Source organism: Paramacrobiotus metropolitanus, unplaced genomic scaffold, assembly GCF_019649055.1.
Source record: "Paramacrobiotus metropolitanus isolate TYO unplaced genomic scaffold, Prichtersi_v1.0 Parri_scaffold0000153, whole genome shotgun sequence".
Classification (NCBI taxonomy): Eukaryota; Metazoa; Tardigrada; class Eutardigrada; order Parachela; family Macrobiotidae; genus Paramacrobiotus; species Paramacrobiotus metropolitanus.
Window position 1 is genome coordinate 128,419 of NW_026570373.1, and position 140,183 is coordinate 268,601.

Below are 140,183 nucleotides of genomic sequence, written 5' to 3' on the forward strand. Positions count from 1 at the left end.
GGCCACCAATTTTGAGGTAAACCATCCAAAATCAAAAACGCCGTTAATGACCCAAAATGTTGTAGAGATAGTATTACGGAACATTCCATGGCCTGTACGTACGCTATATTACTTGTCTGTTTCTACTGGTTAATATGAACGCTTTAGTGTCGATGAGATGCTGATAAGTCGCCAGTCGGCTAAAGTTTGTTGTTTAAATTTCGGCTGTTGATCAGTATCGGGGATCAAGTATGCTAAAAGACCAGAAACTCCGTTAGGAGAACTACAATCCCGATAATGGATCCACCGGGAAATGAGACGTTGTCAGAAAACAGTTTAAAGGCTTAACAGTGCTCACAGTTGCAATTCACATCATCGCAAATAAATGTGGAATATGTTCTCGAATTTTGATAAAACTAATTCTTCGGTTCTTATGCACATTTTTATCTACCCTGCTGAGACATACTTTTCTGTGTCCTCTTATCACACAACAATGATCTGTAAAATAAAAAAAGAATATTTGCAGTAAAAACAAAGCTGTGGTATTTAACTGAAGAAAACGCAAAATATATCTCGCAATATTGGCTGTTATTGTGTCTTAATTTTGTTTCTTTTTATGTACCTACATTATGCCGGACGAGAAAGCCAAAGAACTGATTGCTGATGGATTTCAGTTTCTTGCAACCGGACGCTCAAGTTGTGGCATTCCTGTTTCCATCGGTAACTTTCAGCTTTATTAGGAATGAATACAGAGTGTGTCAACTTTCACAGCTGACACTGAGCACCACAATAAGTGCAGTTCAGTTTGGAGAACTCCAGTTTGACGGCGTCCGCTAAGGAGCAAGCTTGGCTGTCGCCCTTGGTGCTACTGTCTCCGAGCTCGGTGATCAGGATTCCATAGCTTATAAATAGTCCGATTATCTAAAAGCAAAAATCAATTTTCTCCTAACGATGTACGTATTTATCCCGAAAAGGCACTAATTAAGGTTATAATCATTTTGCATGGATTTTGATCCGTGAAACATGCATTAGGTTAGGCTGGGCAGATCAGATTAGGTACAAGTTTCAAGCACAATTCGTGAAGCACTGCAGGTCTCACTCACGCTGGCCACGAACACCCGGTCAACGGGGATCATATTGGCAACGCTGAAGACCGTGGGCTGGCTGGTGATTTCGTACAGCCGAATAAATGAATCGTGTTTATTGGTTTCGTCTCCTTCTTTATCGATCAGTGTCTGCAGGTCATCGGAAATGTCCGCCTTGAAAGAGGAGTTACAGCCAACCAGTTTACCAGCTTACACATATATCGGTTGGTAAGGTGCCGCATTTTACCTGTTCTGCGACAAAAATCGCCGCGGCGGTTACGGCCACCACTAGTAACGCCTCCAATATCAGCGACGCCAGGATACTTTTGCCCGAATACTTGTGCAGACTGCTGATGACCCACATGTACAGCATGATAATCTGCGCGTACAAACAGAAGAAGAACACCGCCATCCGCCGATCCAGTTTCTGTATATCGCGACTGAGGGCCGCTTGATCGCTAAGCAGTGCTTCGATAGCTGTTTTATCGGTTTTCTCCGAAGCCAGTAAGTTACTCAGTTTTCGCCGCATTGCCGAAAACCCGAAACCGGCGACGATACATACATATGGTAACAAATTGTACACTAACCGCATAATAACCGTTATTAAGATAAGAAAGATTATAGTGGTCGCATACGATAAGTACACAACAGATGTCGGTGAGAAATTCGGGAATACAACGTAGAAATTCGGGAAATCGCGTAACAGTGATTCTCGCGCCGACCTTAATCCTGCAGAGTTCAGGTAAAGCATGTACCCCAGCAGCGCTAGCGAGAACATGCCGGCGCATAAAGCGGCCGGTACATCACGGTCGTACTGATACACCAGCGCCCTCTGCCGAATGCGTTTCAGAATCGTGGTGATTGTTTTGGAGTGGTACAGAGTAGAAATCGCCGTCAGCATGGAGAAGACGTCCAACTGTCCGTAGCCGAAAACATCCACAAGGTTCTCCAGGGTTCCTGTTAGGCGAAGGACGTCCAAGGGGACCGTTAATATGCATAGTTGCATACCTTCAGGAATGCACAGCTGGTCACATACAGCATATACGCCGTAGTCCAGAATCTCGACAAATGCCTGCTTCGTGATCCCGAAAATTCCGGGATCTCCAAACCACAAGTCTGTAGTACAGTTGTCCATAATCCAAAAAGTAGATCGAGCACCCCCGCAGTGACCTTAACGAGTGTCATGGTTCCGATGCAGCGGGAACAGTACGGCGCTCTATGCAGTTCGTTAGGCGCCTACCACAAACAATTCTGAAAGACTTTGCGACGCGGATGGGGTTGGCGAACCAGCCAGCAAACTGAAGCCTCAGTTCGTGCTCAGTCAGCAAGCCAGCAAGCGATCGAGCGGTTTTTGTGGGATAACGCGTATCGTCAGAGTAGCAACTTGACTTAAAACTGCAACGTGCAAAACTGCAAATGTTAGAGGTTGTGGCACTGAGGTACTTTTTCAATTAAATTATCACCACCTTCCCATTAGGGTACTGTATTAGTGTAGAATCCGCTTGTTTTTCCACTTTTCATAATGCTTATCGTACTTTTCTCGTCAGTGCTAACACATTGTAAGTGTTTCGACAGCCATCTAATAAAAATTATCTATATTTTTGTCCGTCAGCGGTCGAGAAAATTTAATGCATTCAAAACGGGTAGGCAGTTACAGCTGACAGCAGCACTTCTATATTTAAAGTATCTGAGGAAATAATGCCTTTTTCCTAAATGTTTCTGGTGTTTAGGGAATATATAGCCATGCGGTTTCTGGCGCTTGGCTTTATAGAAACCGCAAAAAAGGAATCATTTTTTAACGCCTCTTATGAGTATGTGCCAACAATTCTCAACCAAAAAGATCGTATAAATCACAACGCTCTGATATATAACTGAATAAAGATAAAAGCCACTTCCTGAAATATCCCGTGATTTTTCCTAGGTTTTTGAGTTTCTCCTTTATGCAATAAGGCAGCTGGAACAGGTGAAACGCTAGACTCATTCGCCGAGTACATTTTGTTCTCAGCGCAGGAAGTGAATGAGATCTTGCAATAGGATTACGTGAGTAACACAATGTCAAAGTTTTTACATAACGTTATGGAGAATAACATGTGCAGTTTAATTCGGAGATTTCTAGTTGTGATCATGAAATATTGTGGGTGCGAAAGTCGTGGTCATGAAATGCACTCGGTGGAACGTTACATTATGAAATGTCGGGTTGTTAAATGTCGTGTAACTGATTATATCGGCGACGGTGAACGCCACCGGCTGGCTGGAGATTTCATACAGCTGAACAAACCCATTCAACTGGCCTTCTGTTTCCTGACCATCATCCACAAGCATTTGCAGCGCATTCGAAATGTCAGCCTACAAAAATATACTCAACTTGAAATATTATTGTTAAACACTCAAATTTAAAAATAATAATTTCTTTTGGTAGCATCATCACGGAATTCGATCATCTGACCAAACTTGTATTGACAAAACCGGCCTGTGCTTTGGTTTCACAAAAAAGCTACTGGTTCGTTTTTAACGAATAGCTTACCATCGGACCGCCATCAGGCAACGTTTCTCCATCTCGCGCTTCTTTTACGTTGTCTAATTAGACAACGTAGAAATTACATTAGGGTTTATAAGCCCTAATGTACATGTATTACCTGTTCAGTTAGGAAGACCGCTGCACTGGTGATTGCCACCACCAACAATAACTCGTACAGTAACGGCGGTAGCAACAAACACAGCGCCTGCTTATTGAAACTGTTGATAATCCACATATACACCGTAATCACTAGCATATAAAACAGGACGGAAGAACACAGCAAGGCTCCAGCGCTTCATCTAATTTCCGAACGGCGGCGCTAAGAGCGGTGTGATGAAAGATAAGCGGTCGCACCGCCGTCATTTCGCGCGTTTCAACAACTGCCTTCATTTTCATACGGATCGCCCGAAAAGTGAATGCGCACATTATACAAATGCAGTGCTGTAAACCAGTGCCACGATACCATAATACAGAACGTCAGCGGTCAGCAGCACAGCGCACCATAAGAGCGACACATGTTCCGTGGATGTCCTGGATATGTTATAATAGCGATTAAACTGCAGAAACGACTGGTGTAACAGTAGGTTGCACGCATGCGGCGAGGCACCAATGGTCTGCTGTGCGGTATAAATCAGGGCGCTTAATGAAACGATCACACTTCCGATTATGATAGCTACATTTTGTGACTGATACTGTGCAGTAGAGCCCTGCAACGGATTGGTAAATCCGAACCGCTCCGCATCCACTCCGATTTTCGGAGAGGTTTGGACGGGTTTTCGTTACCAAACTTCGGATTAGGAGTGGTTTCGGAGAATAGGCCGTTCTAAATGGATCGGTTTCGGATGCAGTTGTGAATCCGAATTATCCGTAATTATTATTTAAATTTTTAAAAATTTGTTTGGTCTGGGATTATTGCGTGCTCCCAATGCGTGGCGTTACGTAGTAAACAATAAGCAGTAAGAGCGGAAGTACAGTACTTATTCTCCGTAAAGCGCTACCACCCTCACCCGAAGATTACCGACGCGCGCGCACGCCATGGTTGCCGCGTCGCATTTGCGATAATTTATTCAAGTCAAGTGTCAAAAACTGCTAAAACAAATACCAAGTATTTAGTTGTTTTCATCAATTTCTGCAACAGAAGCTGTTTATTTTTGTAATTCGCGATGTCAGAAGATGCGATCGAGATTTCCAGCGACGAGGATGCTTCAGCACCTAAGACTAGTTCAGGCAAAAAACGTTTGCATTCCTTTTCGGAGAAAGTGTATAGACGCGAAGATGTAGGATCTGGTTTGGACGGTGGCACCTTGTCGAAGGTGCAGGCCACCGGGGCCAGCAGACGTTCGCAGGTGTGGGAACATTTTATGGAAATCCATGAAGTTGGATCAGGCGATATTTTACCCTACATGTATCGTGTCTCGTGCAAAGAGGTTTTCAAGCACATCTCGCGAAACGGCACTTCCCATTTATCCAGCCACATCAAGGACTCCTGCAGGCCAGTTGCTGTGAAGAGCCAACCAAAAATCACTTCCTTCGTTCAAAGTGGAAAACCTCCAGTTGTTTCTGTTACTGCGAAGACAATGGTCACGGAAAGCTGCGTTCGTTTTGTTGCAGAGGTAAGAAATGCAAGCGCAAATGGTCCAAAATTTTATTTTTAATTTAATTTTGCGCTTTGTACAAACCTAAATTATTTTTAAATTTATTCACACTAAGAATTTTATATTTTATTGATTTCTGTATACTTAACGACCATTTTATCATGGCCAATTAATGATGCAATCACTGACAAGTTTTCATGTATTTTTTGCAGGACATGCGGTCGTTTGAGTCTGTGAAAGGGAACCATAGGCTAAAATAGTGTGTAGTGATACACATTTCGTGTACTGATAAACGTGTAGTGTGTAGTTTTAGTTGTCCAAGTGTGTAAGATTAAAAAAGTTCCAAACCGTTAAAAAAATTAGAGGGGGGTCTCTTGGAAATAAAAAAATAATAATTCTACTATTTTTTATAGAATTTCCAGCAATTCTCACAAGAAAAACGTGCGTCGGCTTCGCGCTTCGCGCGAAACCCGCCTTATCTCTCAATTCTACTTCGATCTTAACATTTTATTTCGACCTTAAACTTTCGTCAGCTCGAATAATTTGGTGATAAACGCACTAATTTGCTATTTTTAATCAAAACTTCCGCAATTTCCGCAGTAAAAATAATCTCCGGTTTCGCGCTTCGCGCGGAAGTGGACATTCGCTTTAATTTTTAACACTTAATTCGCATCATGCGTGCGCTGGTTTTGCCTTTTCTTAAAAAAAATGGAAAGATTTTTATTGCTTTTGTTAAAATTTATTGCAGTCACTCCCCCCAGGAGCACCCCCCAGGGGCGCCAAGGGGGAGTGTGTAGTGATAGAATTTGGATATTTTAGCCTCTGAGTCTTAGGGAACGGGTTTATTCGACTTATTCAAACAGCCATTGACATCGGCGACCAGTACGGAAAGATTTCTGCAGCCGAACTTTTGCCACTTCCAACGACTGTGAGCCGAAATGTAGAGAGCACTGCAAAAAAGTTGAGAGCAACCTTATTTCCAAAAATAGCTGAAATTCTGCGCACTGATGGTGGAGCCGTGTCTTTTGATTTTTGGACGGATCCCTGCAACAGCGTTCATTATATGGGAATGACAGTACACTATATCTCCGATTGGAACCTAATGGAATATGTTGTTTTCGTTTCGTGCTATGATCCGTGTGGAATATTTGCATATCACGAGATTATTGGCATATCGTGAAAGTCACGATACAAACGATGACTTAGCAACTGTGCGTTATTTCCGTTGCTGTGTCTTTGGATGTTGTACTTCTCATTTAGTTGTTATCTTGTACTAGTCGTAAAACGGTAATACTTATTAAAGTATTAGCCCGTACTTGGAGACATCACAATTGGCGTGATAGGATTTGAACAGTAGCTACTGGTGTACGTGAAGCATTCTCGTGTTGGTGAGATGGCTACCAAGAGTACGAACGCGTTTGTAATGACAAAGTTTGACCCTGCGACCATGAATTGGTTGGCGTGGAAGATCCGATTCAAGAACTTCCTGCAGTTGACGGAGTTACCGGACTCCAAGCATGGCCTTCTGCTACTGGAAAGTTTGGAAACCCGTCCATTTGAGACCCTGGTTTCCCTCTGTGTGCCTCAGGATCCCCGCATCTATAAGGTGGATGACCTGCTGAAAAGGCTGGATACAGCCTACACGAAGTTCACCTTCAGACATACGGAAAGGGCACAGTTTTTCCACACGAAGCAAAAGGATGGGGAAACATTGGTGGAATATGCGAATCGTCTCAGAGACAAGACGATTTCGTGTGCATTTCCTGCAACAATCCTGGACGAGATGTTGCTGGCCGTTTTCGTGGCGGGAGCTGCGAAGGAGTCGACGCGTCGCCATTTAATGTCGAAGGATCTGTTGACCTTCGAAGAAGCACTGGAGAGTGCCATCAAACATGAGACTGGACTAGAAGAAGCAAAAGGTGAAGGCGCCGAAGTTTTGAAGGTGACAAAAGGAAGAAACAGAGGAAGGGCGGATCCCTGTGAACGCTGCTAATCAGAAAAGCATTCCACGGATGACGGCTTCCACAGAAACAGTATTTGCAATCGATGTGGTCAGAAAGGACACATCCAACGCAAATGTCGACAGAAGCAGACTAATGCGGTTTTCAGTACTTATGAGGATAATACTCGAGAACCGTATGATATTCTGTGATATTCTGACGTAGTAACTTCTTTTAGAAGTTGGGGACGATTGTGGTATATTTGCATATCACGAGATTATTGGCATATCGTGAAAGTCACGATACAAACGATGACTTAGCAACTGTGCGTTATTTCCGTTGCTGTGTCTTTAGATGTTGTACTTCTCATTTAGTTGTTATCTTGTACTAGTCGTAAAACGGTAATACTTATTAAAGTATTAGCCCGTACTTGGAGACATCACAATCCGTCGGTCCGAAAGACTGCCATAAATGTGAGAAAGTTTTTATCGGAGAAGCTTGCTCTACTAGGCCTTAAAGAAAGCGACTGCAGTGAAGTGACGTTTGTCATCGACGCTGGGGCGAACATGGTCGCTGCACTTAAACTGGCAAACTACCCTACCCTTTCAAAGGTACTATGCGCTGGACACTTGCTCAATCGGGTATCCAAGAACGCTGTGAAAAATATGCCGGAAGAGCACCAGATGGTCAACGAAGTTCTGCAAACGTCCAAAGCTCTTGTGCGACCCATCAAAGCCACTACACTGCAACACATGTTGCCCCGTAAAGTGAAACAGGAGGTTGATACACGTTGGAACACTGTGATTGACATGCTGGACTCCTTGCTTTCTATGTACGACGAGATTCAGGTAAGAAAATGTTTTCTTAACCACAAGACAACCCAACTTGCGCAACGATTTATAATTGTAATCTGCTACCACTAAATAAAACAACTACGAGCGATTTTTAGTAATGAACACGAGTACTGTAGGTACTTAATCTTAACAACGATGTCGTGGTTCATGAATACAAATACGTAACAAAACTTTATCCTTGACGACTGCGTACTCGTACAGTCGTTTTTCTAATCACAGTATGCTTACAGTGTCGTATGTCCGCCAGGATGCACTGTGACTGTCTAACGATTGTATAATTTTGCAGGTTTTGTTGGCCGAGCGAAAGGAGGATGAAATGCTGCCAGAACCGCGTGAATTTTTAGAGCAGTTAGTTGAGCTTTTAAGACCGGCCAAACAAGCGACTGCAGAACTGTCAGCGAGCAAATTTCCCACTTGCATTTGGTGCTCCCTTGGCGAAAAAAGCTGGAAGGCTTTTATATGGCAGCTGCTAATGATGACGAAGCGCCAGCAATTTCGGCCTTGCGAAAGATGATGTTGCGTTACCTACGAGAAAAATTTGTGATCGTGGACATTCATCAGATTGCGGCTTTTCTGAATCCTCGAATGCGCACGTTGAAAATGCTAACTGAAGCGGAAAAAAGAGCCGTACATGCACGCGTGAAAGCGTTGCTGCCTGTGATGGGTTCTGGTTTAAGCAGCTTGCATTCTAGAAAGCCGACTACAAGTAGAGCAAGCACGTTTGCTGACTTCGAAGATGATTTAGTACCTGATCAAGAAGACGATGAAATTGGATTATACTTAAAGACATCCGTGCCACCAAGTTCAGCTGACGACGATGAAAGATGGATACCTGAGTTTTGGAAGAACAAAGAGACCGAACTGCCCAGAATGTCGAAACTGGCCAAGCAGATTCTTGCTGTACCGGCGACAAGTACTGCATGTGAACGAACGTTTAGTTTAGCTCGGTTCGTTATAGACGATCGTCGTAATAGTCTTAAGCCGGAAAAAGTTGATGATTTGCTTTTCTTAAAGAGTTACTACGCTAATGCGTCGGCTGGTGTTGCAGAAGACTTTCCCGAGTTTAGTGAATAAATTTATTAAAGTTTTTCGGAGTGGAGCGGAGTGGATTCGGATGGTAGAAAATATTCCAGTCCAGACCGCCGGATGGTGTCCAGACCGCCGATTTTGTGGTAGACCATCCAGAAGCAAAAAACCCCCATAATGATCCGGGATGCTGTACGAGCAGAGACATAGGAACCTTCCATGATTTATAACGTAGGCCAACTCTTTAAGCTTGTATTGTTATCTATTCGATACGGACATGCCAAATGGAATTATAGTGTCGATGATATGCAGATAACTCGGCTGGAATTTCCCTGTGTGAAGTTGGGGTCGTTGATCACTATCGGAGATGAAGTAGGCTCATACAGTAATTCCCTCAGGAGAACGGCAATCTCGATAATGGAACCGATGGGAATGGGCATTGCAGAGACCGATTTAAGGGCTTAACACAAGAATGATGTCTTGCTCACCATCATTGCAAATAAATGTGAGTAAGACTACGCGATAAACTAAACATCTCCTCAGAAAAACGGAAAGCATGAAGTTTCCTCAATTTTTATGCATATTTTTATACATTTTGCATCCATGCTGGTGAACAATCTTTTCTGTGATTCCTGGTAACACAACAATCGTTTATTTACGACAAATGAGTTTTGTTCGCTAACAAAAAAAGCTGTGATAAAGAGCCGAATACGATACCAAAAAATGTCGGCAATATTGGCAGCCACATTATAGACTTTTTTTATGGTTTCTTCTTATACAATATTGTATACCAAAAGCCAGAGGAGAAGATCAAAAAGCCAGTTGATTAAGGCCTTCAGTCAGCTCGTGCAAAGCGCCACGCTTATCTCTTGGCAATGCTGTTTACATCAGTTGTCTATGATTTCCAACTTCATTATGTATGATTTATGAATAAAGAATGGCCGAACTACTACAGTTGACAGTGCCCAGCGCAATAAGAGCAGTTCAGTTTGGAGATTTCCAGTTTCATTGCGTCTTCCAAGCTGCTGCCGCCGCCGGTATTGTTGTCTCCGAGCTCGGTGACCAAAACCCCATAACTGATGAACAGTCCGATCATCTAAGGATAAGAAGCGTCTTAATGATGATGTTTTGACGGTGTCGGGAGAAATACAGTTTCTGTGTATTTCTCCCGAACACGGGCACTCAGGGTTTTCAAACATTTACGTGGATTTTAAGGGAAATGGCCCGGCACATAGCGTCAAAAATTGGATACAAACACTAAAGCTTTCGCTTTTGCGCACTCCGAAACACTTTTTGGTAATACTTTATGTCATTCTAAAGCTAAATGATTTGTATACATTGTTCTGAAAAAAAGTTTGCGCGCGCAACATCCGGTTGCCGAGATATGCCGATCTAAAATGGTCAAAAAGTTTAAATGCATTGTTGTGTACCAAAAGTCTGGTTATTGCCCGATCATCTTGAAAGTTTTCAATAAAAGACACATGGCCATTAAATCGAAAGTGGACCAGTTTCAGGTTCATAGCATTTTTCCATAATTTTAAAATAAATTTTAAAATTTTTGAAATCCATTTAAAAATCGGAAAAAAAATGCTGTGAACCTGAAATTGGTTCACTTTGAACTTCATAGCCATGTGTCTTTTACAGCAAAGTTTCAAGAAGATCGGGTAAAAACCAGACTTTTGGTACACAACAATGCATTTAAACTTTTCGACCATTTTAGTTCGGCAGATCTCGGCAACCGGATGTTGCGCACGCAAACGATTTTTAAAAAAAAATGTACACAAATCATTTAGCTTTAAAATGACATAAAGTATTACAAAAAAGTGTTTCGGAGTGCGCGAAAGCAAAGTTTTGATGTATGTATCCCATTTTGACACCATGTACCGGGCCATTTCCCTTAAACCATGAAACATGCACCAGATGAGGCTGGTGACGAGGTTGCTTTTGGTTGGATTCTGTTTTTTCATGAGAAAAGAAACAGGAAACATAAGCAAGCAAACAATAATAACAATAACATACTGTATATAAAACAGTGGCGGTAATCAACATCTAAAATAATGTGGTCCTCATGCAGCGCTCAGTCGTTTAAATTTGGCAAACTTTGGTAAAACTTCTGACACAATTCGTGAAGCACTGCAGTTCTGACTCACGCTGGCCACAAATATCCGGTCAATGGGGATCATATTGGCGACACTGAAGACCGTGGGCTGACTGGTGATTTCGTACAGCCGAATAAATGAATCGTGTTTACTGGTGTCGTCTTCTTCCGTATCGACCAGTGTCTGCAGTTCTCTGGAAATGTCCGCCTGAAGAAAGAGGGCACAGCGAATCAGTTCATCCAGTATTACTGTCAAAAATAATGTTATCTATCAATAAGGAATTTTCTTGAATTTCTTAACTCGACAATCAATACTCAATGGGCCCAATCAATGCTCATCAAATTTAATGCTTTTTCCCTACTTTGTTCTTTCATGCTATGCGGAAGTCGCACCGCGACAACCGCACTAGATGACAAACCTACCTCAATCGGCAGAGTGGGGTATGCTCTGGACTCCGTAAGTGGTACTGCCTACTTCCGCTAGGTACGAGCGGACTGCTGCCTAACGAAAGTTACCGAAACCAAAACACTCAGGAACTTCCCAAATGTTTAATCACCAAACCGAACGAAGTAATAAACAGAACAGATCAGAACGAGATATGAACTTCCTGCTAACCTAGAGTCACACGACCTTTTAGCTAGAAACAAGCTCACAGATTTAGTTGAAGTTAGAAACTTCAGACTGATTCATTAACCAGAATCGTGGATCGAATTAGCGATCAAATGCGTTAGATAGAACAGCAAGTCATACGTAACGGAACAGACAACACGTACGTCATAACACGTACGTAATACGCGCAACTACGCATAGCGCGTTAGTTCTCAGTAAATTAGAATTACTGATCGTTATACAAATGAATCGTTATTGATCTCCAGATACGTTCCAGCAAATGTTCTAACCGAAGCAACTTTCTTTGTTGCAGTTTTAGCATTCAAATATTCTTGATCGCTGGATTATTTTTATCGATTGCTTTTCAGTGCAAGAGGTCGTTGTGAATGTTTTTATCAGCAAATTAAAACGGTGAATAATAAATGCGGTTGAAGTTAATATTTTACGAATGAATGATTTTCAGTTCGCAAGGTTTTCAGGTGCCGCATAATGCATATTACCTGTTCGGCGACAAAGATTGCCGCGGCGGTAACGGCGACCACCAGGAATGTCTCGAATATCAGCGACGGCAACATACCTTGGGCCGAGTACGTATGCAGATTCTGCACGCTGCTGATAACCCACATGTACAGCATGATAATTTGCGCGTACAGACAGAAGCAGAACACCGCCATACGGCGGTCCAGTTTCTGTATGTCGCGACCGAGAGCCGCATGATCGATTAGCACGGCTTCCACGGCTGCTTTATCGCCTTTCCCCGTTGTTAACAGCGCATTCAGATTTCTGCGCATTGCCGAAAACCCGAACCCGGCGACGATGCAGATGTACAAACTGCGCAATGGCCGCGTAATAACCGTTACTAAGAATAAGAAAGAGTATGGTGGCCGCATACGATAACCACACAACGGATTTTCGCGGGAAATTCGGGAATACAGCGTAAAACGTCGGGTAATCGCGTAGCAAATTTTTTCGCGCCGTCCTGATTCCTGTAAAATTAAAGTGAAGCATATATCCCAGGAGCGATAGCGAGAACATGCCGGTCAACAAAACGGCCGGCACCCTGCCGCCGCACTGATACACTAGCGCCCTCTGGCGAATGCGCATCCGGATCGCGGTAAGGATTCTGGAGTGATACAGAATGGAAACCGTAATTAGCAGGGAGAAAATGTCTACTTGACGGTAGCAGAGAACGTCCACGAGGTTCTCCAGGGTTCCCGTTAAGCCGAGAACGATCGAGGGGACGGTTAGTGTGCAGATCATTAGGATTTTACTAATTGTCAAAACCACCGCATACAACATATACGCCAGAATCCAGAATATAGTCCAGAATCTCGACAAATGCCTGTTCCGTGATCCCGAAAAATCCGGGATCTCCAGACCACAAGTCTGCAGCAGAGTGGTCCACAATCGGAAGAGTAGATTAAGTAACCTAGAAGTGACTTCGACGAGAGCCATGGTCCCACACATCTGGCATAGCGCGGCGTCCTGCAGCCGTCAGTTAGGCGCCCACCGCAAACATTTTCGAAAGACTTTGCATCGTGAATGGGATGTTTAAACCAGCCAGTAAGCTGAGTCTGAATTCTTGCTCAGTCAGCAAGCCAACAAATGAGCGAAAGGATCAAATGTCCGTAATAGAAAATTGCCGAAATAGTAGCTAACATAGTAGACCTACTGTTTGGTGTTGTGGCATTGATGTACCTTTGCATTTAAACTATCACCACCGTGGAAGTGCTGTACTAGGGTTGTACTAGGGATCTATATGGTTTTACGATTTTATAATAGGTACTTATCATGCTTTTCTCGTCAGTGCTTTTCACACATTTCAACTGTTTCTACAGACCAGCTAATGAAAATTATCGATATTTTTGTCTGTCAGCGGCTGACAACTGCATTAAAACTGGTAGGAAGTTACAGGCTACTTACAAGTTACAGCTGACAGTAGTACTGACGAAATAACTATGTGAGAATTTAACGGGTCGGTCAAGTTTACCCACCTTGACGTTTGTTATAAATATGTACCAAAGGTTTTCAACAATACTTTAGCGCAACAAACTGCGCAACAACCGCGTAATAACCGTTAATCAGAATGAGGAAGATTATGTGGACTGCATACGACAACCACAAAACGGATGTCCGAGGAAAATCAGGGAATACAGCGAAGAAGTTCGGATACTCGCGCAGCAGTGATTTATGTGCATACCACAAGGTAATAAAATCTTGATAGATCATATACGCGAAGAGGGATAGAGAGAACATGCCAGTGATGACGACAGTGGCGACATCGCGACCGCATTGATACACTTGCGCCATCTGGAGAATGTGCGTCTGAATAGTAATGATGGTTCTGGAGTTGTAGAGCATGGTAAACCCGATCAGAAAGGCGAAGATGTCCACTAGATTGTAGCAGACAACTTCCACGAGATTCTCCAGAGTTCCCGTCAAGCGGAGAACACTTAGGGGTAACCAGTGCACATAACATTACGATTTTACTGGTCGTTAATACAAACAGGTACACCGTGTATGCTGCAACCCCGAATCGGGGCGCTGATTTGCCATCCAAACCATAAAATTCCGGGAGGCCGACACAGGAAATTTGTTGGATAAACGTCCAAAATTGGAAAATCGCATTGAATGCAACAGACGTAACCTTGTCAATGTCCATTGTTTCGGGCAGTTGACAAAGGTGTATGCGACGGCCTGCAGTACTGCCGCGATGGTTTCGGGTACGATATTGTCAGTCTGAAGCACTATGGCTATTCTCCTAACGAGGTGGTAGATGTTTACACAATCAGTAACCTGAACTACTGCAGAATCAGCAAATAAACGGATGAGATTAAGGATCAGGTTTTAGTTTAGTTTAGTTTAGTTTATTCATTGAGCAGACAAACCCTCGAGGCACTTTCTGGTCTGGTCACTACAATACTTGGACAAAAACAAAAAAATTAAGAGCTACAAGAAATTTTTCGATTTCAACAAGAACAGAAAAGTCTTAACAGATCCACAACCAAACAACTCATTTCCGCTTCCCACTACTTTGTCAAACAAATCTTTCAGCCTCATCGCAAGGGTTGTCTTTCCAATTCGTAGCTTTGCCGCAGGTATATCCAGACGTTCTTTCCGGCGGAAGTCATACCTCAGGCTAATGTCCTTGAACCTTGAATGGAACAAGGTCACACATGTATGCTGGCACGTCAAAACTGTCGCGGTTTCGGATCTTATACAGCCACACTGCTTCCTTCTGGCGCCATCGCTCGACTGCTGGAACTATGCCCAGCTGCTCGTACAGTTGCGGTGTTACCCGAACCGTATCATCGGTGATGGTCCGTAGGGCGGCGTGCTGTCGCTTCATCAACTTCTCCCGCTCTCCCAAAGACGCTGCTGACCAGGCCAATGCACAGTAATCTATGTATGGCTGGACAAAAGCGTGGTGAAGGGATTACTCGCTGGGGATGCTGAGCCCGGACTGTACACGCTTGATCTTTTAATGCCGTAGTTGATGTTTCGCTTCACTTTCACATACTGTTTAGTCCATTTCAGATTGTGGTCCACTTCGACGCCCAAGTACGTTGTATGCTGCTTTATAGTCAATGTCTGACCGTTCAACGTCACCGGCGGGTCGATTTCTTTCCGGTACTTCTGTTCGGTGCAAATAAACATAGCCGCGCACTTTTCACATTCACTGCCAGTCTGTTTTCTTCGAACCACTTAGCTGCAGTCTCCAGCGCATCATTGAGCTTCTTAGCAGCTGCTGCTTTCGTCTTCGCACGGCAGTGAGCAATGGTATCATCCGCGAATGCTTCGATCTCGAAATTCCTGTGCAGCAGCAAGTCGTTGATGTACAAGATAAAGAGCAACGGGCCCAGTACTGTGCCTTGCGGAACGCCGGAAATTACAGGTAGCCAATCGGAAGAGTATTTCTGCGTTTTCACGCGCTGCCGGCGGCCGGTGAGATAAGAATAAAACCAGTTTAGAGCTTGGCCACTAATACCATTTTCTTTTAACTTGACCAACAGCCGTTCGTGATTGACCGAATCGAACGCTTTTTTTAAGTCGAGGAATGCAACCGCGGTGACATCTCCTGATCCATTGCTTGTACCCACGCATCTGTCACTTTCGTTAGCAGCGTTTCACATGAGTGGCCTTTCCGAAAGCCTGATTGTCTGGGTGACAAAATATTATTCGCCTGCAGGAAGTCAAGCAATTGGATCTGTACGCATCGCTCGAAGACTTTAGATATATTGCATAGCAATGATATCGGTCGGAAATCGTCCGCACATCGGGCGTTGGGCACTTTTGGAAGCGGATAAACGTCCGCACATTTGAACACCGAAGGAAAGACACCCGTGCGTAGCGACTTGTTCACCATATGGGTCAACGGAGGGACAAGGATTGATGAGATCCCACCGAGTAGACCAGCTGGTATTCCAAGCGGCCCCGATGCTTTTTCTCTTTCATTTGCTGCAGTATTGACATTATCACGTCTGGTTTGACAGTGCTGAACCTACAAAACAAACTGTTAATTCCGTCGCCCCGACGGGGGCGCTGGTGCGGCATGCGGGAATCCGTGCTGTCCCATCGCAGCAAAATGCTGGTTTAGCGTGTCAAGCGGAACTTCGCAATCAACATGATCTTTTGTTTTCCGCAATATTCTTCCCACTTCTTTCCATAACACGGAAGTTTTTCTTTGATTTTCAGTAAAATAACGTTGCTTTGCCACTCCGATCAGGTATCGCACCTCGCTCCGCAGTCTGCAAAACTCCCGGTGGAACATGGGATATTCATTTGTATTTCTGGCCGCACATCGTCGCTGATATGCTTCGTTCTTTCCTCGGATAGCGGTACGAATGCTCTGTGTTATCCAAGGCGCTTCGCTCTGCTTCACTCGCTTCGTACGAACTGGGAAACATTCATCGATTAAGTCGGAGACGCCACGAACAAAATTTTCCACCTGCGTATTCACATCCACGTTCTCATCCTGAAATTCATCCCGCATGGCAAAAGCATTTCAACTTTGCTGCAAAATCTGCTTCGGTGGTATGCTTCCATAGGCGATACGATATCGTCTTGTGGCGGGGGACAACACACTTGTAGCTCGCAACGGTTCTGCATAATCGGTGGTCCGAAATATCGATGTCTTTGGCAAGGCTGCTGCTGTAATTTGCTGATGGATGGCACAACATCACGTCAATTTTGAGCAAGTAAAATAGGACGAATTTTCCGACTTCTTACGACGACTGGAGATACGAGTATTTCCAACAACCATGTCACTGAGATCAAATTCACTGCACAGATCAGTATAATAGCGATGGAACGGGGAACTCGCGTCATTGGTGTTAATATTCAAATCCCCTGTAATCACATAGTCACTGCTAGGAAACTTACAGAGAACTTCACGGATGTGATCAAATAAACTTTCCGTGTTGTGTGCGTTGGTATCAGGAGCCCGATAAACTGTTCCTAGCAAAACTTCTTTTTTACCCACTCGGACGGACAACCACAAACTTTCCACATCCGCATTTTCCGAGGATACATCAACAATGGAATAAGGAATATGGGAGGGAAGGTAAACAAGAATGCCACCACCACTGCGCTTACGATAGTTTGGAGAGCGATCCTTTCTAATTAACGTATAATTTGGAACTTCATACAACTGAGAGGGATCATTCTCGGACAAATGGGTTTCAGTTAAACAAAAAAATTTAACTAAATTATCGTCACAAGACAGAATTTGCTGCAGCACATCGGCTTTCTCATTATTCAGGCGTTGAACATTTAAATGATGATAAACAACAGTTCCTAGCGGAGACGATTTTTTGGCCCGCATGGCTGCAGTATTAACTGTATTCACACAACCTTACACTTAGAACATACAGAAAATTTAAGGATCATTTCGGTACCAAAAAAAGTTGTTTTACGATAGTTTGAAAATAAAAGAACGAAGGAACTATTGCTGGCTAGACAGAGCTAAATTTAGCCCGCCAGCCAGCACGAAACTTTTTCCACTGTGCATCCTTGCACTGATGCTCTGCCCGCATCATGCCTCGCTAACTTGGTAGAAAACAGCGACTTCCGTAAAAATGTTGCGTTGCGTCTGGGAGAAACAATCGCTACACTTCACGTATGCGTATTAGGCGGGGATAGTCGATGATCTGAAACTCCACGGGCATGTAAACGATCGGCCAGAAGACTGTCCGGACACGATGGTATCAGCGGGGAGTTCAATTAAGAATTAAAGACGGCCGGTTTTCCTGGCAAGAATTTAGCCAAAAGGTCTGCCTGTGAATGACCAGAAGACGCCGAATCCGATCACACTTGTACCTGGGAACCCGCAAAACCAGTAGCCCTGGATGTGACGGGCGTAGTTACACACGCAGTTTCGTATACCGGCCAGGGAGAAAACTGGCAGAACACAGATGCGCGCAACCAAGATATCATTTAATTCCTGCAGTATTTACGTACCTTGGGGTGACGGAACCAAAAGCTTGGGAAGAAGATTAAAACGGTATAGCTGCTAGCCTGCTAGAAACGAACAAAGGAGTTTCTTAGGCAGCGGTTATCCTACAATTTACTTACAGTATAAGTATATTTAAATTATCGTCACAGGCACATGAGCTAGGACACATGTTTAATTGTTAAAAATATTATGTTATAGGAACCCTCTGGGTTCCATAAAGATACAGGACGTCCATAACGTGCTCGCAGTTACAAACCATGCCCCTAGTGTTCACTTAATTCCATTTTCAGTGTAAATGTTATGCATCAGAAGGGCAAAATTTTTCTAATAATCATATGGTCTATTGCATCCAGTCAGCCAGTACGTGGTCATCTCGAATGTTCCCTTTATGGCCAGTGTTCCCCGGCGATCGACGCTGTATTCGGGAAAATTTTCCAGTAAGGTTTTGGATTCCGAACTAACGTGTACACGTCCCGGCAGACCCTGACTGCACATTCGCGAGGCTAAATTGACGGTGTCCCCAAACCTGCAAAGGAAGGTGTGCACATAGACCAACGAGCTTTCCCAGTTATCATTACTGCGAGTATGCTTACAAACAATAGCGTAGTCTTCTCAGTCCCAGGACACCCGCCGCACAGGGACCTGCAAATAGATCAGGCAATCAGCCCCTTATTCCACTTACAGCACAACTGCTAATCTACAAACACTGCAATCCTACCAGAATGCAATCCAACCTTAAACCGTAATGCTCTAAGAAAGGTCAGCTGCGACTCGAATTCCATAAGCTTTAAAGCGAAAAAGGCAATCCGCTGAACGTGGTTATCACCAATTCTTTCTGGCAATCCGCTGGCCACCTACCAATCCATAACTAGCTAGATATTCTCATTATTGTCCGTTTGTACTCATGTAGCGCATGCTTACGAACCAAATACGAATCTCCAACAGCTTCCACTTTGTACACATCGCATCGCGTTGACAGCCGGTCGAAGCAGGCCTCCGTGTCTCCGATCAGACTGATCGTACTTTCCGGACTGTTCGCCTCAACAAAATCCACAAAACCCGACAGGTCCGTGAACATCACCGTCACTGAGTCGAACAGCTCAGGCATCACGTCACGACCCACACGTAACTGCTTCACGATTGACCTGTAATTAACGGAAATAATCGAATGCGATCAGAACAGTCTAATGGCCGCGAAACATAGCACTTTGTAATTATCGATGATCAAGTTTGCCATTCTAAACATACCGTGGTAAAAATTGACCAATAATCGCATCACACTTGCTCATCTCTTCCTGCAAATTGTATGTCCTGTTTGCTACCAAATTTTCCAAATCTTCGGAATAATCCGAGAGGCGCTTGTAGATCTTATCAATTAATTTCGTCCGACTAAGCGTGAGTAACGGCGAGATGTCGGCGATGCGCGACCGCAAACGCGGCATGCTGGGTCGCTGCTGTGGATCGGCAATCCAGCATGACCGCAGCAGACTTTCGAAAGCGGCAAAATTCGTGAATTCAACTGCGCCGTGGTAAAGGTTGCCATTTCGAGAGACCAACTCGTTTAGTTCGTCTAAAAAACATTAGAGTAAATTACAGTTGTTTAGTGCCTGTGCATGTACCGCACATAAAGGTAACCTTTAGTCAATGCTTGAAACTTGTGAAATAACGCTCCATTGGTGAGGATCTCATAGATGATGAACCCGGATGAAAATACATCCAGCGCTTGCATGGCTTTGGTATCATCGGGATTCGGCTTTTCTTGAGTCAGCCAGTACAGTGGCTCGGTGAGTTCACTGTCACTGACAGGCTCCATTTTCTCGCAACTGGTGCACAGCTCAATGCTTAACCGGTCGAATCCGTAATTGGTTATTTTCAGTGTGAAGTGCTTGTCAATCCAGCACGTTAACGGTGTGATGCGACCGTGATAGCGCAGTGGAGATTGATGCAGAAAGCACAGCGCCTGAAGAAGAAATTTGGCAGTTGCAGTAAGTACCTTTATGGATAATACTTACCTCGAGATAATCGACGATGAGCGAGCTTATAAAAGCAAAATCTCTGGTGGCCAGACTGCTGTGTATATCGCGGAGTGTGCCGCGCGGTGGACATTCCGTCGCCGCGCAGATCGTGTAGACGCCAGACTTGTCCAGGGATATGGCTATTCCCAGGAACCGGCAGAGATTTTGATGTTCTAATCTGTAGAACTTAAAAACAGCTCACACGTTTTTGCGGCAGTGCTATTTTTTTCTGAGGCGTTCAGTGGTGCAATGTGTGCTACCTTTCGTAAGAGAACCAGTAGGCTATGATGTGTGGACATTTCTTGGAATGTTACGCTGTAGTCACGCCGGCCTATCTTTACCATCCGCACGGATTTTCCACGGTAGACGGCAAATGATTGGTTCGATTCTTGCTGAAAATGGAGCAATGGGTCATTTACGGGATGATTAAAGGACGACCTAAGCGCATTCTAAGTGGTGCTAATATTCACCACTTCATTTGTCTGTGAGTCATCGTGTACGTTTTTCCCTGGACCAGGAGCGAAGAATGTCGAGACGGACGATTGGTGGCGTTTCGCAACGGGAATGCTGGCAATGGTCACCTGCCACCACGGGTCGTACAATATGCGCTCCACGGTTTTCCGCTTTTCTTTCCTACATTACCCCGAGGTTGCTTTAAACCTACTGAGAAGCTGTATCAGCAAGTCTTAAATTTATTTTATTGACCCACCTTATGTAAACCGTCATTGCGACCGCGACTATTACCATTGCTCCAACCAGACTAAGTATGGTGTTTCGTATCAAGCGAGTGTCACCTGTGGCCCATACACATACACGACCAAATTCTTGTTAACTGGTTCTAGTTGACGGTTCTTACGCTCTGGTTGGCACACTTTCTTCTGATTCATGTAGCCACAGAATGGCTCGTTTGGTGGCGGGAAGGTCGCGTTAGCCCATATGGTCAACCTGGTGACCTCTTCCAGGTCATCGAATTTTCCGAGTTTTTGCATAAACGGCTGAAAATGAATGTTTTATGGAGTAAAACACTGAAACCTGTTCGTGCATGGTAAGAATGGCAAGTTAGCGCCAAACGTCCCAAGTGCGAAAACGGATGTTGTTAAGTATGGGAAACACGTAGGAATGCATTTGAGCGTGTGCGTACTTACTTGACGGCTGCCGCCGGATGTGAAATATGATATTATGAAATCAGCCCGCCGCTGCCCATTACCATCCACGTAGATGGTGCCGCCCCCGTTGTCATCCGTGAAGGTTCGGTTTAACATGTACTTTACCAACGTGATCCCTGTTAAATCAGCTGGGTTTTCTCCAGCCGATAAAGAATCATTCAGCGCCTGAAAAAAATTGAAAAAAACAGGAATCTGGACATTTGAAATTTACAACGCAAATCAATTTGATGTTTACTTGGGAAACACTTGTAACTGCCAAATACGTGTCCACCAGCGTGATAAACGGCTATAAACGATTACAGGAACATTTCTTTCAAAAACATTTATTCGTACGTTGCCGTTATCAACGAACAACTCCCCCACAGTGACCACATACCTGATCGGCAAGCGAATAAGTGAAATTGTAATCCCTCTGCGATCTTTTGACGAATTCACCTCCAAGCGTTGGGTTGGGACCATCGTAGATATTTCGCGGTTGGACGACCAGAAGCGATTGGAAAGCTTGAAAAGCGACCTGCAAAACGCGTGCTGCACGTGCGGTTGTTGCCTGCATTGGTAGTGTACAGAAAATCAGCAAAGGTCAACAGATTTATACCTCGTCGTTGCTGTCATTGTAGCGCCAGTGCATAAGTCCGAGCATTTTATTTTTCATACTTTCCACAGCAATATAGACCTGCGATACAGATAATAAGTAGCAGAACAGATTATAAAGGTTAACGTCACAAATTGCATCTTTTTCAGGTATTATCATCGTGTGCCACTGCTTACATATTCTCCATTAGTCATTTGTTTTGCAGCTGCAGTGACCTGCAATAAATGTTCTGAGTGGCTATTTCCAAATTTATCGCATTTTGTTTTTTCGAAATAGGATTTTGTGTTAGTACCAGAAACTCTCGCAAAAATGCCGCATGGCCGAAGTACAGCACAACTGTAAACCGAAGCATGTCAAATTAATTAGGACATTGTAATCGCGATATTCCCGTATGTTCCCCGGGAATATTACGGCGCAGCAATTTTCATATATTTTACAGTTATAATATTTGGCCCGCCATTTAACTAACCTCGGCTGTCTTGGCGTATATCATCCAGAAGGGATGCAAATTGTCCATAGGGCTTCCCCGGTGTCGTGGCAATACTGCGCACGGTGATGGACATACTGCGATCCTTCCTGAGCTCACCGAGCAGTGCAGTCGCTAACAGGCTGTAGAACGGCGGCGATGCGGTGTCGATCACGAAAAACACCGACGTCCACGCGTATTTGTTGAGGAGCGCCACGTACAACTGCGAGCACTGTGATAAGGGGAAGTAGTTGAGGCCGATCCAGGTGGGATACAGCTGGCGATTTCGGATTTGTGGACTGACGGACGTCCTAAAACAACACATGGTGCAAAATTTTTCATTACACACTGACAGAACAAGCCTTGTTATCTCTTATGATATGCACTGTAGAGATGGGCATCGGACAAGGTTCCTTTACCCTTATCCTATAATCCTATCCGACACTTTTTGAAATTATCCTTATCCGACCTTTTATCCGAATTTTTTTTATTTCTTTATACTTATCCTATCCTTATCTGACACTCGGATATCCCAGCATAATCGGATAATTGTCCAAAAAGACAATTTTCAACAAAAACAAAAAAAATCAGACTCGGCAAATGATTGTCTTAATCCAGTCAAATTATCCATTACGGTTGAACAAAATTTCGATGTTCTTAATTCAGAAGAAGAGTTATGTAAAGGAGTTATACGACATCGACAGAATCAAATAATAAATTATAACCTCAGTTTTCAATATCGATGAACTTCAGGTTTACGTTAAAACGATGAGATAATGGACTAGTGCAAATGCGTGAATCATGTTTCATGCTCCGTACAAAAAGCGGATACGAAAGCTGCAGTTTGCTAAATTGTTGCAGCATAACACAAAAGAACAACTGCATCTTGGTGCTGCGACAATCTTTAATATTGCAGTGTCACTGCTACCGCTTGTAATTCTTGTAATTTAACAACGTAATTTAATACCGCAAATAAATTATTTCGATTCTCGGATAAAGTTCGGACAAGCACCCATTATCCGAACCTATCCGTAGGCTACGAGGCGTCATCCTTATCCTAATCCGTATCCGAGCGGTTCGGATAATTATCCTTTATCCTATCCGAAATTCGGATTCGGATAGGATAAAATCGGATATTCCTATCCGATGCCCATCTCTAATGCACTGTCGCCGTGAACGGTTTGCACTATGCACATGTACGATTGTTTTTAATACTGTTTATCAGAAAGACAGCGGAAAAATGATTTGCTTACGTAGAAATCCATACATTGTTCCACTGGGATTGAAAATACGGCATCTCGGTTGTTTCGACGCAAGCTGCATACGAAACCAAAATTATTTCACTCCAGAAACTATCTAAGAGAATGTATATAACTACTTGTGAAGTGTTTAACACATTTTTCACCAGCAGTTTTAAGCAAGAAAGTTTCAGGGAAGTGATGATCGGTACCGGGTATGATAAAGACGGTAAGGTCGTTTTTCTTGCGCTGTCCGTAATGCCATTCCGACACCAGTCTGACGGCATTATCACTCAAATCCGCACAGGTTGTCCGCACTGGATCGGATAAAATGGTCAGATTGAAGCGCATGGTGGTATTGAATTTGATGGAAACATATTCCGTAGCCACGGATAAAGCGGGCCCCAGATACACCAACGAGCCAAACCCGATGGGCGCCCGGTAACAAACAGCCACCACGCTGACGTTGAGCAGGGCGCTTGTGCACATTGCACCATATACGACTGATACGAGCATAATTTGCAAAATATAAGCCATTTGTTTATCACGCATATTTAGGGGTGGAACGCACTGATCACTACCATGAAGATTAGATTATTTAATAAGCTGCATGCTGATGTCAGCCAAATCCTAACGGTGAAATTGGGATCGGCTTTCTCCTCTCAGCTGGCTTGTAATCGTCCTGATTGATATTGACAGCTTATATTTTGCGCTTTTAGTTGAATCACCAAACTGAAATGATTCGGCTGCATCGCCCACGGTAATACAAGTCCCATCAGCAGATCTCGTCACTCGCCATCAGGTACACGTAAAACATTCCCTGCATCCACGCCGTACTTCGTTACTGCGATCGTTTACTTGGCGGCTTCGATGCTTCGGTGCTCGTATTAGCATGAACCTTTAATACGTATCACGTCATAAGTACAAACTTAGTACTTATGCAGTTATAGCTTTCTTACGTGGAACGTGAATAACACACCAACGAACAGCTATAAATAATCGTAATTACAACCGCGCGCTGCATGCTTACACACCGCTAAATAGATCGATTAAAAGCTCAGACGGTAATTGTGCAGAAGTGGGCCAGAAAATAACATCTTAAGTCTGAATTATTACGGGGCGAGAAAGCAGCCAGGCTGCGGGAATGCGGCTGCGACGGTGTGGGACTGTGACTCTGCGGGAGTGCGGTTCTACGAGGCTGCGGCGCTGCGAGATTGCCACGTTCTGGGACTGCGGAGCTGCGAGACTGCTGTGTTGCGGCCTTGCGAAACTGCGGCGCTGCGAGATTGCGGCACTGCGAGACTGCGGCGCTGCAAGCTGGACTTGTGGTGTTGGTGTGTTGCTAAGCTGAATGCTGCTGAAAGTAGCCGCTGCTGCTGCTGCTGCTGAATGCTGCTGAAAGTTTTTCGAGGAACCCATTGAACGGTTGAATTAGTTATAGTCCACCGTTTAATTAGACCACCGAGAATTTAGTCTAATGAGCGCCGTCCCTCGTACAAAGAATCCGTATTATTAAATTAACGTTCTGATTATCCAATAAATAGTACCACTCTTCAATAAATGCGTTTATTCAATAAATTATTTATCAATATTTTTATTTATTTACATTTTATTTTTAAAATTTTTTTTTTGTTAATGCGTGACCGTCCCAACGTCGTGACCGATGTCCTATTCTCTTGAAAGCAGAGAACCTTCGCTTCGTTTTGGTTGATAAAATCAGTTAAAATCAGTCTAACGAAAATAAAAACAACTTTTAGGCAAAGGCATCTTTTACTGTAGGAGCGTAGAACCCTTTTGATGTAAAAATTAACGAAATGATGATAATTATTGTAATGCGAAGTACAGACAGTTGTTACCATGGGTTCAAAACTGGTTGTAAAGTTGCGAAATACCTTAAATTCGTTGCGCAAAAAAAAGCAGCAGAACGAAATCTGTGCCAGCAGCCAGCAGCCGTGCCAACACCAAAAGGTCACACGTGAACCCAGCTAACGCCAGTGTTTACCGTTGCACGCAGCCATAATGCAAAAATTAGGAGTGTAGAAATATGTCGTATAATCGCATTTTGTGAAAATGTTTACTACGTTATTTAAATATGCAAAAATGCCCGCATAATGGGGCCACCTTTCGAAAAGTGTTCAAATGCTTTATGATGTTTAAAATGTTTCGTGAAATTCACGTCCAGACTGAAATTTAGAAATTATAAAGTAGGAAGGTAATAACCGCGCTTTGCTCGACCAGCTTTGTAATGTTTTTAAATGGTTCCAAATTTAGGAAATGTAAAACTTTTAAATAAGAAGTTAATGGCCGCAATGGTAAGAAGGTAACCTGCCACTTTTTCAAAATACACGCAAAAAGTACAAAAAAATAACATTCTTTTTCAAAATACACGAATACGAAAATACATGTAAAATATTTGCCAGGATATGTAACCCGAAGGATGACTTTACTGAAAGAATAACTGAAGGAGAATTAATTTCGATTTTCTCAGTTTATCACGAATGCGCAGGCTGCCGCAGTTTCGGAGGCTGCCGCAGTTTCGGAGGCTGCCGCAGTTTCGCAGGCTGCCGCAGTTTTCAGCCTGTGTTGATCTGATATTCCAGGGTCCCCCCTCCCCATAACATAAAAAATAAACATGTATCCATGCAACACTGGCCCACTTATGCATTAATGCCGCTCAGACGAATGTCGAAGTCAACTGCAGTCTGTAATATTTTTAAAAATGAACGCCGCAGAAACCCGAATTTGACTCAGCGATTCTTCGTAGACAGGTACATATCCGCAACGCAAAACTATCGCACAGCTGCGATTTGATAGGTTTGCTCTTTCATAACCAGCGAGCGGATGCATTCTGGTTCCTAGCGATTAGTGCTGTTTCCACAGACATATAATATGCAACTTGCATGCGGTGTATTTGTAACATAGCAAGGTGTATTTGTGTATTGTCCGTTTTAGCTATCCGGATTCCATCACCGGGTGACCGCGCATTCTTCAGTAATCATATGGTCCCACTGCCAGTCCAACCCGTTAGCCAGTACGTTGTCATTTCCAACGTACCCTTAATGGCCAATATTCCCCGGCGGTCGACGCTGTATTCAGGAAAGCCTCCCAATAAAGTTCTGGACTCCGAACTGATGTGTATGCGCCCCGGCAGACCTTGACTACACATTCGCGAGGCTAAATTGACGGTGTCCCCAAATCTGCAAAGGAAGATGTGCAAATAGTCCAACGAGCTTTCCCAGTTCCCCATTATTGCGAGAATGCTTACAAACAATAGCGTAGTCTTCTGAGTCCCAGAACACCCGCAGCACAGGGACCTGCAAATGAATAAGCCGGTTATTCTCCTTACCGCGCATTACTCATCTACCAGCTTTACATTCTAACCAGAATGTAATCCAACTTTAAAGCGAAGCGTTCGAAGAAAAGTCAGTTGCGACTCGGATTCCATTAGCTTCAGCGCAAAGAAGGCGATCCGCTGGATGTGATCATTACCAATTCTTTCTGGTAGGCCACTGGCAACCTAAGACAACACTGGTTCAACCCGGTTTGCACGTTAGTTATATGACACTGTCTGTGACAATATCTGTTAACTTAATTTTATTCTCGCAAACAAACCAAATATGAGTCTCCAACGGCTTCCACTTTGTACACATCGTACCGCGTCGACAACCGGTCGAAGCAGGCTTCCGTTTCGCCGATCAGACTGATCGTACTCTCCGGACTGCTCGCCTCGACAAAATCCACAAACCCCGATAGGTCAGTGAACATTACCGTTACTGAGTCGAAAAGCTCCGGCATCACGTCGCGACCCACACGTAACTGCTTCACGATTGATCTACAATTTACGGAAATAATCGAAAGCGATCAGAACAGTCTGATTGCCGCGGAAAGTAGCGCTTTTAATTAATGATAATCAAGTCTCCCATACTAAATTACCTTGGTAAAAATTGACCAATAATAGCATCACACTTGCTCATCTCTTCCTGCAAATTGTGTGTCCTGATTGCCACCAAATTTTCCAAATCTTCGGAATAATCTGAGATTCGTTTGTAGATCTTATCAAATAATTTCGTCCGACTAAGCATGAGCAACGGTGAGATGTCCGCGATGCGTGACCGCAGACGCGGCATGCTGGGTCGCTGCTGCGGATCGGCAAGCCAGCACGATCGCAGTACACTTTCGAAAGGGGGAAAATTCGAGAACTCCACTGCGCCGTGGTAAATGTTGTCGTTATAAGAGTTCAAAGTATATAATTCGTCTGAAACATTACGACAGATGATCGCAGGTGCATGTGCCGCGGGTTAAGGTTACCTTTGGTTAACGCTTGAAACTTGTGAAATAGCGCTCCATTGCTGAGCATCTCGTAGATGATAAACCCCGACGAAAACACATCCACTGCTTGCATGGCTTTAGGATCACTGGGATCCGGCTTCTCCAGCGTCAGCCAATACAGGTGCTCAGTCAGTTCGCTGTAGCTAAGCGGCTCCATGTCCTCACACTTAGTGCACAGCTCGGCGCCTAACTGGTCGAATCCGTAGTTGGTCACTTTCAGTGTAAAGTGCTTATCAATCCAGCACGCTATTGGTGTAAGGCGACCGTGATAGCGCAACGGAGACTGATGCAGAAAGCACACTGCCTGTTGGAAAACTGCGTCTACAAAAGTCTTCATGGAACAGTGAGCGGGAAATTTTGTTTTACCTCGAGATAATCGACAATAAGCGAGCTAATAAACGCAAAATCTCTGGTGACCAAACTACTGTGTATATCGCGCAGTGTGCCGCGCGGCGGGCATTCTGTCACTGCACAGATCGTAGACATATCCAGTTTGCTCTCGATGATGGCTAATCCCAGAAACCGGCAAAGATTTTGATGCTCTAATCCGTAGAACTAAATATCACAAACAAATAAACACCTTTGAAATTTTTTATTTGCTGACTCGCTCCGAACGCTACCTTCCGTAGGAGTACCAACAGACTCCGATGTGTGGACATTTCCAGGAACGTTATGGCGTATTCGCGTTGACACAACTTTACTGACCGGACGGGTTTGCCCCGGTGAACAGCGAATGTTGGGTGGAAGCCCTGAAAAAACAAAGGCCCTAATTCTCCCAACAATGGAATTTGCGAATAATCTTACTTTAAACGACGGCTGCGTAGTACTAGACATCGCTTCTTCTGTCGGCATCAAGGAGTCGCGGTGTGGAGCTTTGCTTGGGCGAGGAGCAAAAAATGTCGAGACAGACGATTGGTAGCGCTTCGCACCGGGAATGCTGTCAAGGGCCAACTGCCACCACGAATCGTACAGTATACGCTCCGCGTTTTTCCGCTTTTCTTTCCTGCGTAAGAGCGCAGTTACTTTGCGAAAAATCGGAACGTATGCCGGTTGCTGCTCAACATGTACTAACTGCATTTGTAACTGACCAACCTTATGTAAACCGCCGTTGCGACCGCGACGATCACCAGTGCTCCGACCAGACTCAAAACTGTATTTTGTATCCAGCGATTGTTACCTGTGGTCCATACAAAAACATGACCAATGCCTGTTAGCGGGTTTACGGTTCTTACGCTCTGGCTGGCAAACTTTCTTCTGGTTCATGTAGCCACAGAATGGCTCGTTCGGTGGCGGGAAGGTCGAGTTAGCCCATGTTGTCAAGCGGGTGACCTCTGTCAGCTCGTCGGATTTTCCGAGTTTTTGCATAAACGGCTAGAAATCAACGGATTGTATAGCAAAATCGGGCACGCTGTTTAACATTGTAAAACTAGTTAGCATAACCAACTCCAAATACGAGCACTCGTATTAATCATAAGCACATGAGTGACGTAGCAATACAGTACGGGAGCGTACTTACTTCACGGCTGCCACCGGTCGTGAAATACGATATGGTAAAATCAGCCCGCCGTTGTCCGTTACCGTCCACGTAGATGGTGCCGCCCCCGTTGTCATCCGTGAAGGTTCGGTTTAAAATGTACTTGACCAACGTGGTACCGGTTAAATTAGCTGGATCTTCTCCAGCCGATAGAGAATCATTCAGGGCCTGAAAAAAATTAAATTCACTGGAATCAGGCGATTTCTGATTTACAACAGCAAATCAGTTACTTGGTCGATGCCTTACTTGGGAAATGCTTGTGACTGCCAGGTACGTGTCCACCAATGAGATGAACGGCTGTACACAGAAATAAGATAAACTTCTAAAAGTATTACATGGTGTTCAACACTTCTAAAAGTATGGTGTTCAACCAGAAGCGTCACACACCTGATCCACAAGCGAATAAGTGAAATTGTAATCTCTCTGTGATCTTTTAACGAATTCCGCTCCCAGCGTCGGATCGGGACCATCGTAGATGTTTCGCGGATGAACGACCAAGAGCGATTGGAAAGCTTGAAAAGCGATCTGCACGATGCGTGTTGCACGTGCCACATTTTAGAGACGTGTTGGCAGCAATATAGAGAGAAAGTAAAGGTCAAAAGAATTGTACCTCGTCACGGCTGTCGTTATACCGCCAGTGCAAAAGTCCCAGCATTTTATTCTTCATAGTTTCCACGGAGATATAGACCTACATTATTAGTGGGATGACTACCAGAATAGATCTTAAGGTCATCACAGATTTCCATCTTTCCAGATCCCGGTTGTAATCTGCTTACATATTCTCCATTAGTCATCTGTCTTTCAGCCGCCGTGATCTAAAAATAATTTTTTTTGAAAGAACTGTTGTCATTGTATGCGTTAAGAAATCGGTTTACCAGAAACTCCCGTAAAAAGGCCGCGTGTCCAAAATACAGCACAACTGCAACAGAATCATATCAAACCGCATTCGGCATCGGTGAGCACTTCATCATTAGAAGTCCCCGTCAGCGATAAAAACGGCATTTGTCTAACCGTTTTCTTATATCCGTAGCACAGATAATTGGTTAAATTTCAACTTACTTCGGCTGGCCTGACGTATATCATCCAGAATGGCTGCAAACTGTCCATAAGGCTTCCCCAGCGTCGTAGCAATATTGCGCACCGTGATGGACATACTGCGATCCCTCTTGAGATCCCCGAGTAGTGCAGATGCTAAGGTATAATAGAACGGCGGCGATGCGGTGTCGATCACGAAGAACACCGACGTCCACGCGTATTTGTTGAGGAGTGCCACGTACAACTGCGAGCACTGCGATAAGGAGAAGTAGTTGGTGGCGATCCAGGTGGGATACAGTTGGCGATTGCGGATTTGAGGACTGACCGACATCCTTAACGTAGGCCTTGGTTAAAAATTTTACAGCACACTGTGACAGAATATACCTAATTTTCTGTAATGATGATGTGTTTTTGCCAAAGATGGTTTGCACATTTATACGTTTCTTTACCGGAAAACGGCGGAAAAATACATTGCTTACGTTGAAATCCATATATTATTCCACTGCGACTGCAAATACGGCATCTCGGTCGTTTCGACGCAGGCTGCAAAAACCAGAATATCTGAATTATATTTCACCGAACACAGCAGCCATTTGAAAGCAGTTATAGTTATTGAGAAAGTATACGTGTGACACTGTGCGTGTGAGTTAACACAGTTTTAAATTGCCAACCGACATAACACATCAGTACCGGGTATGATGTAGACGGTAAGGTCGTTCCCCTGGCGCTGTCCGTACTGCCATTCCGACACCATCCTGACGGCGTTGTCATTTAAATCCGCACACGTTGTCCGTACCGGATCGGATAAAACGGTAAGATTGAAGCGCATGGTGGTGTTGTACTTGAAAGAAACGTATTCCGTTGCCACGGATAACGTCGGTCCCAGATACACCAACGAGGTAAACCCGAATGGCGCCTTGTAAGCGACAGCCACTAGGCTGACGTTGAGCAGGGCGCGGGCGCTCGTGTGCATATTGCGCCGTATATTAGCAGAATTCGCAAATAAGTCATTCGACTACCACCCATATTAAGGGAAGATACATGCTGCCATTAAGCTTAATGATGTATATTAAGCCACTAATTACTAAATATGTCTGCCAAATCTTGACGGTGCATTTTAAGCGGCTTGCTGCTGTCTCGGTTGGCTGGTATTCATCCTGAATCCTGATTGACATTGACAGCTTGTTTTCTACGCACCACATTGTTGATCGCAAAAATAAAATGCCTCGCAGTGCAATCACCCACGGTAACTGAAGATCCCGCAGCAGATTCGTTTACTGGCTATCTGGTATGCGTTACACACACTGCTGTATCAAATGCCATCAACGTCGTTCACTGCAGTCGCTTACTTGACGGCTTAATACCTGCCTTATATGAAGACGAAACAGAATAGGTATGTTAGGTTTTTAATCGCATTATGTACCATGGCGAGCTTCGCTCAATAAAAATCACTCGAATAGGTATTATTTTAATAATTATCGCAATTACAACCGCACGCGCAGCGGACTTTCACACCGCTGAATGCGCTGACTGAAAGGTCAGAGGAATGAGGAAGTCTGCTGTAATACATTCCGGAGTGTTAATGATCAATGGTGCAGGAATGTGACCAAATAGGTATTTTCCATAGACACGCTACATGTCCGCAAGCGCATACTATAGTCTATAGCCATTCTACACTGCTTGTTCTTCGGCTTATTCACCGGGTGGATGTATGAGCGTTGCATCTACGGACTATGGCGAGCGCTTAATGCAAAAAGGGTACCGCACATACGTATCCGTATCGCACTTCCCGTATATACAGTACTGGGCTTTGTCTGTTTCCTGTAAAAAATACCTCTATTACTTAATAAAAAGCAAAAAGAGTGCTCCAATTAGCGGCGAATTTATACATATTTTGCTATCAAGGAAAAAGATCTGTAGTGCCGCCAACTTCCCCGTAATCTTCGTATACAGAATCCACTATTAAAGGATGAAAAAAAAACTCGCAATGCCATTAGATTTAGCACGTCGGAAAACCGTTTCATTTGCATTTTGTTTAAAAACAATCAGCTACGAAGCCGTTCTTAATTGCCGGTACCGCTGGAGCCTACAGCACAGGTGCAAAACAATTTTGAAAGTACTACTGCTGCATGGAGCATAATTAATACACTCTGCTTAAATTAAATAATTTTGGTTAACCTTGTGCTAATAAAATGAATCAACAAATCCGAAAACTTTGCAGCTCTTCTCTTCTTTAATATATTTTTCCTGGAGGCAAAGCGCACATAACACAGTGCGCACTGCGCAGTGTAGTCACATAATACAAAGGATCATAATCAAAGCAAAAAGGTCAGGTCGCAAATTCTTTGATAATCGTTGCATATTAAAAGTACGAAGAATATTCATCCAACTTCAAAGGGAGGAGAGCACTACGCGTTTTAAGTACAGTATCCGAATCGGGAAGGACAAAAGTGTTTTTGGTCGATTCGTATGTACGATAGATACGGTCGATTCGTATGTACGGCACCCTTTTTTGCACGATTCGCTCGTCATAACGGACATGTCATGCTGTTGGTAAACGATATTGTATCGTTATTAAACAGGACAGTCGGTTTGAATACAATTACCTAATTCAGACTTTAAACTGTAGTGGGTGATGGCTGTATGCGGACTGTACTTGCCGTACTACCGCTACACAGTGGTAGACTGGTAGTGCACCCGGATTTAATCCAAATGGATGTACAAGCTTGTCCGGAAATTTCTTACGAATCCATACAGCGATTTACATAAATTTGCGTGTTACGCCAAACTGCAAACTACGGCGCGCCACGCCACACTTTTCAAACACGTAACTTGCATTTGGCTGGGTAGTGGCTTCGTACACGCCATATAATTTTATGAGAATAATAGTAACTGCCTGGCGGAAGGTGGCTAGAAAATGATCGGTGCAGTAAGCGACAATCTAACTGCGGAGCGCATTTAAAGATTTTGATAAACGTAGTGAAGTGGCCATCGTTATATGCGCAAACTTCGCGCTAGCTGTACCTTTACGTAGGAAATTACCGGACAAGCTTGTACTGTAAGTACTGTACAGTATGTGAATGCACTGAGCCGAAGCATTCTCCTTCCCTGCATCAAAGGCTGAATACATTAGCCGTTTGTAGGTGTAACGGATTGCTTGTGCTTATTGCAGTACCAATCCATCAACGTCATCCTTCATCACTGCAATCGTTGTACTTGGCGGCTTTTGATCTGCCTTCTTAATTTTGCCATGGGTTCACAATGGCTAGATTTTCACCAGTTATACGAAAGGTGCAACTACTCAGATAAATCACACAATCATAAAATATAGTCGCCATACCACGTTGTGCAATCGTCTAAAAGTCAGAATTCTTATCCTGTAAGAGGTCGTTTGATTTGCGAAACAGTCAACATTGGGGCAAGTAATTGGAAGCTAACAAAGCACCTGGCAGTATTGACTGAAGTATGTTTGAGCAGATGTCATAATGTTTCTAATTTTTTATTTACGCCAGAACGTAGTTATGGGATTAATCGTACCCCGCTTTAAAAATGCAACAAAACCATGTAAAAACCACCTATAAAATCAAATTATGATATGCTTCGCTAATCCAATCGTTACATCCAATCGGGATGCGTTTTGAATGCGAGGCGCGCTCACTCTCCCACTTTTCAAATGTTCGTAAATTGTAAATTTATGAAGGGTGCAACTATCGCAGCGGCCCAGAGAATCCCGTTAACCAGTACGTTGTCATCTCGAGGGTCCCTTTAATGGCCTGTGTTCCTCGACACTCAACCCTGTACTCAGGAAACTCTTCCAGTAATACTTTAGATTCATGGCTGATGTGTATACGTCCCGGAAGACCGTGACTGCACATCCGGGAGGCTAAATTCACCGTGTCACCAAATCTGCAAATCATACGAGTGAGAAAAGTATGAAGTCAAAGCTGACCAGTTGGATTGACGAAATGCATTACGCAACGTACAGGCAGTAGCGCAGTCTTCGCAAACCCACAACTCCCGTCGCGCATGGGCCTGCAAATTGAGGATTTCGTTACGGTTGGTCTGCATACATCGCAGTATATTCACTGAAGAACTCCCAACGCCGACAGTGATGTTTGTAGATTCCTACCAGAATGCAATCCAACCTTGAACCGCAGTGTTTTCAGAAAGGTCATCTGCGACTCGGCTTCCATCAGTTTTACGGCAAAAAAAGCAATGCGTTGAATGTGGTCCTTGGCGATTCTTTCTGGTAAACCACTGGCAACCTAACACAATCCAAGTGGTTTTAACCGGTTGTGCGTTTGGTGTGCCGACATACGAACCAGATACGAGTCTCCTACAGCTTCCACTTTGAACACATCGTATCGCGTCGTCAGCCGATCGAACCAGGCTTCCATATCGCCGATCAGACTGATCGTACTCTCAGGACTGTTTGCCTCGACAAAATCAACAAATCCCGACAAGTCAGTAAACATCACCGTCACCGACTCGAACAGCTCCGGCATCACGCCACGGCCCACACGCAACTGCTTGACAATCGACCTAAAATTGCCGGCGATAGTATGTTTAACCACAAACAACCAAAAACTATCAGCAATGATCAGCAGCAGGGCTTTTAATAGGCAGCAGCCATCAAAATAGCAAGAAACTGGAGACTCGGGCACACTAGTACTTCGTAATCAAAATAATACAAAATTTAAATATTAAAAAAATGCATTAGCGGAAGCGGAAGTTACAGGAAGAACATTGCAGAAGTTATTTAGCGGAAGTTACAAGAAGAAAATTAAAGGCGAGAAAAAAGTGAACGCCTAACGCTTTTCTTGTTTAACCGCCAAAGCCGTCTTAAGGGAAAACGCCACCGGTAAATCACAGAACTAACCAGGGAACATTTTCCGCCCCCAAATTCAAAAAATTCTCATGTTTTGTAAAATGGTAGTGTACTATTGCAGTATGCTTAAAAAACTATTTTTAGCTGCCATCGTCAAGGGGGCGTGGCCAGACAACAATTAAAAAGTTTGCATACTGTCATATACTTACTGTGTAATGCAGTGCAGTACTCCGTACAAGTTATTCGTAATTATTATGTTAACTTTTTCCTGCAGCACCGTAGACTTTGCAGCTGTCCGCTGTCGTGAAATGTTTTAAGTCGAAGAGGCCCACGTGCGTCCGCTCGTGCCATTGCTGCCTCTGTGCACATTTTCAAAAATTTGTTATGAAGTACAGCACAGATCTGTGTATTAGCAGAACAAAGTTTTTGCACAACTTATTGTTTACAACACAAATCGATGAAAATTTTCCGAAAATGTGTATCCAGGCAGCAAAGGCCCGAGCCGATGCACATGGGCCTCTTTTACTTAAAACATCTCACGACAGCGGACAGCTGCAAAAGTCCACGGTGCTGCGGGAAAAAGTTAACATAATAATTAAGAATAACTTGTACTGCACTGCATTACACAGTATATGATAGTATGCAAACTTTTAATTGTTGTCTGGCCACGCCCCCTCGACGATGCGAGCTAAAAATATTTTTTTAGGCATACTACAATAGTACACTACCATTTTACTAAACATGAGAATTTTTTGAACTTGGAGGCGGAAAATATTCCCTGGTAAGACCGGAAACCTGGGCACTTTGCAATAATATTATATCTGTAGGAAAGTGTACACTATTAGGCGGGAAAAAAGATACGGCATTCAAATCAACATCCGACCGTTTTTATCGGTTAGCGTTGCTTGTTTCTGAACTTACCGTGGTAAAAATTGGCTAATAATGTCATCACATTTGCTCATCTCTTCCTGCAGAATGTTCGTCCGCACTGCCACCAGACTTTCCAAGTCTTCGGCATAATCCGAGAGGCGATTGTAGATTTTATCTATTAAATTATTCCGGTCGAGCGTGAGCAACGGCGAAATTTCGGCGATGCTCGACCGCAGACGCGGCATGCTGGGTCGCTGCTGTGGATCGGCAAGCCAACACGTCCGCAGCACACTTTCGAAAGCCGGAAAATCCTTGAACTGCACAGCACCATGACAAACATTTCCTTTACGGGAGATTAACGCGTACAAATCATCTGCAAAATGTTGCCACAGGTAACCATAATCCGATTCGTGTTCCCTAAGGATAAGCCACCTTTAGATAGTACGATGAACTTGTGGAACAACGCTGCGTTGCTGAGCATCTCGTAAATGATAAACCCCGACGAAAACACATCCACTGCTTGCATGGCTTTAGGATGATTGGGATTCGGCTTCTCCGGCGTCAGCCAATACAGCGGCTCAGTCAGTTCGCAGTGGCTGATTGGCTCCATGTTCTCGCACTGGGTACACAGAACAGCGCTTAATCGGTCGAATCCGTGATTGGTCACTTTCAGTGTGAAGTGCTTATCAATCCAGCAGGCCAACGGTGAGATGCGACCGTGATAGCACAACGGAGACTGGTGCAGGAAGCACAACGCCTGCAGTAGAAACTGGGCAATTACGGCCAGTAACTGTATGAAACTGATTTACCTCAAGATAATCGACAATGAGCGAACTAATAAAAGCAAAATCTCTCGTGACCAGACTGCTGTGTATATCGCGCAGTGTGCCACGCGGCGGACACTCCGTAACGGCGCAGACCGTGTAGACATCCAATTCGCTCTTGGTTATGGCTAATCCCAAGAACTGGCAAAGATTTGGATGTTCCAGTCTGTAGAACTAATTACAAACACCCTGTATAAGTGCTTTTGCTGATGATGCTTCGTAGTAGGCGCTACCTTTCGTAGAAGAACCAACAGACTGTGCTGTGTGGACATTTCTGGAAAGGTTATAGTGTAATCGCGCTGACAGATTTTCACTGACCGGACTCCTTTTCCCCGGTACATGGTAAAAGCTTTAGGGGAACCCTAAAATCACAGAGCGTCCTAGTTTTATCGACAGTACAATTAACGTATGACAATTGCCTCCAGCGAGTGGGCAGTATTTTCCGCCCCGTCGCATGTCTTCTTGTTCAGGGCGCCGTCGTATGCAGTGTTTTCTTTTCGAGGAGCGAAAAATGCCGAGATGGATGATTGGTGGTGATTTACACCGGGAATGATGGCAATGGTCACCTGCCACCAAGTATCGTGCAATATGAGATCCATGGGTTTCCACTTTTCTTTCCTGCATTTGTGAAAAATTTTGTTGAACAACTGGAAGCGGTACACTAATTACTGCTCATGCTGTATGTATCATTTGACCACATATACGGTACATTATTATTTATTGTACAATTCATTAACCCACCTAATGTAGACCGCTATTGCGACCGCGACAATTACCAATGCTCCGATCACGCTAATTGCTGTGTTCTGTATCCGTCGAGTGTCACCTGTGGTCCACACAAAAAGATGAGTCCTATAGTCTAGTTGCTGATTCACTATCCTTACGCTCTGGTTGGCAGACTTTCTTCTGATTCATGTAGCCACACAACGGCTCGTTCGGTGGCGGAAAGGTCGCGTTAGCCCATACTGTCAAGCGGGTGACCTCTGTCAGCTCATCGGATTTTCCGAGTTTTTGCATAAATGGCTAGAAATCAAAGGTTCACATAGTAAAATCGAGAACGCTATTAACATGGTAAACATGGCTAGCATAACAAGTTCCAAATACGAAGATTCGTACTGATTATAAGCCCAGGAATGACGTAATCACGTAGCAGTACTTATTACAGTACCGGTGCGTATTTACATACTTCACGGCTGCCGGCCGATGTGAAGTACGATATGGTGAAATCAGCCCGCCGTTGTCCGTTGCCATCCACGTAGATGGTGCCGCCCCCGTTGTCATCCGTGAAGGTTCGGTTTAAAACGTACTTGACCAACGTGGTACCGGTCAAATTAGCTGGATTTTCTCCAGCCGATAGAGAATCATTCACGGCCTGGAAATAAATAAAAACACTGGAATCAGGCAGTTTCTGATTTACAACAGCAAATCTATTACTGGATAGATGCTTACTTGGGAAATACTTGTGACTGCCAGGTACGTGTCCACCAGCGTGATGAACGGCTATACAAAAGTATAAAGAAATTTTTTAGTAGAATATTTACCCTTTGGTGGACAACTACAGAGTACTAACTAGCGTAACTGGACCAACCTGATCCACAAGCGAATAGGTAAAATTATAATCTCTCTGCGATCGTTTAACAAATTCCCTTCCGAGCGTCGGGATGGGAGCATCGTAGATATTGAGCGGACGAACGACCAAAAGCGATTGGAATGCTTGAAAAGCGATCTGCAAAACGCGTACTGCACGTGCCCCGTTGCGTCTTGCGTCAGCAGTATTTTTTAGATACAGAAAAGGCCAACAAAATTGCACCTCGTCATTGCTGTCGTTATAGCGCCAGTGAAGACGCCCCAGCATTTTATTTTCCATACTTTCCGCAGCAATATAGACCTGGGATATTAGTCTGATAAGTTGTCAGAGTAGAATTTGAAGACCATCATTACAGATTTCATCCTTTCCAGATACCAATGCTTACATATTCTCCATTCGTCATATGTTTTGCAGCCGCAGTAATCTAAAAACTTTTTGGATGAGTAGCAAACAGTGTATCAACGTGCGGTTCAAGAAATCGGTTTTTATACAAGTACCAGAAACTCGCGTAAAAATGCCGCGTGACCGAAGTACAGCAAAACTGTAAGCAGAAGCATGGCAGAATAATTAGGACATTACCAGCACGTCGGCTCCTCGTCAATAACACATAGTGCCAATTTTTAAGCCGCTGATTTTGTTATTTGTGATGTTTCACATAATACCCGCCCAACTAACCTCGGCTGGCTTGACGGAAATCATCCAAAATCGTTTCAAATTGTCCATAAGAAATTCCCGGCGTCGTGGCGATTTTGCGCACCGTGACGCATACACTGCGCTCCTTCCGGAGATCAGTGAGCACTGCTGTCGCTAGCGCGTTGTAAAACGGCGGCGATGCGGTGTCGATCACGACGAACAGCGTCGTCCACGAGTATTTGTTGAGAAGTGCCACGTACAGCTGCGAGCACTGCGATAAGGAGAAGTAGTTGGTGGCGATCCAGGTGGGATACAGTTGGCGATTGCGGATTTGCGGACTGACGGACGTCCTAATACAGGGCATGGATCAAAGTTTTACACCGCACATGGACAGAACATACCTTATATTTGACTGTTATGACATGCGCCACACAGCCAACGTTTTGTACATTTAAAAGTTGTTTTGATGTTAAAAGACAAAGGAATTATAAATTACTTACGTAGAAATCCATATGTTGTTCCATTGCGAGTGAAAATACGGCATTTCGGTTTCTTCGATGCATGCTGCCAAACCAGAACCGATTATGAGAAGCATATGTAGCGTTTGACACTGTGTCGATGAGCACTTGAGGTAAAGAGGTCTTTTTCGTGGTGGAAGAGACCATCAGCATGTATTTTTGATTGCGTTTTCTGTCTGTACTTATTTTTTATTTTATCTGAAGCTAGACCAATCACAAGATCATGAAGATAAATAGACCTACACAGTGTAACAGAAAGAGACAAGAGATACTCTGTAACAGAAACCACTCGTATGCGCTCTATAGCTCATCCAGTCCCCATAATCGTGTTTTTTTGCAGTGTTAGTCGCAGATTTAAAAATCTTTCTCTAATGCCATAAATTCGTAGCTGGCCATAATGCTGTTGACAGATGTTTTAAAAAATTAGTTGCGAAATCCGTTATGGCGCTTTTAAGGTACGAGTCCCGTACGACTTTAGTGTTCGTGTTAAAGGAAATGAAAGCATATAAATTATCTGTACCGGGTAAGATGTAGACGGTAAGGTCGCTCTCCTTCCGCTGCCGATAGTGCCATTCCGAGACCATTCTAACGGCATTATCATTCAAATCCGCACAGGTTGTCCGCACCGGATCGGATAAAATGGTCAGACTGAAGCGCATGCTCCTATTGTACTTGCTGGAAACATATTCCGTAGCTACGGATAACGAGGGTCCCTGATACACCAGCGAGCCGAACCCGATGGGCGCCCTATAAGAAACAGCCACCAAGCTGACATTCAGCAGCCCGTGCACGCTCGTGAACACGCCACAGATGGAAACGGTCAGTGCAAACACCATTCGATGATCACCCATCTTCGATCATCGCACACTGCTTGCCACCATTAAATCTGTATCCTTTAGTAAGCCTCCATTTGACGATGTGAATCAAAGTTGGAGGAGCAATGTGATTATCTTCCTGTTTTTTGGCTTAAGATTGTCGTGGTTGATTTTGAGTCTGGACTCCAGCGTATCGCTGATCACAAAAATTGAGTAGCTCACGTTGTCGTGTAACCAACACCTATATCTTCAATGTGACAACGGTAATCGAAGAACCAGCAGCAACCCGTCCACTTCGCTATCCGGTGTGCGGAACACACCACTGCATCCACTTCGTCATTAGTCGCTGTGCTAGTATATTTGGCGGTTTCTATGCAATCATATCTTTTCTACTCGTGAAACATGAAATATAACACCGACGAACAGCTATTAATTATCGTCATTACGAACGCGAGCGCACAGGAAAGACCCGCTAGATGCGCCGACTAAAAGGTCGGATGAATGTCGACACCGACCGTAATGGTACTACTGATTAACAAGATGATTGATAAGACAGAAATGGAACAAGCGATTCTCCGTGGACAGGGCACATATCCACAACGCCAACGTACGGTTGTCGTACGCTGCCCATGTTCCTTCTTAATCACCCGGCAAATGCACTTCAGCGATCAATGTTCATTCCACAGACATGGCATGCAACTTGCAAGCCACCATTATAAAACGATATTACAGCCCACAGGAAGCTGCTAATGACAAATATGAGCCTCCCCGGAAATGACTGTCAACGTTAATTTCCCATATGCATTTTGATTTTGCAATGCATTTTCTTAAATTCACGCTGGCTAGATTTTTTTGACGAAAGGGACAATAACCACATTATTAATCTAAAATTAATTGCAGTTACAGCAAAATTTGGCAAATCGTTTAGACGTTTGCATTTTTATTCTGTACGCGGTTGGCAGCAGGGAAACAACCAACATCCAGAAAACTTCGTGTCTCACGGCATTGAAAGAAGTATATGTGAGCAAATGAAATTACTTCTAACTGTTTTACTACCCTAGGTGGTCTATTACTATTCCGCCCGATTTGAGCATTGGTCCTGCATGCAACCACCCCGTTGTGGGTGTGGAGCACAAGATTCATCGTAGAGGGGGAGTGCTCATCTTCGCAGTTTCCAGAATTTCGTCAATTTCGATTTTAGTGGGTATACTAATTATATCTGCCCAGTGAATCTGGTTAACCAGTACGTTGTCATCTCGAGGGTCCCCTTAATGGCCTGTGTTCCCCGACAGTCGACCTTGTATTCCGGAAATCCTTCCAGCAAGATTTTCGATTCATAGCTAACGTGTATGCGACCCGGCAGACCGTGGCTGCACATCCGTGAGGCTAAATTCACCGTGTCACCAAATCTGCAAAACAGGATTTTTTGCACAACTGAGAAACGAACCCGTATCCAGAGTGAGTAAATCTGCTAACCAGAACACTGTTGTGATTCAAAAAAATTTTATCATGCGGAAAACTCTGCTCCGCTACGGGAGGGCGCCATAAACGCTTTAACCATACGACAGGGATGAATAAGGCTTCTTACAGGCAGTAGCGCAGTCTTCGCAAGCCCAGAACACCCGCCGCACAGGCACCTGCAGATTAAGCCAGCCTGTTACGCTATGCTTGTAGTTGTATCTGAAACTAACTCGCTAATGTAGTAAGAAACCACGTTACACGTATGCACGTAACGTAACCGCGTAACATGTAAAGCTAAGTTTTGTACTCCTACCAGAATGCAATCCAATCCTAAATCGCAGTGTTCTAATAAAGGTCATTTGTGACTCGGCTTCCATCAGTTTCATAGCAAAAAACGCTAAGCGCTGAATATGATTGTTGCCAATTCTTTCTGGTAAACCACTGGCAACCTAACACAGTCCAGGTTTGTTTCGAATTTGCGCTCCAATTTTGCTTCTTGGATACATACCAAATATGAGTCTCCCACAGCTTCCACTTTGTATACATCGCATCGCGTCGATAAACGGTCGAAGTAGGCTTCCGTTTCATCAATCAAGCTGATCGTACTCTCCGGACTGTTCGTCTCGACAAAGTCCACGAAACCTGACAGGTCGGTGAACATCAAAGTCACTGCGTCGAACAGCTCCGGTATCACATCGCAGCCCACACGTAACTGGTTTACGATTGACCTAAAATCGATGTGGTTAATAAATTAGACCAAAAACAGGGACTTACCGACCGATACGTTTAGCAAATGTCGAAGAGCACATTAGCAGTCGCCAAAAACGGCAACACGAAAAAACTGTCTGTCTAAAGCTTTAAACCAGCAGCATATGCAAAAATGCCGGACGGCAAAACCCTTTGGACGAAGACATGGGTCGTGGCATTTTGTAGTATTATTTGTGGTATCAAGAAATTAATACGATAAAATTTATGAGGGACTATTTGTGCGATTCGCTCTCGTCTTTCTGAACTGACCGTGGTAAAAACTGGCCAATAATGGCATCACATTTGCCCATCTCCTCCTGCAAATTATTCGTCCGCACTGCCACCAAATTTTCTAAATTTTCCGAATAATCCGAGAGGCGCTTGTGCATCCTATCGATTAATTTATTTTGACTGAGCCCCGCTGTCAGCAGTGGCGAGATGTCGGCAATACGCGACCGGAAACGTTGCATGCTGGGTCGCTGATGCGGATCGGCAATCCAGCACGAACGCAATACGCTTTCGAAAGCCGCAAAATCCTGAAACTGCACAACGCCATGGAAAACGTTTCCTTTACGAGAGACCAACGCGTGTAAATCGTCTGCAAAACGTTGCTACAGTTAACCGTAATCCAGTGCGTGTACTATTAAAACAGACCACCTTCAGTTAATGCAATAAACTTGTTAAACAACGCTCCGTTGCTGAGGATCTCGTAGATGATAAACCCGGTTGAAAACACATCCAGCGCTTGCATGGCTTTGGGGTCACTGGGATTTGGTTTTTCCGGGGTCAACCAGTATAGGGGATCGGTTGGTTCGCTGTGGCTAACCCGTACCATGTTCTCGCACTTACATAGTTCGACGCCTAACCGGTCCAATCCGTAACTGGCCACTTTCAGCGTGAAATGCTTATCAATCCAGCACACTGATGGTGTTAGGCGACCATGATAACGCAACGGAGACTGGTGGAGGAAGCACAGGGCCTGCAGAAGTAACTCATCAGTTACTGCAAGTAGTTTTATGTCACTGCTTTACCTCGAGGTAATCGACGATGAGCGAGCTTGTAAAGGCAAAATCTCTGGTGACCTGGCTGCTGTGTATATCGCGCAGTGTCCCTCGCGGTGGACATTCTGTCACTGTGCTGACCGTGTAGACGTCCAACTTGCTCTTGGTTATGGATAATCCCAGGAACCGACAGAGATTTTGATGTTCTAATCTGTAGAACTGAAAACAAAACGCCCATCTTTCCTTCCGTGTTTTTAGAAATCCTGTTACAGTTGGCTTGGCTATGTTCCTTCCGTAAGAGAATCAACAGGCTTTGGTTGGAAGATATTTCCTGAAATGTTATGGTGTGTTCACGGCAGCAGATTATCACAGACCGGACAGTGTTTCCCCGTAAGGCAGCAAAGGTCTGATGAGAACCCTGAATGATAAAAATATATGCAGTACGAATGTTAACTGATATACAGAACAGAATTCGATGGACAGTGCGAACGCGCGCTTCCTGTTAGTTATGCTATTCACCGCTTCCGTCCTTGACGTTACTGAACCGTTGTCTGTGGGTCTGGCTTTGCCACTGGCGAAGAACGTGGAGACGGACGATTGACGGCGCTTGGTACCAAAAGTACCGGGGATCGTTAACTGCCACCACGGATCGTACAGTAGGCGTTCCACTGCTCTCTGCTTTTCTTTTCTAAATCGCACCAAAGATACTTATGATGTTCGTACGTCCTACGCAGTACATTTTACTCCTTTACAGCTCGCTAAGACCTAAGCCGATGTCTTACATCGTTTAAATTAGCATAATACGTTATGCTAAATAACGCATGCTACGTTATGCTAAATAACGCATGCTACGTTATGCTAAATAACGCATAGCAATTCGCATAGTACCTTATATAAACGATCAATGCAACGCCGACGATTACCAGAGCTCCGACAAAGCTGAAAATGATCTGCTGTATCCAACGATTATTTCCTGCAACCGATAAAAAATGACGTTGCGGTATTTGATATTTGAAAACAGGTGTTTGACGGATCTTACGTGGTGGTCGGCACACTTCCTTCTGATTGGTATAACCACAGGAAGGCTCATTGGCGGGCGGGAATGTTGCATTGGCCCAGTCTGTTAGCCGTGTAACCTCCTGCAGTGTAACCTCGTCCAGCTTTCCAAACTTTTGCAGAAGCGGCTAAAGACGCCGTCAGTGTCATGAACTGTAAGGCGCTTTTTTTTCAACGAATAACGGTGAACTAACTGCATACTTCACGGTTGCCGGAGGATGTGAAATATGATATAGTAAAATCACTCCGCCGCACACCGTTACTGTCGATGTAGATAGTGCCGCCTCCGTTGTCATCGGTGAAAGTGCGGTTGAGCATGTATTTCACCAGCATGGATCCGGTTAAATTAGCTGGATTTTCACCAACCGATAAGGAATCGTTTAGCGCCTAGAAATGGCAAAACCTTGCACCAGTAAGATTTCCTTTATTTGCGACCGCCTTTTACAGCAAGAACCTTAACTGTCGTATAAGGCTTGTAGATACGAGCGAAGAATAGGTAAGCAAATGTGCGGCAGAGAAATATGGTTTGCGTCAATAACACGACAGTAACATATGTTGCAGTTTTCAAGAATCTGCTAGTTGTACTAACTACTAAGTAATCTACAGTGTAGATTATAGTCTCTCTGCGGCGGATAAATGAGATTCTACACAAAAGTTATTAAACTACAGCATAAAAAAGAAAATTTACTATTTGAGTATGATTTGAAATCCGAATATATATATCTTACTTGGGAAAGGCTGGGGAGTGCCAGGTAAGTGTCCACAACGGAATTAAAATTCTAAAAGACAGAGGAAGTTGTGCAGAGTGAAAAGGTAACTTTGTTTGTAGTCCAGCCAATCATGCCACCCTACCTGGTCCTTCAGCGCATTACTGAAATTATAGTCTCTGCGACCTTTTGACGAATTCCGCTGCCAGCGCTGGATCAGGAGCGTCGTAAATATTCGGCGGATAAATGACCAAAAGCGACTGGAAGACTTGAAAGGCGATCTGCAACAGCCGTGCTGCACGTGCGCTCCATATTAATTTTGCTGCTATTCGAAATAAAAGCACAACTGTACCTCATCATTACTGTCGTTGTAGCGCCAGTAAAGAAGACCCTGCAATTTATTGTTCATGGCTTCCACAGCTATATAGACCTGCAAAACTCACCCGGTAAAGAGCATGACTCATACAAAGGTCATCAGACGCAAAAAAAAATTTAAATCGCCGTTTAATAGGCAACTGCTTTTTTACTTACGTATTCTCCATTAGTCATATTGTTCACAGCCGCGGTGATCTGAAATGAAATTATCTCTGGTTTTGTTCCCGTAAGATATGTGTAAGAACCAGATTTTCGTACCAGAAACTCGCGCAAAAACGCAGCGTGGCCACAGTACAGAACAGCTGTAAACAGAAACATGGCACATCACTTTGACGTGTGCACCGCGCTTTCTATATAAATTTAAAATGGTGTAGTTAATTATTAAAATGTTGTTTATTTAATGTTATTTAATTATTTGAAATGTTGTTTTTATACAGTCCTTCCTACATAATTGTAGTATTCGGCATTCCTTTGGACTTACTTCGGCTAACTTGATGTATCTCATGCAGAATTGCTTTGAATTGGCCATTGGCAATTCCAGGTGCTGTGGCAACATAGCGCACGGACACGTACATACGGCGGTCGTTCTGGAGATCACTGAGCAGCGTAGCCGATAAGATGGAGTAGAACGGTACTGATGCGGTGTCAATCACGAAGAACACCGACGTCCACGCATACTTATTGAGAAGCGCCACGTACAACTGCGAGCACTGCGATACTGAGAAGTAGTTGATACCGATCCAAGTGGGATACAGCTGGCGATAGCGAATTTGTGGGCCGTAGGATGTTCTATAGTCAATCACTGTGCATCAGCATTAGTGCTCACTTCACTCATATGTTACTTGCGTCAGTAATTCCTTTCTAGCACATTCCATCGTATAAAAATTAATCTAGCCACGCACGGTTCGTACAAATCGTTCAAATGAGGCCCAATAAAGCGATTACTGAAAAAAACGTTTTTTATTGTGCGACATTAGCTTGCATGGGCTTCGCCGAAGAAATTTGGTTAGATGTTTTAACTGAACTGGCCAGGCGATCCGACAGAAATGGAATAATGTTTTAATATTAACCGGATGAGTTTGTCTTGTATGATGTCTAGCAAAAAGCGGCACCTTTCGAATCGCGATCCGGTTTCGCAGTTTTATAAGGCATTAGTGTTTTTCTAAGGAATACGTTTTCTAAGCCAGCGCAAATCATTTGACTCACATTGAAATCCATAAACTGTTCCACTGCGATTGGAAATATGGCATCTCCGTTGCTTCAACGCAGGCTGTAAGATCAAAACCCGATTAACAAAAGAACAGCTCTAAAACCCCAAGGGTCTTAATTAAGCGCAGCTGCGCATGCAACTAAAAGTATCGGTACCGGGTATAATATAGACGGTAAAATCACTCTCCTTGCGTTGCCGATAATGCCATTTCGAGACCATTCGGACGGCATTATCGTTCAAATCCGCACACGTCCATACCGGATCAGGTAATACGGTCAGATTGAAGCGCATGGTCGTATTGTACTTTACAGAAACGTACTCCGTGGCCACGGATAAAGCGGGCCCCAGATACACTAGCGAGCCGAACCCGATGGGCGCCCTGTAACCAACGGCCACCACGCTGACGTTCAGTAGGGCGTGTACATTACGGCACACAACACCGCAGATGAAAATTATCAGCACATTCGCCATGTGTTCATCAGACAAGTTCAGTGCAAAAATACACAGACCGGAGATGAAACTTTGCATTACAAGCTAATTACGGGACTACGTCGACGGACATTGCAATCGGCTTTCTGTTGCATTGCTCTGCGTGAACAAATGTGAAATCGGTAAGCCCGTCGGCCAGCAAAATTTTTTAACAGCATAACAACAAACATGGCCAAACAGGAATATAACCATTATCCAATACGAAGGAAAAACCCGCAAGGCATATGAACCGGGTTCGAATAGAGAAAGCTTCTTTGTGCAATGTGCGACACAGCGTAGCATTTGGTTGTGGTCGTCAAAAGTACTCATCAGGATGCATGACTTACAGTCTACATATGTACTGCAATTTTGAGCCCGCGAATAAAATGCCTCACGGTGTTTACCCACGGTAATATGATCATCCAGCAGCCCTACTGTACTCGATCTTCCACCGGCAGACTTTGCCACTGCCCTAGCCTCCCACAGATATACAATACTGCCGCAATCATGTCTACTATGCCGGTACATTACAATTTCAGGAACAGCAGCTTTGGCTTCGGTGTAATTTTCCACCAGCAGTAAGAATGTAAAAACTTAATCAGAGTTGGTAAGTTTGCTAATTCTCGATGTGGCAGCCCGTCACTTGCAGAGATCGGAGATTGCCGAAATCCGTGTTGCCGGTGTCCTATAAGTCTAGTTAGTGTGTACTGTGCAAAAAAACTTCCTAAACTCCAGCCGGTCGTATTCTGTTAATGCATTTTTCATTACTGTAAGGGTGAGTGTCAGATTTGAAGCGATTCTAGTTGCGATGCAGTAACTCCACCTGGCGAGGTGGCTTTGCGTATCGTATCTATAACCTTTGGCCAGTGCATACAGACACCTCGTGCGGTATGCACGAGCAACCGTAGTTACCGTACCATAGCGAGATTCGCTTTGAATCTGAGACCCTATATCTCATGGGAGTGATCCGTTGCTTGCTGTACATGGCAGCGGTCTTTCATAATATACGAATCTGAACCATCTGTGAAAGAAATGTGGTGATGTCCTAATGTCAACTCAATAGCCAGTAATATGAAAACGCACGTTGGTGTGCAAAATATTAAGGGAAGTGGCCCGGTACAGATACATGATACCAAATTCGTGTGGATGCACGATATCTTTCACTTTCGCCCACTTCCAAACCCTTTTTCTCTTGTTTTATGACTTCCAGACTTCCATGACTTCCACCGATCCAGGCTTCCATGATTTTTTTCAAATTTTAAAATTCTTGAAATTCATTTTAAAATTTGAAAAACATGCTAGAATAGTGGATCGGTGTAAAAACGATCTTCATGGACATGCGCATTTACATGCAAAATTTGAGTGAGATCGGTTCATAATGAGACTTTAGGTACACCTGAACGCATTTATTTTTTTTGGAATTTTCTAACAGCTATAACTCCCGAAGCGGATGTTGCGCGCACAAACGGTTTTCACACTAGTGTATACAAATCTTCTGGCTGCAGAATGTCATAAACCGATAAAAATGTGTTTGGGAGTGCGCGAAAGTGTAAGTTTTCGTGCGTGTACACGAATTTGGTACCATGTACCACTTCCTTAACACTCGCACAATTTCTACTGCCGCTCAGGCGCAATAAATGCTAACAAATTCTAGAAGAAATTCAGTAGCTGCGCCATGTCCACCAGTCTTATATGTATTCCTAGAAAATTCCATGGTCTACAAAACTGACTAAAACTTCATGAAAATATACCAACCGCGGCAGTGTTAGTGAACAAAAACGGGAGAACGTCCCAACCGGAAGTTACATGTCTTTTCCCTACTTGTGCTCAACCGAATTTTTTTGTTTTAAATCTGTCAACATACGTTACGAGTTTCCGTTCTCCTCCTTATTATAATACTGTATAACGAGCAATATAAATTAAACTGGTTCTCCTGGAAGAGACGTTTGTGATAAGGGATACTGTAAAAGTTGCCCTGTCCGCCGTTACAACTCCTCTCTCCGACTGGCTTTCTGGGTGATTGCGCCTAATTGATCAGATGTAACCGCATCCTCTGACTATTTGATTTTCAGAAGAAATTAATGTCCATGTTTTCTTTGGTATTTTATTTGTTTTACCGAGAAAGATGAACGAAGATTGTGAGATGTCAGTTCCTGTTGATAGCGTCGTGAATACTGTATCTGAGGTCGACTTTCAAAGCAGTCATGTCAGAACATCGTCAGAAAATGCTGAAATGCTTGTTCGTATAGACATCGAAGATCTCGCTGACGAAGAATCCGAAGATGATGCCGATGTTCTGTACTCGATAGCCGAACCCGAGAACTTTATGTCCAAAGACGGAAAAACAACATGGTCTTCGCAGCCGCCAGGAACTAGTCGAGTGCGTTCATGCGATAAAGTCCTCCACCAGTCGGGACCAAAGCCACATGTTGCCAATGCCGTGAAAGCTATCCGCGATTCCTTTGATCATTTTATGAATACATCAGTTAAATCCGTCATTCTGAAGTATACCAACGAAAGAGGAAAAGCAGTGTATAAAAGCGACTGGAATCTCCTTGATATGGTCGAACTCGATGCGTACCTGGGACTGCTTATTATGCAAGGAGTCAACAGAGAATGTCGGACGGATACCAGCGAACTGTGGCATTCCACTCGGGGTCGACCCCTTTACGCAGCGGTTATGTCACGTGATCGGTTCATAAAGATTTGTCGTGCGTTATCGTTCGACCGTAAATCCACGAGAGCGGCAAGACGTACTGTAGACCGAATGTGCGTTGTGAGAGAATTGTGGGATCACTGGGTGCCTGTGTTGCGAAACTCGTTCAGTCCTGGATGTTATACAACAGTCGACGAGCAGTTGTATCCTTTCAGGGGGAGATGCAGTTTCAAACAGTTTATGAAATCAAAGCCAGCTAAATACGGTCTAAAGTTTTGGGCATTCGCGGACGCCGATACCAGCTATGTCTTGAATATTCAGCTATATACGGGCAAAGCTCCGGGACAGCTTCCAGAGAGAAATCAGGGAAGACGGGTGGTTCTTGATCTGACGGATTATTTGAGGTCGACCTCTGGGATCAACATCACGTGCGACAACTTTTTCACCGATATCGAGCTGGGTAGAGAGCTACTGAAGCGGAATATGACGATGGTTGGAACAATCAGGAAAAACAAAGGCGAAATTCCTGACGATTTTTTACCATCCCGGAATCGAGCACTGTATTCAACTTTATTCGGTTTTACCAACGAATTCACTCTGGTATCATATGTTCCGAAAATCGGCAGTGCTGTGATTTTGTTGAGTTCGCTACATCACGACAAAAAATCAAATGAAGACGAGCAAGGAAAGCCGGATGTCATCCTGGACTACAATGCTACAAAAGCAGGTGTCGACACCATGGACCAGCTGATTGGAACCTATACAGTACATCGCGCGAGTCGACGTTGGCCTATGGCGGTGTTCCATAACATGCTTGACATCAGCGCATTGAATGCTTTGATAGTATGGAAATCCCTGAATCCTGAATGGAGCAACGGGCGCAGGCACTCGCGTCGACTGTTTCTAATCGAACTTTCGGAGGCACTAATTCTACCTAGACTTCGAGAAAGATACCCAAGTTCTAGGGGATCGCTGAAGGCGTTGATTGGAAAAGCCTTAGGAATGAATGCAAATAATGTTGGGGTCGACCTCTGGCGATCTCGAAAAGTTGGTAAACGGAAGCGCTGTTGTTATTGTCCACCTGAGATAAACCGTAATACGACTGTGTTGTGTATTTCATGCGCGAATAACGTTTGTGGTGAGCACAGCGGAAACATTTGTGTAGACTGCTTTGAAAATTAGTTTTCTTTTGATTTTATTAAATCTTATACACGGCTACTTGTACAGATCACAAGCGTTAATAACAACCAGAAAATGTATTCACATGCGAGATATTTGCTCCAGCGTCACTGTGGGTCGACCCATCTGCAAGAACCAATGACGAGCAGAAAACAAAATAAACTGCCAATCTATACGCCACACAAGACAAGAATTATTTTCTTACGTTTTTATGGTCGTTGTCATCTGGAAACAGCACAAATAAAGCTGAAATAAGCTCATCAGGGTAAATGGCAGTCTCTCCTTTCCGTACTAGCCGAGCTCGCTAAGCAGAGACCACATTAACGATTAACGATAGCTATCTGTACAACTTCAATCTGTAGTGCTCGCTAACCAGGAGTCGACTCCAGATGGAACGATAAACGAAATATCGGCCTTCTTTGCCTCGCAGATTCTGCTGCTGCGCGCTGCTGACTGCGCTGTGGAGCCACGGCGGGCATCGCAGACTTCGAAAAAACAATTAATTAATTATGAATTTATTTAAGTACTCCCTGCGATATTATACTTGCTAAGTGAGCATCCTACCCGCGACTTGCAAATAGCTCGTCCATTATGAGATCTGTGATCGGACAGATTAAAAAGAAGCGGAATGGGTCGACCCAGAATCTCTAGATGCAAGAACCAACAGAGCACAGATCCGCAAATGACAACAGTAAAAAATCGAAGAATATGCAAGCTGGAATTCTAAATTTTGTCACTGTAAATGTTAAACTTGGCGCAAGTGTCTGAAAACGTTGTAATACAGCCGGAAAGGGGCGTGTTGCGAGATAGTGATTGGCGCTGCCTGGCCGGCGCACAGGAAAAGCCGACGTAAATCGAACGTGAAATTGTGCGAGTGTTAATGGCAGGCCGGAGCGGAGTTGAGTGAAATTTCTGCTCCTTATGCGGTAGAGATGCGTAGAAGGTATATCGCATAGCAGGCATGCGAGGAAGGTAGCGTAGAAGGAAGAAGGAAGGAACTGTAGAAGACTTCTGTACTGTATAGTATAACGGGCTCACGCTATCGTAGAAAATATAAACACTCTACCTGCTGCTAAAGGACGATTTGCATGCTAATCGATGTTAAATTAGGTTGGCGCGATCACGCCGTCTCTCTCTATCAGACTAACCACTGTTCATAACATCCTTGTTTTGACCTACTTGCGTATCTCACTGGCTGCCTATTAGTTACCCGTTTCTCAACTACATTGAATCGATGTTACTTTCAGTTGAAAATTTTCTCCGACCTGTCTACTGATTAATCGCTCAATGTTTTGCACACATCACCTAACGCAATACATAGCACACCAGTCACTTTTCCAGTGACCTTTAGCGAAGAAAATTCTGATCCCGCATACCCGCTCCCGCAGTTAATTAGCGATTAATCGTACCAATATTATTGCGAAAATGACTGGAAGAGGACGCGGTAACCGACGACCACAACCGTCCAATCGCGCCCCAACGACATCCAGGGCAAAACGGACCACCACCACCAGTGAACCGCTCCCCACGGCCAGCAGCGGAGAGACTTCGGAACCGACGGTTCAATCACTGGCGCAACAGCAGAAGAAACACCAGGAGCAGCTCGACAAGATCCTCGCAACAATGGAGCGTCTAGTGCAACCGCCACCACCGCCGCTACCACCAGCACCGGAGGTTATTCCAGACCCGTTACCACCGCAGCCGCCACCAGCGCCGGAGCCTGTTCCGGCTCCGTCAGCACCCCGGCCATTATCACCGTCTTCCAACCTACAGATCCAGATCGGTGACGACTTCGGAAGAATCGTGCACCAGACTGATCGTCAGGGCGGACATTCGACTACCCGCAAACGTAAGCGCAACCAGGAAAGAGGTAAGCGTAGCGACTCCAGGTCATCTCTTAGCAGCAGCGAATCATCGGACAACCTACCAGTCCGTATACCGGTCCGCGAGCGCCTTGGAGAGCGCCCAGACGTTTTCAGCTGACTCGGACACATGCCGGGAAGTGCCGCCGGTAACACAGCCATCCCTCCGCTTCCGAACCATTTCCCGTCATTGGACAAGAAGCTCGTTAAGAAACTACTTGATCCCACCGAGTACATCGATCTCGATCTGCTCTTATTGAAAAATCGTGTCGAAAAGCCAAAGAGACTGGACTCCAAAATGGTTTTCGATAACGGAAAGGTCACCATCAAGCCGGAAGACGGGAAAGTGCGGATCAACTGCCATACTTCATGGACGCGTGCTTTTGGCGTGTTCGCTAGCTACCGCTCCCATATCGCACCGGAACTGAGCACCCGTTTCTTTAAATACATGGATATCATTGCGTCGTACGTCGAGCGTGGGGTTCCGACCGCCAATTGGCTCGAGTACGACCGTCAGTTCAGGCGCATATGACAGGCCATCCGTACGACTTTGATCAGTGGACTCACCAGCACGAAGATACCTACATCGAATGCATCCAGAACGCGACAAACGCTGGACGGGAAACATCGCCGAGTGCGGAAAAGATCAAACCAAAAGACGACCGCTGCAGAAACTGTGGAGGGACCGACCATTACATCAGCAGCTGCCCAGCACCGAGGAAAGGTCAACCGGGACACGGGCAGCCCTTTCGTGCGGCTCCCGCCGCAGACGGGGAAATCTGCCGCAACTACAACTACGGAAACTGCCCAACACCGTGCCGTGCCGGAAGAGTCCACGCGTGTGCCAGCTGCGGCGACCATAAGCACCGGACAGCCGCCTGCCAAAAACTGGGCAAGTAAGCAAGCGACAGTGCCGGCAAAGGCAACCACGCCGCTACAATTAAGCGCCTTTGCCAGACTGCTCGCACAACATCCGGACCCCTCCCTAACATCATTTATTTCCACAACGCTTACTAACGGCTGTACAATATATTATACCGGTCCTCAGAAGCCACGCTCAACACCGAACGCCGCATCGACACACAAACACCATGCGGCGGTAAGCTCTACTATTCAAAAAGAGGTCAGCGCTGGCCACACCATCGGACCATTTCCCCTCCCCACCTTTACCGCACTTTGTCTGCAACGCGCTGGGCGCGCGATTGAAGAAAGACGGTAACATTCGCACCATCCTGGACTTATCCCAGCCGCACGACGACAGTGTAAACGATTACATTGACGCTGCACAGCTCCCGCTCGTATACTGCACCATCGACCATGCAGTATCAATCCTTACCGAACTCGGCAGAGGCGCACTCATGGCTAAAATGGACGTAAAATCAGCCTTCCGACTGATACCGGTACGCCCAGCGGAGTGGAACCTTCTCGGGTATCAGTGGAACGGTGAGTTCTATTTTGATGTAGTGTTGCCTTTCGGGTGTAGGGCGTCGCCGTACGTGTTCGAGCAGTTCGCTGGCGCAATCCACTGGATCGTGTCGAACCGCACCGGTCTAGTCAGCATGCTCCACTACGTCGACGACTACCTGTTTGTTGGTAAGCCCGGAAGTAATCAGTGCAGCACACTGATCTCCACCATGACTCAGACGTGCAGTGAGCTCGGGGTCCCTTTGGCACATGACAAGACCGAAGGGCCCGCGACTCGGTTGACGTTTCTGGGTATCCGTCTGGACTCTGTCCGACAAACCCTTAGCCTCCCCGACGATGAGCGGCAGAACATTGAAGAAGCGTTGAAAGAATGGAGCAACCGCGACCATTGCTCCAAACAGCAGCTTCAAAGCCTAATTGGAACACTCACGTTCGCCACCAAATACGTCCCAGCGAGCCGCCTATTTACACGGCGCATGATCGCTTTGCTCACCGACAACCGCCACAAAAGGGTTATCGCCCTCAACGGCGAATTCCGTAAGGACCTGGAATGGTGGAAAGAATTTCTCCCAGCTTGGAACGGCACCGCGTCTTTCATCCAGCCAGACTGGACAAGATCCGACGTACTTGACCTTTACACAGACGCCTCCGGAACCCTTGGGCTTGGTGCTTATTATCATGGTTCATGGTTCCAACTGCGCTGGCCACTGTGGATCATCCAGCGGAAGCCCTGTATTGAATATCTTGAGATGATACCAATACTCCTCAGCCTAATTGTTTGGGGCTCAAAACTACGAGAGGAGCGGGTCATTTTCCATTGCGACAACGAGGGCGCTACCCAAGCCTGGGAAAACCTCCGTTCAACCAACGCCGGCGTATTAGAACTTATGCGCCGCATGTTGAAGGCCGCGGCTTGCGCTAACATGACCTTTACGTTAAAACACATAAGCGGTGTTGATAACGCAATTGCTGACTCTCTATCCCGTTTTCAGCCGCACAGATTCCGAGCGCTCGCACCAACAGCGTCGGAACGACCGGATCCATGCCCGGACATCTTCCCGCAGCTGTTGGTTGCGTACAACGCACAACCGGCCTAAGAGACCTGCTGCACGCTCACATTGCCAGCTCCACCAGGCAGACCTACGTCACAGCCGTCAAGCAATTCTCAGCATTTTGCCGCTCTAGATCTGCGTACCCACTTCCAGCGACACCAGATATCACAGCGGAGTACGTCGCTCACCTGTACTCCACAAGGAAATCCCTGCGGACCGTGACTGTTTACCTTGCCGGCATCAACAATTGCCACCGTAAAGCCGGCATGGAGTCGCCAATCAGTCACGACACTGTGATCCGCGCGCTGCAAGGCTAGCGACGCCTGGCCCCACCCGGCGCAGACAAACGACAGCCGATCACGCCGGAGACGATGCGCTATTTGATAGGTGCCATCCGTTCCAGTGGCATGCCTCAACACGAGCAATCGCTGTACTGGGCTACATTCACGCTCATGTACTTCGGTTTCCTGCGCGTGGGAGAGGTCACCTGCCCAGGGACCAATAGCTACGATCCGCGGCGCACTCTCATGTCCACAGACGTGCAAGACCACGAAGATCGAGTGCTTATCCAACTGAAAGTCACGAAGACCGATCCAACCGGTCAGGGCCACTCCGTAGCGCTGACGGCGACAGGTCGTTCCGTGTGTCCCGTGCAGGCTTACCGGAAGTACCTTGCTCACGCTCAGTTCATACCGACAGCTCGAGCGCGGCCGTGCCTCATCCATCAGGACGGCAGATACCTAACCAGGCGTTCTGTAAAAGCCTGCCTCCATCGTCTCCTGGAGGGACACCCTGACCAGCTCCGGATTAACACGCACAGCTTCCGCATCGGCGCAGCAACCACCGCCGCGCGCAACAACGTGCCAGACCGCGTAATTCAACGCGCAGGGCGATGGAAGAGCAACTGCTACGTGCGTTACATCCGGACACCGGCCCCAACCACGCTGAACCCCTACTCCAACGGGTAATGGTTTTGTTTGGGGCAGTCGGGCAGAAATGGGATACCGGAAACTCGTTGTCGGGAGGTCCGCCTGCACCGAACTCGATTTCGCGTATGCCCAATTATGCCGACCTGTTCGCTCTCAAAACCCGCAACACCGCAGTCGTTTCCGCCTAATCGCGCACATCCACAAAAAGAACAAGATACCGCGGCGAACCGAATTTAAAGGACGATTTGCATGCTAATCGATGTTAAATTAGGTTGGCGCGATCACGCCGTCTCTCTCTATCAGACTAACCACTGTTCATAACATCCTTGTTTTGACCTACTTGCGTATCTCACTGGCTGCCTATTAGTTACCCGTTTCTCAACTACATTGAATCGATGTTACTTTCAGTTGAAAATTTTCTCCGACCTGTCTACTGATTAATCGCTCAATGTTTTAACCACCCACCCACCCTACATGGTGGCAAATCTGCCTTTAATTGTTACACCTACTAAGCAATTAAAGAGAAACGGGCAGTCGGGCAGAAATGGGATACCGGAAACTCGTTGTCGGGAGGTCCGCCTGCACCGAACTCGATTTCGCGTATGCCCAATTATGCCGACCTGTTCGCTCTCAAAACCCGCAACACCGCAGTCGTTTCCGCCTAATCGCGCACATCCACAAAAAGAACAAGATACCGCGGCGAACCGAATTTAAAGAGTATTTACTATAGAGTACTCTACCTGCTGCTATAGAGTATTTACTATAGAGTACTCTACCTGCTGCTATAGATAAAACGTTATGCAGTTCATAAAGGACCCTATGTGTAATTATTCTACAAATTTCTGATATTCTTACATTACCTTACACATCAGTTCTACGCTAATTTGCTAAACTTGCACAGTCTGACTTTTGGCGCTCATATTTTATTTCAGTTTTTTACTGCACCAGTTTACTGATTTGTCTTCTATCTCCCACGCTATCTCTGCTTCGTTGTGTTCAACTTGCAATTCTACAGATATTAGCGCAAACATATTTAATGTACACGAATACACAAAACACTCGTATATTTAGATAACTACATAATGTACAGAGTAACAGCCAAACGTACCCCAAGAACAACTAGTTGCAGGAGCAGAAGAACTTCATAAATATATTATAAAATAGTGCCCATTGAATTGATGAAACTGAAACTTCGCGCTGCTGAATTGTTTTAATATTTTTATCGCTTTGAAACTGCAACGTCTAAAAATTTTCCATTCTTCTGAAATATTTGCAGTTTTTCATGGCCCTGTATGTATGTATCTGTATAGAGTCAATATTAATGATCTGCATACAGAATTCTCTGGGAAAAAAATAGAAAGGAAGTGCTTTAATAATGATTTTCTCTGCAATTTTTAGCGGTATGGGATGCTTCTACCGATAAAAGTAATATGTTATTGCCATTCTACTACAATTTCATCTATGAACAAAATATTTTCAGTATCCAACATGTCGTCATGTTGTCGCCAGCATTTAAAAATTTTGGCCATCTAATTATTATCGACCAGCTGAATGAAACCTTCTTATTCATTCATTATTATTTTGTCTACGGACTGAATCTATGATTTTAATAGCACAATCCAGTCGAAACAGAGTTTTCTTTCAACACCGGAAACTTACATTATCTTTTAAAACAAGCTTATTGCCTTTAAAACAATTTTAAATGTAGTAAACTTCCTTTATTACATTTACTGATCAAGTACTGTAGACTAGTCGTTCGTAAAATATGGACATTTCTTTTTCAAAATACATGTCAGAATCAAATAATCAGGAAGTTCAAATAATCAGGAAGTCACGAACTGATCTTCAAATTTCTTTGTGAACTTTTTGCCGATAATTATGTTAGCCGATTTATTTACATCGATTCTGACCTGGCTAAAGTAAAATAATACCATATATTTGATAAGTTATTCGAGAAAGTTGAAGGAGAGTATTCGCAATTTCACATCGGAGGTAACAGTGGCGTAACCAGATTTCATGTGAACGTAGTGAAATGGCATTGTGTTTCCCTTGCGTTTGGACACATGCATTAGTTATGGAAATGTGTTAATGTACTGGTACAAATACTGGTAACGTGCCATGGATTATTTTTATAACTGTTACAATTATTAGTTTTTAGTCGACTAAAGCGCTGCGAAGGTCCCCATTGTTCGGGACCTATGGAAAATGTGGTCTCCGTCTGCCGGACACTGCATGACCAAAGCGTTGTCACATTACTCTGCCAGCATGCGTCTATATTACAGCGATGCTACCTCAATTAAAAATACAGACTTATTCAGCGCTTTGAGGGAGCTTACGATTGCTCTGAAGGAAAGGACTGCAAGGTCACTAATCAGCTATGATTACGATTAAGTACCAAATTCGACGAACACCAGATCACTGTGCTGCCAAATCACGGGTCCTATTTATTAGAACGTTCCGTACAAACGAGCGCAGAACGAAATCTAAACCAGGTTCAGATATGCAGATACAATGTGTGGCTTCTGATTATGCAGGTGCATGTAGTCCAACTGGCATTGGCAGCTTCTACTATTCACCGCTAAAAGAAGATTGATGCCACATGGTGCATCGTCCACGGTAACTGAAGAGCCAGCAGTCATCCCTGAACACACCACCTCTGCCCTGCATCCACACCGCTAGGCATACCGAGAGTAATATTTAATTACAGGTATATGCGAAATTTAGCAGAACATCTCCGCATCTGAATTTTTATTGTGTTGTGAGACAGCCAACAAGAAAAGGGTTGTTAGCAGCTGATTTGTAAGCACATAGCAGCACTACTTTCAGTGTATGTGAGCAAAGACCATTGTTTCTAAGTGCTTCTTCATGTGGCGGCAAACCACATCCTTCTTTGAAAACAACACCACATGAAGGATGCGCCTCGCATTACAGGCATTGCTGGTTTCGATAAACACCTCGCAAGCATGAGCGTGGTGCTACCATTTCTTGAGATTGGCCAATACTGCCGAAAGTAGGTTCACCTTGAATGCGAGGCGCGCCCAGTTTTCTTCTTTTCCAGTTTCTGGAATTTCATCAGTGGGAAATTCAATGGGTTACAGTACAATCACAGCGGCCCAGAGTATCCGGTTAACCAGTACGTTATCATCTCGAATGCCCCCTTAATGGCCTGTGTTCCCCGACAGTCCACCCTGTATTCCGGAAATCCTTCCAGTAATATTTTCGATTCATAGCTAATGTGTATGCGACCCGGCAGGCCGTGACTGCACATCCGGGAGGCTAAATTCACCGTGTCACCAAATCTGCAAAACAGCAATTGTTTGGCCACAGTTGAAATAAAAACCGTATCCTATGGTTAAACTCGTAAATGATTCTAATAAATTTTTCTTTCGCCTTGAAAAACTCCGCCATGCTACGAGGGTACGCCAATAACGCAACAACCATACGGCATGACTGAATTAGGCTGCTTACAAGCAGTAGCGCAGTCTTCGCAAGCCCAAAACGCCCGCCGCACAGGGACCTGCAAATTGAACAAGTTTGTTACAGTATACTCGCAACTGCAGCACCTCACTAATGTACTAACCACGTTGACGAATTAGTTAAATTTTCTGTGCATACCAGAATGCAATCCAATCTTAAATCGCAGTGTTCTAAGAAAGGTCATCTCCGACTCGGCCTCCATCAGCTTCGTAGCGAAAAAGGCTATGCGCTGAACATGACTGTTGCCAATTCTTTCTGGCAAACCGCTGGCAACCTAGCACAGTCCAGGTTTGTTGCGAACTGGGGCTATAATTTTTCTTGTTCTTGTACACATACCAAATATGAGTCTCCCACAGCTTCCACTTTATACACATCGTATCGCGTAGATAAACGGTCGAAGCATGATTCAGTTTGACCGATCAGACTGATCGTACTCTCCGGACTGTTCGTCTCGACAAAATCCACAAAACCCGACAAGTCCGTGAACATCACCGTCACCGACTCGAACAGCTCCGGCATCACGTCGGAACCCACACGTAACTGCTTTACGATAGACCTACAATTCAGGACGACAACGAATTTCAACAAAATCAAAAACTTTCCGATGGGATACGAATATCAGTGGCGAAGAGCATGGCGAATGCACTCATTAGCTGCCATAAAAAAGACTCAAGACAAAAAAAAAATTCAAGGCGAAAAAACCGGCCGCGTGTATGCTTTAATTCAACAACGCCGTAGGTTAGCGAAACTACTATCCGGTTAAAGCGTCTGGAAGAAAACCTGCATTGTGGTCTTTAGCAAATTAGCGGTACCGAAAAGTTCAAGAAACTGTTCGTGCAAAATCTACGGCGAAAGGTTTATTCGTCAGGAATGTATGACGGTTACGCTCGTCTTTCTAAACTGACCGTGGTAAAAACTGCCCGATGATAGCATCACATTTGCCCATCTCTTCCTGCAAATTATTCGTCCGCACTGCTACCAAATTTTCCAAATCTTCAGAATAATCCGAGAGGCGCTTGTACATCCTATCGATTAATTTATTTTGACCGAGCCCCGAGGTCAACAGTGGCGAGATATCGGCAATACGCGACCGGAGACGTTGCATGCTGGGTCGCTGATGCGGATCGGCAGTCCAGCACGACCGCAGCACACTTTCGAAAGCCGCAAAATCCTTGAACTGAACAGCGCCATGGAAAACATTTCCTTTACGAGAGATCAACGCGTACAAATCATCTGCAATTGCAAAACATGGCTACAGGTAACCTAATCCGGTGTGAGCACTACAACTATAGGACACCTTTAGTTAATACGCTAAATTTGTGAAATAACGCTCCGTTGCTAAGCATCTCGTAGATGATAAACCCGGAAGAAAACACATCCAGTGCCTGCATGGCTTTGGAATCATTGAGGTTCGGTTTCTCCGGGGTCCACCAATACAGCGGCTCGGTTAGCTCGCTTTGACTGATTGGCTCCATGTTCTCGCACTTGGTGCACAGCTCGACGTCTAATCGGTCGAATCCATAATTGGTCACTTTCAGTGTAAAGTGCTTGTCAATCCAGCACGTTAACGGTGTGAGGCGACCGTGATAGCGCAGCGGAGAAAGGTGAAGGAAGCACAGTGCCTGCAGAAGAAACGTTGCAGTTACTGGTGTTAGTTTTATGGACAGTACTTACCTCGAGATAGTCGACAATAAGGGAGCTTATAAAGGCAAAATCTCGGGTGACCAGACTGCTGTGTATGTCACGCAGGGTCCCGCGCGGTGGACATTCCGTTACCGCGCTAATCGTGTAGACGTCGAACTTGTTTTTGGTTATGGATAATCCCAGGAACCGACAAAGATTTTGATGCTCTAATCGGTAGAACTAACGACGAGCAAAGACATGAGAGCTTTAAGGATTATTTTTTGGACAGTAGCGTCCGCACGTTACCTTTCGTAGAAGAATTAGTAGACTTTGATGCGCTGACATTTCCTGGAATGTTATGGCGCATTCGCGCCGGCACATCTTCACCGATCTAACGGATTGTCCCCGATAGATGGCGTAAGTTTGGTGGAGACCCTAAATACGCGAAATGTCATACTTTTCCCTGCAAGACAACTTTCGCTTAAACCTTACCGCAATCGAAGGTGAAGCGCTTTTCATCGCTTCTCTAGTTGGTGTCAGCGAGTCGTCCTGAACGGTTTTCGATTTACCCGGGGCGAAATACATGGAGATGGAAGATTGGCGGCGTTGCGCACCAGGAATGATGGTAATGACCACGTGCCACCAGGGATCGTACAGTATGCGCTCCACCGCTCTCCTCTTTTCTCTTCTACACCACACCAAAAACATATTCGTATTCGTACAATGCTCTCCTTTTCTGTTTGTCGACGGTAATTTTTAATTAGCACTGTATGTGTGCCGCGATCCCCTGATGCACTGTATACTGTATAGTACCTTAAGTAAACGATCAACGCAGCGCTGACGATCACCAAGGCTCCTGCGAGGCTTATAATGGTATTCTGTATCCACTGATTATCACCTGTAAACGGCACAAAAGTTAAAGTCAATAAAACAAGTAACCAGTCAACCGTTCTTACGCTGTGGCTGACAGACTTCCTTCTGATTCGTGTAACCACAAAAGGGTTCGTTTGGTGGCGGAAAAGATGCGTTGGCCCAGACTGTTAACCGCGTTGGCGTGACCTCTCGCAGCCCGTCCTCCTTGCCTTGCTTTTGCAGTAACGCCTAAAAGGCCAACCAGTGCCACGAAATGAGTTGTTACGCACGTTTTCAATGATAATCGGTGAAAAAACTACTGTAGTTGCGTACTCTACGGTTTCCAGATGGCGTGAAATACGCTATGACAAAATCACTTCGTCGCAGTCCGTTGCTGTCGATGTAGATGGTGCCGCCTCCGTTGTCATCCGTGAACGTGCGGTCCAGCATATATTTTACTAGCGTTGATCCGGTTAAATTAGCTGGATTTTCTCCAGCCGATAAAGAATTATTTAGCGCCTGAAAAACGTGCAGATACGTATTCCTTGTATCCGCTGCCGCAGTTAACGAGACCAAGTTCAAGCAGAATGTTGCAAAAAATAAGTAACGGGCTTCAAAAAACAGAAATGCATTTTTTTCTAGTTTCACTGGATCTGCCACTTTCAGCTAAGTTTGCCATAAAAAATATCCCACAGTGCAAAAAAGAAAGATATGCTTCAGAAATATGGATAGGTGCTTCTACTTTTCTACTATTGTAGTTCTACGTACATAACTTACTTGAGAAAGACTGGTGATTGCCAAATAGGTATCCACAAGTGAATTAAAATTCTAAGCAAAAATAGGGAGAAAATTTATAATACAGAGGTAATTTAATCGTGGTTATTGTTAGCAAACTATACTGCCGCACCTGATCTTTCAGCGCATAAGGGAAATTGTAATCTCTCTGCGATCTTTTAACGAATTCCGCTCCCAGAGTTGAATCGGGGCGGCGTACATAATCGGTGGATAGACGACCAAAAGCGACTGGAAGGCTTGAAAGGCGATCTGTAAAAATGGTAGTGCACGTGTCAGATTTGTCACTAAAATTAATGGTAAAAGCAAAATTGTACCTCGTCATTGCTGTCATTGTATCGCCAATCCAAAAGACCCTGCAGTTTATTTTTCATGGCCTCCACAGCCACATAAACCTGAAATAGCGATTTGGTAACATGACCGGTTGCTGCAAAGAGCAACAAGCACCCAAAGGAAGGTCACGCCAAAGGTTGTCAAAGGTTGTCTTGTTTTTGCAACGAAGCTTCTTACGTATTCTCCATTTGTCATGTTTTTAACAGCCGCAGCGATCTGAAATCATAAAATATCTGTCATCATTAAATGTCTTTATAACATCATGGAGAAAATGGTTAACATACCAGAAACTCACGCAAAAATGACGCATGGCCAAAGTACAGTACAACTGTAAAACATATGGCAGGTTACTTCCGGCATGAGAATTTTTCTCGGTGTTAAAAATTAATTGTTAACTGTCATGAGCAATTTAGTCCGTCTCCAACTAACCTCGGCTGACCTGGCGTATTTCGTCCAGAATGGGTTCGAATTGTCCATAGGGGATTCCCGGTGTTGTGGCGATATTGCGCACCGTGGTGGAGATAGTGCGCTCCTTTTGGACATCAGTGAGCAGGGCTGCCGCTAACGTGTAGTAGAACGGCACCGAAGCGTTATCGATCACCAGGAACACCGATGTCCACGCGTACTTATTGAGGAGTGCCACGTATAACTGCGAGCACTGTGGTAAGGAGAAGTAGTTCATACCGATCCAGGTGGGATATAGTTGGCGATTGCGGATTTGTGGACTGTATGCTACCCTATGAAGAGACACTGCGTAGAAACATTACGCTTTTTACAGACTCGAGGCACACATTTACGTATATTCCCGCTTTTTCTCCCGCCATTATTTCCTCTCCCATCGCAACAATTTTTAAAGCGTATTTTAAGAGTTTAAAATTTAAAAGTTTAAAGCAAAATTTTGCCTGTTATCATATACACCGTACGCAGGTGACGCAAGAACCGGTGTTATCTTGCGAATGTGCACCGTCTTTGCCGTTATAACTGGTTTAGCTGGTAAGTCTATTATCTGGCGGTCCGACGGGAACGAAATCCGGGACGGGTCTTAGATGTACGCTATTTATTCCAACTAAAACTTTCCTTAATTATTGGATACACAGTTTAGCGAAAATTAGCTTTCATTGAGCGCTTGCTCGATTCGGTTCTGGCATCTTTGGTAGACATTTTCGGCTTTCCGGGTTATTAGATCTGTGCAATTTAAAACAATTTTCTCACGTTGATATCCATAGGCTGTTCCATTGCGACTGAAAATACGGCATCTCCGTCGACTCAACGCAAGCTGAAAGATTAACACCGTATTACGGAAAATTCTTAGAGAAACTCAAGTAAAAACGCCCTCGCTTATGTAACTGTGGTTAACTTTCGGTACCGGGTATGATATAGACGGTCAGATCATTCTCCGGCCGTTGCCGATAATGCCATTCCGACACGATCCTGACGGCATTATCCGTCAAATCCGCACATGTTTTTGTTTGATTGGATAAAATTGTCAAATTGAAGCGCATGGTCGTGTTGTACTTGGCGGAAACATAATCTTTGGCCACGGATAAAGTAGGTCCCAGATACACCAGCGAGCCGAACCCGATGGGCGCACTGTACACCACGGCCACCAGACTGACGTTGAGCAGCCCGTGTACGCTCATCATACCAGATAGGACAACAATCAGCACAAATGCCATTTGATTATCAGCCATTTTCAGCGCAGGAACGCACAGATCGCCGGCAATAAGCTTTTCAATATTTCATAAGTCATTGAATAAGAATGTATCATGTATTCAACGGCGGTATTAATCTTGAACGGGAGTGGAATCCTGAGGTATACTTTGATCGACATCCTGCTGAACTGTTTTGCTTGAAAGTTACATGAATAACACCAGCAGCTTTTGCTATCTGTGTTACAGTATTAATCCCACGAATACGCTCACGGTGATCACCCACGGTAATTGAAGATCCAGAAGCGCTTCCTTACTTAACTCTCCACGTATAGTCATTCATCACTGCGGTAGTTCACTCGCTGCGGCTTCGCCACAATCACACGTTTCGCCGGTAGATGTCGAATATGGAATAAAATAAAACCACCGACAAACAGCTTGTAATTATCGTAATTACTAGCGCGGACTGACAGACGGGTTGACACTGCAGAATTCTCATCGGGTTGAAAGGTCGGATAGATGTCGAATTCCACTGTAGTATTCTAATAATTAACGGGGCAGGACAGCGCTCAAAGATTTTCTTAAGACACGGCAGACTTTCTTAATAAAAATCTACCTGCATCGTGCCAGTCAGTGCACCACGGATTCTGCTTCCTAATCCGCGGACAGATATGCACTCTGGCGATTAGTATTGATTTCATAATTTCCATACATAGTCATGCAAGCGATACAGTCATCCACTGGATCCCAGGAAGCCGGTTATGGCAGATAATGCGTATGTTCGCGGGAAAATTGTCAACATAATTTCCCAGATGCATTTGCCTGCATTGACAAAACGGTTTACAGGAAGATACAATTAGCGACAGTAAATGCGCAGTTTGCATAATATACCGGCAGTTTCCTGTTCCGATTTTCAATATCCTAAACATAAATTTCTAGGAAAGAGCAATGATTCGTATGATTTGCAGTTTATACTGCAAATCTGCAGTATGAGTATTTTCAGTACTGAATTTATCTGAAAAACATTGAAGAATAACTAATATTATTCTTTCCGCATCTGCACAGCTTGAAGCCAGAACATACTGTTTTAATATTTACGTATTTATAGACGAGGTCTTGGAAACCTGCCTACTGCAGTTTCCAAGTCTTCCGAGAACCGGTTAATCTTGCATAAATTAGGCAGCTTGGTAGTACACATAATATTTTAGATGACAATATAACGCGAACAAGCTAACATTTTTTCCTTCTGCAGTGTGTTTTGTGTGTTTTCATGACGTCAGACGTTACCGTAAGGCGTCGTGGCAAGAAAATGCATTTTCCTTTTCCAAGAAGGAGCGTCCCATAAGAAAAGAGCTAATTTATTATAGTGACAAGCGGTACATTTGCCAACTGCTCCCTTTTGGTGAGCTGTTATACGCACGGATACCGGGTGGCTACTACAATATTACGGCTTATTCGATGAGAAATCAAGAAAACCGCTTCCAGATGGTAAATTGATAATGGTGATTAAGATGATACCATTTGACGCATTCAGAAATGCAAATAAGAAACTTCCGACAGACAAATGCACTTTACATCCAATCTCAACATTCTTAATTTCTTACCGGAATTTCAAGCGTTACATATAATCTAATATAGGGGAAAAACAAGTCTAGCCGAACCAGTTCTAAGCAGGGCGCAATCCGAGGGAAACCGAGAAACGGCTGAAAAAGGCGCCGATGGGGGAATCGAACCCCGGCTACGTCGTTAGATCCGCGTAGGCAGTACCACTGCACCACGGCGCAATACGTTGAAATCCTTTGAAAGACTTTATCGCTGTACGTGAGCCGCTTCTCCGCTCACACAGTCTTTGGTACTTCTGATGTCAGCCGGATGGTGCTTTACGCTGCGGCTATACATGGTGCATATGTACCGCGCCTTATTTAACCGTATGTATTGCCGTAACGTCACACTCCAGGCGGGTGACGGCAGCAGTACAGGGAAACGTGTCGAGTAGACTTGTTTTCCCCCCTGTAATTATATTATATTACAAGAAACAGCCTCGGCTTCGCCTCCGCGTTTCTTGTGGTCCATGGCCATTTTATTTGAATTTGAATGAATATTTATTAGATTACCATCAGTCTATTCGTCGAAACATGATCGGTACATGCAACAGGGTGAACACGAATTTTCTATGAAAATCAGTCTATAAGGTGTGAAATTCGAAACAGTGATAGTGCACTGGATCACTAGTTCTGTAACTCATCACTTCACTGGCTCTATTCCCTGGAAGTTGGTGTGTGCCCAGTGGCGTATGTCCGGTCAGTAGTGGTGGCTCGATTACTTGATTAGCTAACCGGTTCCGTTCGCCGGACAGTAGTGGTAGCTCGGTCACTCATGTTCACTGTACAATAATGACAGCTCGGTCACCCGCTCACCACCCGGGCTTTCTGCGCCGGACAGCAGTGGTAGCTCGGTCACCCGCTCACCTAACGGACTTAGTACACTGGACAGTAGTGACAGCCGCCACTGAAAGCTCGGTCACCCGCTCACCTCCCGGGCTTTCTGCGCCGGACAGCAGTAGTAGCTCGGTCAGTCGCTCACCTAACGGGCTTTGTACATTGGACAGTAGTGACAGCTCGGTCACCCGCTCAACTTCCGGGATCTGTGCACGGACAGTACTGGCAGCTCAGCACTCCTTCACCGAAGGGGGTTTTTACGCCGGACAGCATTGGTAGCCCGGTCACCCGCTGCGCTAACGGACTTTCTGCGCCGGACATTAGTGACAGCGCGGTTACCCGCTCTCCTACCGGGCTCTGTGCACCGGACAGTAGTGGTAACTCAGTCACTCGTTCCCTAACGGGCTTTTTACACTGAAAAGTAGTGACAGCTCGGTCACTCGCTCACTCGGCCACTCGGCATCGGACAGTAATGACAGCTCGGTCAACCGCTCACTAGCTATCCATAGTGGCAGTTCGGCCACTCACTGGCTTAGCGGGCTATCTTAACTAGAATGTAGTGGTATTTCGGTCAACTAACGGGCTTGTGCACTGAACAGTGGCGGTAGTTCTGTCTATCGCTGCTTGGCCGGCACTTGTTTAGAAATTGTCCTCGATGACAACGTTGGATCTGCAGCCGTTCTTGTCGCAATAACGCCAACGGTCTGCTAATTAAATTGATTCTGATATTTTAATTAGTGGAAAATACTTTCATTTTTTAACTATATTTTATTTGGTTTACGTGGCAACATTGCCTGGTCAAAAATACTACGATGATAATTATTATTATAATAATTTAGTTACATTTGGTGAAGGTAGTCAAAACTCTTCCGCTGTGGCGCTCGAAGCGGGAGAGGTTTTAAAAGAAATGAATAAAATCTGGCCGGGTTTTCGATTACGGGCTTTCAGAATATAATATTGGTTTTGGTCAGTCTTTTCTGGTTTGCCGGCTCTGGTGTATCCCATTCGTGGCAATATAGATCTGAATCTTGATAACTGACGTCCAAAACATGCAGCTCGTACAAGTACATGACACTTACGGGTAAAATTGTATCATTGCAATACCACAGCACTGTAATACCAGTAAGGACGCGCTGTAATACCAGCGGAAATAAATAAAAATACTGCCTGAATCGTATCCATAACTGTTCAGGCAAAAATAGTAGCGATACCAGGTGAATTTTCAGCGTGCACGCTTGAACTACATACTGTAATTATAAACTTGCTACGATAAATCCTTTTAGGCTGCGTACTGAATAAACGGTACACCCGCCTTAGGTACAAAAGGTACCTTTATGGAGAACCTATAACTCCGGCTGTTAACTAAACCAATAAACTTTTCAGAGCCAATCATCAGTCATAGTACATATATTTTTATTTGCGGTTGGGAAGGTAATATTGTATTGTACTTCGCGCCTACTGATGCAACTGGTGATCCATCGTGTAAAATTTGGACTTCGTAACTACATACATCTACAGTGTAATGCATTATTTACTTCTCATATTCAAAGTTTCAAAACAGCGCAAAATAAACATGGGGGCAAAGAAAAAGAGGAAATCGATCAAAGTCGAAAAGTGTTTTCATGGACAGCAAAATTTTAGCCCCGACCCCTGGGTGCAAGGCTTAGGCCTCGTCCCGAATTTGAAGCGAATCTCGTTGCGATACAGCAACTCCACCTCGCGAGGTGGTTTCGCGTACCGTATCTGTAGGCGTGGCCACTGCATACAGCCACCTCGTGCGGTTGCGCAACTGTACCATAGCGAGATTTGCTTCGAATTCGGGACAAAGCCTTAGTTGTGATTTTTGCGTACTAATATTCCGCGCATTATCTATGGAATTGCTTCATAGCACAGAAAGAACGGCATCGATAAAACATTTTTGAGGGCACCCTCCAAACTGCCACAACACACGTGGATTCTGCATACATTAAATTTGTTAGATAAATCAAAATTTATAACACAAAGTTTTCGTAAAAAAGAACGAGATGTTTTAAAATATTGTACCACATTTGTAAGACAGCATTTTATAAATAAAGCAATCTAAAAATTTAACGTGAATAAAGTGTTCGATCATTGTCGCGTTTAGTTGGCTGATTCAGGTAACAATTTCACGCTAAATTAGCTGCAATAAATATTCTGCTGTTTTCCGAGCCGGTTTTTTAACGCTGCAAAAACCTTTCGCCGGAGGGAAAATTGTAGAATACCTGCTTGAGAAGGGAGTGCAAAGTTGCTCGATTCCAGTTTATTGAATGTGGTAAAACAACTGATATAATGCCACGCTGGCAGTCGATAAAACAAGCATCGCCATGTCCGGATCCCGTTGTGTATGTATGCTGCAATCAGTGTCGAAGTCTCGACGAAAGTAATCCGAAATCTGCCAGAAAGTATGCAAACTAATGCGTAGAATTTACAGTGCAACACAGTGGCGGTTTGATTATAGACTTAATGAATTTCATCGTTGGGTTGCCAGTGAAATGTTTCGGTTCTGCACATTGGAGAGACTTCATCGATCCGGATATTTTGGCGAAAAATGATGACGAATTTACTATGACGAATTTACTATGATGACGAATTTACTATGACGAATTTACTATGATAATTTATGAATTTACTATGACAGCGATCTACCGGAAGGCGATATTCTCGGTCTGCAGACGCTGCAAGTAAGCGAAATTATTATCCGCAACGCACTTTATGTAATTTACCGTTTTCTTGAAAGAAATAAACATGTATTTTTTTCTGCAAGCGTTACTGATGCCAGAGAATTATTAACAAGAATGAAAATTATGAAATATTGCAAAGCGTGTTCCGTAATTCTAACGCGCCCAAGCTGTATGACCTTTTATAGCTGGAACACGAAGCAGCCAACGCCGTCAACGAAGCGGCTCGTTCTGGCCTAACAACACAATCCCTTACGAATTCTCCAAAAAACAAAATGCTTTAATGAGTGAGGAACCGCTAGGAAGTTTCAGTGTTGTTTCAAATAGGAAAGCTGCATAAACTGCCTTGCATCGTTGCTGTTGTCAAGCGGTCATTAACTAAATCGTTTCCAGCACCAAAAGAAATGCAGATTATTCTGGAGTCTATGCGCATAATCAGTCACCTTTCCGGTAACTGTGTCCAGTTCGTGGAACGCACCAGTGAAGAAGATTACATCAGCTTCCAAAAAGGACTGCAGTCAGTTAATAATTTCCTCCACGATATTACTATTCGTAATCTGCTAGCAAAATTCTGTAATCGCTGGCGCGTATTAGATGCATGTCGATTATCGGTCGCGTTGGTGGAAGACAAACGGTAGTGTACTCACCCGCCTGTCTGAAGCAGCACGGCAATGTCCAGCACGAACTGATGCACGTCATGGGCTTCTTTCACGAACATTCCCGAGCAGACAGAGACGAACATGTAAAGATCATCTGGGATAATATTGCCAAAAGTAAGGTTGATTAAAATTGTGAGTTTTATGACGGATTGTCTCTCTCTTGTTCAGGCGACCGGGATCAGTTTGTTATACACGAGGACGGAAACACTTACGGATTGCCGTATGACTACGAATCAGTCATGCACTGTAAGCACAACGCCTTCGCGAAAGACAGCAGTATCCCCACTATTCTCCCCACACAGAGAAAGGCGAAGATTGGACAGAATCGAGATCTGAGTATTCTGGATGTTGTCAGGATACACAGACGGTTTCGGTGTGCTATCGGAGATCCGAAGAGCTTTGCAGGTAACCGGTTTCGAGTGTGGTAATGACTAGCTCAGGTTTTACGTAAGTGCATATTCTGTCCATTCCATCGTTTTTATGCAAACAAAACAGCCGATTATTTGCATCGTTGGCTGGCAATAATCGTTCCTGTAAACCGGAGCGCAGCAAAATTCCGTTTACTTCATTAAATACTGATCTTATAAAATTCGCAATAACTTAGGACTCAGTCGTCACCGTATGACTTTATGAGCCTCCATTTGCCTTTTGGTAGAAAAGTATGTAGTGATGTCAAAGGTGCAGAGTTGAGAGTTCGCACTCTGATTCTTTGCACAGAACAGTTGCAAAAGCAGAATAAAAATGCATCTTGTTGACAGAAAAAAAGTTTTCCCCTTTTCAGTTATAGAAATTTCCTCGGTCTGAAAGTCCGTGGGTATTTAAGTAATACGTGGTCACGGCGACCCTGTATATCCCGTTAGCCAATATGTTGTCATCTCGAATGTCCCCTTAATGGCCTGTGTTCCCCGACAGTCAACTCTGTACTCGGGAAATCCTTCTAATAATGTTTTGGAATCGTGGCTAATGTGTATGCGTCCCGGGAGACCGTGACTGCACATCCGGGAGGCCAAATTTACCGTGTCACCAAACCTATAAACTCACAGGCCACATACACTCTGCCGGAAACCGTAACTGCATGGTCCCAGTTACACTACTTACAAACAATAACGAAGTCGTCGCCAACCTAAAACACCCGCCGCACAGGGACCTACAGAGAAGTGACCAATCTGTTAGGCAGTGGATATACGTTGATTTGAACGTGTTCTAACCAGAATGCAATCCAATCTTAAAACGCAATGGTTTAAGAAAAATCAACTGTGGCTCGGCTTCCGTTAGCTTAAGCGCAAAGAAGGCGATTCGTTGGATGTGACGATCACCAACTCTTTCTGGTAAACCACTAGCAACCTAAGATGATTCAGAGTTTTTTTTAATTCAGCTTGTTATAATCCAGGTTTGTACATTAATAGTAACTGCACAACAAACCAGATACGAGTCTCCCACAGCTTCCACTTTGTACACATCGTATCGAGTCGATAACTGGTCAAAGCAGCCTTCTGTTTCCCCGATCAGACTGATCGTACTCTCCGGACTATTCGCCTCCACAAAGTCCACAAAACCCGACAGGTCAGTGAACATAATCGTCACCGATTCGAAGAGCTCCGGCATTATGTCGCAACCTACCCGTAACTGCTTAATGATCGACCTGCAATTTATTACAACAATGAGCATGATTGAAATTTGAAAAACAGATTGATAAACAAAACACCTATATTACGGTAATTGCACAATGAACTTCTGCAATCGTTTCAAGTTTCAATGTCTTTTTAACTGACCGCGGTAAAAACTGGCCAGTGATGGCATCGCATTTGCCAATTTCTTCCTGCAAATTGATCGTTCGCACTTTCACCAGAACTTCTAGATCTTTGGAGTAATCCGAGAGGCGTTTGTAGATCTTATCGATCAGTTGGTTCTGACTGAGCTCCGCCCTGAGTAGTGGCGAGATATCGGCGATACGTGACCGCAGACGCGACATACTGGGACGCTGCTGCGGATCAGCAACCCAACATGAGCGCAGTACACTTTCGAAAGCGGCAAAATCCTTGAAATTCACAGTTCCATTTTTAATTTGTCCTGTACTCGAAGTTAACGCGATCAAATCATCTGAAAGACATTGCCTTCGATAAGCAGGTTAAGGCCAAGACGGTGATCGATAAAGCTCACCTGTGGTCTGAAACTTGTGAAACAACCCTCCGTTGCTGAGGATCTCGTAAATGATAAGCCCGGAAGAATACGCATCCACTGCCCGCATTGCATTAGGATCACTGGGATTCGGTTTCTCCGGGGTCAGCCAGTACAGCGGCTCGGTTAATTCGCTTTCACTAATCGGTTCGACATTCTCACACTTGGTGCATAGCTCGACGCTTAGCCGATCGAAAGCGTAATCGGTCACTTTTAATGTAAAGTGTTTATCAATCCAGCAAGCTAATGGCGTGAGGCGGCCGTGATAGCGTAACGGAGACTGGTGAAGGAAGCACAGCGCCTGTACAGAGAAGGTGCATTCACAGCAACCAGTAGAACAGTGTAATGGAAATGATCTACCTCGAGAAAATCGACAATGAGTGAGCTAGTGAAGCCAAAATCTGTTGTGACCAGACTGTCGTGTATATCGCGTAGTGTGCCTCGTGATGGACATTCTGTCACCGCGCAGATCATGTAGACATCCAGTTTGCTCTTGGTTATGGCTAATCCCAGGAACCGGCAGAGATTGTCGGATTCTAATCTGTAGAACTAATGAAACGCGCATGAGTCTTTGTTGTATTGCTTTTAGGCATTTCTAAAGTGGCGACCAGTACACGCTACCTTTCGTAGAAGAACCAGTAGACTTTCATGCGTGGACATTTCCTCAAAGGTTACGCTGTATTCCCGCTGGCAAATCTCTACTGATCGAACGATTTGCCCTCTGTACATGGTACGTGTGTGGTGGGGACTCTGCAACCGTACAACGTCTTCGGATCTATCAACACTGCAGTTTATGTCCCTTTACCACAACCGAGGGCGTTGCGCTGTGCACCACTTTAAGAGGTGCCATTCTTGAGCCGTCGAGTACGATTTTCTCCCTGGTAGAGGCGAAAAACGTTGACACCGACGGCTGACACCGAGATGCCACGGGAACAACAGCGATCGCCAGCTGCCACCAGGGTTCATACAATATCATGCGCTCCACGGATTTCCTCCTCTCATTCCTACGTTACACCAAACATGCGTAGCAAATTCACAATATTGTTCCCTTTTTGCTGATATCATTCGCTTCGGTACTTTTGTTTCACAATTTCCAAGTTTCTGGTGAACTAGAGTACCTTATACAGACGACCAGCACGATACCACAAGTGAGCAGTGCTGCTGCAACGCCCACAATGGTATTCTGTATCCATTGACTCCCTGTTCCCGTAAAAAAAAATGAATTGTAATCAAATAAAATGCATGGGCTTTTGACGGATCTTACGCTGTGGTTGGCACACTTCTTTCTGATTCATATAGCCACAGTAAGGTTCGTTGGGTGGCGGGAAGGTCGCATTGGCCCAGACTGTCAACTCGGTGACCACCTGCATCGTGTCCATCCTCCCGAACTTTTGCAGCAAGGTCTAAGGAAAACAGATAGTGGCACGAGCTAAAGAACGAACTTTCAATAAAAAGGCTATGTTATGTTATGTTGCTCGTATTTCCAACGATAAACGAAAATCTACTGAATTACGTGCTTTACGGTTGCCGGATGGCGTGAAATACGCTATGATAAATTCACTACGCCGCTGTCCGTTGGCATCAATGTATATGGTGCCGCCTCCGTTGTCATCCGTGAAAATTCGGTTCAGGATGTGTTTAAGTAGCGTTGACCCAGTTAAACTGGATGGATTTTCTCCAGCCGATAACGAATCGTTTAGTGCCTGAAAGAAGCTCCAAGTACTAACGCCAATCAAATATTCGCGTCAGTTCAATTTACAAGCCAAAGAAATTCTTATTCATAGAAGACTGGAAATTCTTATTCTTATTAATAAAGACTGGATCCACGCCGGTCCATTATCGATATTTAACAGACTTTTGTTGCAAGTGCCACAGGAAACTAATCAACCTGTAGATGTTTACCTGCGAAAGGCTGGTGATGGCAAGGTAGGCTTCCACCAACGAATTGTAATTCTAAAAAAAGCAGGAAGAAGCGTCGTAGTGCAACGATACTCTAATCGTGTCTAGCGCGCGTTATCCTGAACCGCCCCACCTGATCCTTCAGCGCATATGTAAAATTATAATCTCGCTGTGATCTTTTAACGAATTCCCCTCCAAGCGAAGGGTCGGGTGCGTCGTAGATATTTGGTGGATAAATAACCAACAGCGACTGGAAGGCTTGCAGGGCGATCTGCAAAGAAATGTGGGCGGCAGGTGTCACGGGTGCTGTGCTGGGTCAAACAACAGGCAAAAACAGAGGTCAGTAAACGCCTACCTCGTCACTGCGATCATTGTATTGCCAATGAAGCAGTCCTTGCATTTTGTTGTTCATGGCTTCCACAGCCACATACACCTGCAAAAATAACATGGTAACATGGTGTTTGCATATTCCAAAGGTCATCAGATACCAAAATAGCGTATGAATTGATTTTTCATCCTAACCTGCCAACTGGTTTACATTCTTACATATTCTCCGTTAGTCATGTTGTCGACAGACGCAGCGATCTGGGAATAAATTTCACGCGTTGACAAAATGAGTTAGCATGGTGCAGAAAATTTAGTATCTCTTACGTACCATAAACTCGCGTAAAAACGCCGCATGCCCAAAGTACAACACAACTGTAAGAAGAAACAAGGCAAATACTTCACCGTATCATAAGTTAACGTTTTGAAAATGTTGATTCTCCTAAATATATTTGTTCGTTCGACGCTTTTTTCCAACTTTGGCCAACCTCGGCTGACATGCCGTATTTCTTCCAGAATGGACCCAAATTGTCCATAGGGAATCCCCGGAGTCGTGGCGATATTGCGCACCGTGATGGACATACTGCGCTCCTTCTTCAGATCACCGATCAATGCCGCCGCTAAGGTATAGTAGAACGGCGTCGATGCGGTATCGATCACGATGTATACCGACGTCCATGCGTATTTGTTGAGGAGCGCCACGTATAACTGCGAGCACTGTGATATGGAAAAGTAGTTGGTGGCGATCCAGGTGGGATACAGTTGGCGATTGCGGATTTGTGGACTGACCGACATCCTAAGATGAGTTACTGCACAAGAATCGTTCTAATTTGACAAATAAGTTATTTTCTATAGAAATTTAGTTAATTTAGTAAATTATTTATCTGTAATGATACTAAAAAATTATAATACAACCGCAGGTATCGTAGTACAGAAGTGTCTGTTTTACTGCTTGGTAGGTAAAGAGCCGCGCTATTCCGCAAATCTTGGTTTTCGCATTTATGTTAGTCACTAATACGACATATGATCGTTTTCTAACGAGTAAATGGTGTTCTCACGTGGAAATCCACAAGTTGTTCCACTGGGATTGAAAATACGGCATTTCCGTCGTTTCGACGCAGGCTACAAAATAAAAAGCGATTTTTCAATGAAATCTTACCATGAGAAAACCCAAGAAATACGGCAAATGGTGACTCGCCATTTTGCCGACTCGTCACTACGTCGAACCAACACAAAGTTGATCCAGTGTTTGCAAAACTGAGGTGAGCCCGACAACGTACCGGGTATGATGTAGACGGTTAGATCGCTCGGCTTGCGCTGCCGATAATGTAATTCCGAGACCAGCCTGACGGCATTATCACTCAAATCCGCGCATGTCCATCCCGGATCGGGAAAAATGGTCAGATTGAAGCGCATGGTTGTGTTGTACTTGCGGGAAACATATTCCGTGGCCACGGATAAAGCAGGCCCCAGATACACCACCGAGCCAAACCCGAAGGGCGCCCTGTAACAAACGGCCACCAAGCTGACGTTCAACAGGCCGGGCACGCTCGTGAACATCATACCACAGATGAAAACAACCGCTAAACACGGCCTACGACCATCCATTGTTGTCAGCGCAGAAACACTGATCGCTGCCATCATTTCAGGTCATTTTTTAAATAAGTTGAGCCACTGTTAGTCAAAATCTTAAGGAGACTACTTGATCGTCTTCTTGCTGTGATGGCTGTGATACACACCATAAGACTACAAACGGTGTAATATCGATCTTCCCGCTCACTCTCGGTAAATTAAAGGTAATGGGAACATGATCCAGCTGTTTACTGCATTCCAGTTTTCCACGCAGTCTTTCATTACAGATTACTGATTGCTGTGGTAGTCTGCTGGGCGACTGCGGCACAATCATGTTGGTACATCTAAAAATATGGGATACACCATCGGGTCACACCTTTTAATTTAACGTAATTACTGCCGTGTAGCTGACGTACACGCAGCCTCAGCCTTGGCATTCCCGTTTGGGACAGCGCTTAAATAATGCTCAACTGGATGACCTTACGCCAGCGCCGATTGTGGCTGCGATTCAACGGATGTAGCGTTAATTATGCACTGCCGTAATAATCAGTAACGTGTCGGAGTCCATCACGCACCCCTTTTTTTAAAAAGGCTGCGTGATGGACTTGCCAAATAGACTGTTGGTTGATGTTCTCGATGCCGGAGAGCTGGAAAGAATGTCAAAATCTGCGGTTGTTCGGATATTTTGGCCAAATGCAAAAAAAATGTCATGAAACTAATTATTGACTTGTGGTGTAGATTCGTCCATAACGTCATGTGCCTTTTACAGCAAGGTTTCAAGCATATGGGGTAAGAACCTAACTTCTGGTGGGTGCATGACAAAGCGTTTAATCTTTCTGTTCATTTTAATTCGTGCATATTGCGACTACCGGATGGTGCGTGTATACACGATTAGACCACCAAAATGTATAAAAACTATTCGGCTGTAGAATGGCATAAAGCAATAGAAAAGCATCTTTCGGAGTGAGGCCAGGCAAAATTTTTAGTAAATCTATATGAAACTTATCTTTTTAGCGTTCCACCGCTTCCACGTTAAATTCACTGGTTAAAAAGTCAAAGACTTGAGGAACATCCGGGCCCGCGATTACCTTGTTGAAGTTACTCTGTTGCCACTCCTTTCATACCTGGATACGCGACTACGGTGTACCATCAGTCATGCGTGGTATCATGGTAGCGCTTTGGCCGATCTGCAGAAAATTACTGCTAAAATGTCGCATCCTTTCGAGCATCGTTTGGTATATCGTCACCGCCCTGGCGAATGTCATGCTTTGCTTGAATTAATTAGCGTGATAGTCGTTACCGCAGCCAGCACAGTCGCACGACTGGTTGCTGACGTCAACAGCAGAGAACGTATTCTCCCAGGCCAGACCAGCATTATTATGTAGTTCAGCATGTTACAGATTCAGTCCGTAATAAAACGCCACTGCAGCAATACACAACGCTACTTCCTGCTATATTACGTATCTCACAGCAGGGGATAAAATGTGGCAGTGGCACCTGCCAGTGGCACTGCCAATGGCATGGCACGCGATAAAACCTGGAGATTCTGGCAACTGGCACCCGATAAAACCTGGCAGATGCCGCATAAAATGTGGCACCGCGTACAATCGGCTTCCGAAAATTTGGTGAACTGTATGTACTTGAAACCCTTGCCAGCACACATTCAATATTCCCTATAAAGTGTTAGCAGTACTGGGCACGCACAAAATTTGTAAGTAAGCTACGGCATAAAAAATTTCAAAAGGCTACATTCTATTCTGCCGTTTGCGCAAAGTACTACAAATACAACAACCAAAGGATAACAAGGCGCATATAAAACGCACTTCCAGATTTACGTGTTACACCGCTGGAACATGTCTTGCGGTGGAGCATCGTGTTTCATTCGGTTAAGTAAGTGCAGCAGATCGACAAATGTCACTGTCAACGTTAGCATCTTAGGCTTGTAGATATGTCTTTCCCTTTGGTGGCTCACTGTACATAGATAATATAAATAATATTTATAATAAAAATAATAAGTCGTACTACTTATAATAATTATTATTATCATAACCAATCTTGTGTAGGAAACTATGCACAAACTAAAAATAAACCATCCAGCTCATGCTGCTTTTCAACAGTTCCCAAGACACAAGCAGCATTACCGCGCTGAATTTCAATACTAAAACGTTGTAACAGAAAACACTTTGCGCGAATTTCACCAGTCTGCTCTCTGATGCGTCTAGCTAGATCATTAATAAAATCCATGGTGAGAGGACCACAGCTTCCCATTGTCTCTAACGCGACGGGTTGAAAATTGTATCGGTCAGCCAAGTCAGCATACTTGCCGCACTTCCGATATTCGGCCGCTTCTGCTGCAGCACCAGCATGATCGGATGTCTGACCAATATAAGTCTGTGCAAACGTATCGGCGACAGTTACGTCCCACACCAGCGCTTTGCCGTTTTCCACGGATAATGAGTTAATCCATCCGGCCGTTTACCGTTCTTTCGATCCAGACCCGTAGGCTCACGGATAGATGAAATCTTCGCGGATCCGATTGCTCTTTGTGTGATATCATTCAAATGTTCGTGTCGAGGAATCCTCCTTTACTTCGTTTACAGGACAGTCCGTGACGACCGAATTTATCAACCATACTTCCACAAATGCACTTATGTTCGCTGCAGATGACAGCACCCAAACGCAGCGCAACTGCGATTCTCACTGCCGCTTCGTCCAGCAAATTCCCAAGGCTGGCTACAGGCAAAGCGGACAACCAGGAAGCTGATTCTTTGTGGAGACTGCCAACAAGCGCGCTTTTTCGATAACGTCAGCACTTTCCAATAAAAACCGATGCTCCCTAGCGTACACAATTGCCGTCCACGCCGACTGATACTCTGCTGGTGGCGGCTCCTCACTGCTCCTCTCACGAAACTCCTCCACGCACGACCCGATGTCGTCTTTGCCTTCCTCTGGCACTATTTCGGCAACGAGAGTCTTTGTAGCATAACGCGAGGATAAGTATGCAGGCAAAGAAATTTCCTCTGATTTTGGAAGCCCTATTCCTCCCATCCGGTCTGGCAAGGAAGCTTGTTTCCACACTGAATCCGACACATTGGTGGCTTAGCTTGTGAGCATCGTTACCGTAAGTTAATGCCAGCCATTAAGTAATTAAAGCTTCTGTTAAAATCGAAACAAAACTGGCAGGACTGTTTGAAAAAAACCGTTAACAATTTCATTGATTTTGGATATATTTTAGCAGCCTTTTTCGTGTTTCTTTTCCTTATAGAAAAACAATTAACATCACAATGCAGTATACCCAATCAGCAAACAACAGTCGCAGGAGGTCTAGGAACAGAGAAAAGCACCTATTTTGGGTAGCCACACTTCAGCGCAATACTGTAGTGCATTACAGTATGCAAAGCTTCACGCACGCAGACATAGTAATCCTAAATTTAAATTGTACCCTTGCCACTCTGCTTTTGACTAAAACTGAAAGGAATAAACAGTTTATGCTGTATGACGTCGTACACTAAAATACTAGAGATGGGCACGGATTATGCCCAAAACTGCGCTAGTGGTATGATTTTACTATCTTTGCACTGCATACTACTTTTACCTGTTTCGGTTAATTTTGATCAAAAAATGTTCCCTGTGATTAGGCCGCTCGTTTCTTCTGTTTGATAACAATCGTTTATACCGAAACCAATACTGCATGTTTGCAAATAGGTAATTAATGGAAAATGTACTGGTGCTCATACTTTTACAGTAATTTACATAACTGAAATATTCATAATGAAGCAATGTAATGCTAATTAGACCTACCCAGTAACACTCCGCAGATTATCATCAGTACTATGGATGAGAAACAATTTCGGACCGGAAAAGAGGCTCTTATAGGGCTATACTCGCTTTTAAACATTACGAGATCAGCAGAGAAAATGACAGTTTAATGAGTGAAACCGCTTTTTTGTTTTGACCATAGAGCACACACTACAGACAAGAATCAGACCCAGCAAGGTGGTAATTACCACCTTGCCTTTATAAAGGCTTAAACGGTATACTAACACTATAGTGTTCGGCATATGTGCACGTAAACTTCGCTGTTTAATATTTAAAAAAAACGGCCTCAGGTATACAAGCATTTTCGCATTAACTGGGTAGCCCCATAAACAACCTTCGCACAATATTCGCATACATTATAATTGTGAGTTAGCTAGGAAATTTTAGGGTGGTAATAATAATTTTAGTCGCACGCTGCATAACACTAACCGATACGCTATAGCCTATAATTAACAACAACCCGCTGCTTATAATTATTATTGTTAGGAATACCATTGTGTTGAAAGCATTCATACTGGTAGCTGAAGCACAGTATGAGTTTCAGATAACATATACAGATACTTTCTAACGTGAGAACACAGGGAAAACGTTTAAATGTGTGAGACTATGAAGGATATAACACCATAACAAAAATAATGGCATTAGCGTTCTGGCATTAGCAGCGAGAGGTGGAATGCTTAAGGGATTTGGCCCGGTACATAGCACCAAATTTGTATACATCCACGGCAACTTTCGCTGTCGCGCTCTCCCGAACACTTTTTTGCATTGCTTTATGATATTTTGTAGCCAAAGAATTCGTATACATAGGCGAAAAAAGCGTTTGTGCGCGCAACGTCCGGTTCGAGAGTTATTAGTGAAATAAAATTCCAAAAGTTTAAACGCGCGGAGGTGTACCAAAAGTCTCGTTATGAACCGATGCTCTTCAAATTTTGCACGAAAACGCACATTACTATGAAGATCGTTTTGGTACCGAACCAGCTTTCTACCATTTTTTTCAAATTTTAAATTAATTTTTAAAATTTTTGAAATTCATTTTAAAATTTGAAAAAAATGGTAGAAAGCTGGTTCGGTACCAAAACGATCGTCATAGTAATGTGCATTTTCGTGCAAAATTTTAAGAGCATCGGTTCATAATGAGACTTTTGGTACACCTCCGCGCGTTTAAACTTTTGGAATTTTATTTCACTAATAACTCTCGAACCGGATGTTGCGCGCGCAAACGGATTTCACGCCTACGTATATAGTCCTTTGGCTACAAAATGTTATAAAGCAATGCAAAAATGTGTTTAGGAGTGCGCGACAGCGAAAGTTGCCGTGCATGTATCCGAATTTGGTACTACAATGTAGGACCAAATGGTCGCATGGCCCCATACCCAGCATTCTGTACGCATGCGGTGCAGTGCACTTGTACGCAACGGATATTTTGAACTCAGTCGTACAGTGCACTGCGCTGCATTCGTACTGAATGTGGAGATGTTGGGTATGCGACCGTTTTGTCCTAAGCTGTATGTACCGGGCCAAATCCCTTAATCGTATGTATACTCGCAGACTGAGAGTAAAAATAAATACCAAACACGGAACACACTCTTGCGACCGAATAACAAACAGCATTAACAAACATTTTGATAGCATTTTATAATCCGCCAGTGACACGATGCGATGCGAACTACAAAGTTGAAAAAACAACTTGATTTTTGCTACTATAGTAGTGCTACATTTGCCGCTGTGACTATACGGTGTGGTAGAGCCAAGTTGATACTGCTCCCTTCTTGAATTTTATTAATTTTAGCCACTGAGCTTGGCCACTTTCTGGACGTTCTTTAGAATGCATACTGTAGGCCTGCTCTGCGGAGGCAGTCTGCGGGCTTCAGGGGACTTCCAGCCAGTAAATCCTGGTGTTTTTTATAGATACATATCATACGTTTACTTTACATATTACGTAGAGGCGAAATCGCACTTCGGCCAACTCGGTGGTAGTGAAAACAGGCAGTGTCTAACCATAGTTTGCAAGCGAAAGTTTACTGACCGTGAGTTTTCCTATACAATGAAAAACTCACGGACCAGACCGGCATATGAGAACGGAACCCAACGGAACCCAACGGAACCCTTGCCCAATACCCACTGTTCGATGCTAACAAAGTTCTTGAGGTGTCGAATGAACAGCTGAAACCGCACAAAGGTTACACTATCCACTAACCAGACCTACTGAGTTACAGGAAACATACTAACCGTCGATCAGGCCTGCAGAGTGAACGGAAGCTGAAGTTTCAGGGAACGGATATTATCTTAGCGTTACTGGCTTAGACCAGATAAGAGCAGAACCGTTATCATTGTCCAGCAGAACGCTAATGCTCCAGCTGTCAAACGAACAGAACTGTGCAGAAGCTGGCATGTCTATCCGCCGACCAATCCTACTAAATAAAAGGAATGGTCGCCATGGTCCGAGATCCTCAATTTACCACCGGCCTTACCAACCCTTACCACAAACAATGTGACCGCGAGGGCTGGTTTTTGTTTTGTTGGTGGCTATTGCCAATAAACAAAAAATTTTAACTATCTAGTACCGGGTAGAACGACATCCCGTGTAAATGCAAACGCCATGAGATGCTTAAAATCTCTGTCAAAAACTTTTTTGGAAACAGTTATCCGGAAACAATCGAAATTCAGAAAGAGCCAACCCACAGGTCATACCAGTGTTTAGGGACTACTAATCAGGGCTACTGCGTAAACGGAAATTACAGGACCCGCCATTGCTGTTACTAATGTTCGGTGATTAGGACAACGTGATCTCTGTTGCTCGTTATTATTACACACTCCTTGCTGCAAATGGAATTATCCTAAAATTCACACTACTGTGTATCTACCGATCAAGCCTACTGGTTACTGAACAAAGGTTCTCGATCAAAATTGGTTTCCTCGTGCCAGTTATTAAGAAGTAGCGAAGCAGGATTATAAACCTACGGGGCCGCTCAACTCGTGAGCGGAGTACCGGCAGGTTCCGGCCAAATCCTTAAATATAAAATTAATACAGTCCAGGTGTTTTAATGTTTAATAAGCTAAATTGCTTAAAACAATTTTCCATGCACTTGGTAACCGATCTGAAGTGATTCTGCACACAGCGCAACAAGATGTGACGATCTTAGTCCCGAGTAAAAATAGGACAGATTTAAAGTTTTAACTGTGTGCACAACGCAAGCAACCACTCTTTCTCTTTGATCGCCCCTGGCAAGGCTATATACATTCTACTCTGTCTCTGGCCAATTAGACTTGTCAAACACTGATTCTCGAACCTTCCCGTTTTTCAACAATTTTCTAGAGTTAAGAGTTTTTCTAACGTCTTACAATCAGTACAATCGATGCACATTTTTCCTACATGTCATGGTGTCACTCGTCACGCATCGTTACTCGACCAGAACACAACACGTCACACATCGCTGTTAGACCCGACCGCGGCCTTCAACCTGCCGGACCATTCCACCGGACCGTAGAGTCTACGGGCGCCAAAAATGTCCTTTTGTTTACACACGGATTTCGAAGACCAAAAACTGAAACTACCGTTTCTTATATGCTACGACTGATATCTGTCGTATACCGCATATAAGAACCGGTCACGGTTTGCTGAACCTGCCGTAAAACTTAGCACCGCTGACCGCTCTCCGATTATTAGTCGTGCTACTAACCATTTTGCTTCACATAAAATGAACCGATCAGCTACAGATATATAACGATGTTTCCTGATTAGATCAAGCTAACTGAAGCAATGAGCAGCGCCTAATCATACAATGTAAAATCATACACACAAACCAGGCTTCAAAAATAAATGAACAAGTATTTTTCAAGGAATTGACTGTAGACCACAAGAGCATCTGAGGCGAAGCCGAAGATGACTCTTGTAGATACATATCATACGTTTAACGGTGATCAAACTGATAGATCTTTCAAGCTCCAACAATTTTTCCACAATTTTAGGAAAAGAAAGTCCACTGGCACGTAGAGAAACCACTAGTGACTTAGTTTTAGAATCAATTTCTTTGGGCATTTTTAGAGATGTCAAAACGAAAACAATTTTATTTTATGCAGAATAAAATTCTGCACATAGAGGCGCCCACCGCATAAAGCGGAGAGTACAGGGAAATTGCGTGTCGAATTTAAATTAGCGTAGTATCAACTTGGCTTTACCACACTGTAGCTGTAGTCACAGCGGCAAATGTAAACATCGTGCATTTAAACTTGTAATGACCTGTAGAAATGGTTTTTAAGTTTATTTCTACGAAGTGTCTCGGGGCAACGGTTTTTATTGGAACTGCAGTACTTTCTACTGGTATTGTTGCCTGGAAATGGAATTCCAGCAATAAAAACACAATATAGCGGAAATCGAAAAATTAAATATCTTTTTTTACCTTTCCTGAAATATGAATGGCCCCTTGGGGGCCGGGGGTATCTTCAAAGCTTTACTTAGTTTGTTCCGCAGAACATTTTATAATTCAAACTGCATTGCTATTCTGGGTCCCAGTTTTGCTCTACTAGCACTAGTAGTACAAAATTTGCCATGAGGAGGTACAATTCAGACTGCATTGCTATTCTGGGTCCCAGTTTTGCTCTACTACCCTAGTACTAGTACGGTAGTACAAAATTTGCCAACATTCTTCGGCGTAATGCACGTTTGCAGACTTCCAGTGACTTATTTACCTGCAACTTGCAGGTACTTGATTTGAAGAAAAAAACCATAATAAGAACGATAACAATTAGATTAATGACCGTCACCTGCTTTCCTTTTAACTGTATTTTATGCTTTTATTGTAATTTTCGAGAAATTCTCATAAAAACTATAGCGTTTGCAACTCATAAAAACGTCTAATAAAACTATAGCGTTTCCTTTTTGGTGTGGTCCTGTTAATGGTAGGACAGGCTCGTATTCTTAAATTTAAATACATGTGGCTTTAGTTTAAAACTTTTTTAGATGGGCATCTTTTACGGCGGTTCAGTATCTGTAATTGTAAATTGAAATCAGTAACAGCACTTCTGTACAGTAAGTATTTAAATCGCAAGTTATTTTAAAGTGTATTTATTACTTACTGTAATGAATAGTAAGAACAATAGTAATGTAGTCGTGCTGATTTATTTCAGCTGCACGTTTAGTTTCCATGACAATGGCCGTCACACACATCAAAATTAATTAATTAATTTATTAATTACTTAATTAAATGTGAACACAAGTAAGTACAGTACTCAGTACTGTACCTGTACATGTACTGAGTATTGCACTGTAATTCATATACCGCCATACAGTGCGGCACGAAAAGGTGTACAGGTTCAGGAACAGCGCAGGGCATACATTTTAAATCCTTAAAATTCGAGAGAACGAATTTCAAGGAGTTTCGGTGCGGAAGTGAATAATTTTATTGAACTTATTTTTAAGGAATTTAGTTTATTTTAAGGAAATCACTATAGGCACCCCCTTACACCCTCGTTTATTATAGGCACCCCTTCTCGCACCCCGTAATTTATAGACACCCTTTTCTGTTTACTAAATAGAAACACCCTGTCAGTGTATTTTATAGGCACCCTTTAATAGCATTTTTCGGGTACAGAATTCGAAAATGATTTCATGTATGTACTGTAGGTGCGTCAGTCTCATACAGATACTCGCATACAGACAGAATCAGGCTCTCCATCCGATTATCGGGCGGTGAGGCTGATTTGCTAACTTAGATCTAATGAGGATGGAATCGTCGGCGGTAATTTTGATGTTTCGTTTCGCAATTGTAATTTCGGATGCCGGTTTTCTGTCGGTTCTTTACGGACACCGGGTGGCCTTCTTGGGTTGTTTTCGGACACCAAAGTTTTTCCTTACCCCCCAGTCTTTGTGGCAGTTTTTAAAGGCGGTGAAAAACGCGTCGATATAGTGGTTCCTTTATATGACACATAAAACAAAGTGCAACTGGTCGACCTTTCCCGTGGGGATCTTGTACAACAACAGCATACAAGCAGTAGTTTTCTACATTACCGTATCTAGGTTCTAACACTACAATTACAGTATAATATGCTAAAGTTTCATAGGGGTGCCTATAAAAACAGGGTGCCCGAAAGAATCAGTTAATAAGATAAGGGTGCCTTTAATTAACGGGGTGCGGAAAAGGGGTGCCTATATAGTAAACAGGGTTTTGGGGTGCCTATAGTGTCACCCTTATTTTAAAGACTAAATATTAAGAACTTCCGGTGGACCGCCCGCTGTGACACCATGATTTGGTTCACATTGAGAAATCTTTCGAAATCTCCTGATTTTTATTTTCGTCAAAGCAGTGGCTACATGTACATCTTTGGTTAAACAATAAAAAAACAATCGAATAATTAAATAATTACGGTAATCGTAGCCCTTTTAAGTTGTAAATGTACTGTCTCGAACCAGATTTGTGCTAGTTCCAATACAAAGGAGCATTCTGCCTGTGCGACGCACAGTAAAAATTTTGAGTTGAGTGAGAAATAGCGCGGAAACAGTAGTGGACAGAAAGATCATTAATTAAAAAAACCTTTCCGACTGGTCAATGAAAATCGCACTGTTTTGCCGAAATGCCGGTCTCCAGATGGCTTAATCATTCTAAAGATATATTTTTGAGGCTCTTAAAATTCATATAAGTCTTTTCATATCGGCTGTCTGTGTCATGGACTGCTTTTTTAATGGAAGTGTGCCGAATCACCAAAACATGGCAACAGAATTTTTGAAATCTGCACTTTTACGAAACCTTTTGCTTTCGCGCACTCCCAGCACTCCCTTGCAATGTTTTATGGCATTTAGGTAATAGCCTAATTTTTGTATACAGTTTGTTTGTTATTTGTACGCGAAACATTCTGTTGAGAATGTCCTTTATGCGCGGAACATATTCGGTTGGGAATATTGGGGAACTAAATTTCTAAAAGGCTAAACACGCACAAAGGTGTTGAAGTCTCATTATTGACCGATACTCTTCAAATTTTGCATGAAAACACATGTTACCATGCAGATCGTTTTTACACCGAATCGGTTTCCAGTTTCCACTATGTTTTCCAAATTTTAAAATAAATGTCAAACATTTAAAAATTATTTTAAAATTAAAATGTGGTAGAAAGCTGACTCGTTGTTCATGAAAAAGGTCCACTGGGTGGGTCTTGACTGTTTGGTCACTGTTTTCTTCAAAAGGCGAAGCGTTCATTCTCCAGCTTTTACTACCTTCGGTTTATTTTATTAATAAAAACTAAGTGTCGAACCTTATCAGACCACTTCTATAACACGCTACGAGTAGGGTTGCCATCACGTCGTCACACACTTTCACAATCACGCCGTCTTCCTGCTCACAATTTTATCACACCGAACAATTGTGGCGTGATAAAATGTGATGAGAGATGGGACGGTGAAGGGATGGGATAAATTCGTATTAGAAATCAAAGGTCAAACGCCGGGCACGTGAACCATAATGCATTGCGCACAGTCAGTGCACGCGTTTCTAATAAATTTCGTGGTAGAGCAGTTCCAGAATAATCGAAAAAATGTAAGTTGCAGTCATTAGCAAATATACTTTGAACATTGAAGGACTTGGTTCACCTGATTTGGTTGCAAAATGTTTGAAAAGGCTCGTAGCGATTTAATCTCGACACTGTAATTTGGCGCTCTTTGACCTTGTAAAATTTTCTGTCAAAATAGACGGGAGACTGGAATGCTGAAGTGGCCAATGTGGCAGATTATGATAAGATACTGTACAGTACTAGTACTTGACGTAATCCGTTTTGACTTTGACCATTTACTTCTTGAAACTACTGCAAATTTCGAAACTGTGAAAACCATCAGATTTTGTTGCGGACAGTTTATGGATTTTAGCTGCAGTTTACTTGTTATACAGATATTTTACAAGTTGCGTCGGTTACTTAATTATCTTACTGCTTACAGGTTTTTCGAAAAAACGTTTCTGATGCATATATAGTTGCAAAGAAATCGCACAACAGAACGTTTTTTTGTCATATGGCTTGCCCTGCTCGATCAGAAGGTCACGAAATTCAATATAAATACTGTATCTCGAGATGCAAAATAATACAGAGTACGGGTATCACTGAAATCGCATCACACGAACGTTTTTATAGATATAAAATTAAAAGGGTGCACCATTTAATTTTATATCTATAAACCCTAACACCCCGGTTTCTATAGCCACTCCCTTTTCGCACCCCGTTAATTATAGACACCCTTTTTTAATTGATTTATTTGTTTTAAGACACCCTGGGCCTTTATAAGCACTTTCTTTTGCAGTTATGTAAGTGATTTTTGCGCAGCTCGTGAAAAGAATTAAGTACTTATTATTATGCATTATGGTGCAAGGTTAACAACAAAGTATTGTACTTTTCTCGTATACTGTACTGTACTGACTGAAAGGTATATAGGTATTAGGTACAGAGTACTGAACTAAAAGTACAGCACTAAACAAACTTTAATATAATAATACTGATTTAGTTAGGTATCAGGTACAGGATGAGTATGACGTATAATTTGTTGTAGAATGCTGCAATAATACAGCCTGGTCACAAGTTCGGACACTTTTCCCAAAAATTACCACAAGTCACCCGTCTAGAATTAAAACCGTATTTTATTTTAGTATAATCAGGCGTATGTGTCCAGCAACTTTTCCATGCAAAGTTTGTACGCTGAAAGCATGCCCAGAATTAGAGTGAGACTGAAACTGGATCGGAACAGCATCGAAAGGCGACTCGACCCATCTGTTCTGGGATGCAGCTCCCATTTCACAATTCGTTTAAAAATTCCACAACTTTCCTTGTCTAGCCTAATTAAATTCATGGTATTGGCCAACCAATTCTCGGACGTGACCTTTGCAGCCTTCCTGCGGGCACCTCGAAAATGTAGGATGACTTTTTTCGGGCGCTCGCCGTACAGCTGTGAGCGGTCGTGAGCGCGTCTGATCGTGATCAAATCTTATTATATACAGAAGATGACTATGCGTCTACCCTTTGTTTTCCATTCCCACAAAATCCCGATCCGTTTCGTACTAACGAATTCCGATTACGGTTTGGGTATCGCTAGATCCGCAATAAAAATTTACACTAGAAAAAATGTTTAAAAAGAAACATAATTACGAACGAAAGTATTTATGCACCTGTCCGAACGAAGGTAGGCTGAATCTGCGATTGCCCACCTGTAGTAGCTCAAAGCGGCACAATATTATAGACTTTCTTTATATGATACTCGTATCTCCTCTAATCCATCCTGCAGTAAAACCTGCTGACAAGTGAGTTGACTGACGAAAACGCTACGTTTACCGGTTTCTAACACCCTTCCAAAAGATATAAGGAAAAGATTTTTCAGACATATTATTATGTTATCTAAGTCGTTAGAAATATTGTAGAAGGTCTCTTATGTATTACTTCTTCGAACTTCTGATCGTGAAGTACGAGTACAAAAAGTTGGTACATGAATGCGTACCTATCAGAAAAGTAAAATGGGTCCCTATAAAAACGAACAATAATGTGTATTTACTCAGTTATTAATACTCGTATATAAGGTGCCACTAAAAAACAGTGTGTTAAAAGGGTGGCTGTAAAAAACGAAGGTGAAAAAGGGTGGCTGTAACGGTTTCCAAATTAAAATGGGTCAGACTGCAAAATATTTAGTAAATATTTAGCAATTAATTAGCAATTTATTAATTAGTTTATTTTGTTTTTTGGTGATGAAAGAAGCAGTACTCGACTACTGATATCGAAGGACCTGAATTTCTGAGTAAATCTAGCAGGAGAGCCATCATACGTTAAATGTCATCGATGAATGTTCGGTAAATCGCGTGACAAACGCACGTGGCAAAACAAAGATTTTGTGACTTTTTGTTGGCAACAATGAAGACTGCTGATTGCTGTTGAAGGTTTTACGAATAATTCATGCAAAAATTAAAATTAATATTGTAAAAATGTCCTTTTATTTTGCAAAAATAATTAATAACCTTTTCATTATAGTACCCGGACCTTTTTATAATTAATTGGGTTGTTCTTATTACTATTACTAATATTACAGAGTATCTTGATAATAGTTTGATAGTGACGTAACATGAATAGGCGGGGCTGTCACACCGTCACCGAAATTCTACCACAAGAGGAAAATATTAGTTTAAAAAATAAAATCTAAAAATAAATATTTTGTGACGTAACATGAATAGGCGGGGCTGTCACACCGTCACCGAAATTCTACCACAAGAGGAAAATATTAATTTAAAAAATAAAATCTAAAAATAAATATTTTTTGACGTAACATGAATAGGCGGGGCTGTCACACTGTCACCGAAATTCTACCACAAGAGGAAAATATTAATTTAAAAATAAAATCTAAAAAAAAATATTTTATGACGTAACATGAATAGGCGAGGCTGTCACACTGTCACCAAATTCTACCACAAAGTGCGCAATATAAAAACTTAGAAATAAATTGAAATATGATCATATTTCAAATCAATATTAATAACCATATTAAATGAATATGAAAATTATATTCAAATTATTATTTTTAAAAAATAAGGAAAATAAAATGTTTTTAGAAACATCCAATTCCATTAAGCAAAACTCCATTAAAAACGAAAACTGCTGCCCCGAGCCTTGAGCTTATTTCTACAGTGTTGAACGCAGGGATTGATTACAGCCTGCGTAAGTGGCGTGTTTGCCGCATCGCTATCGTGCTAGTGCTGTACTTACGATTAATACCGTACCGCATTCATTAACGGAATAAAGCACCAAGTTAAAATGCTTCGGTTCCAGCGTTATTATAGCAGGCATGCTTCTATATTCCAGTGTTGTGCCTTCAGGACGTGCCGCGATTATAGTTTTAATGCGGCTTTTCGCTCTTTTTTTACGGTACGTTGCGCGAACAGCTATGATGCAAAGTTGACCTTTTCAGATTTCACATACCGTTGCACACTTACGCACTTTGTACATGGCCAGTGCTTAACACTTTTCAAAAAACATTGACTACGATGGCAAGAGTTTCGAAGATAAACATTTGACCAACACTGAGGCTACACTCCGAACCCGCATATACGTTGTCCCATTTTATGCGGCATCTTGCCAGGTTTTATCGGGTGCCAGTTGCCAGAACCTTCAGGTTTTATCGCGTGCCATGCCATTGGCAGTGCCACTGGCGGGTGCCACTGCCACGTTTTACCCCCTGTCGTATCTCACTGATCACATAACCCTTGACATTACGGTGATCGTTTGTATTAAAGCGGCTGTTTTCAGTCCAGTTTGGGTCATGAAAGACCCCGTTTCACGCAACAGCCGCCGCGAATAATGACGCAGCGCTCCCTGCGGCCTAAGTCATGGAAATTGCGGGTGGGGTTGCGCCATTGCGGCATTCAGAAGCCAGGAAGGCCGCCTGGATCACCCGACAACGGTATACGATACGAAACGTTACCGTATCCGCTGCAGTTACGAAACGAAAATCGAATCCCCTGCAATTATCCTTTACCAGCGTAGGAAAACTGACTGCTCTAAGGATTGGGTCAGCCAAGTAATAAGAGCTACAAGTCGAAGACAGTACATGCTGTAGTCTGTAGCTGTTGTGTCACGATATAAAAGACAATGTGAGGATGACAGGATGACAGCTGGTTTTTGTGGGAATGTGGGATATTTCAAACATTTTCTTGATATACCTTTTATACGAGGACATAATGTAACACAACAGAAATTCAAATACGACCGTATGAACCTGTCTGTCTGATACTGCAGAAAACGGATGCTAAGTGCTAAAAACAGATGAAAACGTAAAAGAGCACACACTTGAACTCGTTATACATAGCAACCTCTAGGACAAAGGAATTATCCATGCACGGACGGAGCAAACGTCCGGTAATTTGCACCTTTTAATTGAGGGCCGAAAACTTTCGTCATGCACGCGAGGAAGGAATGCGAATGACTGCAATCCAGTAGGCTTTTTCTCCGTAAAATGCACAAATGTAGTTCAGTCGCAATAAACAAAGAACATATTGCACCGTAAAAACTGGTGTAATCATACAAGAAAGGTGTAATTGTATACGATTACACCAGAAGCTCTGGTGTAATCGTATAAGGCATTGAAACGTAGGTTAAGTATCGTTGGGGTTGGATTCGATGGAAATTATCGCACGGTAAAACAGGGTTTCGCTCGAGCTGATTTACCTTTTCACGTACCAGCACCCACCATTAAACTGCAGATGTACTGCGATGGCCTGATTTATCGTCGTCTTCCTGCTGGCGATGTTCGTAACTGCCATCGCAGAAATGGATGACCCCACAGAAGGCCTCCAGGATGCGCCCATTTGGGACTGCAAATTGCAACATAGTCGTCAAATTGTAAACTGTAAATTGAGTTATGAGTCATGGAATTGCGCGCTGACAAGTTAAACTGCTCAGCACCTGACTTCGCACAAGATCGCTCGGTTATCTTTGCGCAGTAAATCCGAATGCCGGCAAGAACCACCATATTGGTGTTAATTTCGCATTTAATTATAGCCTTAATTGAAAGGTATCTAGTGACCTAATCTGAAAGAAACTGCGCGCCACACGGTCGTAGATCAAGGCAAGATTGCGCCATGATCCGAAATCCATCTTGCAATGCAGTCCAAACTGTACGGCCATGCAAACTACAGCGCAGTTTAGCTTTCGCCCTTTGCACACAAGTACCGTGCTCTACATACGTGGCCAGCTGTAAACGCCTGAATAATTAATCACAGTACACTGTGAAACCAAGAAGACGCTCCAGCACTTGTATATTAAGGAAACCTCTGGGCAACCAGCTTACATTTCTTACTTGGATTTGGCGGGGACGGCTGTCGTGGACCTGGTTGTTTTTGTTAACTTTGTCGTATTGAAAGTCGCCCCAACTGTCGTTGAAGGATGCGACACTGCTGCGGCCTGCGTATTGTAATCCCTTGATGATCTTCTAACTGGGCAGTCTATATAAATTAACGTAATATCTCATGTCGCTGCCTGTGAATAAGCTCTCTGATGTACTGTTTAAAACTTTAAACCCAACACCGTGCAATATCTCGGCAGGCGTGGAAGAACGACACCTTACCGCTGGCGACCCAGTACCGGCAGTACGGTAACTTTTCCCGCCTTTTTTGCAGACCTAATATACCTAATGATTTTATTCAAATCAGCTCATTTGAAATAACATCATTATGCAGCAGTACTTGAAACAGCAAAATTAGATAGCTTTAGATTAGAACACGGCCTGAAAATTGGTGCTCTTTAACAAAATGACCTTCAACCTTAACTTCGGTTACTATTCTGTATTAATAAAAAACCTCAAAATAGTATAACTAGTTATACGAGTGCTGTAGATATCTTACCGTAAACTTTAGAGGGAAATTTGTCGTAGACCAGCCAAGTGCACAACTCATGAATGTTGGATGTTTTTGCGCAACGTTTCATTTAAGCAGTCAATAACTTTGTAACGCTAACTGAGTCACAGGAATCTTGCTAACAATTTATGCAGAATTCTGGATGACTGGATAATTTCTCGTTCCAGGTGTTTGTAAGTCATTTTATCGTCTGTAGTGACTCTGCACAATTTTTCAAGGCAAATTAACTTTAATCGAGGTTTTTCTTAGGCATTTCCGTTTCCACAAAAATACGACACTGATCGCAGCGTGTTAGGAAATAACGGTCCTCTACGCCGTAATTATAAGTAAGCAACATGGCTTTGTTGGCTTATGACTACAACAAGTGCGTCCGCGACGAACGAAAGTGTGAACGGGCGCGTTATCGAAGGAGGCGCACCCGGCGATCTCGTCATTGTGCACTTGCTGCAAAGAAGGCGACAGACAGAATTTTCGCAACAGTTGTTCTTAATTGCAGCGCCGCGCTCATGTTTCCTTTCATGTCAAGACGGTCAGGGCATCCGCTAAAACAAACTCAAATATCTAGCCACTAAAACAAGCTCAAATATCTAGTATATCTACATTGACAAGCCGCCATGTGCAAGCGTTTCCGGTTTACGAGGGCTTAGGTATTCACCATGTAGATCTTTCTCGTTGCTGGTAACTTTTCTGAGCTGGATTTTTGGTTACCTTTTTAGCTGACCTTTCTAATTTATCAATGCTTAAGAGGGTATACTTAGCAATAAACATTAATCAAATTCTTCAATATAATCCATGAATATCATGCTTGTTTGAAATTGTCAAGCTGAAAGGTAGAGTGATTCTTTCAGCTCAGAGTGACTTTTTGGGGCAATCAATAAACTGCTGCCAAATGATAGATATCGTTTTTTAGCACACACTAACCATTTTTAGCATGATTAGTGTGTGCTAAAAATCCTTTTTTTAGTGCTTAAAAGGATTAAAACTAATAAAAATCCTTTTATTAGTCTCAATCCTTTTATTAGTGCGACCCCGAAGGCTTTTTTTGTTATGTTGGTGGCTTTTGCAACAGCCTCGTTAACAACAGTTTTAGCGGGGGCTCGCAAACTTTGATCTCTAACTTAGTGTGCAAGATGCTGGGGTCATCGTATAATTTTCCCGTTCCAAAATCCCCACGCACCTGATTTCGCAGGTAGAGCTGTAAAGCATGACGCAAGCTCTATGGAAGATTAATAAATATTTATGGCTTTCAGCACGCGCGGAGATTTAACCGACACGCAGAAGCAGCATGAGCGCAGCCAGATTTCTTTAAATTCCTTGCGCCCTTACTGATGATTATAAGAGTTATCCTAACCGAGACAGCCATTGTCTAAAGTTGGAAATACACTGTCGTAACCCGCGCTACGTGACCGGTGACAGGGAAGAAAGAAAACATTGTCCAGAGGTCATGCGCTCATACCGTTCAGCGCAATCAAGAATTTCCGTTTGGAAAGCAATAAAATTTAACTAATCGTAACCACAGCGGTTTCGTGACTTTACATCCTTTTCCAACCTGAACAGTCGATTGCTCCCTGGAAGCGCTGTATAAGCAACTCCAGTTGAGATGCTTTAAGAGCATCGTTTTAGTATTGACCGTTTTTATTAGCTTTAGCAAAAGAATAACTTGATGTATTTGCTATTTAGATAAGTCTTTGCTTACGCAACAGTTTATTGCATGCTTCTCACGATGTGTCATCCGTGTCGGTCAACGCGAAGAATAATTCTCAAAAGCTAGATAAGTACATACAGCCCTGCCGGGCCAAGTTGGGACAGTTTCTCTCAAAAATTTCCATGAATCGTCCGACACCAAATTAAAACTGATTAAATGTTCAAATGATCCCTACGGGTGTCCAACATCTTTTAGATTTGAGGTTTTTATTCCGGAAGCTTGTTTCGAATTATAGTAAGATAGAAACTAGAGCAGACTAGTTGGAAAATGTGGTTCGACCCATTGATTTTATTAGGTGCTGTCCCATTTAGAATTTGTTTAAAAATTCTTCTGGTGTCATAGTCTCAAACTGGTAACTCTACAAACTGTTCGCGATGCAGTACTCTCGCAAACTGTTCTATATACCAGTCGATTTCAGCCAGGTGTGAGTGACCTTTGCAGTCTGACTGCTGGTACCGGAAAACAGGAGGGTGACCTCCTCTGCATGCTCGCCGTACAGTAGCAGGGAGCCGTATGTAAATTGTTTTGGTAAAATCTCGTTCAGGAAGTTTACAGTGTCGATTTAAGTATCGCTATCCTCACAATAAGCCCGGGGTATTAAGTCCCAGAGAGTTCAAACAGCACCTATAACTTTTTTTATCTGTAGCTTCGTTGGTTTTTTGTTCCACTTATTCAACACAACCATCTCCCGCTCTATGCAACAGATGTCAGTCAAAACATCAAATTCGAATGACGTGATCCATTTGTCATCCCTGGAAAGAATTAGTTCGAGGTTACCACACTATGTGTGCTAGGCAGCCCTGTTCTCCCGAAGATTAGTTATAACATAGTAGTCTATGGGAGCGTTCCCTAATTTCGCACCGACCGCGAGAACCGGTTGTGCACAATTCTTTTGCCAACTTGTGATGGACACCTTTTGGGTCTCTCAATAGATTTACAAAAAGTCCACGAGAAAATATTGATCGGTGAATTTTCTAAAGGGGCAGTTATAAGAACTCTAAAACAGACCATCGGTCCATCGCCCCGCCCCCTAAACCACCGCTTGGCTCGCTACTGGCAGACCCGAACTTATCGGTTTTGACATTTCTGAATTCGCAATAAAAAGTTACACCAATAATGTTAAATGAAAAAAGTAAAAAGATGAATACAAATATTTTATAATTTATTTTATGCAACTGTCCCAACTTGGCCCGGCAGGGCTGTAGGTAGGTACTTGAGAAAGTTTGGTGCAGAAGTCAGAACAAATTTCAAAAAAGTTGAATAAATTTATGTTTAAAAATTAAAAAGCAACTGCGGAATTTCATCATTGGCCGTAAATCAGCAGCTGCGCGCTAATGCGACTGCTCCCGAAGCGAAAATTATACTCATATGTTTCTTACTAGATAAAGTCATATTATAGCGTAAGCGTTTTTAATGCGGAAATCGTTGAAGTCCCTTTTTTTGCATTCGGCAGTACAAACAGCCGCAATTTAATCATCAGGAGTTTTGAATGATTGCTGCCTTTTATTGCAGCCCCAATCCATCAGATACACAATGTGATAATTAGTGTAGGTTAGTAGCGTACTAACAATAACAGAGGCTATTAGCAACTGGCAAAGTACCGGTAAATTGTTTGCCCATTTTATCATTTCGAAACCAAATACAAGCCGGATCTAGATTTAACGGTAGTGACATGCTCTGCAATACTTGTACTCACAATATTGCATACACGACCAACCTGACTCACGTCAGCAGAGTAGAATCTGGACTGACTTGTGGAAGATACACAGAAATATTAATAAGCTCTTATTAATATTACCAACAACACGATCGCGACCAAACACGCAACACCACACACACGAACACACAGGGATCCCGATCAGCCGATGGTCTGGCTGATCCACACGACTTCCGCTAAAGAACTATCTCTAGCTCCCTAACGAAGGTCACACTGACATCCAGATACTCAGAACTAGATTCAAGATGGAATATGCGCGCAGAATCTAGAACCAAGCTAGAATCAAGACTCGTCAAGACTGATTCTGTAGACCAGAATCACCGCTGCATTTGCCCATTCACTCAATGGACGTGTGCCAGCTACACCGTAGCTGCACCGTGCACGTACAACAAAGCCAACTAGCTGTACGAAGATGACGTAATACAGTGCAGTACTGCCCAGATCATGTCAGTAGGTTGTAGATGAAGTTGATTTTGGACCGGGCAGTCCATTCGTCCGAAATCAGTGCTGCCGATCTTGCAGTTGGCTTTCGTTACTTATTGTCCACGGCCGCTGACTGTAATGCCGGAAGCCAACTTGTACGGCCGTTGTTTAAAGTGGACAAAGTCAAAAACCAAATGATACACCGATAACTGCCGGTTATCGTAACATGATAATATCCACCACGTGAGGGTGCACATGGCGGTAACCTGCACGCTGGGTTTCAGGGAAAGGTGATGCCAAGCCTGATCTTGTCAGCATGCAGCCAATCAGCATCGCCGGATATGACAACATGCTACTCTGAATTTCTTTGTGATTTAACTGATAATTACTGCAATGATTCATCAATGCCAAAAATTTACCACAGACAATTTGCATTTTCCTGTTGGCATTTAGACACAACTGTTTTGCTGGCTCACATTTGCATACAATACTGTTCGTAAATCGGATAAAACCGTTTTATTGTAGAACGGAAACCGGTTTATACGTTATTTGACGGACCAAATCACAAATAATTAATTTATCGGCCCATAAACTAACACATTACTCAATTTACTATGACCGCAGAATACAGTTGAGGAATCCATGCACAAGTTACTACATACATACAAATACGTTAGTACATACATAAAAAACTGCTCCTGTGCAATAAATTCTTTGTAAAGACAAATATCCAAAATTTAATTCGTGCGCTTCACCATAAAACATCGGTTTGCTCAGTGTTTTCGTATTGACGGTTTGATGGCCACCACCCGGACAGTATTTTCATGGGCTTGACCCATGTCATAACTGGAGGGATGACTGGGAATCACCAGATCATACAGTCCGGCTTTCTCCACCCGAAACCCGGCATCCTACACTAAACCAGCCAACTCGTCGGCGTGAAACGCGTACCCGATGGGCGACAGTCGCTCCTTCAACACCTCCCAGTATATCTCCCTCCCCACCCATCCCGGCCATTCCATCCCACTCTTCCTCTTTTCCTCGTACTGCCGACAGACTTCCGGCGGACACCAGGCTTTCATCGCCTGCGTTGTGACACAGATCGCTCCCCCGGGAGCCAGCCAGGTGTAGGCCCTTCCGAAGAACTCCCGGAATCCGTCGGGCGAGGTCAAGAAGTGAACCCAGCGTCGGCCATGATCCCGGCGAGACTGTCGGTGGGGAAGTCCAGTTGGGTGGCGTCCCTTGCCACCAAGGTGAGGTTGGCACGTTGCTCCTCGGGAATGCGGCGTTCCACTTCTTCTAGATGAGCGGAAGCAATGTCGTTGGCGATGACGGTGGCGCCGTCTGCCAGCAGGTGTTCGGTGACGATGCCGAAGCCGCAGCCCAGATCGGCGACTGGTTGGCGGGCGCCGTGCATCCGTTTGAGAAAGATCCCGGTGTAGGGATCGATGAGCTCCACGCTCCACCCCATCTGGTTGCGGGTGGTCTGCATCACGCCGTCGATTTTTGTGGGGAGTGTTACCGGCATCTTAAGGAAGGCTCTACTACAACCTGGCTTTCATTAACAGGCAGTATAAGCAGCGGCTACAGATGCCGGTACTGAATATGACACTAATGGTGTATCACGTGCCGCTGTTTCACAATAAATAAGTCTCGATCATCAAGGCACAGGTTGCACAAACAGCGTTCCATGTATACAAGCCGGCAGTGTGCCTGGTTATATGGCTATGACGTATCCTTGTCGAAGATCGCTTCCGGTGAACTATACAGTGTACGATGCATGACAATGAGAACTGCGAAGAACACTTTTTTATAATGTATGGTTTCTGAATGTGTCATCCTGTCAATAAAGCGTTAATGCCGCTTCGTAGAATACACAAATTGCAGACATCCAATTGAACTATGTTTTGATTGGCAGGCCGGATTAGACGGTTGCTTACACGATAGTGGAAAAATAACTACAAAGACTGGCAGGTCGCGTGATCTCTCCGCTGTACGGTGCCATTGCCGACATACCTAAGCCAACTCGTTGTCTGAGTTTATTACCGCAATACATCGAGCCGATCCGTAGATCCACAATAACTCCAGCTTATGACACCGATGTATCCATTATTCCCCACTTGCGGTGATTATAGTATAATTATGCTTGGCAAGCTGGGAACGCTTCGATCGAACAGTAAACTATCGATACATAATGTACAAGTACGTACGGTAGATAGTATTGTAATAAATAAGCAGTACGGTAGATAATAGTGTTATAAACAGATTGACAGTTCCCTAAAAGTATGTAGTCGTAAAGACTGCGCTACGCTCACGCTTTGTGGCGTACTCTACCAATGCCGAACATGGTTTAAATTACGAGTTCCTGAACTGATTAACTCAACGTTTAACTAATACTGGCAGTAAATGAAGCACTCATTGTGTATTCTTTAAATTAATTTGTACTACATTTCACGTGGAGATAATTTGTGCTCGTGCACCGTATCAAGCTGGAACAGCGTCGGTTTAATAAAAGTTTGTAAAACCTGAACTTATGCACCGAACCGGTGTTTTGTGGTGGCTAAACCGGTACCGCCCCGCATGCGGTTTATGGGCGCCTATCTGTAAACTGGCTCGATATTTCAAGACAAGTCACAACCACTCACTAATATGGTTTCACAGCTGCGTTTGTAAACCAGTGGCGCTTCAGCAGGTAAATACCAACAGCTACGGAAGTTCCCGGTACACGAGTTATTGTGTTTACCGTTGCGTGTCGGGTTATGCTTTATGATTGGTGATTATCCGGCAGACAAAACGGAATCACTATAATATGTTTTGTCTGTAGCCTGTCGGTGAAATCAGGTTTCCGAAGTTATAGACGTATAGGACTGACGGTTTCCGTAAACTTGCCGGAAGCCCGTTTTAGTCTAGTTTAAGTTTGAAAATTGATTATGTACGATACACTTCATCTTAACCACTCCGATAACTGTATTTCCGGAGCTTCTATACTGTGACGATTTATTTAAGCGCTGCTAAGCAGAATTAATAATAATCCCTATTTATCCATCGTAGCCACTCAAATGCAGCGGAAAGGAAACAATTTTTCTAAAGTTCGTTTATTAATAAGCACGACGATGTAGGATTATTCAGCATTCAGCGTTAGCATTTGTTTGTCGAACAGCTGAACTTTGCCGAATACATTACATAAATTGAATTGTTGTGTTTGCTGCGCACACTCTTGTTCTCATCGAAACGGCTTAATCGCCACCACTCCTATGGTATTTTGAGATGCCAAGTAGCTGCGATAACTGGCGGGATAACTGGGAATCATGAGATCGTACAACCCGGCTTTCTCCACCAGAAACCCGGCATCTTCCAGCCAGTTCGCGCTCTGGTATACGCGTACGGGCGGGCAAAATCCCAATATCTCTCTCTCCCCACCCATCCCGGCCACTCCATCCCACTCTCCCGGTTCTTCTCATACTCCCGACACACATCCGGGGCACACCAAGCTTTCATCGCATGCACCGTGACGCAAAGTGTTCCCCCGGAAGCCAGCCACGTGTACGCTTTCTGGAAGAACTCGCGGAAGGCGGGCGAGGTCAGGAAGTGCACCCAGCGTCCGGCCATGATCCCGACGAGACTGTCGGCGGGGAAGTCCAGTTGGGTGGCGTCCCTTGCCACCAAGGTGAGGTTGGCGCGTTGCTCATCGGGAATGCGGCGTTTCACTTCCTCGAGGTGGGCCGGGGCGATGTCATTGGCGATGACGGTGGCGCCGTCGGCCAGCAGGTGTTCGGTGACGATGCCGAAGCCGCAGCCCAGATCGGCGACTGGTTGGCGGGCGCCGTGCATCCTTTTGAGAAAGATCCCGGTGTAGGGGTCGACGATCTCCACGCTCCAACCCATCTGGTTGAGGGTAGTCTGCATTACGCCATCCAACTGGGCAGAAGTCAACGCTGACATTATGAGATGGGCTGTGTACGTGAACTTTGCACTGAATAAGCAAACTTATGCTCGGTACCGTTCAAACAGCGGGTGTAAATGCCGAGCGAATCTGACAGTTTAGCTCGCTTTTCGTAGCTGTTATATACCGCAACGTGGACAAATTTAAATCGTGTACAGTAATACATTACTGTTAAATGGTAGCGTAGGAGCCATGGTGCACCTGTCTGTACGACTCTCTGCAATTTAATCGGTCCCTTGCGGCAAGTAAGGCACAGCGCCATGGCCGACATAGAAAACATTCTATGAAATCTAGGCTGCAATTCGTGGAATATATCCTGGCGGTATAATTATCGAATGTATCATTTTCTCAACTATTGTCTGTAAATATCTCGCAGCTATCAATGGCCAACTGTGATTGGCCTGTGGACTAACTGTCAGTTGCCATGTCGTCGTTTGATGCTTCCGTAATTATAGGACTGGCATGTCATATGTTCTGACGCTGCCGTCTGCCATCTTACTCGCCCAAAAGTACCAATAAAACTTCGACCAAAACTCGTTGAAATTTCTCCTCGTGCTTGACCTGGAAAAATGGCTGGAGGCCGTGCGTATAAGCATAAAGAAATATCCGGCTGGTTATTAAAAAGTAATGCACTGACAATATTGACATGCTATGCGGAAGTCGCACCGCGACAACCGCACTAGATGACCAAACCTACTCAATCGGTAGAGTGGGAATATGCTCTGGACTCCGTAAGTGGTACTACTGCCTACTTCCGCTAGGTACGAGCGGATTGCTGTGCCTAACGAAAGTTACCGAAACCGAAACACTCAGGAACTTCCCAAATGTTTAATCACCAAACCGAACGAACGAACAAACAGAACAGAACAGAACGAGATATGAACTTCCTTCTAACCTAGAGTCACACAACCTTTCAGCTAGAAACAAGCTCACAGATTTAGTTGAAGTTAGAAACTTCAGACTCCCCAGTTAGACCAGAATCGTGGATCGCATTAGCGATCAAATGCGTTAGATAAGAACAGCAAATCGTACGTAACAGAACAGACAACACGTACGTCATCACACGTACGTAATACGCGCAATCTATGCATAGCGCGTTACCCCCACTGCTACAGAATTAACGTCCGCGTTAATCAAAGCAAACAAAACAAACCAAAACCAAACTCAAAGAAAACTTTAAATCCAGGAAAGTACCGTGATCCTGGGAGATCCTTTCCATCATTCGCGTGTCAAATCCGGGGTGTAACGGGGGCTCGAATGGAGGTCCAGGTTGATGAAGTTGGTGTTCCGTCCAAGTCCTCCGAGGTTCCTGGTTCCAAGCGCGTCCGTTATCGTCATCCATCCAATCTTTTCGTATCCAGGTAAGGTTTTCACCCATCCTCTCCCTCCGAAGAGCTCGAGGATCCGTAAACCGTCAGGCCAGACACATCAGAAATGGCAGCCATTCTGACAAACACAGGCTACCGCCAATCAATCAACAACACAGATACAGATTAAAACGAATGAATACCGTTCGTTAATCAGCATCTTCAGTGCCCCAAAAAGTGGATATTTAATTCCACTAATTACTGGCAATTACCCCCACTGCAAGTTTGCACCTGCAGTCAAACGATCAAACACAGTCAATCACAAATAGATCGCAAGAACCGATACGATAGCATGGTTCTTAGCAATGATCAAACAAAACGCAACTAATATCATCCAAGATTAATTTCCGGATGACCAATTTGAATCCCAACTGGATTATCAACATCCAGTTATCAAAATCAAACAATAATCGTAATTACTGCTCCGACTGCAGAATCAAAATGATTTTAGAATCACTTTCACATAAATCAAACACTGCACCGCAGCACAGCGTTTCCATGCACGTAGCTACCACACCGGCGGCTACGGCGCACAACACAAAGTACTTCTAAATTTCAGTACCTGATTTCCCAAACAACAAGTTATTCTGATTTGCACCTAATTTCTGATCAATCAGCAGTCAGCATCCTTTTGTTGATAATCCTGCGTTGGGTTAGATAAAATAAGTTACTGCTGTCAGTGTTCCTGACAATGAAACAGCGGACTCATAACGTAGCAGTCAGAACTTAAACGTGAGCACAACATTGCTCACAACCTGATTCCATTTTCCACAATGCAGCATTCATCCCAGGCCAATAATAGTTCCGCAAAACATTACGGACTGACCAATCATGCAGATCACCAGCATGAAACTTTCATGGCAGTCTGCAACAGTTCTGACGGCTAACTGATTTTGACTACGTTGTCACCAAAATTGCCTACCGCCCTTAACTACGGTACACAATGCCACGATAAACATGAAAATCTTTCGTTCTCTTTCATCCGACTCATCTCCTCGATTCTTGATCAGATACTTCGCGCTGCATAAGCACTACCACTGGCTTCCGACGTCAACCCACACTAGCCTGAGCACCCCACTGCAAAGCGAATGATGCCCTGTCGGACGGCGTACCGAGCAGAACTTAACCTGAGCGGTATCACGCCCCCACTGCAAGTTTCCTTCAGTGCAGCGGAACTCTTGTGCATGTTTAACCTGCACAGTATGAATTAACCTCCGGTTTGCGCATCAAAACAATCCCAAACTATTACTTTCGATTCTTTCCCATCGACTTCTTCATCATATAAGCTTTAATCACCTGATCCGGCGGTTCAGCTGTCATAGACTCTTACGAGGTTCCGTACTGGTGTTTCTTTCCCAATGCGCGCCATGGCATTTAAAACATATCGGTTGTCCGTCTGGAAAATACCATTTAGCGTAATTAATGGTTACCTGCTTACCATTATCAACTGCACTTCCTTCGGACTTCTTCTCATTACTAGCAGTAGCCCAACTGCGCTGCTATCTGCATCAACTCTCTTCCTGCCACTGAACTGTCTTTGATTCAGAGTAACCAGAACCGGGATTACTGTTACGCAGCCATACTGCAGTTTTCAATTCTGACAGAAATTCTTCAACGATCTGCCTCTTTTCTCTTCCGTATTTGAACCAAAGAAACGGTTCTTCTTTAATCCTTGCTTCAGATAATACGTTCCGATTCGTTCAGATCGAGCTTTTTGAACGACGTAGTGAACGATTTGAACGAAACTCATCAACATTTATCATCCCTTTTCGACGGGACGGTTTACTTTTGCCAGTTGACGGCTCTTCTACACCGTCCTCCGGTCCAGCGGTTAATGCTGATGGTTCAATCACTGTACCATCCATTGCACCTGCTTGACAAACAACAGACAAGTAATCCAGGTCACCGAACCCGGATGTAAGTCTGCTACACAAATAACAGGGCTTTCGCCACCACTTCTCAGTACACACCGTACCAATTACCAGTACGAGTACAGTATACGGACTCCCGTCCAGCACCTGGCTCGCACTTAGGAACCGTGCCTCGCGCAACCCTCTAAGGTCACTGCGGTACACACTGCGGGCAAGCACCTGGTTCTCGCTTAGGAACCTTGCCTCACGGGATTCTCTGAGAATCCACGTGGTCAACCAGCACCACACAAAACGCCAAAAACTAATACCACTTACCAGACGATCCAGATTCCCAGGGGTTGTTAAAATCCGGTGGGCGCCATGACATGCTATGCGGAAGTGACATGCTATGCTATCGCACCGCGACAACCGCACTAGATAACCAAACCTACTCAATCGGTAGAGTGGGAATATGCTCTGGACTCCGTAAGTGGTACTACTGCCTACTTCCGCTAGGTACGAGCGGATTGCTGTGCCTAACGAAAGTTACCGAAACCGAAACACTCAGGAACTTCCCAATTGTTTGAATCACCAAACCGAACGAACTACACAAACAGAACAAAACAGAACGAATGAACTTCCTTCTAACCTGGAGTCACACGACCTGTTAGCTTGAAACAAGCTCACAGATTCAGTTGAAGTTAGAAACTTCAGACTGACTAGTTAACCAGAATCGTGGATGGAATTAGCGATCAAAACCGTTAGATCAGAACAGCAAATCGTACGTAACAGAACAGACAACACGTACATACGTAATACGCAATCTACGCATAGCGCGTTAATATCAATAGTCTCAATACTGCACAACAAGCGATCGACACTCAACATGTTATACAATACAAATATACATTTTAGCATGTAATTTGTGCTTGCACCTACAATTGTATACGAGTTCAACGGTGTAAAACTTCATCCGAAAAGTATCACGCGGGCGTGACGGAAGCAAAGTGTAAGGGCGGGACGCTCCGCCCTCCTGAGTAGCTATTCGCTGTTTCTGGGGATTTCCACCCCGCACATTTCTGCGCTGTTTTGACGGATCTGCAGCACAGTTGCACTGGCTGCAGAATTTTTCCTTGTTAGTCTGGTGTTGCTGCGCCACGGTGCGCATTAGATTCGGCAATAAAGCCTCATCCGGGTTCACCGCTGTTCGCTGTCGAGGATACGCGGGGCGCCCATACGGCCCCGCGTTATATGGTCGCAGATCGTTGGTTACGAGCCAGGCCGTGCGCGCGGGCAGCGCGCACGGCCTCGCTCCTCTGATTATCTGAGCCATTTTAACCCCTTGGTGTGGAGCTACAAAACGCCCCCCCATTCCCGCGGAACGTGTGGATTCCTCTCCCAACTGACGGAGATGGACGCCTCCCTGCGACGGATGCCTCCCAAACTGGACGGAGATGCTGCGGAGCTGAGAAACGCCTCCTGCGATGCCGATAGCGAACGCGACCCGGACCAGCGGGAAACCAGAACGGATACACCGCCAACTGCAGCACCAACTCCGATCTCAACGGCACGGATCGACCACCAGCATCTCGCCGAAGAATACTTCCACCAAACCACTGCCCGAACTTCCTGGGACGGCGACCTCTCCCGGGACGGAGCAGTGGATTTTCACCGTGGATTTGCTTGTTTTGCTTTTCTTTGCAGGGTCACGGGCCACATAGACCCCAAACCCCTGCCCAAATTTTCCCAGAACGTGACCTTTTCCTGCTGAAGAAACTACGGAATTCACCCGTTTCCGAGTTGGACCCTGGATCCAGTCGCGACAGAGCGCTGACCCAGACGGATGAACTCGGACCAAACCGGACCGAACTGACCCGGAACCCAACCTGAGCCGAACCAGATTCGAGCCGACCGAACCAGGACTGAGCCTACCAGACCGAACTGACCCGGAACCCGAGCCGAACTGGCGTGGGGTGCGGATCCTCCGAATCCTGGGAGATTTCGCTCCGAGGACGTAGCGATGCCTGCAAAAGGGGTGCAAGGGCGGGACGCTCCGCCCTCCTGAGTAGCTATTCGCTGTTTCTGGGGATTTCCACCCCGCACATTTCTGCGCTGTTTTGACGGATCTGCAGCACAGTTGCACTGGCTGCAGAATCCTTCCTTGTTAGTCTGGTGTTGCTGCGCCACGGTGCGCATTAGATTCGGCGATAAAGCCTCATCCGGGTTCACCGCTGTTCGCTTTCGAGGATACGCTTGGCGCCCATACGGCCCCGCGTTATACAAAGACTAAGTTTAAAAAACTAAATAAACGCTCGCAACTGAGAAACTCAAAAAGGGTTTTTTTAAAATACTACAGTACATAACAGACTGCTCAAATTGTAGAATACTGTGTTTTAGTATATTAAGCGGCAGTAAAAGCCCTGGACCGCCCGCCCTGGGCGGCGGCTAAACTGATGTCAAAGGGACCGACAGCTAGTGCGGGCGGCACAGGAGATTGCTTCTAGTGTAACAGGTAACTGCAGTATGTAAATACCGGTAACGTGCACGAACGTACGTACGCGCCAGTGTCGTTCAAGTCCACTATGGCACAATTAATAGCAGTACATGTTAATTTTTTCCGGGCATGTAGTGTGACTTGTATCCACAAAATCCCACCGCATCCCACAGCATCCTCTAAGTATCCTTCAAGCTTCCTACAAATTTTCTACTTTTCTTAATCTTTGCCGTATCACTGCGGTATCCTTTATGCATTCCGAATGTAGTCCAGTAGGAAGATTATTCGGATACTTGAAAGATACTTGACGGATTCAGTATGGATACATTGAGATACTTACGTTAATGTTACCATCCTTTCTAACTAGCGCATTCCATAGTATCTCCACCGAATCCTTTGTGTATCTTCCATGTATCCCGTTAATTTTCTTAGGTTTATTTAGTGGAATGCATGTTGGATCGGTAAAGGATACTGAGATGCTGTAGGATACGGCAGTGGCGAAAAGAAAGAAGAATTATTATAAAGATACACCTGAGATGCGTAATCAGTAGAGGATAGATAGCATGTGATACGGTGCGATACTGCGGATACAAGTAAAAAAAGATGCCTCGAAAAATTTAACGTGTATGTAGATCACTTTAATTCCACCAAGTTTAATTTCAGACAAAAACGTCCCCCAAAACAGGAAACTGAGACAAAACATTCACCAACAAGCGATTTCGTCTGCCGGCTCTAAAGATTCATTTAAAAGCATAAACAATTCATTGCTGCTGTGCATGAACTCCTTTTGACAAAGCCTCGGTATTATGATGTACAGACGCAGCTGGCACAACTGCATTGTCCGGTGGCCGCAGTCCACACTTCATCGTCAGCCTACTTAAAGCGTTTTTCATCTCGGAGCTTCCCACGTTAAATATAACCGGATTCAACAGCGGTAATAAGTAGCCCATCCAGTACGCCGCCGTCAGGAAACTGGCATCGTAATAGCCGCTACTCATCGCTAAACCCTGATAAATAAAGTACGGCGCATTGCACAGCAGGAGCGTCCCGAAGAGTAGCGATAGCAAGACATACACTTGGCGTTCCCTCTTCGCTGTGCGGCTTTCGTGATGGAGCATGCTGCGGCGCAATCGGTGGCGGATAATGTGGAATGTGGTGGCGCCGTATACACCAGCGGTCAGCGCCGCTGGAAAGAATTCTAACACTAGGATAACGAAGAACGGGGTAGCGTATCCGGGCGTCCCAACGAAATCCCAGTAGCATGCTCGAGAATCCGCATTCACCGACACATATAGGCGAAAATATAGCAGCGACGGGATGAGGATAAGCTTGGTCAGCAACCAGATCGATACTAATATAATCCACGCTTTAGCATGGGTGTTGCGCTTTTTGTAGGATACGGGAAACGTGACGGCCCACAACCGATCACACGAAATGGCGGCGATGGTTTGGGCCGTCACGGAGAAGCCCAGCAGGTCAACGTACAGCCAGACCGTACAGAGGTGGTGACTCAACGGCCAGTAGGTGTAGTAGTTGTACACCGTGAAGGCCGGCATATCCAGGCTGGCCACCAAGAGGTCAGCGCATGCCAAGTTGAAAAGGTAGTAGTTGAAAGCGGTCCGCGCGCGCTGGTCCAGGAGGAAAGCGCCGATAACCAGGGCATTGGCTATGGCGGCGGTTATCAGCACGATGCTGAGAACGATCGCTTTCCATAACGACGGTTCGGGATCAGAAGAAAATAGCGTCCGGTTAGCGATGGAATTATTAAAACTATCCGACATCGTGAAAACAGCGCGTAAGTGGTCTTTATAATTATAGCATAAAGGTACAACATTTGCGGTTGATATTACTACACGAGTAAAGCAGTGTGTGCAACTGTTCTGTTAAAAAGATGCGGAGAATTTTCTGCAGTTTCTCTTACAAATTGACGGTATAGCCGTCACTATAGACAAATGGAAAAGTGTTCGCGCACTTCAAATAAAGCAATCCAGGGTCACTATAAAACTATAAAACCTGCATGGAGCAAGAGAACGATACTTCTGTTGACATAGGTACTGTACAAAGGGAAACGGCACGTAGGCGGCATGTGTGTGAAATTCCCACGTGTGTGTAATATCATCATCTCCCCGTCGGCTCAAGTCAACACACTCGTACCCCGTATGTGCGCAAGGTTATAAGCTTTTAAAAGGGCGAAAGTCAAAAGTGTAGCCAGAAATTCAATAGTGTCGAAGGAAATGTAGTTGACAACAGGAAAGCGTTGCCGTTTGGGTATTCCGTGCTGTTCGACCCACTGTAATGTGTCGTTTGTTCAGTCTGGATCCACCCTCATCATAAACCAAAGTGCACGATCATCGCAAGCGTCTGAAAAAGGAAATATGAACGTCACACAACTGCACAAGATGAGCAATGAGCATAAACCTGAATGCACACGCTTAACCAGTCCACTCTTCTTATGTCCGAGCAAAGCGATGTAATTAGTACAGAGTACGAGTATACGCTATACTGAATCTAGCCAAAATTTGCAAAAACTGTCATCCATAACACGCAGCAGCGTCATTAAAACATAGTTACCGCAATTATCGAATTTACACCTTCCTCCATAATAAAAGCCCCTCCATGATAAGCCCCCTCCCATAACCTGTTGGAAGAATAAGGCCCTCATCCGGAAGGGCGTTAAAATGTAAAGAGCCACAAAACGATCGGTATGCCGGAAATTGCTTCGTAATAATTATCATGATTTAATGGGGAAAAAATACCTGAACTTTAATAAGTATCATCATGTACCAGAGAAAACGGCATTTAGAACACAAAAACTTCCCCTATGCTATCCTGATCGGGGAACGTATCCATTACACAAACCGCATTTCCCCGTTGTATTTGGATAGACCATGGACCATTTGAATAGACCATTTCAATGGGTAATTTGTAGACCTGAAGAAAAGTAATGTGGCTATGCTCCAGGATACCGTCCGCAACGTTTCGCAATAGGAAATACCGGTAAGTGTAATTATTGCCTTCAGTTTTCAGTAGAACAGGATGCGCAGTTGTTTGAAATATCACAGTCCCCTACGCAACCTACTGTTTGAAAAGTAACACCACTCCTGAAATAACGCCCCCTTTCTGAAATAAGCCCCTTTGCTCCAAGGCGTTTGAAAATTTGCACCATAGGAGTGCAAATTCGATAATTACGGTATTCGGATGCATTTAAAATTGAACTGACTAGCACGCGGTGTATGAAAACGAATGCCGTCGTTATAGCAGACGACTCGAAGTCATGCAGGTCATCAGAATGGGCGTGCGGTTTGTATTAATGACAGCTTCATTTGAATGTTTGCCCAGTCCCGTTCCGCTGCACTAAACTCATATGGAAGCCCTCGCTTCCATAACCGAACGTATCGATGATAACGTTCCTTTCAACAGGAGCAGTAGCACTACGCATGCAATAAAGGCTGGTTTTCCATGCTTTTATGTTCTACCGGTACATAATGCGACCTACACTGGTCACCTTTCCAAAGATTATAATTATGGATCATGGTGTAACAGACCGCTATAACAGACCTTGGTGTGATTCTGCACGAAAACTGTTCGAGAACTTTAACAATACAGAAACTGAATTCAAAGAAGGATTAATTACATTACATCATGTGTCTTTTATCTATACCAGAAGCCAGCAACGCAGCGTTGCCAACAAAAAACATGCACTGCACGGTACTATTCTACATACTTAACAGAAACACTAACATCCTGTTGTACGAGGTAAGGACTTTGATGGTAATTTTGCATTTGCATAAAACGCTTCACAATTATTATGGTTTTGCGTAAGAAGCATTTTGCAGCATTATCAACAACTCTAGCGTACGAAACAACGACTTTCAACTTTAAATAGTTGTTAGTCAAAGCATCGTTATAGCTGTACATTGGTGTACCTCCTTCTGGAATAAATTACAACAACAATTTCAAATTATTGCTGCTCAATCAGTAGTGAAAAGTTTTTTTCCATCAATGCTTGCCGCTTGGTAAGTGTTTTGAGTGCAGTTATTTCTTCGCGACATCATATACGAACTAATGCAAACAATGCGTCCCACGTTTTCAACTGGATATTGTCCGGCCGACCAGTTGCCCCGCACTACGCTGCAGCGACCGTGAAGGACCGATGATATTCTTAGGCGACCGCCGCCCGTCACACCGCACCAGCCTATGTACCGCCTCCTTCATCTCCGGACTGCCCAGATAAAATAGCACCGGATTAATGGCCGACTCGCAGAATCCCAGCCAATACGTAGTGGTATTGAAACTGAAACTGTAATACCCGGAACTCATAGATAGCGCTTCGTACACATAGTACGGGGTGTAGAAGATAAGATATCCGCCAAGCAAAAGCGAGAGTAAAGTGTACACTTGGCGCTCCTTCTTCAAACGCCGCACATCGCTCGTTGCCGCGACCGCTCCATGCACCGACCTCCGAAACAATTTCCTGCGGCGAATTAACTGCAGCGTCGTGATGGAATACACCAACACCGTCAGAATCGCCGGCGCCCAGAACAGCACCGCGTTGATATAGAACGGACTGGCGAACTGCGGCTGCAGCAACGGATCCCAATAACACTGCCCGGGGTCCTCGAAGATCCCGACATACAATCGATAATACGCGAGCGACGGGACGAGCATCACGTGACTAAAAATCCAGATCACCGCGATCGCTAGCCACGCTTTGCGCCGGGTGTGGTGTTGGCGGTAGGAGAGCGGAAAGGTCACGGCCCACAGTCGGTCCAGGGAGGCCACGGCGATACTCTGCAGGATAATGGCGAAGCCGAGGTTGTCGCAGTACAGCCAAAAGGTGCAGGCGGTGTAGCCCATGGGCCAGTAGCTGTAACAGGTGTAGATGGCGTAACTAGTCATGTCGGTGGTGGATAAGAGGCAGTCGGCGATGGCTTGGTTGAAGAGGTAGTAGTTGAAGGCGGTGCGCACCCGGCTTTCGCGGAGGAAGGCGATGATGACGAGCAGGTTGGCCACCGTGGCCGCGGTAATTAGGATGCCGATGAGGAGCATCTCCCATGCCGGTGTTACGGCGGAAACAAGAGAGGTTGTTGCGTTGGCACTCGTGTTGTTCATTCTGCCAATAATTATTATGAATTTTTGTTTAGCCGCTTAATTTATAAGATGCTGCGTAAGCGGTCCAGAGTATCTGGCTTAGAAAACGGTTTAAGAAACGATTTAAAAAACGATTTTGAACCATTCTGCCAGAGTATCTATCTCCACGGTTAAAGATCTTTTAAAGAAACGGGTCAAAACGGTTTAAGAAGCAATTCACAAAAACAGTTTAAACGGTTGAGATAGATCATCTCCACTCAAGTAGGTTTATTCAGCGCTTCGAGGGAGCTTTTAGCTGCGTAGCTGGGCAAAGGACATAAGGTCACCAAAGCAGCGAAGAATGCGTCGACCAGAATCAGGAAAACACCGGGTTATCGCCTCAGTTTGTTATCCGTTTAGATCATCCATACGCCAGAAAAAGAACCGAAGCCATAGTAGCCAAGATCGGAAACAGCGTGATTAACTTTCGAAAAAGCTGCAGTCATGCTGCGCTCCGCTCAACACAGTAAACTGTTGATAAAACGTAAGCCCACACCACAGTGCGAGCGTTTTCGCAAAGACGCCGACAAGTACGGCTATGAACCAATACGTAATGGAAAAAACCTTTTTGCAACGATCAAGCGTATCTGTAGAAGCGTGCAAATCCGTAAAGGTGCTTCTAACAAGACAACATGTCGCTATCAATCCCCGCCACCATTATTAGCAATGACATTAAACTCGGAATAACAGCGGAAACAAAAACCCAGCAGCATGTTGCGCAAGCCACGTTACATGTTCACCGAAAGGACAACGCTTCCATCCTGGAGCTGCGGAAGCGGATGTCTCCTCGTTTCTTAAACAGATTTCAGCGAATATTTAATCACAGCCGCTTTAAATCTCCGATGTCAGGAAGAATAACTCAATTAGCGCCGGCTGCTGCGGTATGCAGTGAGATCGCATGACATCGAGGGTCGCCGGATATACTAACAAATGTCTTGCTCCTTAACCTTTTACAAATCCAGACATCCGGTTCGAGGATTCTGTTAATGCTGTCACGGCTACCACATTGATACCTAAGGGAACATTCCCAATTATTATTACAATTAAGGCAAGGGAACGTGTCGCTGCGATACGGTACTGACCGTCTCGTTGCGGGGAATGCCTTTACGCCAGCAATATCGATATGAGGAAAACGCGTAATAGATAATGGGAGGTTGGGTTTGAAATTGCCGGGTATTGAATTAAGCGATGGTTCCGCATAAGGTAGAGCATTGTCATTAGCACACAAAGCATGTCCGTCAGACAGCCCCAAAAAGCTTAAGAAACTCGTAGAAACGAATGTTCCCAATCAGTTGGTACGGCTTCCAATAGCGGAAACCGAAACCGTTCATGCTTGTCTTTACTTTTAATCGGTACTTGAATACCTAATCCAACCGGTGTTGCCTGCGTTGATCGACGAAACTGTGGCACTATGAGCGAAATCACGTAATTACCTGTCCAATGATTCAGTAAGACAACATGTACCAAAATTGTACACTTCCCAATCGCGGTGGCCGTATCAGAGCCACCCAGTCCCTTGCCGTAATAATACTCGTACAATTAGTTCGATATTTCCCCGGGCATCAACGCGGTAGGCCGGAACAGCATCAACAGTATAGCCGAACCGGATGTCTGGATTGCTATTTTAACAGGAAGACGCCGTTAGTAGATAATGCGGACCCTCGATGATCAACTGATAGAAGATGAGAGTAAGTAAACCGAGCGGCTACCTTAACCTCAAACATTCCGACCTTAACCCGTCCACCATACTGATAATTTTGACTGTCTGGGTGGCGCATACAGATAGGGTCGTTTCAAGACACATATTAAGTATTATCGCCTAACGCGTATGAGCGATTGCCATCCGAGTAACCTGTTTTCTCGTGGACATGACTTTCTTATCAAAAATCGTTTATTTTTCCGAATTATGCGAACAATGAACATTATCCTGAAATTTTTTCGTTCTTAAATAAAACAAACCTCTCATGAGTCTGCAACACTTCTAATAAAAAATCAAGGAAAAATTACAAAAAAACAATAAAACAGAAAAAGACAAAAGTAATAATAATTAATTAAATAATCAAATTAAGAAAAAAATAAATTAGTAACGAGGTTAATATTTTCAATTGTAAATGTGCCGTTTGGAAGCAGAGGCTTAGCAGTCTGATCCGCAACCGACCGATCGGCCACCACGACACATATAAAAATGCGGCATAAATCGGAGATTAATTCGAGTATCAATTTACTTGTAGCAAACGATTTTGATTTCAGTCGATCAGTTCTTCCGGGAGCAAAAAAACAACACTCAACACTTCACCACTATTAAACACAATCAACACCCAACACCACCTACAAAATTCCCGATAATTTAACCAGAACATGCTAAACTCTTAAAACAGACCGACACTGTATCATGGGCACTTGATCAGAAAAGGGACACATCTCGCCACCCGAAACATTCGTCAACATTTTGGCCTCAAAACACACGCAAAGGTGTCACACAACGGGGAACCAGTCCGCGTCCAGAACGGGGGGTGTTTCACTTGTGGACGGGATGGTTGCGGAGGTGGTCCAGCAGCTCCTTGGCCGGGATCTCCTTGACACAGATGCGGTGGACGGTGGTGAAGAGGGGGAACTCGTTCTCGCGGCCCTTGGCCTTCAGGAAGTGGTTGACCTCCTCGGCGGTCCCGGGGCCCTGCAGCAGCTGCCCGTTCAGCATCTCGTCCTGCAGCTGCTTCACCGTCTAAGAAACAAATACATCCCAACGGGTCAATTAACGGCTGAACCCAGAAAAGTACAAATAAAAAGAGTTTATAACGCTCTACAACATACAAGTTTACAAAAAGTAAGTATAAATTTATCAGAAAATTAAAAATAAAAGTTCTTCAAATGTACAAATTTACAAAAAGTATAAACTTATTATTTGCATGCATTAAATTACAATTTAACAAGTATTTGATCGTAACAAATGTGCACAGAATTACAAAATAACTACCCAATAACAGATATCAAAAAATGAGTTCATCAGAAAATCATGTGTAAAAAATTCCAAATAATTATTAAAAAAAGTGCAGATTACTAGTTTGTAATTTTCTGTACACGACAATTTATGAAATTACAATCACAAAGTAGCTGATCGGAACAAATTTGTACAAAATTACAAACACTGTTAATAATTCCAATTACAAATTTTCAGAAATGAGATTACAACTGGAAAATTATCTGTACAAAATTACAAATGTAAACAAGGCAAATCACAAATCTCTAAAAATAAAATTACAATAATTAGAACATGATCTGCACTTTACACACTCGTGCAAAATTACAGCTGGAAAAACAACAAAAAATTATCGATGGCGCCGACAAACAACAAAATTTTCAATAAACTATAACATTCATGAAGTTAACCAAAACTAGAAGCCAAGAAGAAAATTAAAAATACCGATTTAAAAAATAATACTGTAATGGTGTAAAATTTTTTTTACAAACTGGGAGTAATTATGAAAATATTTGTTTGCATATGTGCAGGTTTAAAGGCCCACGTAATAGCCATCGTACTACAAAGTCAGCTAATTCCGCTGTATTTACTATTTACAGAACGATCACCATTGAATTCTACCATTCTGCTTCCAGCGATGACTACAGCAGAAACTACTGCAAATCTACTCCCGCCAAATAATAATCAGTAATCATAAAAAAAGCAAACATTATGACATTTTCGCGAACAATTTAAAAGAAATAAATTAACATCTGTAAAACAACGAACTGCACAGGAATTAAAAGTAGAAAAGCCAAACAATCATTATTTCCAAAAATTACAAGATCAACGCATGCAACCAGCTCAACTTATCCAATTCTGAAACTTATTTTCTTCCTATTGTTATTAATTATTAGAAAACAAAAAGCAGAAACACTCCAGAAGATTTTAATTTAACGGCATTTCAATTCGCGATCCATGAACGGCGGAATCTACCCGTCCTATTGCCCTTAAATACAGCCAATGCACTACGATATTTTTCTACACAACATCGTGTCAACTGCTTAATAAGGCTACTAGTTACAGCTGCCGTATAAAACAGTCTTTTAAAAATCAAAAAATAATCGAAAGTAAAAAGAAACAATCGGAATAATCCAAAAAATAATCAACCTAATAATGAAAAACAATTTATCATTAATAGATTAAAATAAATAAATAATAACTTCAAAATCATAAAAGCTTATACAGACAAAATAATGGATTAAATATCAGATTATTAACTGAAAATAATCTTAAAAATCACGAATAAATTTAATATTTTGCCAGAACAAATTTGCCAACCTTGTCGGGCTGTTTGGCGAAGGCCTCCGCGCACTTGCGGTTGCGTCCGCCGAAGGACGACGTAATGACGTCGGCCACACCGCAGCTCTCCAGGAAGGTCTCGCGGGATCCGCCCGGGAAGAACTTCTCGGCGAAATCGATCATCTCCATGATTCCCAGTCGGATCACCGCCGCTTTCGTGTTGCCGGCTTTTTCTCCATACAGTCCGTCAATTAATCCCGCCGCGAACGCCACAATGTTCTGTTGCAATCAGACCATCAACAATAAATGTGCGTTTAACTGACAATTTAATTCATCCATTAAATATCCATTTAATTGATCCGAAACGCCATTTAATGCATTAACGGCAATTTGGATAATTACCTTTAATGCGCCTGACAATTCCGCATTGGCCACGTCATTCACCACCGTCACGCGGAAGTTCTCCGTCTGAATCGCGTCGCGGAATAATCGGCCGTGTTCTACATTCTTGAAGGCTAAAAATTCCAACAATGCGTCAGTAACACATGCAAATAAACGCAAACCTGTTTTAAAAAAATACCAATCTATTTAATTTACACACGAACAGCTAAGAAAATTCATTTCAACAAAACAATGCATGTGATTGCTTTTTATTTATAAACAACAGTTACTGTAAAATACTTAATTATAAAAATAATAAAAAAAACCTATGAAGCTGAAATTTGTGAAAATATTCCAACTTAAGGCGTAATAATTACTATTAAGTTGATAATGACGAAGCCGATCGTAAAATTTCACAGCTAGACAAGAAAACAGCCGAAAATATGCCACAGTAGGCAAAATATTGGCTACTGCAAGTACAGGTCAAACAAGAGCAAGGCGATGTAAAAAATTAGCCTGATATAAAAAGTTCAAATGTGCGGAGCGATCAGGTACGCCGAAATTTCTTTAAAAAAACTAGTAATAAATTAAATTTAAGACAAATGGGTAATCATAACGATGAGCGCTCTTGAAGCATCAGTTTTATTTTACGCCACATCCAACTAGCGAAAATAAGGGATACTGCAGCAAAGAGGTGATTTTGCAGTGTAGTGAGTAGTGGCCGAGGTCAAAAATGTTATGAAAGCAACTTGTTACAAAAGCCGTCAATAATTTGCATTAAAATTGTTGTCCTTTTTACTTGCTTTTTAGATTACAGATACGTAAACACAAAAAAATTATCTTATGAATTAACTGAAATTTAAAGTGAAATTTTAATGGGAAATTAATTTAATTAATTGAACTTACGTAAGAAGGGTGAAAAATAGTTTTTTTGTCAGTTTATTTAAACCATTATAAGCTGATATTACTGGGAAATTAATTTAATTAACCGAAACTACGTAAGCAGAGTAAACAATAATTATTCTGTCAATTTATTTAAACCTTAATAAGCTGATATTAATGGGAAATTAATTTAATCAACCGAACCTACTTAAGGAGGGTGAAATAAATATTTTGTCAAATTAATTCAAATCTAAACTGCTATTTAATTACAAAACGATTGCAACCGTACCGATGGTGGTCTCGCAGAAGGATCCGGCGGCCACCTCGTTGGCGATGTTGGCGCCCATGAGCACGCCGACCTCGACGCCCAGCTGTTCCTTGATGATGTCGGAGATGAGCCCGATCTTGCCCGGTTCGGGATTATTCAGACCCTTGACCAGGGACAGCGCGATGGCGCCGCTCTTCACCTTCCCCACCAGCTGCTTGCAGCTGCGCGCGATGAACTGGTGCGGCAGGACGAAGACCAGCAGATCCGCGTCCTCCGCTGCTTTCAGGATGTCCGGCTCGGCGATCTACCGACAAATGAACGGCGTACACTAGTCGCTGCACGCAGCAACAGGGATAATAACACAGGGTAAAAAATACTTTTTATTAACACTACCCGTAGTGTCTGTAAATGTAAAGACGGCTAATATTGGATATGACGCATCTGTTTTGTTAGCCGTTATACTACGATTCAACGCACTCCGACATGTTGTTGGCTACCCACAACAAAAATAGTAATTTAATAACAGAAACACACCGCATAAAAAATTGAACAAAAATTACAAAACAAATACTAAAGTAATTAAATTCTAACGGAAGCCCACTGAAAAAAACTGCGGACTGCGGAACTGTTACATAACATGATAACGGCCAGAAATAAACAAACAAAAAGCGTTCTGTAGTCTGTACAGACCACAAACCAGCGTTAGAGAAAATTACCACTAACGAATTAACGTAAATCACAAGAGTAATAAAACTGCAATAAATAAAAAAAACAAAACGAAATAAAAAATTTATAAAATAATATTATTAATAAAACAGGATGAAAAACCTAAAAATAAAAAAAACAAAACGAGACAAAATCAATAAACAAATGAAAACAAAACGAGACAAAATCAAAACAAAACGAGACAAAAAAATAGAATAGCGAGTCAAAATTAAAACAAATTCTTAATAAAATAAAATAATAAACATAAAAATGAAAAAAACCAAAATTTGATGAGTAATTTAATTCACCGACACAGTTTTTCTCTCCTGCTTCAGCTAGCTGTGCAAACACATAAAAAAGTCCTGCGTACCCAGCTGAGAACAGAAAAAATAAGATAAAAACAGAATAACCAAGCACAATCGAAAAATCGTGCGTATTTCCGATTTCGAACAAAATTTTCGAAAATAAATGTTTTCGTTTCGGTTTATAATTTTTTAAATTAATTACTACGCTGACATACGACATTCTCCGGGAGCTTCTGGCCAGGGAGGTACTTGACGTTCTCATGATCCTGGTTGATAATCTCCGTCAACTTGCGCCCGTTAATCATCTCCTCGAAAACCCACATGCGCACTTCACGGTGGAACTTGGTCTGCTCCTTCTGCAGATTCCCCCCGATCACCGCCGCAATGGCACTGCCCCTGCATCACAAAATCACACATCTTCAACCCACTATCGCTCAGAAGCAGACGCTTGTGAAAAGCTGCACGCAAAGGCAGGGATACGAAAAAGGGATGCCAGGAGAAAGTTTCCCCAGCAGAACCAGTAAACTCACCAGTTCCCCGAGCCTATAATGGCCACACGCTTCTGCTCCGACATGCTGCTTAGGGATAAATTGCTCGCCCGAAATGATCCACGAACAAATATACTGGAAAACAGTAATTTAAAAGAACGATCGTGCGCAAATAAGAGGAGTGTGACGACGATGGGCGCAATATTCCACAGTATCTGGCAGCGCAATCGACGACAACTTTGGACTTTTTCCCCAGCCTTCCCAAGTTGCAGTGGCCTGGAGAGAAAAGCGTCACCACTGTAGCACACGCATGACGGGGGTGGTTGCACTGGTAGCAGAGGATAATTCAAGCTGGTCTGCGTCTGTACCTGTATGTCACACGCTGTGTGCACGGCAACTACAGGGAAACAGCAGAAATATACTTATCCGGTGTGTTCAGCCAGCGCAGTGGCCAACCGCCCTGATGCAAGATAGCGAGTTTTTACTGTACTGCAGGCTGCAGCTAGCCGCAAGCTGCGACTCAACTTCCACTTCCTGTGCGATCCGTTACAGTGTTACTAATAATTTTTTCTTCCCGCGTAACTTTTAGAGTACTGACTGCAGCGTTTGTTTCTATCGTCTTGCAGTTGCTAAATAAGAATGCATATTTATGGAGGAAAATATTTTGAATCTCATCCCGTATATCAGTGGAACTGCGTGGATGTACCTCTTCCAGCATGGTGAAGTGATCAACGTGGCGGAGAACGGGCTGATCGTGGATTTCCAGTGCAGCGAACAGCGCTCACAGTTGGTCAGCCACGACAAAATCTTCAGCGCATTCATCGCCCCGCATTCCGTTCCGTATCGCTCGTGGTATGATGAAATTGACGGGAACTCCGCGGTGACGGAGAATGTCCACGTGCAGGTGTTGTGGCGCTCGCATCCGGGGGCTCCGTGGCTGTGGTATCCTGGTCGGCTGCTCAGTCGGGCCCTGTTTTACCCGTGTGCCACCATCACATTTCTCATTGCCGAAGTTCAGCATGATGGCTGGTCAGCCGCCGAGCTGTTCCCCGTCAACCAGGTGCGTTTTCCGCCGTCCGAGGAAGATCTGGCCAAACGAGCGCTGCCGGCGAACGCCTTCGTGTTACGGCAGTCTCGTTTGCGGGAGAATTATTGGCCGACCGATACTTCCTTCAATCAACACTTTGAGGCGATCCGGTGTGTGCATATTGTATCTACTCGCAACCACATGATAGAGTACCTGCAGCGCTGTGATGCGCAACCACTGACGGAAGAGAAATGGGTGCGATGGGTACGTAATTCACAGTACAGGTACATACCAGTACGTCTTCAAGTACAGTAATTATGAAGATACCTGCAAATGTAGTTTGAGAAACAGACAAAAGCCGCGGACGACTTTCCTGCTTTTTTAATAATAATTTGCAGTGAATTTTAAAATTTTGTTAACCGTAAACTGCTAATTATTAACCCTAATTTTGCTAACCGTGTTGTTTTCGATGTCTTTTACATTTTTTAAATTCTGGCGAAAATTAATTATGATAGACAAAATTAAGTAATAAGCCTTAACGAATCTGAAATTTAAAAAAATGTAAACTTCAAAAAATTTCAGGCAGCTCAGCTTTATAGAATAACGCTTCACATCAGCCCACATCGGCAATCTTCTCGATGACGAAACTAAACACGAAAATCTCTATTGGTTTGCGTCTTGGAGCAGATATTTGCAGGAAAACCACATAACTGCACCAAATGCCATAAAGGGTGGACAAGCTCGGACACCACGGGCTATCGTGCAGCTACTCAGCCGGTAGACATGCGCCACGGAGGACTAAACAATATCGTGTGTCGCGTGTTTCAGCCGGAATTCCAGCTAAGCTTGAACCACGCGGCACTTCGTCAACCACAGATCAACGCCCAGACGGTTGTACGCAATCCGCCTGGAAAAGAGGGATGTGCCTGGCCTGGGATGGGTGGTAACGTGCGTCGACACAATGGCCCTTTCCCATCGCCCGTCAACGTCGGTTACGGCAGGTGCTGCTGCTGTTCAAGCGGTGAACGAATCGCGACATTATGCATGTTACAAGGGCGCTACATCTTTTCTCCGATCGCCTTCGAGACGATGGGACCCTGGGCCTGATGGGCTATCGCCATTGTAAAGAGTTGGGGCTTTAAAAGACTGCAGCACGGAGCGTCGATCGCATGAATTTCTGCGCCAGCGGCTTTCGCTCAAATCAGCGCGGATGCAACATCTATCCTTGGCACGATGGACGGAGTGGATAGTTTAAATGAAGTTTTGCTGTTGTGAATAATATCACGTGTTTGTTTTTCTTCCACCTGATCTGGCCACGTTGATTATTAATAAAGAAAAAGGAGCTTTATAGAACAAACATAACGCAATTAAAATTCTATCAAAACAAATGGATGTCGTGGAATTCTTTGCTATGTATTTCTCGTGCACGCTGCAACTCTTTTCTGATGTTGTTTAGAGAAACGATTACGATTTGATCCGCAAATATATCGCAGAGCTCCAGGCAAAGGAAAACGCCCAACCGAATGGCTCTGGCATGCCGTCAGTGGGCGCCGGTGTGAAGCGCAAAAACCCCGGCGACGACGCACCGCCTGAAACCGGGCGGGTTATTCCCACCGAGACGCATCTGCTGCGCGAGATCTTCCAGTCACTGGACACCGTCAGCCGTCAGCAACTGCGTCGCGTGTGTCCGCTGTGGAACTCCGTCTTGACCGGCGCCGACAGCGCTCACACGGTCCGGGTCTCCTTCGACAGATGCAACGCAATGGTCCCCTCTGCGCATTCGCGCCCGGACCCGGAGAACTTCCTGCGGGTGTACTTCGCGGTGGGTGGTATGCTCAGGGCCATTGCTCCCGCCACGCAACGGCTGATTATCGAGGAGGTGTGCAATGAGCTCCTATTCCATGTGGTGATCGTCATTCGCTGGTTGTTGCGGCATCTCCACATCCGCCAGCTCATCCTCCACCGGGTGGACCTTAACTGGGATGATCGCCTGACCGAGTTTCCCATTGCGGCGGCGTATAAGGGGGAGGGGCGGGTGTGTATCCGGCGTCTGGCGGCGGCCCTGTCAGCACTGGCGCCGTTCTGCGATGAAGTACGGCTTTGGCATTGTGCATTCAGTTGCAGTGGCCGGATGAAGGCCGTTATTCCGCAAGCCAGGATTCGGCTAGATGCAGCGGATATTGCCGGGCAGTTCTAGGATATCTATGAGGCCCATTTGTCGCGTGAGGGGTTGTGTCGGGAGGCAGTGGCCGAATGGATTCGCAGAGGGTCAAGAGGATTCCGCAAAATGGTCGCGGAGGTAAAACGTCACTAAAACCCCGTATACAAGTACGTCGCTCGATCTCCGCATGCGGTCGTACTTGCCAGTTTCTTGCTTATTATGGCATTAAATTGTTTTGATTGTCGCTAATTATTAAGTTATTTTACGTTTCGGTAACACAAATAATCATTTTTGTCTGGAGCAAAATTAGAGGTAGCGAAAAGAGAGGTAAAGAGCCACCAAACACCATTTATGTGTAACTCGATCTGCGCTTGCGGAGGTATTTGATTTGCTGTTGCATATTTTTTGCTTTATTGTTTAATTTAATTTTTGTTAGTCACTAATTTACTACTTCACGTTTTGGTGATGAGAATTGTGAAATTCTGTCTGAGGTCAAGTTGGAATTATCTTAGGAAATTGCACTTTTTGCTTGGTTCAAGGGAAGTGATGCGGCACATGGTACCAAATTTGGGTACATGTATTTTTATAAAAACGTTTATTGTCCGCATTCTTTACACTTCTTTTCATATTTTGGTTTCATTCGGTACTGGTGATTGTGGCCAAATGATTTGTATGCAGTGGTGTCAAAACGTTTGCGCGCGCAACATTGTGAATGTACGGTACATTATTGTACCGCGTCTTACGTAATGTACACGAAATTGGTACCTTATACCGGGTCACTTCCCTTAAATAAAATATGGAAATTAAAATTTAAACGTGGATGTTTGTCGCCTAGTTTCTCCATGGTTACCAGAGTTGTGACCCGCGACTGACGACGCATTATCGTGGCAGAGAGTGGACCGAGGAGAATCTGAACGATCTGGATATCTCCAAGCTGACCACGGTTACGTTGCGAGCTTTGCTAGAAGTCCTTCCCTTAGAATGGGAAGTTTTCAGGGCCAAGTATAGTCAGTGTTACGATGAAGGTGACGGTTAAAAATCCTGCCAGATGACGCTGCAAGCCTGCAACGGCCAGTTGGTACACGGCTACACGGCACGAAAACCTGCACCGCTGTGTTTTACTTTTGACTAAGACAGATTTGTAGTTTTTTTCTGCCAGGGTGCAGATACTAAAGTGTAACGCTATACTCGTAGTTGAAGTTTTGGAGTTTTACTAAATAAAGAGTTTATTTCTCATCTGTGCCCGACAGCCGGATGTGGTTGAACGAGGCTGGGTAGACCGCCATACGCGGGACAGAAGCGGCATTAATTTTCCAATAAATAGTGGGAAGACCCATTAGTGCAAGGGTTGCGAATTTTTGCTCAGTTATTCCGTTATAAACGGCTGCATATAAAACACTGTATAATTTCCCGGGATGCGTCTTGACAGCAGAAAGCAGACATAACTGGTAACTGTACTGGTGTAAGTATTCAGCCTGTGCAATGCCCAACCGCCCGCGTGCGAGGCTGTTAGTCTGTACTGTTCGCAGTGTTCTACAGAAAGCTCACTTCTGTGCATCGCATTAGAATTCAGCAGACTGCTTAACACTCGCCCTCGTCCATGTGCCTGGGAGGCACATTTAATCATTCAAAATTCATGGAACATTACACTAGCAGCTGACTTCCTCCTACCTAATCTGAATTCCTCAGAAAATTTGTTTTGCTTTTCACTTATTGAAACAGTTAGTAGAAATAAATGAACTGAAAACTTTAAAACTACGAATTCCAACCGCTTCCGGTTGGTGAACAAATGGCAGCCTCCCAGTCTGGCAGCGTGATTTGGCTGTGCTGCGAATTTTTATTGCGAAATCGGAAATCCTCAATTCTTTCAAATTCAATTTACCAATTGAAAAGTAACTCTCTCCACTTGTGTGCTTAAGAAAAAGGAAGAACAAAGCGTAGAAAACATTCTGCATGAATACCAGACCGTTCTATACCAGATTGGAACGAACCATGTGCTGCGCCTTCGCGGCACACAAGAACACTCCGTGTAATTAAACCATAGACGAGTGCGAGTGTTCACAATCAGTTTGCACTCACGCAGTTTATAACTTTTATTGTACGTTTTACTTTTCAGTTTAGTTAGTCTAAAATTTCCACCTAGCAGTACTTGCAGTATTGGTTCTCAAATTTTGTGTGCCGTTGTTAGTTAAAAATGTACATTTATGGAGGGGAAGATGTCAGATCTCATCCCGTGTACGCGTGGAACAGTGTTGATGTCTTGACGGAGAGCGGTCTTTTCCAGCACGGCGAAGTGATCGATGTGGCGGAAAACGGTCTGATCGTGGATTTCCACTGCAATGAACAACGCTCGCAGTTAGTCAGCTACGACAAAATCTTCAGCGCTTCCACTGCCCCCTGCTCCGCGGGGTACCATATCTGGTACTTAGAACTGCGAAAGAACCCCGCCGTAAAGGAGAACGCCAGCGTGCAAGTTTTGTGGCGCGCACATCCAGGCGCTGCGTGGCTCTGGTATCCTGGCCGGCTGCTTAGCAAGCCTATGTTCTTCCCCTTCTATGTGGACCTGCTCATCGTCCAGATACAGCCTGGTGGCTGGCAATCTGCGGAACTCTTCCCCGGCCAGCAAGTGCGTTTTCCGCCGTCCCGGGAAGCTCTGGCCAAACGAGCGCTGCGGCCGAACGCCTTCGTGGTGCGGGAGTGTCGTTTGCCGAAGCATAACTGGTTGACCGGGACGGATGATCGCCGTCGTCGTCAGCTCAAGGCCTGGTGGAGTGTGCGTGTTGTCTCGGTGCAGAACGCAGTGGCTAGGCTCCTGCAGCCCAGTGATGCACGGCCGCTGACGAAAAAAAATTTGGTGCGTAATGGTAAATCTGATAAATAACTGCTAGTACATTTTTATTATGTTTATCAGCTTATTTATGTTTTTATTTGCTATTGTTAGGAAAACAAAGCAGACGTTATTAGTAAAACAAAGCAGACTGCAGAGACTGATCATGAGGTCTTTCCATCAAGAATTAATAATTTTTTAATCGTAAGGGGAGGCTATGTTTAAGCGAGTGTTAATCAATTGCTAAATTAATGTACAATATACTGTACACATACAAAATTTATTATAATAATTATATAGTACCCATAAGGCCATAATATAGGTAATCGATAAAAGTTGGTGTATATTCGGAGAATTTAAATAGTAAAAATGAATATCAAATAAAACCAAATAGTACGTATACCGGTATACGTATGCAGGATATATTAGTTTGTACAGTAAGTAATCCAAAATTAATAAATGAATGGAGAGCTTTATGGTGCCCGCTCGGGATGCATGGTATTGTACAGATATGTTAAACGGCGATGCTTTGATTATGTTGTTCGTCAGGTTGGACAGAAACGCGAGAACGATTTCGCGTTGGAGAACGAGTGCCCTCGGGAGAACATTGACCACGATGATTCCGGCATGCCGTCCCGAAAGAAACGCAAAACCGACGCCGATAGCGAGCAGCCGGACATGGACGCCCGGATTCCCACGGAAACGCATCTCCTTTGTGAGATCTTCCAGTCACTGGACACCACCAGCCGTCAGAAACTGCGCCGCGTGTGTCCGTTGTGGAACACCGTCTTGACCGGCGCCGACAGCGTACACACGGTGCGGGTGTCCTTCGCGATGACCCCGGCGTTGATCGGCGTATACGGCGCGGTCGGTAGTATGTTCAAATGCCTGCACACTACAACACAGTGGTTGATCGTGGAGCATGTCGGGTGCGGGGAGGTGGGGGCGGTCCTGACGGTGATTGGCCGGATGCTGCGGACGTTTCACATCAAGGAGATCGTCTTCCATAAGGTGAACTTCGAGTGGAGTGAGAGTGTTGACTTTCCCATCGCGGATGAAGTGATTGTTCCGGAGGAGCAGAGTCAGGATGTGATGCAGAATATCTGGCGTCTGGCGGGGGTGTTGAAGGTTTGGGCGGCGTTCTGCGAGGCATTACGGCTGTGGCGGTGTGAATTCCGTTGCATGGGCCAGATGGCCGCCGTTATTCCGCGCGCGACGATTCCGCTCGATGCAGCGGATCTTCCCGAACAGTTCTGGGATCTCTATGAGGCGCATCTGGCGCGTGATGGATTGGAGCTGGAGTATTTTGCGGAAAAGATTCGCGCCGGATCCGCAGTCTTTCGCCATGTTGTTACTGAGGTAAAAGCCAGTAGAAAAATGCAGTACAATTTATCATTTTAAATCTTGGTCACTAGCATGAAGTGGTATCGTAGAATAATTAGCGGTAACTTCAACAAATGCAGCCGCTTATACGTTGATCGGGCTGCTTTTTCTTTAATAAAAGTAATTGACCAATTCACATAAAGGACGGACTAACATTCTATTGGTCGATTGTCTAATATCGTCCAGCAGGTGTAGATTGTACAGACTGCTGCTGCATTTGTTGTGTATTTCACTGCTTTCACTTTTTTTCTGATCTTAAAAAGTGAAATTTTTTTAATTGGCTAAGGGGCCTGATAGCTACATATTTTTTGGAAATTTCGCCAGGAATTTTCTCTTTAATACAGGCTATGTTAAGAAACACAGGCCTAATTCTTCAACAGCTGAGTTTCGCCGCGCAGTTTTTGCTTTGCATAATGGTGGATTCGTTTTCTGGCTGCAGCAGATTTCGAAACGCAGGATGCCAATTCAGCTGTGCTATCGTTATCTTTGAGATGTAAGCCCCAGGATAAATCTACAAAATGTACGCGTAGTCGCATACGTGGACGATTTTCCATGAACAGTAGGGAAGCAATGGAGCGGAAGTCAAACACCAGCATACAGTGGATGTTTTCTGGGCCTTGCTCATCGCCACTCTGCACACACAGTGGCACACCGAGCCATACACAACGGTTTTTCTAAGAAAAAAACAAAAATGAAAGCAAGTCTTGCTTAAGCTTCTACATTTAATTATTATAATGTTTTTGTAATTCGTGAATATATTTGCGTTCAGCTGTGATCGTACCTTCTTGTTTGACAACTGCTTAGCCAGCATGATCCGTGCTGGTAGACGCACTTGAATCTTCTCGCGAATGATCTGTTTGACTGACTCCACCACTCATATTAATTTTTTGGTCGAAACTAGCGACTGAGTAAATAAAGCGCAGTAAAAAAACATTTTTTATGAGATGATATCCAGATTCCTACGATTTTCACCTAGTCATTTAGTGTCGAAAGCAATGCTGTAACTGCATATTGTACACAGCGATCTACACCTGCTGAAAATGCGAGACGGAAACCACGTGACTAGTTTACCACGTGGTTGAATATGTGAATTGGTCAATTGTCGGTTTTGCCTGCGGTAATAGTATTACTAGTCGTCGACAGAAAATTACAGTTCGATTTGATAAAAATAAAATGTGATAAGAAATAACACTTATGGTAATAAGAAAACAGATGTAAATGTCGACGTTGATCGTTTGCAGTTGCTGGAGGGTTATCAAAGTTGTGATCCGCGATTGACGACGCATTATCGTGGCAAGACGTGGACGGAGGAGAATCTCCAGGATCTGGATGTCTCCCAGCTGACCACCATCACACTGCGGGCGTTGGGAGGTGTTGTCTGGCGCCCCCGTCGCTGAGGAAGATGTCGATGAGCAGGATAACTGCGAAATTGGCGACTGTGAAGACGATGGCGAATAGTTCCGCTTTAACGAGCTCTTAGCTGTCACTAATTAGTTCACGGTGTACAACTTTATCGGTGTGCTGGTAGCGAGCGAAACTGAATAGGTCGTAATTTTTTTACCGGAATGCACGTACGTACTGTAGATCAAATTTAATATTGTACTTACTTGAATTCAGTGTTTGCTGGAATGTTTATCGATGAGTTTTTATCGCCTACCGCGCTATCCGGAGCCCGACGACCGGGTGCGCTTAATGATGTTTTTTTGTTTAATGCAAGTGCGGCATTAAAGGACATACGTGTGATGCCGTATGATGAAAATACGTACAAACTTCAAAACATTAAATTAAGCAGTTGTACGTACGTATGGAACAAATACTTTTGAAATTAATGAAATCATTCAGTGCTACTGAATCTCACAGAGTTCTTTGGTGTTTATTTCACGTACATGCGACAACTTTTTTCTGGTGTTGTTCGTAATGGTTGGCAGAGAATGGAATACGATGTGATCCGCAAATTTCATGCACTGTTCGGGGTGAAGGAAAATGACCAACCGAATGGCTCTGAAATGCCGTCTTTGGACGCTGTTGGGAAGCGCAAAACCCCGAAAACGCCGCACCCCCGAATATGGGAACGGATGCGTGATTCCCATGGATACGCATCTGCTACACGAGACCTTCGACTCACTGGACAGCGTCAGGCGTGCGAAACTGCGTCGCGTGCGTCCGCTGTGGAGTTCTGTCTTAACCGGCGCCGACAACGGTCAAATTTTGCGGGTATTTTATTGACCGATGTAGCGCAGTGAACCCCTCTTCGCGCCCGGACCCAGGGAACTTCCTGCGGGTGTACTTCGCTGTGGGGGGTATGCTTAAGGCCATCGATCCCTCCACGCAACGCCTGATTATCGAGGAGGTGGGCGATGAGCTCCTGTACCATGCGGTACTCGTCTGTCGCTGGTTGCTGCGGCATGCCCACATCCGCCAGCTCATCCTCCACCGGGTGGACATTAACTCGGATGATCGGCTGACAGAGTTTCCCATTGCGGAGGCGTATAAGGGGGTGGGGCGCGTGTTTATCCGACGGTTGGCGGCGGCTCTGGCAGCACTGGCGCCGTTCTGCGATGAAGTACGGCTGCGGCATTGCAATTTCAGTTGCAGCGGCCGGATGAAGGCCGTTATTCCGCAGGCGAGGATTCGGCTGGATGCAGTGGATATTGCCGGACAGTTTTGGGATGTCTGTGAGGCCCATTTGTCGCGTGAGGGGTTGAATCGAGAGGCAACGGCCGAATGGATTCGCACCGGGTCGAAAGGTTTTCGCAAGATGGTTGCCGAGGTAAAATTCTGTAAATCGCTCGAGTCTTCGCATGCGGTTATTCTTTTTTAGTTGTTAGTTGTTAATTTACTACAGCAAGTTTTAGTAATTGTTAGAATTTATATTATGAGATAATTATAGTCACGGGAACAGAAACCGGAAGCGTCGCATACACTGGTGTTGTTCTGTTATGTTCTGTTCATTCAACGTTATACAAGCTGGTTGCTTATATAGCACACGGTACATTCACGATATTAGTAAGTTACTGCACCTAAACATCTGATAAACAAGGGGATTGGTGACCTGGGTGCACCGTACACTCATAGATCAGCTAGTAAGACAATGGTCATAGTTCACAAGTACATGACACATCATTAGTGTATATTATATTGGTAATATAATTTCTAACAGTAATAAGAATTATTAATTTTTGGCCGAGGAAAGGATGTAGGAAACGAATAAGAACACAATGAAAAAAATGCGGAAATTAAGATTTGAACTTGGATGTTCGTCGTCTAGCTTCTCCGGGGTTACCATAGCTGTGATCCGCGACTGACGACGCACTATCGTGGCAAAGAGTGGACGGAGAAGAGTCTGAACGATCTTTACACCTCCAAACTGACCACCATCACGCTGCGCGCCTTGAAAGAAGTTCTGCCCGTAGAATGGGAAGTTTTCGCGAAACAGTATACGGTATACCCAGTGTTATGATGAAGTTGCATGACGAATAATTCCTGCCAGATGACGCTGCAATGGCCAGTTGGTTCACTGCGCGATTAGCTTTCACCGGTGTGTTTTACTTTTGCCTGAGACAAATTTGTCGTATTTTTTTCTGCCATAGTGCATATACTAAAGTGTAACGCTATAGTTAAACCAGGCCTTTGCTAAACCGTTAATTATGCGTTACGCTGTTCTGTGCCGACGACCGGATGTGTTTTGAACGAGGCTGGGTAAATCGTTCGTATGCGGACTGTGGCAGAATCGGCAACAATTGCCAATAAATTGTTGAATTGATCAGCATAAAATTAATATAATTACAAACGTTGCGAGTATTCTCTCAGGTCAGTTATTCCGTTGTAAATTGTAAACTGCTGCATGATACAGTGGACGGGACGGGGCAAAGATAACGAAAGCCTGAAGCTGAAAGGTACTCGTAGGCCTCGTCCCCAATCTGTAGCGTATCTCGTTACGATACAGCACCGTAGCTACTAGCTAGTTTCGCTGCAGTACAGAAATGGGACACTCTTTGGTGCTTGCCACCAAGGTACAGTACAGGCTTCGCATATCGAAACTGGGCTCGCTATCGGTTTCCTGTATTGAATCCTCAGCTTTGGCCCCATATCGCTGTATTTGCGTCCCATCGCTCCGATCGCATATCGCACTGTTTACCAGTTTTTATGTGTGCTCTGTGTGTTTTTATGTGTGGTGAAAAATTCGAAGTTTGTTTCAGGAATTTAGATTCTTGGGTTGATTGTTTTTATGCCATCATTCTAATTAGTTCCTAGTGTGAATTGTGAAATGTTTATTCCCTGGATTGAAAGTTTTTTCGTTTGGCATCATAGTCCACACTTCGCAGTTGGTGGTGCACTGATGAGACATCAGTTGCATTTTCAAGCCATCCGCGCAATTTATTTTGACAAGCGTACAATAATAATAATTGTAGTGGTTAATAAGTGGTACATACGGATAACAATTCGCAAAATCAAGTCTTCTTTTCCCAGCCTCGCTTTTTCCTCCCAATCAGTATTATGTGGTATTTGGTAATGAATGGCAATTCAGTTTTATGTTAATATGTTCGAAGGATACCGCAGGATACCGTATCAGAGAGTTATGAATACGGGACGCATTAGGTTACGGAGCATACCCCCGTCCCTAATCTTTTCACGGGTAACGAGATACGCGAAGCGAGAACCGCCATACCGTATCGCGTATCTCCTATTCTGGGACGGTGGTGCCCTGTACCGTAACGAGATTCGCTACAGATTGGGGACGAGGCCGTAGACTCGTAGTGGATATGGAGAGTTCACCTAAAACTAAACGCGGCCGCAGTTGCAGCTACTTGCTGTATATACTATCAAGCCGTGGAAACGTGTAATTAAATCTACCTCAACACGAATGAAAACAATCAACCATTGCACCGTTTTCAAGGGTAGGCTACGCGCCTTGACAGCAGAAAGCAGACGTGTGTGTAAATATTCAGCCTGCGCAATGCCCTACCGCCCGCGTACGAGACTTAGAATCTGTTTCGCAGTGCATCTCACTTCTGCGCATTACCAGGTTTCAGTAGACTTCTTCTTCATGCGTGTTGTTAGTTCACAATCAGTTTCCACTTCCCTGAGTTTATAACTTTTACTGTGCGTTTTCCTTTTTCAGTTTAGTTAATCATTTGAAATAATGTCCATCTTGTGATACTTGCAGTTTTGGTTCTCAATTCGTATGTGGGTTGCTATCTAAAAATGCATATTTATGGAGGGCAAAATTCCCGATCTCATCCCGTGTACGGGTGGAACAGTGTGGATGTGCTGACGGAGACCGGACTGTTCCAGCACGGCGAAGTGATCGACGTGGCGGAGAACGGGCTCATCGTGGATTTCCAGTGCAGCGAACAGCGCTCGCAGTGCGTCAGCTATGGCAAAATCTTCAGCGCTGCCATCGCCCCCTGTTCCGCAGGGTACCTGAGCTGGCACGACGAAGTGCAGATGAGCCCCGCCGTGACGGAGAACACCAGCGTGCAAGTTTTGTGGCGCGCACATTCAGGCGCTCCGTGGCTATGATATTCTGGTCGACTCCTCAGCCAGGCGTTCTGCTTCCCCTATTACATCGACCTGCTGATCGTCCAAGTACAGCATGATGGCGGCCAATCAGCGGAACTCTTCCCCGTCGAACAGGTGCGTTTTCCGCCGTCGAAGAAAGCGCTGGCCAAACGAGCGCTGCGGCCGAACGCCTTCGAGGTACGCGAGTGCCGTTTGCCGGAGAATAACTGGCTGACCGGGATAGATGATCGCCGTGCCCGTCAACTGAAAGCGTGGTGGAGTGTGCGTGTTGTGTCGGTTCGCAACGCGGTGGCTAAACTCCTGCAGCCCAGAGATGCGAGACAACCGACACAGGCCAATTTGGTGCGTCTGTGACGGTATAAGTATTCAGTAAATACACTGAACTCTGTATTGATACTTACATGATTATTAATTATTTTAAAAATTTTACAGTTCCTTGTACGGTATGTTAAGTATAAATTTTATAATTTTGAATCAGCACTTACTGATTATATTTTAATTGCAAAATTGGAAACGATTCTGTACATTAAGTTGGAACTTGTAAGTATGCGTTTAAACATAAAAAAAAGATAAGAAGTATACTATAAAAATAATATTTTTTCATAGGATCATCGTTAAATGGAAAGGTTAAATACTCGATAAAAACGAAATATTTATGTGACACAAAAATAATACGAGTACAAACAAGAAACTGGAAACAAAAATAAGACATTGAAAAGAAAACTATACACAGGACCGTTTTCTGGGAAACTTCCTGTTTACGGGCTTGGCTACTCAGTATTAATTAGATTCAATCAAACAGAAAGTTCTGATAGCAAATAAATAAAAATAAGAATAAATTTGATAAATATAGTATACTTTATATGACATCTGAAGTACGGCAAATACAAGAATTTATGTTGTCCGTTCGGGATGTGAGTACGTACTTTGTGTTCGCGTACGCTTCGAACGGTATTTTTTTATAATAATTATTATTGTATTTGTCAGGTTCGGCAGGCCACTGAGCAGGATATCGTGTTGGAGAACGACTCCTCCCGGGCGGATGATCAGCAAGATGACGCCGGCATGCCGTCCCGGAAGAAACTCAAACATCACGCCGATGACGGGCAGCCGGCGACAGACGCCCGGATTCCCACGCAGCCGCATCTGCTGCGCGAGATCTTCCAGTCACTAGACAGCGTCCGCCGTCTGCAACTGCGCCGCGTGTGTCCGCTGTGGAATACCGTCTTGACCGGGGCTGACAGCTCCCACACGGTCCGGGTATCCTTCGACATGGACCCGGGTGTTATATACGTCGCTGTGGGAAGTCTGCTCAAGTGCCTGGATCATTCCACACAACGGCTGATTGTCGAGGATGTCGGTGGCGGGGATGTGGGAGTGGTCATGACGGTGATGGGCCGGATGCTGCGGACCCTCCGCATCAAGACGATCGTCTTCCACCGGGTGTCTTTCGACTGGGATGATACTGATGAATTTCCCGTTGGGGAGGAGATTGTTCCGCAGGAGAACCAGCCTGAGGACCGGTTGACTTTGCAGAGGGGTATCACGCGTCTGGCGACGGTTTTGAAGGCGTGGGCGGGGTTCTGCGAGGAATTACGATTGTGCCGGTGTAAATTCAGCTGCGACGACCTGATGGAAGCCGTTATTCCGCATGCGACGATCAAACTGGATGCAGCGGATATGGCCGAACAAATCTGGGGTCTCTATGAGACACATCTGTCGCGTGAGAGGTTGGATATCGAATATCTGGCGGAATGGATTCGCACGGGATCCGCAGCATTGCGCCGGATGGTTACGGAGGTGAAAACCATTATCTAAGAGCTAGAAAATAAATGAATTAATCATCGACCGAAGCGAAGCGAAGGTCTTCGGTGTTCAAGAAAAAGGGCCTTTTGTCGGTCACATCGGTCATGTCGGTCACGCCTTCGTATTTTAAAATTCATAAGAGGGAAATAATGTTGAAAACTATATTTAACGAACACGAAAAATAATAAAAGAACACAGAAAACAAAAAAATAATAAATGAAAATTGGAATTTTGAAAAAAGATTAACCTGATAAAGTGTTTATTTAATTTTGTTTCCCGCTTCGCTTCGGTCTTTCAGTGCGGTGCACTTGCCTAGGGTAGTTAACGATCAACAGTTCTAAAAATTACCGATCGGATTCTACTTTTCTGACGTAGAGTCTCGCGAGAAAACCGAATCTGAAGTCAAAATAATATTAACAGTAAACGGAAATATATCCGCCTGTGGAAATCGGGCTATGGATTCTCCTAATTACAGCTATATATTTTATTGGGGCAAAATTATTACTACGTATTGGATTTCGGACGTCGAGAAACATTGTATTTATCTTTTTAATTATATAATTTTAACAGGAAATTAAATACATCCAACTGTGGAAATCGGGCTATGGATTCTCCTAATAAAAACTATATATTTTGATCGGGGCAGAATTATTATTACGCACTGGATTTCGGACGTCGCAAAACAACTGTTATCAATTTAATTTAAATAAAATGTGCAAAGGGCTTTAACACTGATGTTTGTCGCGTGCAGTTTCTGGAGAATTATCAGAGCGCGGATCCGCGGTTGACGGTGCATTACCGTGGGAAACAGTGGACGGCGGAGAGCCTCAAAGATCTGGATCTTACCAAGCTGACCACCATTACGCTGCGGGCTTTGGCCGAAGCTCTGCCGGCCGCGTGGGAAGACGGTGAAGAGCAGAATAGTGAGGAAGTGGATGACAGCGAAGAAGATGATGAATAATTCCGCTTAGCGACTCTCTCAGCTGCCAATTAGTCCACTGTGCGAAAAATTTTACCGGTTGTTTTTTGAAGTCCGAATTTTACGAGATCTTCTAGTTCTTTTCCGCGGAGCACAAATAAAATATAGTGGTATAAACTTGTTTCCAAAGTTTTAGTAAAGACTTTTTATGGCCTACATTGTTCTGTGCCCGACGTCAGCCGTTTGCGGTTGATGTATTTCTTACGGAAGGAACGGGATTAATTGCCCATAAATTGCTGGAGTTTGGGAAATGATTCGCATGAAGACCAGTATGAATGGGGTTAATTTTCGCTCGGGGTTGCTCCACTTTAAACTGCAGCTGCTGAGTTCTAAGTGGTTTCAATACTGTACATAGTAACAAAATAACTCCATTCCGTGTTTTCACACCAAAATTCAAAGAATCACTTGTTCGTCGACAATCAAACGGCAGTGTGTCGGCTTCTTCCAGCTGAAACACATGAAACTAAGTATGTGAATTATGTTGTGATGGCCGGAATAGCTTAAGTATCGCGAACACACTGCACTCAACGCCGATCACCTGCAGATTACCTTAATTGACAACGGCAACAAATCAGGCGTGCCGAGGGTATACGAGGCGTAGCGTGCCTAGCCATTGTTATTTCAGATGAGACAGTAGCGCGAGGCATATGGGACTGCTTTACAAGCATCTGCAAAACTCCATTCGCAATCAGATCAAATAACGTTTAATGTCGTTTTCCTTTTGATGTCGTTTACTATAACAACATCTAAATAAAGTTATAAATACTTCCATATATATAGAGTGATCTAACCATGCTTTTGCGCAGACATTGTGCAAATCTGCTTAAGAGTTCACCGTCGAAGTTATATCTGCAGTTGTGCGATGCTTGCAGATCATGAAATTGAAAAGCTCATATTTTTGAATTGTGCTTACAGTGAGTATGTCCCAGTAAATTTTCTAAACAGTCTCTGAATTAACGACAGTTGTTTTGTTTATGGAATGCTTGTATTAAGAGTGAATGCGTGTAGAAATGTGAACTGCACTGGTGTTTTTCCCATAGACGCATATGCTTAACCTTTCAAAGCGTCTCATCCCAAATGACACAATAGAGCCGAAATCACACCTCATTAGCGATTGTGCCGTGGTCAATTACGGTATCCTTAACGTTAGGTAATAAATAACTGCTCATTACTGAGTGTTTTCACACGGAGATTTAAAGTACTGTATCATCTAGGCTTTACATCGAGTCATCACGTTTCACATCGAGTCATCACGTTTTACGTGCCTCCGTATTATACATATGTACGTATAGAAGTATGCACATTGCACAGACGATCAACCGACTGGCAAGGTCGTTTCCATCAAGTCGAAAGACGCCAAATTATGGGAATAATCGTGCATGCTGGCCGGAAATATCCCCGCACAGTGCAGTCAGTGCAGGTCACCTGCAATTTGCGAATCATCCCAAAAAATAAGAAGGTGACCACTTTTTTCACAGCCCTTCACAACCTTTCGCTCGGTTAATTAATGCCTTCCGCGCACTACGTACGTGGTTGTACTTGCGTACGTACCATTACTCCGCTCACTACATATATTAGTTTGTTTGGCTTTTCACGTTCTGCCATGAAAAGTGGGAGAAAATTTTGCGATTGATTTTGCGCATCATCATTCAAAAAAATTTCATAAGAATGTCGCGTACCGGTGTATGTGAACGTACTAAATGTAAAAATATAAGATCTGGGCCCGTTAATCGAGTGAAGAGAAATTAACGGCGTTTTCTAAATGGCGGCGCGTAATAAATGGCGTTTTCTGCGCTCTTTGCAGGAAGTACTCGTATTAGCATTATCACATGAAAAATTTATAGAACGTGAGCCGAAATAATTTCAAGTAACACGTTAAAACGAACCGTCTTGCACTTGCCGGTAAACACATTACACAGTTAACGGAGTTAAAGGAAGTGCCGGAACCAGGTTGTGCGCGAAATGAAAATTATGAAATATAGGTTGTGAAATGTGAACCGGGTGAGAGATCTTGAAACAAGCGTTCTCACCAATACCATCAATAAATTAAAGAATTTGTTTGGTCTGCGCCTGGAAACGGTAGGTTGTGACCCTAGATACACGCTGTGGGTGTGAGCACGGCATTTACAGGGAAACAGCAAAGCCATACATAGCTATTAGCTAGTGTATGGACCGGCTGCATGCGAGTCTTCCTGATTTGCAAGCTGGAAGAGATGCCTACTCATGCAGCTGCACAAGGCGCATTCAGACACGATGTGTGTGCATTTGTATTTACTTTCGAATTTTTCAATTTTTCGCATGTTAGCCGTCTTAACCGTTCCCACTTGCGGTACTTATTTACAGTACCTAGGTTTATTTCAAAGGGTTTCAAAATGAACATTTATGGAGGAACAAACTACCAATCTCATGCCGTGTACGCATGGAACAGTGTTGATGTGCTGACGGAGAGCGGACTTTTCCAGCACGGCGAAATGATCGATACAACGGAGACGGGTCTCATCTTGGATTTCCACTGCAGCGCACAGCGCTCGCAATTCGTCAGCTACGACAAAATCTACAGCGCTTTCACCGCACCGTTCTCCGCTCCGTACGACTCCTGGGACGAGGAAATCAAGGAGAGCCCCGCGGTAACGGAGAACGCCGTTGTGGAGGTGCTGTGGCGCGCACATAAGGGTGCGGCCTGGCTGTGGTATCCGGGTCGCTTGCGCAGTAAAAAGATGTTCTTCTCTATTGACAACAGCATCCTCCTCCTTGCCCAAGTGGAGCAGGATGGCTGGCACCCAACCGAACCGTTCCCGGCCGACCAGGCAGGGCCTAAAAACTTGTGCTCACATAGCACAAAATGTGCTCACATAAAGGTGCATGTGCTCACCTAGATCGCAACTTGTGCTTAAAAGTTGTCAATACTCCCCCCTTCTGTGTAATTAACCGGCTTCTAACTGTTTTTAATTGTTTTAAGAAAGCAAAAACTTTCACGAACAAACCAGTAAAAGCTATAAGCCAATGCGTGTCACGTTAACTTTCACTGGGAGATTTGGCAGACGGCATGTTTTATACTTACTAACCACACTTCTGATGTTGCATAACTTACATGCCCACAAGTCAATAGTGCTCTTGTTGCACGTAGTAAAATCACGCGCGCTGTTTATAGAATTTGTATAAATGTCTTTCGTGCGCAGTTAGTAGAGTGCATAGGGTCGTATAATACTGAAAATCAATCTTTAATCAGCGAACTCAGAGAAACAGCTACGTTCTCTTATTTGACCTCCAGTTGGCAGAATCAGGTGAAAAAATTAAAAATTTACACAAGGCACGTATTTGCTTGCTTTGATTGTGTGAATTTGTGTCATTTGATGTACAAGCATTGTGTGCTTCAACTTTCACGGGATTATCTGGTGGTTATTTGAGAGAACGACCATTTCGGGTAGACATGCGGTATTTTAGTGGCTGTACCAGCAACAGTTGTCCATTTACCGATAGAGTTAATAGGGAATGTCATCTGCGTAATGGAAACAATAGTCACATTTATGACTTTCGAAATTACTGATATACCTTTTTCTCATTTCCGCTTTTGGATTTACCCTGTGAAACAGCATTATTACTAAGTTCAACAAATGCTGCAATGCGCTGCACTGTGCATTTGAGTTATGTAGCGGCAGAAGTGTGGTTACTTAAAAACTTTCCCAGTGTCTACTGGCAAATCTCCCAGTAATTGAAAACGTTTAAACTTGGTGGGTAGTGGCGCATATATCTCTCTACTGGTCGATATTTTTACAGCCTCTACTCGTAGAACTTGTGATTTTGGTCGACCATTAGAATATCTTAGCGATTCAGCTCGTGGTTATCTTAGTTTACTTCATCTTTATCAAATACCAGTTCGCCCGGTCCAATACTGACACCGTTGCTGAATGTCAGCCGTAAGGTCATCAATGCAGCCCCCGCCATGCTAAGAGTTCGGGGCAAAACGAATCACAATAGTCACTACAAAACGCTTCGCTAGTTTTATGTACGAGTGTTTAACAAATTTGACAAACCCGAAATAGTTCTGAATAAATAACTTAATTTAATTGATTTTTTTGTGCTTCCTGGTCAAAAAGCAACGTCGGCTTCGCACGAGGCCTCGATTCGGACTCAAGAAATAAGCGAAA

The 140,183-nt window shown here is 44.1% G+C and overlaps 15 protein-coding genes and 1 long non-coding RNA gene across 24 annotated transcripts; 6 read left to right on the forward strand and 10 right to left on the reverse strand.

Moving 5' to 3' along the window:
• Positions 1 to 9,946: 9,946 nt before the first annotated feature.
• LOC129599714 (atrial natriuretic peptide receptor 1-like) lies at positions 9,947 to 24,436 on the reverse strand. The gene is made up of 23 exons (XM_055498023.1): positions 23,849 to 24,436; positions 23,652 to 23,715; positions 22,402 to 22,709; positions 22,225 to 22,268; positions 22,109 to 22,147; positions 21,936 to 22,013; positions 21,717 to 21,854; positions 21,320 to 21,505; positions 21,031 to 21,169; positions 20,884 to 20,968; positions 20,645 to 20,807; positions 20,435 to 20,566; positions 20,172 to 20,360; positions 19,795 to 20,119; positions 19,408 to 19,729; positions 19,085 to 19,304; positions 18,878 to 19,013; positions 18,753 to 18,801; positions 18,524 to 18,685; positions 13,906 to 14,157; positions 12,206 to 12,536; positions 11,148 to 11,303; positions 9,947 to 10,093 (listed from the first exon to the last, which is right to left on the reverse strand). The coding sequence occupies exons 1-23, from the start codon at positions 24,186 to 24,188 to the stop codon at positions 9,947 to 9,949; spliced, it is 4,005 nt and encodes a 1,334-aa protein (XP_055353998.1). The 5' UTR covers positions 24,189 to 24,436.
• Positions 24,437 to 26,631: 2,195 nt separating this feature from the next.
• Positions 26,632 to 28,451, reverse strand: LOC129599715 (atrial natriuretic peptide receptor 1-like). The gene is made up of 7 exons (XM_055498024.1): positions 28,332 to 28,451; positions 27,945 to 28,269; positions 27,570 to 27,891; positions 27,249 to 27,468; positions 27,018 to 27,153; positions 26,902 to 26,950; positions 26,632 to 26,833 (listed from the first exon to the last, which is right to left on the reverse strand). The coding sequence occupies exons 1-7, from the start codon at positions 28,449 to 28,451 to the stop codon at positions 26,632 to 26,634; spliced, it is 1,374 nt and encodes a 457-aa protein (XP_055353999.1).
• Positions 28,452 to 28,467: 16 nt separating this feature from the next.
• Positions 28,468 to 29,124, reverse strand: LOC129599707 (uncharacterized). The gene is made up of 3 exons (XR_008691952.1): positions 29,058 to 29,124; positions 28,586 to 28,968; positions 28,468 to 28,520 (listed from the first exon to the last, which is right to left on the reverse strand). It is a non-coding gene; the product is annotated as an uncharacterized LOC129599707 (long non-coding RNA).
• A 14-nt stretch (positions 29,125 to 29,138) lies between these two features.
• On the reverse strand, positions 29,139 to 31,507 carry LOC129599716 (atrial natriuretic peptide receptor 1-like). Its single transcript, XM_055498025.1, has 10 exons — positions 31,225 to 31,507; positions 31,014 to 31,077; positions 30,559 to 30,866; positions 30,375 to 30,418; positions 30,276 to 30,314; positions 30,110 to 30,187; positions 29,887 to 30,024; positions 29,746 to 29,796; positions 29,482 to 29,667; positions 29,139 to 29,336 (listed from the first exon to the last, which is right to left on the reverse strand). The coding sequence occupies exons 1-10, from the start codon at positions 31,505 to 31,507 to the stop codon at positions 29,139 to 29,141; spliced, it is 1,389 nt and encodes a 462-aa protein (XP_055354000.1).
• Positions 31,508 to 34,241: 2,734 nt separating this feature from the next.
• Positions 34,242 to 40,646, reverse strand: LOC129599717 (atrial natriuretic peptide receptor 1-like). The gene is made up of 19 exons (XM_055498026.1): positions 40,316 to 40,646; positions 39,778 to 39,841; positions 39,320 to 39,627; positions 39,142 to 39,185; positions 38,867 to 38,944; positions 38,645 to 38,782; positions 38,506 to 38,556; positions 38,243 to 38,428; positions 37,941 to 38,079; positions 37,798 to 37,882; positions 37,476 to 37,674; positions 37,290 to 37,418; positions 37,042 to 37,230; positions 36,665 to 36,989; positions 36,284 to 36,605; positions 34,875 to 35,076; positions 34,664 to 34,799; positions 34,518 to 34,566; positions 34,242 to 34,440 (listed from the first exon to the last, which is right to left on the reverse strand). The coding sequence occupies exons 1-19, from the start codon at positions 40,644 to 40,646 to the stop codon at positions 34,242 to 34,244; spliced, it is 3,174 nt and encodes a 1,057-aa protein (XP_055354001.1).
• A 1,082-nt stretch (positions 40,647 to 41,728) lies between these two features.
• LOC129599718 (atrial natriuretic peptide receptor 1-like) lies at positions 41,729 to 46,498 on the reverse strand. Its single transcript, XM_055498027.1, has 16 exons — positions 46,439 to 46,498; positions 46,216 to 46,259; positions 46,114 to 46,152; positions 45,935 to 46,002; positions 45,728 to 45,863; positions 45,604 to 45,654; positions 45,077 to 45,262; positions 44,859 to 45,003; positions 44,708 to 44,792; positions 43,850 to 44,030; positions 43,476 to 43,797; positions 43,089 to 43,416; positions 42,580 to 42,799; positions 42,385 to 42,520; positions 42,199 to 42,247; positions 41,729 to 42,019 (listed from the first exon to the last, which is right to left on the reverse strand). The coding sequence occupies exons 4-16, from the start codon at positions 45,940 to 45,942 to the stop codon at positions 41,824 to 41,826; spliced, it is 2,043 nt and encodes a 680-aa protein (XP_055354002.1). The 5' UTR covers positions 45,943 to 46,002; positions 46,114 to 46,152; positions 46,216 to 46,259; positions 46,439 to 46,498; the 3' UTR covers positions 41,729 to 41,823.
• Positions 46,499 to 49,868: 3,370 nt separating this feature from the next.
• LOC129599720 (piggyBac transposable element-derived protein 4-like) lies at positions 49,869 to 51,150 on the forward strand. The gene is made up of 2 exons (XM_055498028.1): positions 49,869 to 51,056; positions 51,136 to 51,150. Exons 1-2 carry the CDS (start codon positions 49,869 to 49,871, stop codon positions 51,148 to 51,150), a joined length of 1,203 nt encoding a protein of 400 aa, XP_055354003.1.
• A 5,030-nt stretch (positions 51,151 to 56,180) lies between these two features.
• LOC129599721 (uncharacterized) lies at positions 56,181 to 56,777 on the forward strand. Its single transcript, XM_055498029.1, has one exon. The coding sequence runs from the start codon at positions 56,181 to 56,183 to the stop codon at positions 56,775 to 56,777; it is 597 nt and encodes a 198-aa protein (XP_055354004.1).
• Positions 56,778 to 59,599: 2,822 nt separating this feature from the next.
• On the reverse strand, positions 59,600 to 76,778 carry LOC129599698 (atrial natriuretic peptide receptor 1-like). Its single transcript, XM_055498009.1, has 19 exons — positions 76,720 to 76,778; positions 76,150 to 76,457; positions 75,993 to 76,036; positions 75,884 to 75,922; positions 75,693 to 75,770; positions 75,471 to 75,608; positions 75,341 to 75,391; positions 63,024 to 63,209; positions 62,795 to 62,939; positions 62,652 to 62,736; positions 62,331 to 62,526; positions 62,145 to 62,273; positions 61,890 to 62,078; positions 61,513 to 61,837; positions 61,121 to 61,448; positions 60,552 to 60,771; positions 60,354 to 60,489; positions 60,207 to 60,255; positions 59,600 to 60,037 (listed from the first exon to the last, which is right to left on the reverse strand). The coding sequence occupies exons 1-19, from the start codon at positions 76,761 to 76,763 to the stop codon at positions 59,842 to 59,844; spliced, it is 2,886 nt and encodes a 961-aa protein (XP_055353984.1). The 5' UTR covers positions 76,764 to 76,778; the 3' UTR covers positions 59,600 to 59,841.
• On the forward strand, positions 70,206 to 78,636 carry LOC129599709 (low choriolytic enzyme-like). 7 transcript variants are annotated; one of them, XR_008691957.1, is made up of 8 exons: positions 70,206 to 70,325; positions 70,382 to 70,604; positions 70,790 to 70,888; positions 70,995 to 71,118; positions 71,196 to 71,374; positions 71,429 to 71,665; positions 76,178 to 78,022; positions 78,248 to 78,636. XR_008691957.1 is itself a non-coding variant. In XM_055498017.1 (6 exons), the coding sequence occupies exons 2-6, from the start codon at positions 70,885 to 70,887 to the stop codon at positions 72,199 to 72,201; spliced, it is 573 nt and encodes a 190-aa protein (XP_055353992.1). In that variant the 5' UTR covers positions 70,236 to 70,604; positions 70,790 to 70,884; the 3' UTR covers positions 72,202 to 72,591. The 7 variants fall into 7 exon arrangements, 2 of the variants coding, with proteins under 2 accessions (XP_055353992.1, XP_055353993.1); XR_008691956.1 differs by having other exon boundaries at positions 70,236 to 70,604; positions 76,178 to 76,286; positions 76,355 to 78,022; XR_008691958.1 differs by having other exon boundaries at positions 70,236 to 70,604; positions 71,196 to 71,343.
• Positions 78,637 to 98,850: 20,214 nt separating this feature from the next.
• Positions 98,851 to 100,050, reverse strand: LOC129599711 (uncharacterized). Its single transcript, XM_055498019.1, has one exon. The coding sequence runs from the start codon at positions 99,784 to 99,786 to the stop codon at positions 99,427 to 99,429; it is 360 nt and encodes a 119-aa protein (XP_055353994.1). The 5' UTR covers positions 99,787 to 100,050; the 3' UTR covers positions 98,851 to 99,426.
• Positions 100,051 to 101,481: 1,431 nt separating this feature from the next.
• LOC129599722 (uncharacterized) lies at positions 101,482 to 102,324 on the reverse strand. The gene is made up of 2 exons (XM_055498030.1): positions 101,679 to 102,324; positions 101,482 to 101,628 (listed from the first exon to the last, which is right to left on the reverse strand). Exons 1-2 carry the CDS (start codon positions 102,198 to 102,200, stop codon positions 101,482 to 101,484), a joined length of 669 nt encoding a protein of 222 aa, XP_055354005.1. The 5' UTR covers positions 102,201 to 102,324.
• Positions 102,325 to 115,262: 12,938 nt separating this feature from the next.
• LOC129599697 (glycerol-3-phosphate dehydrogenase [NAD(+)], cytoplasmic-like) lies at positions 115,263 to 120,580 on the reverse strand. Its single transcript, XM_055498008.1, has 6 exons — positions 120,372 to 120,580; positions 120,057 to 120,237; positions 118,853 to 119,135; positions 117,703 to 117,815; positions 117,340 to 117,579; positions 115,263 to 115,764 (listed from the first exon to the last, which is right to left on the reverse strand). Exons 1-6 carry the CDS (start codon positions 120,413 to 120,415, stop codon positions 115,561 to 115,563), a joined length of 1,065 nt encoding a protein of 354 aa, XP_055353983.1. The 5' UTR covers positions 120,416 to 120,580; the 3' UTR covers positions 115,263 to 115,560.
• A 301-nt stretch (positions 120,581 to 120,881) lies between these two features.
• LOC129599704 (uncharacterized) lies at positions 120,882 to 124,783 on the forward strand. 3 transcript variants are annotated; one of them, XR_008691948.1, is made up of 3 exons: positions 120,882 to 121,620; positions 122,813 to 123,655; positions 124,353 to 124,783. XR_008691948.1 is itself a non-coding variant. In XM_055498016.1 (2 exons), exons 1-2 carry the CDS (start codon positions 120,979 to 120,981, stop codon positions 123,551 to 123,553), a joined length of 1,383 nt encoding a protein of 460 aa, XP_055353991.1. In that variant the 5' UTR covers positions 120,882 to 120,978; the 3' UTR covers positions 123,554 to 123,828. The 3 variants fall into 3 exon arrangements, 1 of the variants encoding a protein (XP_055353991.1); XR_008691949.1 differs by having other exon boundaries at positions 120,882 to 121,611; XM_055498016.1 differs by lacking the exon at positions 124,353 to 124,783 and having other exon boundaries at positions 122,813 to 123,828.
• An 854-nt stretch (positions 124,784 to 125,637) lies between these two features.
• LOC129599700 (uncharacterized) lies at positions 125,638 to 129,550 on the forward strand. The gene is made up of 3 exons (XM_055498010.1): positions 125,638 to 126,371; positions 126,894 to 127,703; positions 128,969 to 129,550. Exons 1-3 carry the CDS (start codon positions 125,712 to 125,714, stop codon positions 129,122 to 129,124), a joined length of 1,626 nt encoding a protein of 541 aa, XP_055353985.1. The 5' UTR covers positions 125,638 to 125,711; the 3' UTR covers positions 129,125 to 129,550.
• A 3,702-nt stretch (positions 129,551 to 133,252) lies between these two features.
• Positions 133,253 to 136,310, forward strand: LOC129599702 (uncharacterized). The gene is made up of 3 exons (XM_055498012.1): positions 133,253 to 133,592; positions 134,238 to 135,050; positions 135,808 to 136,310. The coding sequence occupies exons 2-3, from the start codon at positions 134,316 to 134,318 to the stop codon at positions 136,015 to 136,017; spliced, it is 945 nt and encodes a 314-aa protein (XP_055353987.1). The 5' UTR covers positions 133,253 to 133,592; positions 134,238 to 134,315; the 3' UTR covers positions 136,018 to 136,310.
• The last annotated feature ends 3,873 nt before the right edge of the window (positions 136,311 to 140,183 follow it).

Bases quoted from the DNA above. Each gene is read 5' to 3' on its own strand.
- LOC129599714 (XM_055498023.1), bottom strand. From the start codon at position 24,188: ATGCGTGATAAACAAATGGCTTATATTTTGCAAATTATGCTCGTATCA. The intron at 22,710-23,651 runs GTAAGCAAATCA...GTGTTGTTTTAG, and splicing joins AACAATGTATGGATTTCTAC to GACGTCCGTCAGTCCACAAA. The intron at 22,148-22,224 runs GTACTAACACAA...CATTTATTGCAG, and splicing joins CATTTTTGCGAGAGTTTCTG to GTCACTGCAGCTGCAAAACA.
- LOC129599715 (XM_055498024.1), bottom strand. From the start codon at position 28,451: ATGTCTACGATCTGTGCAGTGACAGAATGCCCGCCGCGCGGCACACTG. The intron at 28,270-28,331 runs GTAAAACAAAAT...GTTTTCCAACAG, and splicing joins TTATTGTCGATTATCTCGAG to GCAGTGTGCTTTCTGCATCA. The intron at 27,892-27,944 runs GTAACCTTAACC...GTAATGTTTCAG, and splicing joins GTTTCAAGCGTTAACCAAAG to ACGAATTATATACTTTGAAC.
- LOC129599702 (XM_055498012.1), top strand. From the start codon at position 134,316: ATGCCGTCCCGGAAGAAACTCAAACATCACGCCGATGACGGGCAGCCG. The intron at 135,051-135,807 runs GTGAAAACCATT...TGTCGCGTGCAG, and splicing joins TGCGCCGGATGGTTACGGAG to TTTCTGGAGAATTATCAGAG.
- LOC129599720 (XM_055498028.1), top strand. From the start codon at position 49,869: ATGCTTGTTCGTATAGACATCGAAGATCTCGCTGACGAAGAATCCGAA.
- LOC129599697 (XM_055498008.1), bottom strand. From the start codon at position 120,415: ATGTCGGAGCAGAAGCGTGTGGCCATTATAGGCTCGGGGAACTG. The intron at 117,816-118,852 runs GTACGGTTGCAA...TGGAATTTTTAG, and splicing joins CTTCTGCGAGACCACCATCG to CCTTCAAGAATGTAGAACAC. The intron at 115,765-117,339 runs GTTGGCAAATTT...TTTGTTTCTTAG, and splicing joins TCGCCAAACAGCCCGACAAG to ACGGTGAAGCAGCTGCAGGA.
- LOC129599721 (XM_055498029.1), top strand. From the start codon at position 56,181: ATGCGCTATTTGATAGGTGCCATCCGTTCCAGTGGCATGCCTCAACAC.
- LOC129599700 (XM_055498010.1), top strand. From the start codon at position 125,712: ATGTACATTTATGGAGGGGAAGATGTCAGATCTCATCCCGTGTACGCG. The intron at 126,372-126,893 runs GTGCGTAATGGT...GTTGTTCGTCAG, and splicing joins CGCTGACGAAAAAAAATTTG to GTTGGACAGAAACGCGAGAA. The intron at 127,704-128,968 runs GTAAAAGCCAGT...GATCGTTTGCAG, and splicing joins TTCGCCATGTTGTTACTGAG to TTGCTGGAGGGTTATCAAAG.
- LOC129599711 (XM_055498019.1), bottom strand. From the start codon at position 99,786: ATGCCGGTAACACTCCCCACAAAAATCGACGGCGTGATGCAGACCACC.
- LOC129599716 (XM_055498025.1), bottom strand. From the start codon at position 31,507: ATGCACACGAGCGCCCGCGCCCTGCTCAACGTCAGCCTAGTGGCTGTC. The intron at 31,078-31,224 runs GTACTGATGTGT...TGGTTTTTGCAG, and splicing joins TACCGTCTACATCATACCCG to CCTGCGTCGAAACGACCGAG. The intron at 29,668-29,745 runs GTAAGGCATCGA...AATTTTTTTCAG, and splicing joins CAGTCACAAGCATTTCCCAA to GCCCTGAATGATTCTCTATC.
- LOC129599698 (XM_055498009.1), bottom strand. From the start codon at position 76,763: ATGCCGTATTTTCAATCCCAGTGGAACAACTTGTGGATTTCCAC. The intron at 61,838-61,889 runs GTAAGTACTGTC...TTTCTTCTGCAG, and splicing joins TTATTGTCGACTATCTCGAG to GCACTGTGCTTCCTTCACCT. The intron at 60,256-60,353 runs GTATGCACAGAA...TTCAATTTGCAG, and splicing joins TAAGATTGGATTGCATTCTG to GTCCCTGTGCGGCGGGCGTT.
- LOC129599704 (XM_055498016.1), top strand. From the start codon at position 120,979: ATGGAGGAAAATATTTTGAATCTCATCCCGTATATCAGTGGAACTGCG. The intron at 121,621-122,812 runs GTACGTAATTCA...GATGTTGTTTAG, and splicing joins AAGAGAAATGGGTGCGATGG to AGAAACGATTACGATTTGAT.
- LOC129599717 (XM_055498026.1), bottom strand. From the start codon at position 40,646: ATGGGTGATCATCGAATGGTGTTTGCACTGACCGTTTCCATCTGTGGC. The intron at 34,800-34,874 runs GTAGGAGACTCG...GGATTGTGTTAG, and splicing joins ATGTGTTCAAAGTGGAAGCT to GTTGCCAGTGGTTTACCAGA. The intron at 34,441-34,517 runs GTACGTTGCGTA...TATGATTTGCAG, and splicing joins CGAAGACTGCGCTACTGCCT to ATTTGGTGACACGGTGAATT.
- LOC129599722 (XM_055498030.1), bottom strand. From the start codon at position 102,200: ATGTCAGCGTTGACTTCTGCCCAGTTGGATGGCGTAATGCAGACTACC. The intron at 101,629-101,678 runs GTGGGGAGAGAG...CGCGTATACCAG, and splicing joins GGATGGAGTGGCCGGGATGG to AGCGCGAACTGGCTGGAAGA.
- LOC129599718 (XM_055498027.1), bottom strand. The intron at 45,004-45,076 runs GTATGCAGTTAG...CGGCGTCTTTAG, and splicing joins CATCCTCCGGCAACCGTGAA to CCGCTTCTGCAAAAGTTTGG. The intron at 44,031-44,707 runs GTACTATGCGAA...TCAGTTCTACAG, and splicing joins GCATTGATCGTTTATATAAG to ATTAGAACATCAAAATCTCT.
- LOC129599709 (XM_055498017.1), top strand. The intron at 71,119-71,195 runs GTCAGTTAATAA...GGCGCGTATTAG, and splicing joins AGCTTCCAAAAAGGACTGCA to ATGCATGTCGATTATCGGTC. The intron at 71,666-72,172 runs GTAACCGGTTTC...GTTCCCCGACAG, and splicing joins AGATCCGAAGAGCTTTGCAG to TCAACTCTGTACTCGGGAAA.